Source organism: Pleurodeles waltl, chromosome 9 (genome assembly GCF_031143425.1).
Source record: "Pleurodeles waltl isolate 20211129_DDA chromosome 9, aPleWal1.hap1.20221129, whole genome shotgun sequence".
In the NCBI taxonomy this organism is placed as follows: Eukaryota; Metazoa; Chordata; class Amphibia; order Caudata; family Salamandridae; genus Pleurodeles; species Pleurodeles waltl.
The window spans coordinates 411,148,257-411,285,465 of NC_090448.1; the positions used below are offsets into that span (position 1 = coordinate 411,148,257).

The following is a 137,209-nucleotide window of genomic DNA, read 5'->3' on the forward strand; positions in this document are numbered from 1 at the left end:
CTAGGCCTACATTCAAGGATGGCAGAGTACATGGAAAAGGCAAGCAAAAACCTTGAGGCCAGCCAACAACTCCAGAAGTTGTGGTATGACCAAAAGGCTGCTATGGTTGAGTTCCAGCCAGGGCAGAAAGTATGGATTCTGGAGCCTGTGGCTCCCAGGGCACTTCAGGAAAATGGAGTGGCCTTACCCAGTACTAGAAAAGAAGAGTCGGGTCACCTACCTGGTGGACCTGGGCACTAGCAGGACCCCCAAGAGGGTGATCCATGTTAACAGCCTTAAACTCTTCCATGACAGGGCAGATGTAAACATGTTAATTGTTACAGATGAGGACCAGTAAGCTGAGAGTGAACCTCTCCCTGATCTCCTCACCACTGACCCTAAAGATGGCCAAGTAGATGGAGTGATCTATTCAGACACCCTCTCTGGCCAACAGCAAGCTGACTGCAGGCAAGTCCTCCAGCAGTTTGCTGAGCTCTTTTCCTTGACCCCTGGTCAGACACACCTGTGTACCCATGATGTGGACACAGGGGATAGTATGCCTGTCAAGAATAAAATATTCAGACAGTCAGACCAAGTCAAAGAAATCATCAAGGTGGAAGTCCACAAGATGCTGGAGTTGGGAGTGATTGAGCACTCTGACAGTCCCTGGGCTAGCCCAGTGGTCTTGGTCCCCAAACCTCACACCAAAGATGGCAAGAAAGAGATGAGGTTGTGTGTGGACTACAGAGGGCTCAACTCTGTCACCAAGACAGATGCTCACCCCATTGCAAGGGCAGATGAGCTCATAGACAAATTAGGTGCAGCCAAATACTTAAGTACCTTTGACTTAGACAGCAGGGTACTGGCAAATAAAAAAGGCACCTGGAGAAAAAGAGAAACCAGCATTATCTAGAACTGATGGGCACTACCAGTTTACTGTGATGCCCTTTGGAGCTTGGAGTCCTTAGTGCAGCTTATCTTGATGATATTGCTGTCCTTAGCTCCAACTGGCAGGATCACCTGGTCCACCTGAAGAAGCAGCAGGCCTCTCTATCAAGGTATCTAATGTCAGATAGGGCAGGGTACTGTGGTTTACTTGGGACACCTGTGTGTGTACAACAAATGCTGAACACTGCCCTCTGATAAGCCTACTGCTCGACCACACTACCACAAAATAGAGCATTAGAATTATCTAATTTTGCCACTATCTACCTCTAAGGGGAACCCTTGGACTCTGTGCATACTATCTCTCACTTTGAGATGGTGTATACAGAGCCAACTTCCTACAATGACTTTAGTCTTACTGCTGTTGAGGGTACAATCCTTCTTATTACGATAATCAGTAAAACTTTTTACCAGTCTATGGAGTGAGTTCTCTGTTTGGGCCAGTAGAACTGCATTGTCTGCAAAAAGGAGGATCAAAGCTTTCTGGCCAACTATAATATGGGCACCAATGGGATTCTCCAATAGGTTGTCAACTACACAATTTAGAAAAAGACCTAAAAGGGAAAGGTGCTAACACACAGCCCTGCTTTTTCTACTGGAAATGCTTCTCTACATTCGCTGGCTGGTCCATACCTAACCTTAGCCGTATTGTAGGTATCTAAGGTAATTATTATATGCAAGATAGAAGCATCTACTTCCTGCACAGCCAGCGTTTCCCATATAGCCTTATCCGATCCACAAGATCGAATGCTGACTTCAGGTCAATAAATGTTAGGTACAATGATGTTTTTTTTAATGTATTTATGACATATCATATATAACGTAAGATTGGACAGTTGTTCCCAGTGTAGACCTGTAGCCACCCTGTAACTCGGTTAAAAGGTTTTCTTTATCCACCCAACCTTGGAGTCAATTTAGTACAACTTTCCCAAGAATTTGAACTGCACTATCTAAAAGGGAAATGGGGTAATAGTTGGGAGGGCAGCTAAGATCCCCTTTTTTGTAAATGGGTACAAGGACAGCCGACCACCATGCTTAGTGGATATTATTACTGGCTATGGCAGCATTAAATACCTTAGTAAGTACTGTAGCCGACAGGTGCAGATCTTCATGGAAGAGATCACTAGGCATCAGATCTGGACCCAGGGCGTTACATTTGTTCATACTGGCCAACACCCTTTCTACCATTGGTACTAAGATAGCCATCAAGGGAGACATTGCACACTGTTCCTTATTCAAATAGACTCCGTTTTGCTTAAATCAGATGTTGTCACGTCAAAAGAGTTCACTAAAGTTGTTAACCTACTCCCTTGTGCCTATATAACATTCTAGCCTATTAATCTTTCCCCTCTCTACCTGGGTAACAACCTCCCACAATCTCTTGGCATTCTTTGCATGTGTTGCTTCCTTCAGTTCTGCCCACAGAGCGTTCTGTGCTGCTTGTTTCTTTATTCTCAGCAAATATTTATATTCTCTCCTATAGGCTTGAAAAAGACCTTTATTGGCCACATCATGATGACATAGGACAAGAGCCTGCAAGACTTTGCATTTCATATTATAGCACTTGCTATTGTACCAGCTACGCCAATTAAGGGTACTCAAAGTTCCCTTTGCTGCTAGTCCTAGCTTCAACCACATTTCCCCACAATTCTAGATTAACAAAGATGTAATCAATCAAAGAAGATATTTTGCCCTTACTATAAGTCGTCATTACCGGACTGTCTGAGGGGTGCGTCCATTTAGAAAGTGCAACTGGTTATTTGTAAGAAAATCTGAAAAGTGATTCCCTTTATTCGATACTTTCTTCAGTTGAATATCAGGCTATGGACTCTTAGTCAATAATTCTCAGCCACTACCTCTTAGGTAAGGATATTATCAGTTGGTTGTGTGTTAAAATCCCCACAAATCAACACAATATGGGTGCCCGCCTTGATTCTCCTTCTGTCCCTTATACTTTCAACATATTAAACAAAATGTCTGCAAATGGCCTGGACTTCAGGTGACCTTCCAGGGGAAGATATACATTTAGATTAGCGACAATAAAACTTCTTTAGTGGTCATTATTAGCCTTACATGCAATACATTGGGGGTAAGGGAATTTCTATCAAAATGCTCTACTTCACAATTTCTCTTAGAGATAACCCAAGTTCCGAGCACCCCCTAGCTCCCCACTACGGTTATATGTTGAAACAACAAGTGTTTCAAACACCCATGCCTCAACAACGAGGTCGGAACAACGACCTTGTTGTTATCACTAATGCCTTTACCACGAATGCCTTAACGATTTTTCATTGTAAAGGCATTCCTGGTAAAGTCATTAGTGATCAGCATGCACGGTTCCAGCATACGTCCCCCCCGGCCCCCACCCCCAAAAATTACCGTGACACCCCCACAACCACCCCAACCCCCAAAATTACCCCAACCCCCTCCCCTAAAACCTAAAGCAGTCCAACCCCCAACCCACCCCAAAAACCTAAACCCTGACCCCCCTCCCCGCCCCTAAACCCTAATCACCCAGAGTCCCCCACCCCCAAAAACGAAAAATACCCCGAATCCCCACCCCCTCCCCTCAAACCTAAAGCACCCCAACCCCCCAAACCCACCCCTAAAACCTAAATCCTGACCCCCTTCCCCAACCCCTAAACCCTAATCACCCGAGCCCCCACCCCACCCCCAAAAACTAAAAATACCCTGAGTCCCCACCCCCTCCCCCAAAACCTAAAGCACCCAACCCCCCAGCCCACCCCTAAAACCTAAACCCTGACCCCCCCTCGCCCCTAAACCCTAATCACCCCGAGCCCCCCACCCCCAAAAAAATCAGCCCCAGTCCCAGCCCAACTTACCTCCTCCTTGACCGCATCGACTCCCTTCTTCTGTGCCTTAACATTCACGTTCACACGTGCATGGTTAAGGCCCTAAAACAAGGAAGTCGTGCAAAACTAAAGCATTGTTTCGCTTTCGTTTTCCACGACTTTGTGGTTTAGGACTCGTTGTTCCAGGTGTTTCCCCCCCACTACTGGTCACCCTCTTTTCAACTGCTTAGCTGGTTCTATATACTCCAAAAACGAACGTACTAGATTTTCAGGCAAAGACTAGGTTTCCTGATAACACCATACCGCATACCCGCCACATTCCATGTCCAAATAATCATTTCTCAGGCATCCTTATCCTACCCCATAGTCTTCAAAAATACATCCTTAGTACTATTAGGAGTTACATGGTTTTTTATTCTATTTTAATCAGTTGGCCTGATGGTCAACATTGTTCCAGTCCTTGCCTGCCAGAGCTGAGGCAAGCCATGACCAGTCCAGACTTTCTTCCTTGTCAACAACTCTTCCTGTAGTCAGTAGTTTTATTGACCATGCATAATTGTTAGCTCAATACGTAGATTGGTGACATTAGCTGTGCTTAGTCTCTGGTGATTATTTGGACCTGGATTTTTTTAATGGACCACAATCCCTTGTTAGGGTAGATTAATAGTCGTCTTCAGTCGAGGATTATATGCCTGCAAGCTGTTCCCTTTGAACGTTGGTTGATGGTTGGAATGGCATCTATTCCCATAATGCAACAATACTCTATTTGCAACACTTAGAATAAGACACACCTCTCTAGATGAGGACTCCAAAATTGGACCAACTATTTGGCCTCCAGAAAAGAAGACAAAGCTCAGAAGGAAGGCTCAAGAACCAAAAACAGTAGGATAGATGAGGCCACTAGAATTGGAGCTAATCTTTAGACTGGGTACGTGAGGGTGTTGAAAAGAGAAGCAAGTACACAGGTGATTACTCCACGAGAGACTTTCCGCCCTACAGTGCACAAATGGAGGTTTTTTATCTAGTGAATAAGGTGAAGATTTCAACTTCCCGAGGGCTCCTTCTAAATCCCTTCTTCCCCACTTGACCCCACTGTGTGATGTTGGGCAAACTGTGTTGCTTCCCTGATTAAGTGTGCCTACATGCAATTCATTTTGCTGTCTCTGTGCAGCAGGTATACAACAGCAAGGAGAAAGCCTCATTGACACGTAAGTGATTTTGCTACAATAATCTTATTTCATCAAATGTCTTGTTTTGAAGCTAATGTGTACGATTTCTTTTCATTTCCATGACAGTACCCAGGAGGTAAATGTTTGGTTTTTTCTCCTTACACTGAGCTGAGAGTACAGTAAAACTGGAGGTGTTATTTCATTATGGGTGTGTAAGAGTAAATAATGCATATGTATTTTGCCATAAAGAATGCATACCAGGAAGAATTGCTTGTTTAGAATTGCAATAGGGTACTGTTTATGCAAAATTGCCTGCATAAAACGAAATGCACATTCTCAGGGTATGTTTGTTTTTAAATAAGAAGCATTGGCAAAGCCAATGTGTCTCACCTGAGGGACAGCTATTGACTTTATCAGATTTCTTTAGCTATGCTGTATAGCAGCATGGCTGCTGTGCAACTTGGCTGAAAGTTAGAAAAAAAGGTGCTATGATGTGGCCAGCACTGACCGCTTGGGTCATTGATCCGTTTTTTAGTTTGGAATTATTCTCTGTCTTCACAAAAATAAAATATTTAATTAGCTTACAAAAAAGTGATGCAGAGCAGGAAGGGCAGTGCCGCTTTGATCTTTGTAGAATCTTGACACTGACTGATGTGATGTTTGGGCACTTTTTTCTGGTTGGAGGGGAAGGGGAAAGCAAGGAAAAGGGAGGGAGTGGTGATGGACGCAGCTACAGGGAAGTGGCAGACCAGAAAAGCAATAATGCATGATGAGGGTTGGAGGTAAGGCAAGCAACAAGGCGTGATGGTAAAAGGGGGGTGCAAGTAAAAACAAGTACATCTGAAAGCAGCGAGCAGTGTAAGGACACTGAGCAAAGGAAAGGGTAAGGATAAACACACAAACAGGAAGCAAAGCCAGCTCTTTCTGACCAAAGAGAAGCGAACAAATGAGAGAGACCATAAAACTAACCAGTGGTAAGCAATGGGTGGTCTCTAAGCCCCCCAAGCAAACAAAATGTCTTGAAAATGACAGCGTATGCACTGCCTCAGGCGAGACAGGCGGGGATGTAGTTTGGAATGGGGAGAACTGTCAAAGAGGCGAAGGTGCCTGCCAAACATACAAAGGGCATAGGACAACCAACAGTGCCCTCAAAACATTGTGTGCTGCCTAAGGGGAAACAGCCTTTTACTTTGCAACCTTTACCAGACAGGACCTGTACCATGCAGTCTTTACCACGCTGGGAAGTACCATACAGGTAACTATTTGACCCTTTACCATGCAGTACTTTACCAAGAAGATAAGTATTTTTTTAAATAACACACATTTATGGTTTTTTTTTAAACCTGGCTTTAGGGTTTTGGGATGAGTGAAGGTGAAGGGAGGGAAGGGTGACTTTAGGGTTCAGAGGTGGGAAGAAGTATAAGGAAGTGATGGTGACTTTAGGGTTATGGGGTGGGTAGAGGTAAAGGAAGGTGAGGGTGGTGAGGGTTGGGAGGTGGGCATAGGTAAATGGGGGAAGGTGACTTGTGGGTTTAAGAGTGGGAAGGGATAGAAGTAAATGGAGGTGAGGGAGATTTGAGGGATGGGTGGAAGTAAACGGAGGTGAGAGTGACTTGAGGGTTTAGGGGTGGGTGGAAGTAAAGGGAGGTGAGGGTGTCTTTAGGGCTCAGGGGAGTTAAAGGTGGGGTGAGGGTGACTTGAGGGTTTATGGGTAGGTGGAGTTAAAGGGAGGTAAGCATGACTGGAGGGTTCTGGGGTAGGTAGAGGTAAGGGGAGGCGAGAGTAACTTGAGGATTCAGGGTTGGGTAGAGTTAATGGGGGCGAGGGTGACGTGAGGGTTAATAGGTGCCTTGAGGGCTCATGGGAGGTTAGACATAAAAGGAAGTGGAATTGACTTGAGGGTTCAGGTATGGGTAGAGGTAAAGGTATGTGAGGGTGACTTGAAGGTTATGGGGTGAGTAGAGGTAAAGGGAGGTTAGGGTGACTTAAGTGTTCATGAGTTGGTAGAGGTAAAGGGTTGTAAGAGTGTCTTAGGGGTTCACGAGTAGATGAACGTATAAGGAGGTGAGGATGATTTGATTGGATAGTAGGATATGATACGGTCTGTCATTGGTACAGTATAGTGTGGTATGGTATGGTCTGTTAATTTATAGTATAATATGGTATGGCCTTTTATTGTATAGTATGTTATGGTACAAGTTGTTATTGTATAGTATGGTATAACATAGCATGATATTGTATGGACTGTCATTGTATTGTATGGTATGGTCTGTTATTGTATAGTGTGATATTGTTTGTTATTGTGTAAAATGTTATATTATGGTCTGTTATTGTATAGTATGGTATGGTGTGGTATGTCATGGCCTGTTATTATATAGTATACTATGGTATATGTATGGTATGGCATGTTGAGACATAGAGTCTACCTGCTAAGAGAATGCATAAACATGTCTTTAGGCAAGATCTGATATTACCAGTTGGTACATTTTGAAAACATGTAGCTTACTGTGGCTTTCAAAAAGTGGGAAGGAAGGCAGCATTTCACGGACCAAAACAATGAGTTGTAACAAACGCACATTGTAAGGAAATGCCTCCTTGGCATGGTTGCCCCCTGACTTTTTGCCTTTGCTGATGCTATGTTTACAATTGAAAGTGTGCTGAGGCCTGCTAACCAGGCCCCAGCACCAGTGTTCTTTCCCTAACCTGTACTTTTGTATCCACAATTGGCAGACCCTGGCATCCAGATAAGTCCCTTGTAACTGGTACTTCTAGTACCAAGGGCCCTGATGCCAAGGAAGGTCTCTAAGGGCTGCAGCATGTCTTATGCCACCCTGGAGACCTCTCACTCAGCACAGACACACTGCTTGCCAGCTTGTGTGTGCTAGGGAGAACAAAACGAGTAAGTCGACATGGCACTCCCCTCAGGGTGCCATGCCAGCCTCTCACTGCCTATGCAGTATAGGTAAGACACCCCTCTAGCAGGCCTTACAGCCCTAAGGCAGGGTGCACTATACCATAGGTGAGGGTACCAGTGCATGAGCATGGTACCCCTACAGTGTCTAAACAAAACCTTAGACATTGTAAGTGCAGGGTAGCCATAAGAGTATATGGTCTGGGAGTCTGTCAAACACGAACTCCACAGCACCATAATGGCTACACTGAAAACTGGGAAGTTTGGTATCAAACTTCTCAGCACAATAAATGCACACTGATGCCAGTGTACATTTTATTGTAAAATACACCCCAGAGGGCACCTTAGAGGTGCCCCCTGAAACTTAACCGACTGTCTGTGTAGGCTGACTAGTTCCAGCAGCCTGCCACCCCAGAGACATGTTGCTGGCCCCATGGGGTGAGTGCCTTTGTCACTCTGAGGCCAGTAACAAAGCCTGCACTGGGTGGAGATGCTAACACCTCCCCCAGGCAGGAGCTGTGACACCTGGCGGTGAGCCTCAAAGGCTCACCCCTTTGTCACAGCCCAGCAGGGCACTCCAGCTTAGTGGAGTTGCCCGCCCCCTCCGGCCACGGCCCCCACTTTTGGCGGCAAGGCTGGAGGGAACAAAGAAAGCAACAAGGAGGAGTCACTGGCCAGTCAGGACAGCCCCTAAGGTGTCCTGAGCTGAAGTGACTCTAACTTTTAGAAATCCTCCATCTTGCAGATGGAGGATTCCCCCAATAGGGTTAGGATTGTGACCCCCTCCCCTTGGGAGGAGGCACAGAGAGGGTGTACCCACCCTCAGGGCTAGTAGCCATTGGCTACTAACCCCCCAGACCTAAACACGCCCTTAAATTTAGTATTTAAGGGCTACCCTGAACCCTAGAAAATTAGATTCCTGCAACTACAAGAAGAAGGACTGCCTAGCTGAAAACCCCTGCAGAGGAAGACCAGAAGACGACAACTGCCTTGGCTCCAGAAACTCACCGGCCTGTCTCCTGCCTTCCAAAGATCCTGCTCCAGCGACGCCTTCCAAAGGGACCAGCGACCTCGACATCCTCTGAGGACTGCCCCTGCTTCGAAAAGACAAGAAACTCCCGAGGACAGCGGACCTGCTCCAAGAAAAGCTGCAACTTTGTTTCCAGCAGCTTTAAAGAACCCTGCAAGCTCCCCGCAAGAAGCGTGAGACTTGCAACACTGCACCCGGCGACCCCGACTCGGCTGGTGGAGATCCAACACCTCAGGAGGGACCCCAGGACTACTCTAAGACTGTGAGTACAAAAACCTGTCCCCCCTGAGCCCCCACAGCGCCGCCTGCAGAGGGAATCCCGAGGCTTCCCCTGACCGCGACTCTTTGAATCCTGTCCCGACACCTGGGAGAGACCCTGCACCCGCAGCCCCCAGGACCTGAAGGACCGGACTTTCACTGGAGAAGTGACCCCCAGGAGTCCCTCTCCCTTGCCCAAGTGGAGGTTTCCCCGAGGAACCCCCCCCTTGCCTGCCTGCAGCGCTGAAGAGATCCCGAGATCTCTCATAGACTAACATTGCGAACCCGACGCCTGTTTCTACACTGCACCCGGCCGCCCCCGCGCTGCTGAGGGTGAAATTTCTGTGTGGGCTTGTGTCCCCCCCGGTGCCCTACAAAACCCCCCTGGTCTGCCCTCCGAAGACGCGGGTACTTACCTGCAAGCAGACCGGAACCGGGGCACCCCCTTCTCTCCATTCTAGCCTATGTGTTTTGGGCACCACTTTGAACTCTGCACCTGACCGGCCCTGAGCTGCTGGTGTGGTGACTTTGGGGTTGCTCTGAACCCCCAACGGTGGGCTACCTTGGACCCAGAACTGAACCCTGTAAGTGTCTTACTTACCTGGTAAAACTAACAAAAACTTACCTCCCCCAGGAACTGTGAAAATTGCACTGTGTCCACTTTTAAAGTAGCTATTTGTCAATAACTTGAAAAGTATACATGCAATTGAAATGATTCAAAGTTCCTAATGTACTTACCTGCAATACCTTTCAAACAAGATATTACATGTTAAATTTGAACCTGTGGTTCTTAAAATAAACTAAGAAAAGATATTTTTCTATAACAAAACCTATTGGCTGGATTTGTCTCTGAGTGTGTGTACCTCATTTATTGTCTATGTGTATGTACAACAAATGCTTAACACTACTCCTTGGATAAGCCTACTGCTCGACCACACTACCACAAAATAGAGCATTAGTATTATCTATTTTTACCACTATTTTACCTCTAAGGGGAACCCTTGGACTCTGTGCATGCTATTCCTTACTTTGAAATAGCACATACAGAGCCAACTTCCTACATTGGTGGATCAGCGGTGGGGTACAAGACTTTGCATTTGCTGGACTACTCAGCCAATACCTGATCACACGACAAATTCCAAAATTGTCATTAGAAATTCATTTTTGCAATTTGAAATTTTTCTAAATTCTTAAAAGTCCTGCTAGGGCCTTGTGTGTTAAGTCCCTGTTTAGCATTGTCTTCTAGAGTTTAAAAGTTTGTTAAAAGTTTGAAATTAGATTCTAGAAACAGTTTTAGATTCTTTAAAAAGTCTTCCAACTTTTAGCAAAATAATGTCTGATACAGAGATGAATGTGGTGGAACTCGACACCACACCTTACCTCCATCTTAAGATGAGGGAGCTAAGGTCTCTCTGTAATATCAAAAAAATAACCATTGGCTCCAGACCTACCAAAATTCAGCTCCAGGAGCTGTTGGCAGAGTTTGAAAAAGCCAACCCCTCTGATGATGACATCACAGAGGAAGAAATTAGTGACTTGGAGGCCAATGTCCCTCCTCCAGTCCTAAATAGGGAGAACAGGACCCCTCAAGTCCTGTCTCCAACTGTGTTAGTCAGAAATGGTGAGTCCCTCACAGGAGGGTCCCACATTTCTGAAATCACTGAGGATGCTCTCAGTGAAGATGACCTCCTGTTAGCCAGGATGGCCAAAAGATTGGCTTTGGAGAGACAGCTCCTAGCCATAGAAAGGGAAAGACAAGAGATGGGCCTAGGTCCCATCAATGGTGGCAGCAATATAAATAGGGTCAGAGATTCTCCTGACATGTTAAAAATCCCCAAAGGGATTGTGACAAAATTTGAAGATGGTGATGACATCACCAAGTGGTTCACAGCTTTTGAGAGGGCTTGTGTAACCAGAAAAGTGAACAGATCTCACTGGGGTGCTCTCCTTTGGGAAATGTTCACTGGAAAGTGTAGGGATAGACTCCTCACACTCTCTGGAAAAGATGCAGAATCTTATGACCTCATGAAGGGTACCTGATTGAGGGCTTTGGATTCTCCACTGAGGAGTACAGGATTAGGTTCAGGGGGGCTCAAAAATCCTCGAGCCAGACCTGGGTTGACTTTGTTGACTACTCAGTGAAAACACTAGATGGTTGGATTCAAGGCAGTGGTGTAAGTAATTATGATGGGCTGTACAATTTATTTGTGAAAGAACACCTATTGAGTAATTGTTTCAATGATAAACTGCATCAGCATCTGGTAGACCTAGGACCAATTTCTCCCCAAGAATTGGGAAAGAAGGCGGACCATTGGGTCAAGACAAGGGTGTCCAAGACTTCCACAGGGGGTGACCAAAAGAAAGGGGTCACAAAGACTCCCCAGGGGAAGGGTGATGAGACAACCAAAACTAAAAATAGTAAAGAGTCTTCTACAGGCCCCCAAAAACCTGCACAGGAGGGTGGGCCCAGAGCCTCTTCACAAAACAATGGGTACAAGGGTAAAAACTTTGATCCCAAAAAGGCCTGGTGTCATAGCTGTAAACAGCATGGACACCAAACTGGAGACAAGGCCTGTCCCAAGAAAGGTTCCACTCCAAACTCCCATCCAGGTAACACTGGTATGGCTAGTCTCCAAGTGGGATCAACAGTGTGCCCAGAGCAAATCAGGGTCCACACTGAAGCTACTCTAGTTTCTGAGGGTGGGGTGGATTTAGCCACACTAGCTGTCTGGCCGCCTAACATGCAAAAATACAGACAGCAACTCTTAATTAATGGGACTAGAATAGAGGGCCTGAGGGATACAGGTGCCAGTGTCACCATGGTGACAGAGAAACTGGTTTCCCCTGGCCAATACCTGACTGGAAAAACTTACACAGTCACCAACGCTGACAATCAGAGAAAAGTACATCCCATGGCAATGGTTACTTTAGAATGGGGAGGGGTCAATGGCCTGAAACAGGTGGTGGTCTCCTCAAATACCCCAGTGGACTGTCTGCTTGGAAATGACCTGGAGTCCTCAGCATGGGCTGAGGTAGAACTAAAAACCCATGCAGCAATGCTGGGTATCCCTGAACTGGTGTGTGTGAAAACAAGAGCACAATGCAAGGCACAGGGTGAAAAAGTAGAGCTGGAGTCTGGAAAAATGGCCCAGCCTACCAAGAGAACAGGAAAGTCAGTTGGGAAACCAACTGCAACACAGCAAAAGAAAGGGAACCTCTCTTCTCAGGAAGAAGTTCTGCCCTCTGAGGGAACTGAGCCTTTGGGGCTTGAACCTTATCAGGTTGAGCTCTTAGGCCCAGGGGGACCCTCAAGGGAGGAGCTGTGTAAGGGACAAGAAACCTGTCCCTCTCTTGAAGGCCTTAGGCAGCAAGCTGCTGAAGAGTCCAAGGGCAAGAAAAATGGAACACATAGGGTCTATTGGGAAGATGGACTCCTGTACACTGAGGCCAGAGACCCCAAACCTGGTGCCACTAGGAGAGTGGTAGTGCCTCAGCTGTTCAGAGAGTTCATCCTAACATTGGCCCATGACATTCCCCTTGCTGGACATTTGGGACAAACCAAGACGTGGGAGAGGCTAGTCAACCACTTCTACTGGCCCAATATGTCCAACATGGTTAAGGAGTTTTGCCTCTCCTGCCCCACCTGTCAAGCCAGTGGTAAGACAGGTGGGCATCCAAAGGCCCCCCTCATTCCACTTCCAGTGGTGGGGGTTCCCTTTGAAAGAGTGGGTGTGGACATAGTTGGTCCACTAGAACCTCCCACAGCCTCAGGAAATATGTATATCCTGGTAGTAGTGGATCATGCTACCAGGTATCCTGAAGCTATTCCCCTTAGGTCGACTACTGCCCCTGCAGTAGCCAAGGCCCTCATTGGTATCTTTACCAGAGTGGGTTTCCCTAAGGAGGTGGTGTCTGACAGAGGTACCAACTTCATGTCAGCATACCTGAAACATATGTGGAATGAGTGTGGAGTGACTTATAAATTCACTACACCTTACCATCCACAAACTAATGGCTTAGTTGAAAGATTCAACAAGACATTAAAAGGCATGATCATGGGGCTCCCAGAAAAACTCAAAAGGAGATGGGATGTCCTCTTGCCATGTCTGCTTTTCGCTTACAGAGAGGTGCCACAGAAGGGAGTAGGATTCTCACCCTTTGAACTTCTGTTTGGTCATCCTGTAAGGGGACCACTTGCTCTTGTTAAAGAAGGCTGGGAGAGACCTCTCCATGAGCCTAAACAAGACATAGTGGACTATGTACTTGGCCTTCGCTCTAGAATGGCAGAGTACATGGAAAAGGCAACCAAAAACCTTGAGGCCAGCCAACAGCTCCAGAAGTTTTGGTATGACCAAAAGGCTGCACTGGTTGAGTTCCAACCAGGACAGAAAGTCTGGGTTCTGGAGCCTGTGGCTCCCAGGGCACTCCAGGACAAATGGAGTGGCCCTTACCCAGTGCTAGAAAGGAAGAGTCAGGTCACCTACCTGGTGGACCTGGGCACAAGCAGGAGCCCCAAGAGGGTGATCCATGTGAACCGCCTTAAGCTCTTCCATGACAGGGCTGATGTGAATCTGTTGATGGTAACAGATGAGGATCAGGAGGCAGAGAGTGAACCTCTCCCTGATCTTCTGTCATCAGACCCAAAAGATGGCACAGTAGATGGAGTGATCTACTCAGACACCCTCTCTGGCCAACAGCAAGCTGATTGTAGGAGAGTCCTACAACAGTTTCCTGAACTCTTCTCCTTAACCCCTGGTCAGACACACCTGTGTACCCATGATGTGGACACAGGAGACAGCATGCCTGTCAAAAACAAAATCTTTAGACAGTCTGACCATGTTAAGGAAAGCATCAAGGTGGAAGTCCACAAGATGCTGGAATTAGGAGTAATTGAGCGCTCTGACAGCCCCTGGGCTAGCCCAGTGGTCTTAGTCCCCAAACCTCACACCAAAGATGGAAAGAAAGAGATGAGGTTTTGTGTGGACTACAGAGGGCTCAATTCTGTCACCAAGACAGATGCTCATCCAATTCCTAGAGCTGATGAGCTCATAGACAAATTAGGTGCTGCCAAATTCCTAAGTACCTTTGACTTGACAGCAGGGTACTGGCAAATAAAAATGGCACCTGGAGCAAAAGAGAAAACAGCATTCTCCACACCTGATGGGCATTATCAGTTTACTGTTATGCCCTTTGGGTTAAAGAATGCCCCTGCCACCTTCCAAAGGTTGGTGAATCAAGTCCTTGCTGGCTTGGAGTCCTTTAGCACAGCTTATCTTGATGATATTGCTGTCTTTAGCTCCACCTGGCAGGATCACCTGGTCCACCTGAAGAAGGTTTTGAAGGCTCTGCAATCTGCAGGCCTCTCTATCAAGGCATCCAAATGCCAGATAGGGCAGGGAACTGTGGTTTACTTGGGCCACCTTGTAGGTGGAGGCCAAGTTCAGCCACTCCAACCCAAGATCCAGACTATTCTGGACTGGGTAGCTCCAAAAACCCAGACTCAAGTCAGGGCATTCCTTGGCTTGACTGGGTATTACAGGAGGTTTGTGAAGGGATATGGATCCATTGTGACAGCCCTCACTGAACTCACCTCCAAGAAAATGCCCAAGAAAGTGAACTGGACTGTGGAATGCCAACAGGCCTTTGACACCCTGAAACAAGCAATGTGCTCAGCACCAGTTCTAAAAGCTCCAGATTATTCTAAGCAGTTCATTGTGCAGACTGATGCCTCTGAACATGGGATAGGGGCAGTTTTGTCCCAAACAAATGATGATGGCCTTGACCAGCCTGTTGCTTTCATTAGCAGGAGGTTACTCCCCAGGGAGCAGCGTTGGAGTGCCATTGAGAGGGAGGCCTTTGCTGTGGTTTGGTCCCTGAAGAAGCTGAGACCATACCTCTTTGGGACTCACTTCCTAGTTCAAACTGACCACAGACCTCTCAAATGGCTGATGCAAATGAAAGGTGAAAATCCTAAACTGTTGAGGTGGTCCATCTCCCTACAGGGAATGGACTTTATAGTGGAACACAGACCTGGGACTGCCCATGCCAATGCAGATGGCCTTTCCAGGTTCTTCCACTTAGAAAATGAAGACTCTCTTGGGAAAGGTTAGTCTCATCCTCTTTCGTTTGGGGGGGGGGTTGTGTAAGGAAATGCCTCCTTGGCATGGTTGCCCCCTGACTGTTTGCCTTTGCTGATGCTATGTTTACAATTGAAAGTGTGCTGAGGCCTGCTAACCAGGCCCCAGCACCAGTGTTCTTTCCCTAACCTGTACTTTTGTATCCACAATTGGCAGACCCTGGCATCCAGATAAGTCCCTTGTAACTGGTACTTCTAGTACCAAGGGCCCTGATGCCAAGGAAGGTCTCTAAGGGCTGCAGCATGTCTTATGCCACCCTGGAGACCTCTCACTCAGCACAGACACACTGCTTGCCAGCTTGTGTGTGCTAGGGAGAACAAAACGAGTAAGTCGACATGGCACTCCCCTCAGGGTGCCATGCCAGCCTCTCACTGCCTATGCAGTATAGGTAAGACACCCCTCTAGCAGGCCTTACAGCCCTAAGGCAGGGTGCACTATACCATAGGTGAGGGTACCAGTGCATGAGCATGGTACCCCTACAGTGTCTAAACAAAACCTTAGACATTGTAAGTGCAGGGTAGCCATAAGAGTATATGGTCTGGGAGTCTGTCAAACACGAACTCCACAGCACCATAATGGCTACACTGAAAACTGGGAAGTTTGGTATCAAACTTCTCAGCACAATAAATGCACACTGATGCCAGTGTACATTTTATTGTAAAATACACCCCAGAGGGCACCTTAGAGGTGCCCCCTGAAACTTAACCGACTGTCTGTGTAGGCTGACTAGTTCCAGCAGCCTGCCACCCCAGAGACATGTTGCTGGCCCTATGGGGTGAGTGCCTTTGTCACTCTGAGGCCAGTAACAAAGCCTGCACTGGGTGGAGATGCTAACACCTCCCCCAGGCAGGAGCTGTGACACCTGGCGGTGAGCCTCAAAGGCTCACCCCTTTGTCACAGCCCAGCAGGGCACTCCAGCTTAGTGGAGTTGCCCGCCCCCTCCGGCCACGGCCCCCACTTTTGGCGGCAAGGCTGGAGGGAACAAAGAAAGCAACAAGGAGGAGTCACTGGCCAGTCAGGACAGCCCCTAAGGTGTCCTGAGCTGAAGTGACTCTAACTTTTAGAAATCCTCCATCTTGCAGATGGAGGATTCCCCCAATAGGGTTAGGATTGTGACCCCCTCCCCTTGGGAGGAGGCACAGAGAGGGTGTACCCACCCTCAGGGCTAGTAGCCATTGGCTACTAACCCCCCAGACCTAAACACGCCCTTAAATTTAGTATTTAAGGGCTACCCTGAACCCTAGAAAATTAGATTCCTGCAACTACAAGAAGAAGGACTGCCTAGCTGAAAACCCCTGCAGAGGAAGACCAGAAGACGACAACTGCCTTGGCTCCAGAAACTCACCGGCCTGTCTCCTGCCTTCCAAAGATCCTGCTCCAGCGACGCCTTCCAAAGGGACCAGCGACCTCGACATCCTCTGAGGACTGCCCCTGCTTCGAAAAGACAAGAAACTCCCGAGGACAGCGGACCTGCTCCAAGAAAAGCTGCAACTTTGTTTCCAGCAGCTTTAAAGAACCCTGCAAGCTCCCCGCAAGAAGCGTGAGACTTGCAACACTGCACCCGGCGACCCCGACTCGGCTGGTGGAGATCCAACACCTCAGGAGGGACCCCAGGACTACTCTAAGACTGTGAGTACAAAAACCTGTCCCCCCTGAGCCCCCACAGCGCCGCCTGCAGAGGGAATCCCGAGGCTTCCCCTGACCGCGACTCTTTGAATCCTAAGTCCCGACACCTGGGAGAGACCCTGCACCCGCAGCCCCCAGGACCTGAAGGACCGGACTTTCACTGGAGAAGTGACCCCCAGGAGTCCCTCTCCCTTGCCCAAGTGGAGGTTTCCCCGAGGAACCCCCCCCTTGCCTGCCTGCAGCGCTGAAGAGATCCCGAGATCTCTCATAGACTAACATTGCGAACCCGACGCCTGTTTCTACACTGCACCCGGCCGCCCCCGCGCTGCTGAGGGTGAAATTTCTGTGTGGGCTTGTGTCCCCCCCGGTGCCCTACAAAACCCCCCTGGTCTGCCCTCCGAAGACGCGGGTACTTACCTGCAAGCAGACCGGAACCGGGGCACCCCCTTCTCTCCATTCTAGCCTATGTGTTTTGGGCACCACTTTGAACTCTGCACCTGACCGGCCCTGAGCTGCTGGTGTGGTGACTTTGGGGTTGCTCTGAACCCCCAACGGTGGGCTACCTTGGACCCAGAACTGAACCCTGTAAGTGTCTTACTTACCTGGTAAAACTAACAAAAACTTACCTCCCCCAGGAACTGTGAAAATTGCACTGTGTCCACTTTTAAAGTAGCTATTTGTCAATAACTTGAAAAGTATACATGCAATTGAAATGATTCAAAGTTCCTAATGTACTTACCTGCAATACCTTTCAAACAAGATATTACATGTTAAATTTGAACCTGTGGTTCTTAAAATAAACTAAGAAAATATATTTTTCTATAACAAAACCTATTGGCTGGATTTGTCTCTGAGTGTGTGTACCTCATTTATTGTCTATGTGTATGTACAACAAATGCTTAACACTACTCCTTGGATAAGCCTACTGCTCGACCACACTACCACAAAATAGAGCATTAGTATTATCTATTTTTACCACTATTTTACCTCTAAGGGGAACCCTTGGACTCTGTGCATGCTATTCCTTACTTTGAAATAGCACATACAGAGCCAACTTCCTACACACATTTAGTGAATATAGCAACATTTAACTTTATTAAAATGTTATAAATGGTGTTATTGTATTGTTATGTGGCTTAGACAAGACTGGCATGAGAAAAGTAGCTTACTGAACAGTGAAGCTTTTTGAATCATCTGGAAAGCAAACAATGAGCAAGGGGAGCAGCGTGTCCAAGACAAACAAGCATTTGCAATGCAACGGGTCTCGCGTTTGCTCAAGTTAGAGCTGATAGCGTTGTAAACTCATAACTCGACTTTTCACCTATCGGCAAAAGTGCATTTATGCACGTAACCCGAAAAAGTGCAATTAACTATGTAAAGCGCTCGACTTCTGCCAAGCGAAATCGCGCTAATAAATTAGAGAAAAAGTAGTCCACAAGCCGGACAGAAAACAGCAAGCCTCGCATGTTTTATGTACTTGGTCAATGCGCTCGAGGAGGGCTAGCCACCAGAAAAGGCATGACGTATGCATGCCTTAGACTAATTAAAGCAAGCAGATTTTAATAGGCAAGCCCACGAACCAATAAAAAACACGGATGTGACGTCGACAGGGCTCCGAGCCCTTTTCTAAACACTAAAGCGTCTCGCTGCAATACGCATGCGCGAGCACATGCAACGCAGGCTCGACCCTAAAAAGCAAAAATGAAGGGACATTCAAGCAACTAAAAAAAATTAGATGGAGCAGCAAGGAGTGTGTGGAAAGAACATACAGACAAACAATACCCATCATAAAAAAGTACCACAGTCCGAGCACAAGCAGTGCAGAAAAACACTTCAGTAAATCAATCAGTGCTTGGCTCATGATGAGGGAAGAAAACATAACAAGCATTTTCAATGCAATGGGGCTCGCATTTGCTCGAGTTGGAACTATTTGCGTTGTAAATTCCTAACCTAACTTTTCTTGCCACACAAAATAAAAGAAAAAAAACACAGCTCAATCGCGCTATGTAAACAGCAGCACGATTGCGCTGAAATTGAAAACGAAAAAACGGAGCGCAATTGCGCTATGTATACCCCAGTGCGATCGTGCTGCGGGGAAAATTAAAAGATAAAGTAGTCCAGAAACCAGGCTCAAAACATTGAGCCTCGTATGTTTCTAGTAGTTTACCGGTGCTGTGCAGGCGGGCTAAACACCAGAAAAGGCATGACATATGGATGCCTTTCATAAATGAAAGCAAGCAGATTTTAAAGACCAAGCCCAGGAACCAATGAAAGAGACTGATGTGACCTTGGTGTGGTTTGAAGCCCAAAGAGAGATTACTTTATGGACGGAGCGCTTTGCGTTCGCCCATAAAAACGGATACATAGAGAAGTCAACATGCGCAAACATGCATTCACCAATGAAAAGGAAAAAAATAAGAGCCACAATGGAGCCAACCAATGGTAAGTAATGGGCAGGCTACAATCCCCTTTTAGAAGTTTTTTTAAATTTAGAAACAATAGATCGTCATAACCGTCAGTGCATGCGCGTTGCCTGACAAGATCTCAAACCCAGAGAAATTGTTTTAAGTAACACATTGGGCTTGGCTACTCTGCAATTCATTTCAGCAAACACACTATGCAGTTCTGTCTGCTCATGTCTGAAATGCCATTTGTCAGTTGATAGGTAATCTTACACTGTGACAAACATATCTTGTATCGCGTACACAGGTCAGCCGGGGACAAGGTACAGTGTGCCTCCTGTAACGTCTGAGGCCACGGAGTGCTAGGTTTTGTAATCAGGGGTCATTGGGAATGGTCCTTACTTGGTCAGATAAACATGCTTCTGTACCCAGGCCAATTGTCTGGTGGAAGGCTGTTCACAGTGCTTATGGCGATGATTCCAGGCCAGTAATGTTCTGTTCTTCAGAGCTGCAGAACACAGAAATGCAACAGCAGTGGGCATAGGTGCCAAGTTATAGCAGCTTTGGGGAATGGGCCCCACTAATAATTAGGTTTCGTGTTTGCAAGAACCTTTGATTTTACTAAAATTATATGTATAATATCATTTCTTTTAGGGACTTTCAGCCCACCCTCGTCATTCACTGGTCTGTTATTGTGGCATTCATATTATAATTCCTCCCACTCCAGCATAGACAACGGGGCAGCCCACTTCAGCAACAGGTAGATTTCCCTGTGAGTGATGGCATTCTAGTAGCACATCCTTGTACAAAGTAACTTCCTTAAGTGCCAAGGACTACTATGGCATTGTGTGCTTTTAGAGACCAAATAATATTTTTGCTTTTAGCTAATGTGTTTTTTTTAGATTGATGAGGGCTTAGCAGCTTCCCCAACAATAATGTTTTGCAAAAACCATGACAAAACAAAACAAGCATTGACAAGTCATATTTGGGTTTTCCTTCAATCTGTATTTTGTGACATACGTCATATCACTCTAAGGTACTTGAGGGTGTGAGCCCATCAGAAAGAATGCTCATAAACAGGAACCATGTTTCGGCAAAATCCTTGCTTTTGAGGTCTAAAGATGCAATAATATTTCATCCCCCAAGATTTTCCATAGACATGTACCTAAGGCATGTAATATAGAGTTTTATCTGTGCCCCAAAACACCTCCAACGACTTGCTTCACGACACAGAAAGCCAAAGATATTTGCTTCTCTCATAAATAGTGTAGTGGGTATGTTTTTGTATTGGAGATACCAAGTAATACGTAGACAGGAAACCAGAGGATCTGTATACTGAAAATACTGTCTATATCATTTAATACCGTTTTCCATTAGCACGTGAATTTCAGACAATGTCAGTGCAAGTGCAACAACGTTCCAGAACTTTAATCCAGGCCTTTAATTTAACTCGGGCAATGCACCAGTATATAGCTATTTTTACTAGTTTTTCATCACTGAGAATATTTCTGCATGTGGTACGTGCTCTATAGAACGTGTCAATCTCTTTTTTTGTTGGGTTTAGTTGTCTGCTGCTTTCTGATTCACACCTTCTCTGGATTGGTATTTTATCACCTTGGTTCTCTTACTTGGAAGCCTACACGCATTTATCATTGTCTTTTGTATTTAACCTATGTTTTAAATTGTGAGTGGTCTGCTTCTTTTCTGCTTTAGGGAGAACATGTACCTAATTTGGAATGCTAGCTGGGTCAAAAAAGGAGGCAATTCTTGTCTACCCATTTTTTGTCCATATATGGAACTCATCAGTGGTATGAGGCGTGGTGTCAGTTGTTTGCAACTGGTGTGAGTGGGGATACTGGTATGAAGAGAGCCTGCTTCACTTTCACCTTGTCCCACACCGATAGCATGGTTCTTTTTAATGGGGAAGAATGGAGTCTCCAAGTTCTGTGTCTCTTTATGAACCAGTGACTTTTCTCTAAGCAGACACCAGCTATCAGTTGGTGTATAAAGCAATAGCTCTTTTCTGAGTGTATTCTCAACCATTCGACCATGTTCTTCAGTTGTGCTGCCTGGAAATATTGACTACATTAGATATTCCCAATCCGCCCTTTCCTGGTGTTAGGCATGTCTCTTATTTTCCTACACCTATCTTTTTTTCCAGCCCAGATGAATGTTTCTTTCTGCAGTGTTCTCACCTCTGTGGCTATGGTAGGGGTTTACAATATCACTAGCAGATGAAGCCAGACCAGCAAACTCACTCACCTTTTCGCGGCCAGTGCCACAGTCTCTGTATCCACAAGGACATCAGGGGCAGCGTGCAGTCAGTCATCCACCACTCCAGTTGCTGCCAAACCTCTTTAGTGTGTTTTTGACAACACACAGCCACCCCAGTCGGGGCAGGATCCAACATTTTCCTCCAGGATGGCAAACAGTCACTTTGGACAAGTGGGTCCTGGAAATTGTCCAGCGGTGCTACACCTTAACATTTCTAGCCACCTGTGGCACCTTCCACCAACGTCAGAACTGCAGTCAGAGGACTATCTTTCCCTCTAGCAGCAGGAAGTACAGACCCTTCTGGCCAAAGAAGGCATATAGAGAGGATGTTGGCATCAGGAGTAGGCTGTACTTCCTATCCCCATAACTCTGGTGCTGAAGAAGAACAGCCACCTTCATCCTATCTTACATCTTCGTCCTCTCAATGCCTTCATGCAGAATGATGCTTACCTTGGCCCAGTTCTTGTCTGCCCTCAACCACAGGATTGGATGATAGCACTGGACCTACAGGACTATTATTTCCACATACACATCCTGCAGGCCCGCAGGCAATACATGCAGTTCACAATGAGCCAGGAGCATTTTCAGTTCTCTGTGCTACCCTTTGGTCTTTCCAGTGCCCATCAGGTATATATAAACGTGATGGCAGTGGTTGCAGCACATTTTCAAAGTCTCAGTCTTTCCTTAACTTGATGACTGGCTGCTGAAGGCAAGCTTGCCCCAGGAGTTGTCACCCACCTACAGACTACAGCGAACCACCTAACATCTTTGGCATTTACTATCAATGTGCTGAAGTCATCATTATCAACCTTCTGGAGTTGCTGGCCATTCGCTTTGCATTGGAAGCTTTCCTACTGTTAATTAAAAGGTGGCTGATGGAGGTGCTTATGGACAGCACTAGCATCAACAAGCAGGTTGAGCTAGGGTTGTGGACTCTGTGCAAGGAGACTCTGCACCTCTGGAAGTGGCTAGGATACCAGGGAATTTCTCTAGCGGTCCACCACTTGGCGGGATCTCTAAACACCAGGGCGGACAAACGGAACTTTTGATGCCTAACGGATGAACAATGGAAGTTAGATCTGGATTGTGGCACAAGGTCAATTTTGTGAATGGGGAGAATATTGGCTTGATTTCCACTGCCGCCGAGAATGCCAATGTCAGCACTTGTGTGCGTTAGAGTTTCAATAGCGTCTCTTGCTCTGAGATGTATTACACCTACAGTGGGACTAGGGACTCCTATATGCCCTTTCACCAGTCCCACTCCTGCCTTGAGTTTAGAAGACGATCAAGAACAGCCGGTCCCAAGTCATCATTGTGGCTACAGATTGAACAAGGAGACTATGGTATCCAGAACTCCTGGGCATGAGCATCTGTCCTTCCAACATGGTACCCCTTTGTGAGGATGTTTTGTAGCACAAGAAATGAAGGGACCGATACATGAGGCTGTGGGTGCTCCACTTCCATGCTTTGAGATTGAGGGTCAGAAGTTGACACCCTTTGACCTTTTCTGGATATTGTCAATGTCATCTTGGCAGCCTGACGTCCCTCATATAAATTTGTGTATACAAGTCATTGGGATATGTTTTTGGCATGGTGCGGCATCCACCAGATTGACTCACTTCAGTTCTCAGTCATTTGCAAGTGGGTTTTAGGCAAAAAGTAAGTACAGTTGATCAGGTTTTTCGCTTCCTCACTATCAAATGGAAGATGGTGGACGTGGATGCAGGGAAGCTCTTTGTGGCGTTCGTAGATCTTAAGTCCACCTTTGATCTTGTTCCACGTTGTAAGCTGTGGGAGGTTATGAGTAGGGTGGGAGTACCGGGCCCCATTTTAAACTTAATCAAAGATCTGTATTCGGATAACTATGCCAGAAGTCGATGAGGGACAAAAGGGGAGCTGACAGCTGAGATCCCTATATGTAGAGGGGTGATACAGGGGTGTGTGCTGGCCCCTACCCTCTTCCTCCTATTTATTAATGCGTGCATTCCCTATCTACTGGACTGTGTTAATGATGCCCCCAGATCAGGCGGGATCAAGCCTTCTATTTGCAGATGACACTTTGTTATTATCGCAAACTGCTCTTGGGCTGTCTAATTTGCTCGAAATGTTTATGGGTTTCTGCAAAGATTATGGCTTGGAAATTAATACTGCAAAAAACAAGTATATGGTATTTGGGGATACAAAATATAAAATGAAGAAACGCATAGATCTGGAGGGTCGAGGCACTAGAAAGAGTCAGTGATTTTGATTATCTGGGAATTAAGTTGGAGGATTCACATAAATGGCAGGCCCATCTATCAAAGTCACTTATGAGCCTAAAACAGAAGTCGGCCAGGTCCTCCAGATTTGCTATTACTCGCGCCATGGAAATATATAAAGCCCAAGCAAGAGGGGGAGCCCTATATGGTGCAGAATTATGGGGTTACAGCAATTTGGAGGATCTGGAAATAGAGGAAAATTCTTTTATAAAAATGCTATTAAAAATACCTACTAGTTCCCCTACCTTGTCGATCTGGATGGATCTATATCTCTACTCCATTGCACATATTGCTTCTCTAAGGCTATTATTATATTGGATTCGGATCTGGTCAGGGGATATTTATAGTCCGTACCGAGCCTGGCTGAGCGATTTGATAAGCACCCACACTATTAAAAAAGTTAGGTGGTGTAATTATGTTGAGAATACTCTCACCAAACTTGGGTTGGGAAATTACTGGACAGACCCCTTTCTCCTCCCAAAAAACGCTACCCAGGTTGTGAAGGACGTGTATTGACTAAATGTACAAGCAGATAAATTATCAGAAGTGCCCATGTCTGGTATGACAAACAATTTCTTACTGCTCAAATGTCACTATGAGTTTGAGCATTATATGGATACAATTTTATCTCCATTTGCACGAGCACTTTATATCAGATTCAGAATAGGGTCACTCCCTCTCCGCACTTTAACTCACAAATGGCTGAAGTCTGATAGCCATTCTAATTCATGCCCAAGGGGCTGTGGGATTGCTGAATCTCCCACCCATGTTCTTTTTCATTGTCCAGCGTACACCAAGCAGAGGGCCCGCTGGATTGTACCATTTTGCAAATCTATGGGTTTTAGGAACAGGCTAACAGCTCTCGGGATCTGTAAATCAGACCCTAATGTGATAGTGGCATGTTCCATAGGAAAAGTTTTGGAAGCCATATGGTATCTTAGACTTACATTTCTAAAACGCCATTTATAATGTTGTGTATTATTTGCAAGGGGTTCTGTACTTTGATAAATTATATATTTATGCATATCCTATGAAAATTAGCTCCAAAGGTGTTGTACTGCCATTTTAGCAGTTACTGCATATACTTGGGTCCTTTAAATTATATCGTATTTTATTGTTTTAACCAAAAGATTTTGAGCTGTTCGTAAATTTCTTATATTTCATATTTCACTGTTTTAATTGTTTTTGTACATATGCTTTTATGGTATGTTTTTACCGAAATAAAGCGGAATTGAATTGAACTGAATTGACTCACTTCAGGCTCAATTTTCCAAAGTGTTGCTTTATGCATTGTCTCTGGCCCAACGAGGTTTTGCTTTAGGCACAGGTAAAGGATACTGGTTGGCCCTTTCAGCTTTTTTGAGGTTGCTGGATCAGCCTTCTTTGGTTCACATATTTTGATGTGGTTTTTGAAAGTTTTGTAACATATGTTTCCTCCTTCTCCTTTCATTGAGATCCAATAGGATCTGAATTAGGTTCTTATGTTCCTTATGTGTACTTAATTTGAACATATGCATGGCTGTTCTCTATTGCTTGTCGCCCTAACGTTAGCACAGTGGGTTCGCAACCTGCAAGCTCTCTCTGTCCTCCTGCCATACATCATGTTCTACACAGAGAAACCAATTACGAGGCCCAACCCTCCTTTATTCTGAAAGTGGCGACTCCTTGTCACGTCAAGCAAAACATCATCCTCCCGACATTCACTCCACCTCACTGTTCCAAGAGGGAGGAGAGACTCCATCATTTAGATCCACAGAGCGTTTTAAGATTTTACTTTTTTAACATGTTTTTATTGGCATTTATAACACAAACATAACAGTATAATGAGGAATAAGAGGGAAAGGAAGGAGGGTTACGGCGGGAGGAAGGGGTAGGGGCAGCATGGAAAAAAGAAGAAACTCAGGTGTCTTGCCTAGATTATTGGAGCATGCTTGAGGATACATGTACCATAAATCTATGATAGTGGTTGGTAGATGCAGTGATTACAACAAAAGCCCGAGTTAACAGTTCACGGGCAACAGAAATTTGAGATGGTAGTTGTATGGGTCCCCTGCAGGAGGAACGTAAAAATGGAATCAGTGGACCTTGACAAATTGGTGCCGACATCTGAAATTAGGCTCAGTGTATTACATTAAACATTACAGTGAAGCAGTCTACATTCAGCTATCCCCATCCAGCTGTGTTCCATCATCAGCATTTAGCGGGGAGGGTGGATTTGAGTTTCCGCTCTGAGGGAAGGTTGCATGCAAAAGGCTCCTATATGTCTCTAGGTCGGCAGCGCAGGAGCATAAGCTCCCAAAAATTAAAAAACTGTTTTTGGCAATGTATTGCATCATTCAACCAGTCTCTGGAAGAGAGGCTAGGCTTCTTGCCCCATTGCATGGCGACCCTGAGCTTAGCCCGTAGGAGAAGCATGGCAGTGAGGTTGCGATGGGCGTAGGAGGCCAATCAGAGGAGTAAAGGGGGTGAGTGTCCGGTAATCCCATGAATAGTAGCAGAGATCTCTGTCCAGAATGATGCTACTCACGGACACTGCCAGGTGAGGTGTATAAAAGAGGCAGAGGGGAACTTACATCATCTACAACAGGAATCTGGGGTTAGTACCATTTTGAAAAGTTGTAAAGGGGTGCGATATAGGCGGTGTAAACATTTTAAGTGGATAAGGCGGCGTTTGTAATTGGGGGAGAGCCTCTCCAATTGATCACAGCAGTAAGACCACTGCACATCAGAAAGAGGCGGGGATATATCTTCATCCCACGCCGTCCAAGCTCTCAGTACTGTAATTGGAGCAGAACATTGCATAGAGTTGTACAGACGTGTAATCAGTTTACAGGAAGATAATGAAGTGAGGAGGTGTTCTAGTGCCGGGAGAGACGATGGAGGGGAGGGGAAAGTGTCATGCAGGCATGACATGTGGAGCACAGCTGGTAGTACAGCTATGTATCAAGCAAGGTAGGAGAAGGGGACCGTGCAGCATCAAACATTGGCAAGAATCGGTCATCGGGGTAGAGGTCCGAGAATCGTTTTTCATTGTGACTGTGTGTGCAATTAATAGCACTCTTGTCCAAAAGTGGAGGTACCATGGGATTTCTAGCCAGAGGTATAGATGGTGTATTTAAGAGCGTCAAACCTGCTCTTTTTCGCAAACCCTCCCATGCCCATCGCACGCATTCAACCGTGTTGGTTTCGGCCCTGTGTTTCCTGTATTGCACACAGAGCGCGGTCGACAAGGGCCACGGAGCAGCTGGGTCTGTTTAAACTGCTATGTGGGAAAAAATGGGGTGGGGTATAGCCAGTGGTGAAGAAATTTGGATTGAGTGCATAGGGCATATAATGTCATGTCCGGTGCCCCAAGGTCACCCTGTGCAAGTGGCAGGGTGAGGAGCTTCTAGGAGACACTTGGCTGTTTACCCGCCCAAACCAGGGCCAGCAAGTTGGCCCATAGTCTCTTGAGGATCTGTGTCGTAAGGGGAAGAGGAACATTTATGAAAAGATAAAGGAATTTAGAATGTGTAATCATTTTTGCAATTGCGGCCAGCAAGAGAAAGTGGTAGTTTAGACCTCAATGGTATTCTGTCCTCCATTCAGGGCATCGTTCGCCCATAATTTACAGGGCATAATTCTTCCAGATTGCGGCTCAACCAAATACCAAAATATCGCACTAGCTCCTCAGCCTATTTCAGGGAGTACTCAGTGGGGAAGGCATGTGTGTTGTCTGTGAGGGGGTGAAATATAGACTTATCCCAATTCACTTGCATGCCAGAATGATTTTCCGACGGATCTCCTCAAAGAACAGTGCGTTATGCAGCCTTCCAAATGGTAAGTGCCACGAGAAGGAACAAGAGGTCGCCTAGGGAACCTCAAATGTCAACAAAACCGAAGAGTGATCCGAGGAGGTGTGTGGTAGATGGGACACCTTTGTGGCCCAGATTAAGACGTCCTTGGAAATCAGCCAGTAGCCCAGCCTGGACCAGGCATTGTGATGCGCTGAGATACAGGTGCCTTAGCGCACATGTGGATGTGATATGTGCCACACATCTTGCAAGCAGCTGTCTGGGGCTACTGTGTTAATCACTGTGGAGGCATGGTGTGTAAGATTCTAAGATGCCAGATAGATCCAGCGTTAAAGTCGCCCCCCATAAAATGGATTGGGCACCCAGATCAGATGTTTGTCCATATATCCAAGAAAAACTCAAGGTTCGCGCAAATGGGTCCATAAACTGGCTATTCTACCTGCCAAGGAGGAGAGATAAGTGTGAAATGTGTGTGTGTTATGTTGCATGCTGATCGGGCGTTGGCAAGGAAATGTGAAGACTTTGGCAATATCCGAGAAGCAGAGGAAAAAACTAGGTAACAATCCCAGAACATAGTAACCCAACCCCTTTCACCCACCTCCCAAACTGTGATTGGGCCCGATCTCAGAGGGTGAAGACAGCTCAGAATGCAACTGATGTCATCACGCATGGTTAATACCTATATACAAATCCGGACATCACTTCCAGAGTGGAACAAAAGTGATGCAGAGCCACACAACGCCACCTACCAGCATGCGGGGATACTGCTGAAGAATTTCTAAATCCAGCCTGACGCCTTGGAAAATTAGGGGTGTGGAGTTTAATAACATATCTACTTGTTCATGGGACAGTTTGCTTCATAAATCTACTTGGCTCTGTAAAAAAATCCACTTTCACCTTTGGTGCCAAGTAGTGCAGTGATAAATAATGGCATTAATCTCATTTTATAGGAGCTATGATAATATATCTCTGATAAGGCCAGGGCTCATACTATAGTAGGGTTTGAATTCTAGCAATTTCGTCATTTTGCCACCTTTCCACAGATCTACATACTGTGGCTGGAGGTGGTGTTAAGCAATAGTTCCAGGGTTGGAATGCACCTTGGAGTCTGTGCAAACCTGCTAACTTGCATATTTTATGGGTTTTCACCAGCTCTTCTCTTTTATCTTTTTTCCATGCTGAGAAAGGTTGGAAATTTACTCCCAACAAGGGCAGAAATAAAACTTCTCCCACAGTTGAGGAAAAAAATGGTTGGAGGGAAAGTGAACTTCTAAAATGCTCAAAAGATTTTCGCATGAGCAAATCTACGCATGCACATTTGCTCATGCGAAACTGCAGCTCACAAATATTTTCTAGGAGTATGATTTCCTGGCCTACTTCCGTAAATGAATATGAATTCATTAAAGCCGTAAATATGCACTAATACAAGGACATATACTATGGGTGCACATTTGTGACTTTATTTAAAAATTAGGCCCCTAATTAGGTCTTGAGTAAACCAAGACCTTTTGTTTTTAATAAAATTCTGTCTCTTCTTTCTGTCTATCTTTAGAATGGCTTCACTGTGAGCATTCTGCTCTTTCATGAAGAGCTTTTCGGCACACAAAGGAGTTTTGTTCAGTGCCAGAGACTACTATGGCAATGTGTGCTTTTTGAGACCAAAACATATTATCGCTATGGTTGTTATAATGGTGAGGGCGTGGCACCTCCCACAACAATAGAGTTTTACTAAGACCATGTCAAAACAAGGCACGCTTTATCAAAACCAAAAGGCTGACCACCAATGTCAGACCTATTGGCTTTGCAAACAATTGTTTTTCCATCATCTTTCTGAAACTGGTTGCGCTGATTTTCCATTATGGATTTTTTTGGGAATACTAGACTTTATCACCACATTTTAGTAGATAATGCTTCAAAGAAATGGTATCTAAAATTTCACAGCAGTTTAGCAAAACCTTTTCTCCTAGTTGCATTTTATTGCTAATTTAATTTGAAAGCAAGACTCATCAATCTTTCTTTCAAGCTTCTGCAAATATTTGCATCTCATCAGAGAGAATTCTGGGAGCATTCATATAGTCTCATATTGTAAAATAAGGTACATGGATTAGAACTGTTGCTCAATTTCACGGTGAACAGAGTAAAGTCTTTAACTGAAGGCAAGCTATTTTGCTTTGTTTTGTTTGTTTTGATATCTTTGTGGCTCAGAAATCTACTGTGCTGCATATTTTATCTTGCATTAGGTATCAGGGAACCATTTCCTTCTAGTATGGTCTAAGGTAATCTATCTTGACATTTTAATCATACACTAAACAATTATTATAACATCAGAATGTTGAGAGCTCCACTGAAGATAATAGAGAATCAGCAGACTATATCTCTGGTATAGGCCCCTTGCTTTCTGCATCGCAATGATCTAATCTGCACCCCCTGGCTAGCCCCTGCCCCTGCAGGATATGTAGATCGTGCAGGGGAAAGAAAGAGGCAGAGGCTGTGGACCAAGGATCACAGGAGCATTCCCTGCCCTTCTTTTGAAGCTCACATTGTCACTGGGGCTTCGGAGGGAATTCTGCTCAGCTTCTGGTCTCCTTGGGTCTGCTAAACAAGGAAAAGCAGTTTGGCTGAGCGATGGGGAAAACTAGAGGCTCACTTCAGGCTCCTTTCACAGCTGTAGATGGTTTCACAGTTGTTGGTGTGCACATTCAACACTGAACAGCAGTAGCCCTACAAACTAAGGCTTTTGAGCCACACAGAGTTTTAAACCGCTTCTGTGTCCCAGGAGGCCTTTGTTTTTAATCAGTACTTTCTGAGCTCATAAAACAGAATGTTCTAATATCTTTATAGCCTTCTGTAGCATGCTCTTCCAGCCATTGAAGTCCCATCCCCTTCTTATAATTGTTAAATATTGAACATCAGAGTAAACATATCTGTTTAGGAGAGACAGTGCCACCCAATGTGACAATATTTCTAGGGATCTAACATATATGAACTTATTTTATTAGGGTTGTTAGGTATGTATAGTACTGATAATCAGTTTGCTTCTGCCATTCCAGATGTGTGGTTCTGGTAAAAAACGATTCCTCATCTCAGTGTCATTTGACATCAAATGATGGTTGATTGGGAAGTTTGGGGCTGATAGCTGGTTGAGAACATGCCTCCTGGGTGGCTTGTTGTTTACTAGATACCACATGTACCCCTCTTCCTGTTCTCTTGCTTCACAGCTTTCTCATCCTTAGTCAGCCATGATTTGGTTAATAACAAATAGGGGTTCTGCAACTGATTACTGGCCTGCGCTACGTGCTAGGTTTGCTGCAACGGCCTTCTGTTGGAAATGGCTCTTTCTGCAGGGTTAGTCCCAAACTTTTTGCCTTTCTCCTCTTATTTTTATGACTGTCTTTTTGTTGGCCTTAGGGCTTTGCCAATCCTTGCTGCTTGAGTCTGTGAACCGTCCGGAGCGGCCCTGCTTTCCATGGCCGCTCACTACTTTCAGTCAGCCTGAACGACTTTGCCCAACTTTGCCGCTTGCATCAGTGAAACGCCTAGAGCGGCCCAGCTGAACCTTTGCCGCCCGCCGTTTCAGTCAACCTGCACGGCCTTGCCCAACTTGGCCACGCACAGCTCCCTGAGGGAAGCAACTGGAGTCCATAAAAACATTGTGTACCCATGCCAAGGAGTCCCTGGCACCACCCCTTTGATCTCTGCATTTGCACAGCAACCTTGTTTTATTTTTGAGTCTGCAAAGCAAATATTTCGCTATTTCTGTAGTGGATCTGTATTGTGCTGATCTTAAATTAACCAGATAAACAAGCTTTATTTTTATACAACTGTGTGCAGTCTCTTTTTGTGGTATACCTCCTGTGGTTTTTGCATGTGTGTTTTACAAATACTTTACACATTGCCTTTGCAGTTAGGGCTGCCTACTCTGTGCCAAGCTACCGGAGGGTGAGCACAGGCTAATTTATGTCATGCCACTGACTTCCCCTGACTAGGACTGTGGTCCCTACTTGAAGATGGTGCATACCTCTGCCAACCAGAGACCCAGTTTCTAACACCTTCTGTGTGGCCTCCATCTACCAGTGATCAGAGCATACATTTTACCTTAGTAGGTTGCTCTGATGTGTTTGATGGTTGGGTGGTAAGACTGCCATCCATCTTCTACATTACCTGTTCTCTCCTTCTGGATCATGGCTCCTCTACCTGAGCATCCACTTCTTCTATGTTCACCACCGGCAGGATGTTCCTTGGGTACATGCAGTGGTTGGGTTCTTGAGGCCTAGCTTGGAAGTGTGGTTGCTCTGAATAATGGACATAAGCCTATATTCTCCTAGGTGACGTGGCAGGTGAGGGCCACTGGCACTCCCTGGCATATTAGTCTTGTGCTGGCTCAGAAAGAGTTTCTCCCACCTCTTGATCTCCTACCAACTCTTCTTAGTTTCTTCCAGATCATGTGTGATTGGTATGCAGTTGCCATGGTGCCCGAAAGTGTCTATCTTACTACACGATTAAATAATCTGAGAGGCTTTGCACCACATCATCCTACGACATATATATTTTTTTGTATTTTATACATGATGCTAGTGTACGTGCTAGGTAAGCTGGAGCTTGATAAATTCCTGCTATCAGCACTGTTTCTTGTGGGCTGGCGATATGGTCTGCAGTGTGGCAGGAATCACAATCCTATAACTGTGCAGGTAGTCTTTGTTGGTTCTGTAGGTATTGTTTACTTCATAACATGGCTTAAGGGATGGTTGATTGCACCTGTGCTTCTTGTATTGTTCTGGCTGTTTACAGCCCTGCTCAAATTGTCCACATATGCACTGTTTTTCAGCAAAGTTTGCAGTAAATTTGCTTGTTAGGTAAGAGCGTGCTGCATTGTTTCCTTTGTTTTTATAGGTCTGGGGTTAGACAGTGCAGATGTCATACAGATCTTTTTCTAACAATATAAATAGAGGAGGCTTTGTATCCACCCCTTTTTCCAATGGTTCACTTCAACTGGCCTCATTCAGCCATTGGCTTGAGACTTTGTCAATCACATCTTGGCTCAGCCCAGTGAAGGATTCATCTCTTGCCTAACTGCCTGGGCTGTGAGTATATTGCCCTGCCTTCACTTGAGCGCTTGCATTGAACTGCACAAGAGACTACTTTACAACTATTGCCTTCTCTTTCTTCTGCTACTAGTCTCCTGCTGTGTGTTAATGTTCTAACACTGGATACATTAGCACATTAAACCCAGCCCTATTGTCTTCATCAATTCTTGTTTTTTACCACAGCATTAGTGGTTTTTACCACTTTAAAACAGACGTTTCTGTAATTTCTGCAGCTTTAGCACACATCACTAATGTGGCAACGGTATTAGCACTGAACTCCCAATGAGGCTGTGCTGCAAATGAATAAATAACATGGGCGTGTTGTAACTCCTGTAAGCGGTGGGACACATAACAGTAAATGCTTTTTATTTATAGACATATAACAGAAGGTGCCCAGATCCCATATGTAGTCTGAATTCTGAAGCTTACTGTGCGCACTGCTTAAATAAACATACCTTGACGTCTTGTAGGAGTCCGGATTCAGCTGTAAATTGTTCACAATCCACTCCTGACTGAAGTTGAATTCTCCCGTTCTGTGCACTGCCTGGCTTTGAACATGCACATGCTGGGCAATGCCATCCCAGAAAATCCAATCACTGCTCTCATGTTGCTTATAATACTAAACAGCATAAGAGCAGTGCCAGGATTGGGTGGAGCTTGCAAACAGAGCACTCAAGCAGAGACCTGATAAGGCTGTGTCACTACCCTCACTCACACTTCCCAGCTAGCAATGAGTGTGGAAGCCTGAATCTCACATGCTAGGCTGGCCTCAGCAAAAATACCAGCCAGTCTGGCAAGCGCAATTCGGTTAACAGTGCCCCACTCAGTTATGTCATAGCAGTAGCAGACACCTGTCTACTGCTTTGCAGGGAGAGAGAGCTCCGTGACCCTGCACTTAAAAGAAGCAAATTAATGACGTATGGTTGGCAAAGTATTTTAAGAGGAAAACATTAATAAGTGTGTCTAGGATGTAACAGCATACGGGGGGGGGGGGAGGGGGGGGGCGGGGATTGTAAACTCCCCAACGATCCTATGAAGCAACTGCCCCTATTAAATAATGAGCAATGTTGTTATTAACCAATTACTGTGAGTGATGGGTGAATCGGAGCAAATTGGTGACTTGCTGTACCCATGTAAGTGTCCCTTTGCCTGTACTCCTCTTGCATTCAGGATAGTACTGGGACAGAAAACAGGCTGGGCACCAAAATTAAATTGCCCTACACCCACCTTTGGCAAAATCATATAGCTAAAAAGTGACCCACATTTGCAAATCATGGCAGTTTTGAACTTGTAAAGAGATGCTGTATGGGTGTTTTGCAAGGTATGGGAGAGTGCATGGAACTGTCCTTGGTGCAGGTAATGTTTTAGTAATTTCAGAGAAATCAGCAGTAAAAGCCGGAACATCAGACCATACAACAGTCCCACAAAGAGCTAAAACAACAGTGCATACACTGACTTATCAGACCAGCCCTTTAAGCACTGTCAGATTGCCCTATAAGCCAGCCCGACCCTGCTTGTAATAAGTGCTCTCAGCACTTCTTTTTCCTGTAATCACGGTCCTAGCAACCACTGCTTTCTGTAATCATTGTTCTAGCAGTCACTGTTTGCTGTTACCATCACTGTTCCTTGTATTCAAAGAAGTAACATGAGACCAGAAGTGTCAATCCCTGTTCAGGAACTACAGCCTGCCCTCTTGCTGTGAGGAGTCTAAATATATCCCCGTGTGGGAGGAAACACTGTTACCTAAGGTGGCCTTGAGTCAAGGAGGCGAAGGGGGTGGCAAGGTTCTGCAGGTGGAGGGGTGCAATAGATGTATTTTAAGGCAATTGGAGGCAGAGACACGATGTGCTGGCGATTGTAGGCGAGAGAGGAGTCTGTTGATGTTAGAGGGCCCTGGCAACCTGGTTCTGGGCTGGGAGAGCTGAGCGTCTTTTTATTTTTAGATGTCTGAGGAAGGGACTGTTCAGTGGAACAGTCAATTGACACAAAAAGAGCCATGCAGTGTGGAGAAAGTAAACAGTTATCTTTGTCAAGTTCTGTTTCTCTAACAATAACCCAAAATGGCCATTCTGTAATGTTTATGTTTCTTTAATTTGTCAGCTAATGTTCGGAGATCTGTTCTGCTATCCTTCGCCGTATGCCTTGTGTATTGCTGTAGCCACTCTTCAGAGGCGTTACACAGAGACGTTTTAAGGCATGGACAAAGAGGGCCCTGGCCATGGCCTCACCTTTCAAAGGGGCCCTTGTTATTTGGTCAGGCCAGGGCCCCTCATTAATTTATTGGCATAGTCAAGCTGTCATAACTACCTATATCTCTTTTGGTCATAAAGTGTGTGCAAGTATACCATAGCCTCGTACAGGGCTGCTCCTTGGATTACTTTCATGCCAATCTGTGTGCTGTGTGTAGATTAAGGCAGTCCAAGGCAACTCAAGAAAAGGAGGGATGTTAAAGGGTATGGATGCTCATTTGAAAATAAACAATTGCCTATCATTTGTCATAGCGCTGCAAAGCTGGTGCCATTCTTAACAAAATTGCTATAATTCATTTGCATCGACCTTGCAGAGATGAAGAGGTGAAAAGGCTATGTCAGGATTGTAATCTGTGATATTCTCGTTCTGTCAAGACATCTGCAATGGGTGCATTAACCAACTGACTTGAGTAGAGCTTAACATTAGGCAATAGCACGTGCTCTTGATAACCTCCAGAGGTTCACCAACCAAGCACATAAGTTATTTCTAGGCAAGAAGATGGCGAAAGGTGTTGTCTCCAAAATGGTGGAAAAGGAGTTGTGACTCCAGACTCTAGCATTTCATGGCCTCAAGCTTGATAGCAAAAACATCTAGTCTTTGGATGTAAATTGGGCCTCTTCAAATAGAGTTCAGTTAGCGCGAACTCAATACAAATGTATTACAGTGCTTTACATGGGCACTGGTTACATTACACAAGAACATATTCAGTTTTGGAAGCTAGGGGAGATTTAGTGATTTGCCCAGAATCACAGGGTGCTGAGACTCGAACCGTGTTCCCAAGCTCCAAAGTCGGCAGCTCTGGCCCTTACTCCACATCCTCTCCCCTAGGGTTCTCTGTCTGGTGCATGTTGGGGCATTCTGGGAATAACTAGTTTTTTAAATAGCGCTTGGTAATACACGTTCAGCCATTTCATAGCCCTGCAAAGCAGGTGCCACTCTTAAAAAATCTCAAGGGTATCACAGCCAGTCTTTAGGATTGAGGCAAAAACACTCCCAAAATGTCAGCCTTGTTGTGTCCTATTTCCTGCAGCAACAGGCCTGGGAGAGTTGCTGTGGTCCTGGGCATACATCCACTACACTCAAAAACAAAACACATAGGTAAACGACATTGTCATTTACAACGCCAATACCTCTAACTTTCACAAATGCAAGTCCTATTGCATTGCAAATGCTTGTTTCTCTTATTACTGCATAACTTTAAAGGTATGATCAATGGGTGTGTTTTAGATGAAAATGGATCATGAATCCAATGTTGTTGGGAACAGGGGCCCCAAAATAGGCTAGGAGTTACATATTTTTGAGTGCAGTGCAGCAGAAGTTAGTGTAAGGGGTTTGGTCTACATTTTAAGATCGTTGTCAGGAAGGTTGAGAGTTGGAACTAAGCAGTGCATACATGGCAATGCTTAGGAACACCGAAGAGCATTCTGAAATATAGTTAGGTAAAATTGCATTTTGCCATTGGCTTGTATTGAGTGATGTTTTAAGAGGGAGAACATTAACAAATCAACATCAAAATTGTTTGCTAATACAAATCGCAAGGCTCCTTCTTCAATAGGTAGATTTGTTGTGTTTAGTAGAGGAGGTGTGAGACTTAATGCACCCACTCTGTTCCTTTGGTACTGGAAGCTGCTTTAAAAATCCTATCTCGTGCAAAGAACCCCAAAATAAGCAATGGCTGTCTCACGTTTGGAGGTGCTCTACAAGTCACTTGTTTTTGTTTTGTAGCTGGCCAAGTTAATATTATTATTACTGTTTACTATTTTTTTTATTGTTAGATGATGCATTCATTCTAAGGAGTATTTGGTACTAATAAAATATCTTGACTAATAAATCACTAATAACAAGGGAAGGACACTGGGAAGCAGGAAGATCATGAATGCTTTCCAAAATGAAACATAATTCTGATCCTAGGTAGGTAAATGGGATGGTCATTCTATAGTTTAAGGCTTAGATACCTGAAGAATGTTCCTCCAGCATGTGTAAGCGTGAATGAGAGAGCATGCAATTGAAGACAATAATCTGTCAAAAATATTGCCAGATCCGTATTTACCAAACCTGTCTTTAAGTTAGAACTGCCTGTAGTATAAAATCATTTGCACATACAGAATGCTGTCTTGAAATTAGCTGTTTGTTTCACAATTAGCCAGTGAAAGTTTTGAGGACGAGTTGGAGTTAGGCAGACAGGGTACTCTACCACAAACATTCCGTGGCACAAGTAGCTGAATGGATCAAAACCTAAATGAAGCACATGGATGTTTTGGTGTAGTCAAGAGATTTTTGTTAGCTATGTGCAATTAATGGTTTGAAATGTAGTAATTCAAGATTTCTGAGGAGTGGTTTGGGGAAAAGCACTTCATAGCTTTGATTACAAGTATCTGTAGCCTGTAGTAAGCTCTGATTTTAGCTGATAGCCACGTTGTCAGTGGCACTACTGTGAGGCGGTGGTGTGTAAGGGAAGCTGTAGTAAGTTCTGTCAGTGAAATATGTGTTTGTCCAGCTAAGTAAAAAAATTTAAGGGAAATCTGCCAGTAGGCCTTTAGAGTACTCCAGTTTTCCAATCACGAGTGAGTAAATCGGTATCTAAGCAGTTGGGATGGAAATGTTTGACTCTATTTTCTGCATTTTCAGTAGTTAGAATCTAGCTGCTGTGGCTAAGTTTATGAATGTTTCCACATTTCTGGACGAGTTCAAGTGTACTCCAAAGTTTATGGCTGAAGTGTTGTCATGATGTCTGGGAGGCAAAGGATAGGGTATTGACTGGCAAGAGATCCCTCATGCACAAAGCTCTGTGCATGGGAGGGGAGAGGTGTATGAGTGTGTGTGTACGTGTGTGTGGGCATGTGTGTGTGTTTTCCCTTAGACTCACTAAGATCACAAAAGCCTCACTGACTCTTTTTCAGATCTACTCTCATTAAATACACATAAATATCATTGAAAAAGGACCATGTTTAGATAACTTAACTAGCTAGAAGGACATATGGTAAATTGTCTATATTCATAAAGGTGTAATTTCTCTGTTTGTCTTAAAATCGACCTTGCTGAAAAGTCAAGTATTTTGGTTTAACAGGGGGAAGTGCTGAGTAGGCTTAAATCACAGAGACCACATATCTCGAGCATAAGAAGTATCGCACAATCTATGCTATAGATGAGAAATGTCCCCTAACTTGTAGTTACTGCAAGTGTAACATAACCAAACCAACCAACTTGATCTAGGTCTGATTTATCTAGGATTGTTTATATTATATTTGTTCCACTTTTGGTGTTCTTCATTAAGAGTGGGGAAAATGTATTTAAGTCTTAGTTATCTCATAAATTAGTACAATTCTGGCTGTGATTTATGATGTGTGTTGGTTGAAATAAATGAGATACCCTAGTATAGTAGCTTCTCTTCGAAGCCTTTTGGGGCATACTCCAGTATGTTCATTACAAGGTTCTGGTTTTGCTCTTCAAACATCTCCCTTTGTCCTCTTTTGGTTTCCTTCCATCCTGATTTCTCTCTAGGTAAACAGTGGAAAAGCCAATAGGTCTGAGTTTGATATGTAAACCAGTAGCATTAGATGATTCGGCAATACCCCAATAGGCTTAACCAAGACAAAGTGATTGTCAAAGTCTCAAGTCAGTGGCTGAAAGAGGCTTGTCAAAGAAAGCCAATGGTTGACAGAGATGACCCCAAAGACCGCTTGTGAAGAACGGCGTCAGTATTCACCAGAAGTGGCTCAAAGATCCAGCGAGTTGGCGTTATAGTGAAGTCAAGATTTATTGTTCAGGTAAGATCGTATTACAGCCCTACGCCAGCCTCCAACCTCGTTCCTCCCTTCAACCGTCCTTCGCCCTCACAATTCTACCCCAAGGTTCTAACATGCATCACCGGAATGCGAACCTAGAACCTTCACGCATTGCTTAGATACCGCACCACCTTCCCCCACACCAAACTTTCACACCTAAACATAACATAAAAGAAAGGCTAAAATGTAATGAACTTGTTTCGCATATTCACAGTATTAGTAAAGCTATACATAGTCCTAAACATAACATAAAAGAAATATTAAAATATAATGAACTTGTTTCGCATATTCATTGCATAAGTAAAGCTCTACATAGTCTTTAAACCGCAACGGCCTCATTACATTTCTCTTTGGCTGAAACCCTATCACACCTTGTGACCCTGAATCAAGTGGCACATCTTGAGCATCCCGAGTATCTGCATCTGGCTTGACACACTTGCCACCCTATTCAGATTCCATATTTTGTGATTACTCATCTTCACTGCATTCCTAAAGAGCTTTATAACCTCAAAAGGACCCTTGAATTTAGAAGGTTTTCCCTCCTTCCTTGGAGACCTTATTTTTACATAATCTCCCTCACGTACCACAGTTTCCTTCACAGCCTTCCGTATGTCATACCATATCTTCCTTTTATCTTTAACTCCTCTCTCTCTCTCCAACCTTCAATACTATCAACCTGATCATTAGCTTCTCTCCTCTTCTCCATTACCCACCTGGGCTCAATCTCACTACAGGGTACCCTACACTTCAACAATTGAAATGGAGTCACTCCTGTGGTGGAATGCGGCGTCATACGATATTCACGGACCTTTTTCCTCAACTTACTTTCCCACTCCACACCAACACCCTGCGCCAACTGTAAACTCTCCTTCAAAACGTTTATAAAAGCGGATTCTGGATGATACAGAGCCATTCTTTTATGCTTAATGTTTCTTTCCTTTAAGAAAGACTCCGTTAATTCTGAGACGAACTGCACCCCATTGTCAGTCAATATCGAAGAGGGGAAACTCAAATAGAAAGTTGATTATATCCTTTGACTCAACCGAATTTACAAACTTAATCTCAGGCAATCTCGAATACTTTTGGATACACACTAAAACATATCTATCAGCAGATTTTATTTTAACTGGACCCAAAATATCTAAAGCTATGTCAACCCAGGGTCGAGACACCTCTTCTCGTGATACCATGGGTTGTGTTCTAAGTTTCAACACTTTGTCTGAACGCGCACACACATGGCAATTTCTTACTTCCCTCTCAACCATCATATCCATCGCAGGCCACCAGTAGGCATTTCTTATCCTTTCTTTCATCTTAGAGATGCCCATATGACTTGCGTGAGTTTGATCAGTAAGTTTCTTCCTCAAGCTAAGAGGCGGAACCAATCTGCTGCCTCTCATCAACACTCCTTCCACAACTGATAATTCATTTCTAACCTGCCAATAAGCCAACAGATTTTGATCATGTTCTCGCCTCACACCCCATCCATTGATAACTTTGCCTAGTATTTCCTGCAAAATGACATCCCTTGACATTTCTTCCAACCACACCAACTCTTGTATGGTTCCTTCAGTTACCAAGCAGACTTTTATGTCTTCGTCAGACATGATGTCAGCAAAGCAACCTCCTCCTTCTTCTTCTTCATCTCCCGTTCCTACACACAGTCTTGAAAGGCAGTCAGCCTGAACATTCAATGCCCCAAGCACATAGGATATCACGTAATCAAACTCTTGTAAGGCAACCACCCACTTCCTGATTCTATGTGAGACCATATCAATCCCTTTCTTGGCAAACACTCCTGTGAGCAGCTTGCGGTCTGTTATTATCTCAAATTTGCGTCCCCACAAAAACTTCCTAAGCTTCCTCACAGCCCAAAATACTCCTAAGGCCTCTTTCTCAACCACCGAGTAGTTGTATTCTGCCCCTCTTAAGCATCTTAATGTAAAGAGTATGGTTCTGGTTTCTCCTTGTCCTCTTTGCGACAGAACAGCGCCCAGACCCTTAGAGCTAGCATCAGTCATCAATATAATCTCATTATGTGTATCAAAACTTCCCAGATCAGCCGCCTTATCCAGACTCTCCTTTATATCCAGAAACTCCCTTTCACACTCCAGATTCCACTCAAACTCCGAACCTTTCTTTAACAGTAATCTCATATGATTTGTCCTTTCTTCAAACTTTGGAACAAACTTATTGTAAAATTCCACAATCCCTAGAAACTTCACTAGCTCTTCCTTATTTTGTGGACTAGGCAATTGTTTGATTGTATCAATTAGGCCCGCCTTAGGACAAATCCCCTTCACCGAATTTTCATGGCCTAAATACTCTATCTTTGGAATGTTGATTCTGCACTTCTCAGATTTAAGCATCAGACCATTGATTCGCAACTTCTTCAAGACCTCCCTTAACCTTTCATTGTGTTCCTCTAAATTGGCCCCAGTGATCAACAGGTCATCCTGGTATACCTTCACTCCCTTTGCACCCTTCAATATTTTCTCCACCGCCCTCTGAAACACAGAGGCAGCTGATATCAAGCCAAACGGCATCCTGAGAAATTTAAATGTGCCAAAAAGAGTTATAAAGGTGGTTAGTTCCTGAGAAGAACCGTGTCATTTTATCTGGTGGTAAGCAGAAGTCAAATCAAGTGTCGAGAAATGCTTTGCACCACCCAAAGAGCACAACATTTCCGTGATATTTGGAAGAGGATAATAATCTATTATGACCGACTTATTTAGTTCTCTGAGATCAACACAAAGTCTGGCGTCCCTACTGGCCTTCCTTGCCACCCATTCCAAAGCTTCAACTTCCTGAATGATCCCATTCCTAATGAGTTTGTCAATCTCAATTTCATTTTGTCTCTAACCATTAGCAGGACATTCCTCAGCTTTGCTGCCTTGGGTAATGTTCCAGGCTTGAGTCTGATCTCATGCACATAATTCTTGAGGCAGCCTAAATCCTTGCTGAACACTTCAGGAAACTCGTTCACCCACCAACTTACATCCTCTGACACACCTTGAACCACACAGGGGCGTCTTTAAGTCTAACAGGAGGGTCTTCATTTGGATCCAGAAGAACACGCAGATCATGTTGATGAAACCAACTAATTAAAGAGTCTCACTTCATCTAGATGTATGCTTTTGCTGGTATGAGGCGCTCCTTAAATTCTATGTGACCCCAAAAGTAACCTAGCAATCTGATTGGGACACCACCATAACCTTTAGGTCTCACATCTGGTTTTAATAAGTCAACTTTCCCCTTCAGATGCTGATCATAAAAAGATTTTGGTATCAACGTAATCCTTGCTCCAGAATCAAAAAGAATGTTGAATGTTGACTGGTTTACCATTAACTAAGATTGATTCTACAGGACCATTGAATGACCCGCATCCTGTTTGCAAAATTTGCACATCACTCACTGCCCCTGCATCATCTGCGTCATCCTCGCACACCACCTCCCTTATTTTTTTAGTGGTGCTCTTTGTCCTGCAACACTTTCAAGATGACCCGTTTTACAACAATATTTAGAGGTCATCCTCCAAGCAGGGCATTCTTTGTTGTAGCCATACGGCCAACACCACCACACCTAAAACATTTTCCAGCAAAGGGTTTTCGTAACTTAACAGGCTCACTAATATTTCTATTGTCATTATACAACATTGTGCCACTCTGTACTGTTTGTACTGTTTTTACAGCAGGACCTTCCTCCCTTGCTGTATCGGAAACAGCAGTGTCTTTATGAAGTACCTCAACACATTTTCTCGAGCGTTCGCACGATTTGCCCACAAACAAAATTTCTTCCAAGGACGGATTGTCTTTCTGCCATATACTCTCTTTTGCCTTCTCTAGTGAGCAGCCTAGCATAAACTGATCTTTTAATCGTTCCTCGTAGGAGTTCCCAAATATGCAGGTGGACGCCAGTTTCCAGAGCTCTGTAATATACTGCTCTGTTGTCTCACCCTGATGTTGCATCCTTTTCCCAAACTGATACTGTTCGAGAACGGTGCTCACTTTGGGTAAGTAGTGCAAGTTGAGTTTTTTTACACATATGTCAAATTCATTGAGACCTATTGAGTCACCATCCGTTAACTCTAGTAAGTGTTCAAGAACCTCCTGGCCCTCTGTGCCCAGGCAGTGCATCAGGAGAGAGGTTGTCCTTTCTGTGCTGAGCGAAGTTCCACACACCCTGGCGTAATTGTTAAATATCTTTTCCACTTTTGCCAAGGTATTGGCGGATCACCAGCCGATGACAGAAAAAATGGAGCAGCTGGTACATTTTGCATTATGGCAGGATTAAGGGTGTATAGTTATAATACAAAGTGCGTACAGTATGGTGTGCCTATCGCCATATGAAATGCAAATACAGCAAAAGCGAAGGTACTGTAGGATGTGCGTATCACCGCAGGACACGCATTATAAATAGTAAGGTGTGCGTATCACTGTCGTATGAAATGCAAATGCAGAAAGAGCAAAGGTACTGTAGGGTGTGTGTATCACCGCAAGACGCGCACAGTAAATAGCAAGGTGTGTGTATCACCGTTAGACACACACAGTAAATATTTGGTTTGGAGGTGTGCGCATTAGCGCAAGACAATGTATTGTAAGGTGTGCGTATCACCGCCAGACACGCACTGAAAAATTGTAGCGTGTGCTGAAGGTTTTGTCCAGTCTGCACACATCGTGCACGCCTAGTTGATCTTCGGTTTCCAGGGAGACCAATCGTGCACAATGCGTCCGGCCTACACACGCCACACACAGTTCGAAGAAATCCCGTTGCCAAGGTGACAACGTACGGCTGCTAGTGCTCGTGCCTCAGGAGTTCTTCACGCACGTCGTGCACGCTTTGCTGTGACAACGGACGGCCGCTAATGCTCGTGCCTCCGGAGCTCACGTTCCAGTCATGCGCTCGTGCAGAAACCATTTTCTGAGGAGCGCTCAGCAAACAAGGCGCAAGTTAATTTATAAATCACAGTACCTTTTAACTGGGCAAGTGTTTCTGCAGGCGAGGTGCTTCCCGAGAGAGCGGTTCCTCTTGAAAGGAATGTTGTGTTGTTAGGGCTTGTGCACATCGCTCATCGCCAATGTGAAGTACGGCGTCAGTATTCACCAGAAGTGGCTCAAAGATCCAGCAAGTCGGCGTTATAGTGAAGTCAAGATTTATTGTTCAGGTCAGATCATATTACAGCCCTACGCCAGCCTCCAACCTCGTTTCTCCCTTCAACCGTCCTTCGAACTCACAATTCTACCCCAAGGTTCTAACACGCATCACCGGAATGCAAACCTAGAACCTTCACGCATTGCTTAGATACCACACTGCTCTATATAAATTGTTAGCAATATGCCTGTTTGACAGCTGTGCTGCCAAATCCCAATCCTAAAAAGGCTCTTTGATGTGCTAAATCCTTTCAGTTCAGATATTATTCTCATATGTTCATTTTCATGCCCGTTTACTTGTGATATTTTAACGTTAGGTTGCTCAACAATTGGTGGACCGCTGGCTACCAATGTTACATTTGCTGACCGAATATCATCTTCAACGCTGTGTGTATTTTCATTTTGTTTGGAAATCCATTCTCATCATTCTCTTTGTTTGCTGTTCAGTTTACACTAGTTGATGTTGTATTATCGCCTTTGTTAACTTTTTGTGGAATTATGGGCCAGATGTAGGTAGGTAAAAATGATCGACTCGCAAATTGCGAGTATTTGCGAGTCGCTAACTGCAATGCAGGTAGAAGTGCGAGGACAATTTGCGACTCGCACACGGAGTCACACCGCAGATAGCGAGTCCGCTGTTTGCAAGGTCGCATTTTGCGACCGCGCAAAAAACGGACTCGCAATTTGCGAGTGTGTGTCGCAAATAGCGACTGTGCTGAAAATTGAATGTAGGTGCTGCAGAACACTCTGGAAAACAATTCAGAACACTCTGGAGAACACTTCCTGGCACATGATGATGACATCACAGCCAGGAAGTTTACAAATACACCTGGGAGGAGGGAGGACCACACCCATTTTAACTGCAGCACAGCTAACAGACAGAGCTCCAGCAACCATGGCTGACAATCCTAGGAAAAGGAAGCTAAAGTTTGCTGAGAAGGAGTTGGAGGTGCTGACAGATGAGTGCTATCAGCACCATGACGAGCTGTTTGGCAGGGCAGCCCTCACCGTGCCAGACACAGAAAAGAAAATAATTTGGCAGCAGATCCAGGACAAGGTCAACTCCCTGGGGGTCAGCCACCGGAGTGTGGAAGAACTGAAGAAAAGGTGGTATGACCTACGCTCCCGGACCAAGGAGAGGGTGGCAGAGCGGCTCCGGGAGATGAGAGGCACAGGAGGGGGACCATCGATGGTACCACCACCCACACCCCTGGAGGAAAGGGTAGAGGAGACCCTTGAGCCTGAGGCTGTCAGTGGGATGGGAGATCTGGACACCTCTGAGCCAGGACCAACCGGTGAGTACCATGTGACATGCATGTACCCTCATCAATGCCATACCCCCACCCACCTTGTACACAGGGGCATGCACAACTAAGATAGCTCCATTTCAGAGTAGCAAACACCAGAATGATGCATTATGGGCAATGTAGTCAAGTATGCAGTTCATAGGCAATTGTTTATTAGGAAGTTGATAACAGATAGTAGACACTGACAGTGTGTTCCCTATGTCCCACAGGTCTCCCACAAGACATCCCCACCAGCCCAAGCAGCCAGGGGCCACTGGTCAGCCAGCACACACAGGAGACAACAGGACCAGCCACCAGTGCTCCCTGCACCACCAACACCATGCCCTCTCTGGAAACACCTGTTGCAACAGTGGTGTGCGAGCCTGCACCAGGTACAAGCCAGAGTTCCACATCAGACAATACAGGGCCTCTACCGCTTCGCAGGCGACATAGGAGATCAACAGCAGAGCAGTAGGCAGAGTCAGGGCATGCCTCCACATCACCAACAGAGGCCCAACTGCTACGGGGTCAGCGCCTGCAAAACCAACAATTAAGGAGGATTAGTGGGGTATTGCAGCGCTTTGAAAGAAATCATGGCATCAGTATGCAGCAGGTGCAGTCGGAATTGAAGGTCATCGGTAACAACACGGGTGACCTTGCACTGTCTATGCGCCAACTAGTGGCAAGACTGCTAACACAGAGTGACAGTGCACTGCGCAGGGACCGCCAGCTGCTGCAACGCCTGGATAGGATGGCCTCCTCTATAGTTAGGCTGGCTGTCAACACAACTGGGCTGTCTAGGCGCACAGTCAGCCTCCAGGTGGACATGGGCCACTTTGCGGGTGATGTGGCACGGGGACTGGGCCGTCTCAGCCATGCAATGGACCTCATGGAGGCACGGCAGGTGGTCAGGGGCACAGGCGACACGCCACAGGACAGTGAGGAGGGCTCCACTGTCAGCAGTGTCTCTGCCAGTGACACCAGGGTGCTACGTATTGGAAGCACAAGGCAGAGCACTGCTGACCCCCCTAGTACCAGCCAGGCTGGCCGACCCCGCCGTAGGGTGTGAGCTCCACACTGTCCTTGGGGTTGGGGCACATGACGTCAATGTGTCCCATGCCAGGTGGACTACTGAAGCCCCTGAACTGTTTCTATTGTATATAGTTTTGTTATTTGCACTTATTAAATCACTTGTTCTTCCCACTTAACACATGGACTCTTTGTTATATTGGTGAGTATGGTAAAAGTTGGCACGTACCTTCCAAAGTATTGGTTTGCAATGTGTTCCCGTCTTAGTCTGCCTTGATTTGCGATGCTCCTATCCCCATGATGGTGATGTGGTTGCTCTTGCTCTTCATCCTCAGAATCAGGGTCTTCAGGGGTGAGAGGTAGCCCACGTCGGGTGGCAATGTTGTGCAGGATAGCGCATGCAACAACTATTTTGAAAGCCGTTATTGGGGTATACTGGAGGGCACCTCCACTTCGGTGGAGGCATCTGAACCTTGCTTTCAGCAGTCCGAAGTTTCGTTCTATCATGTTCCTGGTCCTCTTATGTGCACTGTTGTATCGCCTCTCGCAATCATTGCTGGGTGTTAAGTACGGAGTCAGTATCCATGGACGTAGTGCATATGCACTGTCACCTGTTTGGCACAAAACGTACAATGTTAGCAAGGCATGGGTGATTTGCACATTGACCTGTGTGCATGTCTTCAAGGTGTATTCAGCTCTACCTAGGAGGTATCCATCTCCAAACTCCCCACGTTCCAGTCGTTGGTGTATCCCACTGTGCCTAAAAAAGTAGGAGTCATGAGTACTGCCTGGAAATTTGGCAACCATGTCAGTGATGATATTATGAGCGTCACATACAACCTGAATATTGAGTGAGTGGGTACACTTCCTATTGCGGAACAGATATTCCAAGTTTGCAGGAGGGCATATTTGTATATGTGTCCCGTCTACACACCCTATGACATGGGGGAAGTTGGCAATCCGGTAGAAATCCAACTTGGTGGTGTTGATTTCTGCCTCATTCCTGGGTAGGTATATGTATCAGGACATGTGTGTGAGTAAGGCGTCTAGGAATGCCCTAAAGAACCGTGATAGTGCACTTTGGGGTACCCCACCTGCCACAGCAATGACCCCCTGATAGCTACCCGAGGCCAAGAGGTGGAGTGAACATAGCACTTGCACATGCGTAGGGATGGCGCAGCCGCGCACAGTCTGGCGTTCTAGCTGTGGTTTGAGTAAATCTATTAAATCTAGTATAGCTGTGCTGCTAAGTCTATATTTGTCATAGATTTCCTCCTCAGTTTGCAGGAAGTGTGCCTGCCTTGTTCTGTATATCTTCTCCTGTCTTTTGCTCCTCCTCCTCCTCTGCTGTGCGGCGTTGGCTCTCCTCCTCACTGCTATCAGGTATATCTCCGCCATCTTGAGTAACCCAGATGCCTTCTGGGTCTCCTTTTATAATTTGCTAATGGTTACCACCTGCTCTGAGTTAGTGGTAAATTGGAAGTGCAAACTGGGCTTTTTGCGACTAGTCGCAATTTGCGACTGGCTATTGCATATGGTTTGCGACTCGCAAATTGCGACTTCCTATTTGCGGGTCGCAAAATGGAGTTGCAATTTTTGCGAGTTGGTAACGGCTCGCATCGCATTTTGCGAGTCGGAAATGGGATTTTTGCATCCCATTTCCGATTTTGCGGGGTCGCAAATTGCGAATCGGGCCATTTGCGACTCGCAAAAGTTTGCTACATCTGGCCCTATAACCCTTCCAATTAAAAACTACATCACGTTTAAAGAGTTTCTCCTGCGTATCCCTTAATTTGCATCGTTATAGATCCTTCCTAAAACTGTCAATTTGTTTGTTTACATCTTCAAGAAACGGATTGCCACTTTTCATTTTTGATTTCAAGTAGTATTTCTTCTTTGTATGTGTCTATTTCTAATTCCAATTAATTCATAACCTTTACATGTTTGTCTGTCATCAGTATTATCAAATTCAACAAACACTCATTGAGAATGGAGTTTCCCTTTCCGATCATCAAAGAGGATCGGTTTCATTTGAACTGACTCCTGGTGCCTCCAGGTTTTCTGTAAGCTTTATGGTATTTTGCTAAGCAGATGTCAAGTGTTGCATGTTGTTGTTAATTAACCTCTACCTTGAATAAATACTGTGGTTGCTTACATTGTTGTTCAGATTTGCCCCATAGCTTTAACCTTTTCTTCAGACGTTTCTTTGATCATGGCGAGTAACAAGTACTCTGTCAGCCTCCTCCTTCATATACGCATGTACAGATGCTCTTTCATACTTTGAAGCAAATTTGCGCAGCACCGCCTGCTTCAATGAACTCTAATGAATAGTAACGCAATTTAATTTGATTATTCAGTGCTGTGGCTTCGTTCCATGGCTCGTGGCACCGGAAGGCAATCCCAAACAATTATTCGAATGAGCCTATCCGTATTCTGTTGTGCACTCGCTTTGCCATTGGCACAATCACATTTCAATTGTTTCGAAAAATTTGATGAAAATACGTTATGAAGTATGTTTTTCTTAACACCTTACTAGGTACTGATTGTGCACAGCAGCTGGGCCTAGACATCAGACATAAATAGAGACATACATTTCTAATAATACAGATAGATAATAGTAGAATCGTAATTAATGTAATTGATGGTGTTGTGTATGGACATGATTTTTCTACATATTCGACAATGGCATATTTTCCTGCTATGTGCACTAGCCAGATTTTATCAATTCTTTGCAGTTTTCTGCAACACTGTGCAAGTTCAGGAGCCCGTAGAATTCAAGCGATACAAAAGCTTGAATTGTGTGCTTTCACAGGCGCTGGAAGTAGGGGTGCTGGGCGGTGCTGCAGCACCCTCAAAATAATCCAGAGTTCAAAAGGTGAATGAGCAATGAAGATGCCTTTAAATTTTGTTTTTATCCTGTCACATTTGCTGTGCGTTCAAAGACAAAGGTCCGATATCAGACTGTCTTCTAACAAATTGCTGCATATTCTTCTAACATTAGTCCCTTGGCTGCCAGGCCTTTTCCCTTCCTTTGCTGAGCCTTTTTTTGGCTATTTGAGGCAGTTCATGCTTAGGCCCCTCATACCTTTTTGTCTACATAAGCTATCCACTCCAAATTTGCATCCTTTTTTTGCAACAATCTAGGGATTCCAGAGGTACCCAGAGTTTGTGGGTTCCCCTAGAAGAGACCAAGAAATTAGCCAAAATACAGCAAACATTCAGTTTTCTTCAAAAACATGGGAAAAAGGGCTGCAGAAGAAGGCTTGTGTTTTTTCCCCTGAAAATCGCATCAACAAAGGGGTTGTGGTGATAAAATCACCATCTTCCCAGCTTTCAGGAACGGGCAGACTTGAATCAGAAAGCTACATTTTTCAACACAATTTTGGCATTTTACTGGGACATACCCCATTTTTACTATTTTTGGTGCTTTCAGGCTCCTTCCAGTTAGTGACAGAAATGGGTGTGAAACCAATGCTGGATCCCGGAATGCTAAACATTTCTGCAAAATAGACAAAATTCTGAATTCAGCAAGGGGTCATTTGTGTAGATCCTACAAGATTTTCCTGCAGAAAATAACAGCTGAAATAAAAATAAAACTGAAATTGAGGTGAGAAAAACAGCAATTTTTCTCCATGTTTTACTCTGTAACTTTTTTCTGCGATGTCATATTTTTGAATGCAATATCTCTTACGTCTACTGGTCTCTTCTGGTTGCGTGAATATATAGGGCTTGTAGGTTCATCAAGAACCCTAGGTACCCAGAGCCAATAAAGGAGCTGCACCTTGCAATGGGTTTTCATTCTATACCGGGTATAGAGCAATTCATTTGCTGAAATATAAAGAGTGAAAACTAGGTGTCAAAAAAACCTTTGTATTTCCAAAATGGGCACAAGATGAGGTGTTGAGAAGCAGTGGTTATATGCACATCTCTGAATTCCGGGATGCCCATACTAGCATGTGAATTACAGGGCATTTCTCAAATAGTCCTCTTTTTTACACCCTGTCTCACATTTGGAGGGAAAGACAAGGGGCAATACCACTTGTTCTGCTATTCTGTGTTCCCCCAAGCCTCCCGATACAAATGGCACCTCACTTGTGTGGGTAGGCCTAGTGCCTGCAACAGGAAATGCCCCAAAACACAACGTGGACACATCACATTTTCCCAAAGAAAACAGAGCTGTTTTTTGCACAGTGCCTAGCTGTGGATTTTGGTCTCTAGCTCAGCTGACACCTAGGGAAACCTACCAAACCTGTGCATTTTTTAAAACTAGACACCTAGGGGAATCTAAGATGGGGTGACTTGTGGGGCTCTCACCAGGTTCTGTTACCCAGAATCCTTTGCAAACCTCAAACTCTGGCCAAAAAACACTTTTTCCTCACATTTCGGTGACAGAAAGTTCTGGAATCTGAGAGAAGCCACAAATTTCCTTCCAACCAGTGTTCCCCCAAGTCTCCCGATAAAAATGGTACCTCACTTGTGTGGTTAGGCCTAGTGCCTGCGAAAGGAAATGCCCCAAAACACTATGTGGACACATCAAAATTATCAAATACAAAACTGTTTTTGCGGGGGCACCTGCGTTTTTGGTCCTGGGCTCAGCAGCCATATAGGGAAACCTACCAAACCCAAACATTTCTGAAAACTAGACACCCGAGAGAGTCCAGGGAGGTGTGACTTGCGTGAATCCCCCAGTGTTTTCTTATACAGAATCCTTTGCAAACATTAAAATCTGGCTGAAAAAACACGTTTTCCTCACATTTCGGTGACAGAAAGTTCTGGAATCTGAGAGGAGCCACAAATTTCCTTCCACCCAGCATTCCCCCCAAGTCTCCCGATAAAAATTATACCTCACTTGTGTGGGTGGCCCAAGTGCCTGCAACAGAAAAATGCCAAAAACCTGTAGAGATTGAGGGGAAGGGGATAGCACAGCAAGTTGATAAGCACATATTTTTCTTTTATACATCTTACAGGCTGACTCTGCTTTGGGTACCCACACAAGTGAAGTATCATTTTACTTGGGAGACTGAGGGGAATGCTAGGTGGTAGGAAATTTGTGCCGGAGCGGTGATCCTACAAAGAAAAGTGAGGAAAATATGCTTTTTTAAGCACATTTTGAGGTTTGCAGAGGAGTCTGGGTAAGAAAATGTTGGGGGATCCAGGCAAGCCACAACTCCCTGGACTCCTTGGGGTGTCTAGTTTTAAAACATGTCTGGGTTTGGTAGGTTTCCCTAGATGAAGGCCACACCTGGGACCAAACACATAGGTGCTCCCTCCTCCCCAAACACAGGTAGTTTTACAATAGATAATTTTGATGTGTCCACGTACTAATGTGATGTTCCAAACACTAAAATTGTGAAAAGAAACACACTTAGGTTATGTTAAAAAGACCCCTCACCCACCAACCAAGTTGGTGGCATGCTTCATCATCAGGGTCCCACTCGAGACACCTAGTGTGTCACGGGTGTGCTGCAATGCCTGATTACAGCGGAGCAGGTTTTGTCATTTTTACCACATATACTGGTTGGATTTGGCACGAGGATGAGTGACGGTTCTGTGATCAAATGTTATTAAGAAGAGATTTCACAAAAATGAAATGCACTGTTAATAAATGAAAGGCCAAAAAACTGAACCAAAGACTCACAGCTCGTGAGCTGTAAAGCTACGACAAGGCACGAAAACCTTTACAGTCCATTCACACACCTTTCATACATGACATGCACAGACCATTCACGCCCAGCACATTACAACACTCGCATCGACAGACAGCACCACTCCCACTCAAGGGCCCATCACTTACATACGCCCACATGCCTGATACAGCAATCACACCAGCTGATGGGAGTGTGTGGACTGGCGTTTGGCTGGCAGTGTGTTGCAGTAGCCAACAGCAAATCAATGTTTACACCGCCAGCCAAGCGCCACTCCACACAAATTTGGCATCACTTTTTTTTGTTTTTAACAAAGACACCACTAACTGATTAGAAATAAGTACAAAACTACAAACACAAAAGCTCTAACTAAATACATGACAGAAATGCCAACCGTGAAACTGAACAAATGAAAATATAAAATAGGCAGTTTACGCTCATGGTAGTTCCCAGTAATTCTTCTGTGTGTGGTACTTCCTGAAACAGCCACCCACACACAGCCCAGGCTTTGAAGGACAATCTGGGCAGTACATTCGAGTCTCCCTCCGGATACCTCTTCGAGCACAGACTCCACTTTTCTTAGCTGGAAAGTCTTTTTTGGGCGTGGGAGGGATGTGCTCAGCAAAGTGGCGATCTTTTAATCTAGCCACATCCTCCACCACTGCTTCTCTAGGAACTCTTGCCTGTTCCCCCAAAATAAGGCTCTCTAAAACTGACTCCTGATATTTCACAAATGGTACCTTTGACTCTGGAGACCTATCCTTGAACATAATAAAAGCATTAAAAGTTGCTAAGTGGAAGAGGTGAATTGCTAACTTCTTATACCAAACATAAGACTTACGAATAGCAGAATAGGGTTCCAACCTCTGATCAACTCTATCTACACCTCCCATTTGCTTATTATAATCTAAAATGCACACAGGTTTGCGCACTTCAGCAACCTGGCCCCAAACAGTCACGAGGGAAGTACTCTCATCATAGATGGTACTTAGCATGTAGACATCCCTCCTGTCTGTAAATTTCAGAGCTAGCAGCTCATCATTCCGCAAGGCACTGCACTGTCCCCTCTCAAGTTTTTTACAGACAAGCTCCCTTGGATAGCCTTTCTGGTTGCAACGAATTGTGCCACAAGCAAGTGTCCACTCTAAACAATTCCTTGAACAACTGCACTCCAATGTAGAAGTTATCTACATACAAATGGTGACCTTTGTTAAACAGTCGTCTACCAAGTTCTCAAACAATTTTCTCAGTAACTCCAAATGTGGGCGGCAACCAGTGGGGTCAATACTGGAATCCCTACCAATGTAGACCCGGAAATGATACACATATCCTGTACTACTTCCAGACAGCATACACAATTTAATTCCATACCGTGCCCTCTTGCTAGGAATGTACTGCCTAAAACCTAAACGACCCTTGAAGAGGACCAAAGGCTTGTCCACAGCTATTTCTTTGCCTGGAACATAGACCTCTGAAAACCGATCTACAAAATGATTAAGGACAGGCCTAATCTTAAAAAGACGGTCAGAATCAGGATGATCTCGTGGCAAGGCTAAAGCATTGTCAACAAAATGCAGCATACTAAGGAGAAACAAATACCGATTACGACTCATGGTTGCAGGAAATATAGCCATTGCCATCAAGGGACTAGTAGACCAATAAGAAGCCAGTGACGGCTTCCTTATCAACCCCATCAAAAAAGTCAAACCCAAAAACCTTTTCATCTCTTCCAAATTTGTGGGAATCCACTGGGTAGCTCTAGAGTGTGGCCTAAGTCTGGCAGCGTTGTCCCTCAAATACTGCTCCGCATACAAATTAGTCTGCTCAACAATCTCTTCCAAAAACACATCGTCCATAAATAACTCAAAGAAATTGACAGGCAAAAAGTTCTCCGTATTGACTCTACACCCCGGGAGACCAGTAAAGGCAGGCAACTCTGGCTGCTCCATGTTTGGGGCAAGCCAGAGTTCAGGTCTTCCAATGGGAAACCTATCAGCCCCAGGTTGCTGCACTATTGGCACATTAGTGTCCTCCTCTAAAACGGGTCCTTCATCTGCACTGAGAGTGGCTTCCTCATCAGAAGATTCCTCTCCGAAAGAAACTTCACTGCCAGAATCTCTCACTTCCTCCTCTGCCTCAGAAGCAGAGTCAGTCTCATAATCATGATCAGACAATGACTCAAAAAACATACCAACAACCTGCTGACCGGTCATCCTGGGGCTAGCCATGATCCTTCCTACGAGAAGTAACTGGACAAATGCACCACCAACAACCAGCACTGTGTAAGATAAGTAATAAACAAAGTGTGTCTTTATCACAAAGAGTTATGTACTGAAAAACTCTACCGCTCACTTGCTGGAAAAACCTACTCACCAGCTGGCTTTTTTTTGCTATTTGGGGCAGTTCACACTTAGGCCCCTCATAATGTTTTGTCCACATAAGCTGTCCATTCCAAATTTGCTTCCTTTTTTCAAACATCCTAGGGATTTTAGAGGTACCCAGAGTTTGTGGGTTCCCCTGGAGGAGACCAAGAAATTAGCCAAAATACAGCGAAAATTTTGTTTTCTTCAAAAACATGAGAAAAAAGGGCTGCTGAAGAAGGCTTGTGTTTTTTTTCCCTGAAAATTGCATCAACAAAGGGGTTGTGGTGCTAAAATCACCATCTTCCCGGCTTTCAGGAACAGGCAGATTTGAATCAGAAAACCAAATTTTTCAACACAAATTTGACATTTTACTGGGACATACCTCATGTTTACTATTTTTTGTGCTTTCAGCCTCCTTCCAATTAGTGACAGAAATGGGTGTGAAACCTGTGCTGGATCCCGGAAAGCTAAACATTTCTGAAAAATAGACACAATTCTGAATTCAGCAATGGGTCATTTGTGTAGATCCTACAAGGTTTTCCTGCAGAAAATAACAGCTAAAATAATAAGATTTTTTTTAAATTGAGGTGAAAAAAACAGCCATTTTTCTCCATGTTTTACTCTGTAACTTTTTTCTGCAATGTCATATTTTTGAATGCAATATCTCGTTACGTCTACTGGTCTCTTCTGGTTGCGGGAATATATAGGGCTTGTAGGTTCTTCAAGAACCCTAGATACCCAGAGCCAATAAAGGAACTGCACCTTGCAATGGGTTTTCATTCTATACCAGGTATACAGCAATTCATTTGCTGAAATATAAAGAGTGAAAACTAGGTATCAAAAAAACCTTTGTATTTCCAAAATGGGCACAAGATGAGGTGTTGAGAAGCAGTGGTTATATGCACATCTCTGAATTCCGGGATGCCCATACTAGCATGTGAATTACAGGGCATTTCTCAAATAGTCGTCTTTTTTTACACACTGTCTCACATTTGGAGGGAAAGACAAGGGGCAATACCACTTGTTCTACTACTCGGTGTTCTCCCAAGCCTCCCGATAAAAATGGCACCTCACTTGTGTGGGTAGGCCTAGTGCCTGCGACAGGAAGTGCCCCAAAACACAACGTAGACAGATCACATTTTCCCAAAGAAAACAGAGCTGTTTTTTGCACAGTGCCTAGCTGTGGATTTTGGTCTCTAGCTCAGCCGACACCTAGAGAAACCTACCAAACCTGTGCATTTTTTTAAACTAGACAACTAGGGGATTCTAGGATGGGGTGGGTGACTTGTGGAGCTCTCACCAGGTTATGTTACCCAGAATCCTTTGCAAACCTAAAACTCTGGCTAAAAAACACCTTTTCATCACATTTCGGTGCAGAAAGTTCTGGAATCTAAGAGAAGCCACAAATGTCCTTCCACCCAGTGTTCCCCCAAGTCTCCCGATAAAAATTGTACCTCACTTGTGTGGTTAGGCCTAGTGCCTGCGAAAGGAAATGCCCCAAAACACTATGTGGGCACATCAAAATTATCAAATACAAAACTGTTTTTGCGGGGGGCACCTGCGTTTTTGGTCCTGGGCTCAGCAGCCATATAGGGAAACCTACCAAACCCAAACATTTCTGAAAACTAGACACCCGAGAGAGTCCAGGGAGGTGTGACTTGCTTGAATCCCCCAGTGTTTTCGTATACAGAATCCTTTGCAAACCTTAAAATCTGGCTGAAAAAACACGTTTTCCTCACATTTCGGTGACAGAAAGTTCTGGAATCTGAGAGGAGCCACAAATTTCCTTCCACCCAGCATTCCCCCCAAGTCTCCCGATAAAAATGATGCCTCACTTGTGTGGGTGGCCCAAGTGCCTGCAACAGAAAAATGCCAAAAACCTGTAGAGATTGAGGGGATAGCACAGCAAGTTGATAAGCACATATTTTTCTTTTATACATCTTTTAGGCTGAGTCTGCTTTGGGTACCCACACAAGTGAGGTATCATTTTACTTGGGAGACTGAGGGGAATGCTAGGTGGAATGAAATTTGTGCCGGAGCGGTGATCCTACAAAGAAAAGTGAGGAAAATATGCTTATTTAAGCAAATTTTGAGGTTTGCAGAGGAGTCTGGGTAAGAAAATGTTGGGGGATCCAGGCAAGCCACAACTCCCTGGACTCCTTGGGGTGTCTAGTTTTAAAACATGTCTGGGTTTGGTAGGTTTCCCTAGATGAAGGTGCACCCGGGACCAAAAACATAGGTGCTCCCTCCCCTCTAAACACAGGTAGTTTTGCAATAGATCATTTTGATGTGTCCACGTACTTATGTGATGATCCAAACACTAAAATTGTAAAAAGAAACGCACTTAGGTTATGTTAAAAAGACCCCTCACCCACCAACCAAAAGTTGGTGGCATGCTTCATCATCAGGGTCCCACTCAAGACACCTAGCGTGTCACGGGTGTGCTGCAACACCTGATTACAGCGGAGCAGGTTTTGTCATTTTACCACATATAGTGGTTGGATTTGGCACGAGGATGAGTGATGGTTCTGTGATCAAATTTTATTAAGAAGAGATTTCACAAAAATGAAATGCACTGTTAATAAATGAAAGGCCAAAAAACTGAACCAAAGACTCACAGCTCGTGAGCTGTAAAGCTACGACAAAGCACGAAAACCTTTACAGTCCATTCACACACCTTTCATACATGACATGCACAAGACCATTCACGCCCAGCACATTACAACACTCGTATCGACAGACAGCACCACTCAAGGGCCCATCACTTACATACGCCCACATGCCTGATACAGCAATCACACCAGCTGATGGGAGTGTGTGGACTGGCATTTGGCTGGCAGTGTGTTGCAGTAGCCAACAGCAAATCAATATTTACACCGCCAGCCAAGCGCCACAACACACACAATGACATCACTTTTTTTTTTTTTTAACAAAGACACCACTAACTGATTAGAAATAAGTACAAAACTACAAACACAAAAGCTCTAACTAAATACATGACAGAAATGCCAACCATGAAACTGAACACATGAAAATATAAAATAGGCAGTTTACACTCATGGTAGTTCCCAGTAATTCTTCTGTGTGTGGTAATTCCTGAAACAGCCACCCTCACACAGCCCAGGCTTTGAAGGACAATCTGGGCAGTACATTAGTCTCCCTCCGGATACCTCTTTGAGCACAGACTCTACATTTCTTAGCTGGAAAGTCTTTTTTGGGTGTGGGAGGAATGTGCTTAGCAAAGTGGCGATCTTTTAATCTAGCCACATCCTCCACAACTGCTTCTCTAGGAACTCTTGCGTGTTCCCCCAAAATAAGGCTCTCTATCGCTGACTCCTGATATTTCACAAATGTCATCTTTGACTCTGGAGACCTATCCTTGAACACAATAAAAGCATTAAAAGTTGCCAAGTGAAAAAGGTGAAATGCTAACTTCTTATACCAAACATAAGACTTACGAATAGCAGTATAAGGTTCCAACCTCTGATCAACTCTATCTACACCTCCCATGTACTTATTATAATCTAAAATGCACACAGGTTTGCGCACTTCAGCAACCTGGCCCCAAACAGTCACAAGGGAAGTACTCTCATCATGGATGGTACTTAGGATGTAGACATCCCTCCTGTCTGTAAATTTCAGAGCTAGCAGCTGATCATTCCGCAAGGCACTGCACTGTCTCCTCTCAAGATTTTTTACAGACAAGCTCCCTTGCATAGCCTTTCTTGTTGCAATGAATTGTGCCACAAGCAAGTGTCCACTCTAAACAATTCCTTGAACAACTGCACTCCAATGTAGAAGTTATCTACATACAAATGGCGACCTTTGTTAAACAGTCGTCTACCAAGTTCCCAAACAATTTTCTCAGTAACTCCAATTGTGGGCGGACAATCAGTGGGGTCAATACTGGAATCCCTACCAGTGTAGACCCGAAAATTATACACTTATCTTGTACTACTTCCAGACAGCATACACAATTTAATTTCATACCGTGCCCTCTTGCTAGGAATGTACTGCCTAAAACCCAAACGACCCTTGAGGAGGACCAAAGGCTCTTCCACAGCTATTTCTTTGCCTGGAACATAGACCTCTGAAAACCGATCTACAAAATGATTAAGGACAGGCCTAATCTTAAAAAGACGGTCAGAATCAGGATGATCTTGTGGCAAGGCTAAAGCATTGTCAACAAAATGCAGCATCCTAAGAAGAAGCAAATACCGATTACGACTCATGGTTGCAGGAAATATAGCCATTGCCATCAAAGGACTAGTAGACCAATAAGAAGCCAGTGACAGCTTCCTTATCAACCCGATCAAAAAAGTCAAACCCAAAAACCTTTTCATCTCTTCCAAATTTGTGGGAATCCACTGGGTAGCTCTAGAGTGTGGCCTACGTCTGGCAGCGCTGTCCCTCAAATACTGCTCCGCATACAAATTATTCTGCTCAACAATCTCTTCCAAAAACATATCATCCATAAATAACTCAAAGAAATTGACAGGCAAAAAGTTCTCCGTATTGACTCTACACCCCGGGAGACCAGTAAAGGCAGGCAACTCTGGGTGCTCCATGTTTGGGACAAGCCAGAGTTCAGGTCTTCCAACGGGAAACCTTTCAGCCCTAGGTTGCTGCACTTTTGGCACATCAGTGTCCTCCTCTAAAACGGGCCCTTCATCTGCACAGAGAGTGGCTTCCTCATCAGAAGATTCCTCTCCGAAAGAAACTTCACTGCTAGAATCTCTCACTTCCTCCTCTGCCTCAGATGCAGAGTCAATCTCATAATCATGATCAGACAATGACTCAAAAAACATACCAACAACCTGCTGACCGGTCATCCTGCGGCTAGCAATGATCCTTCCTACAAAAAGTAACTGGACAAATACACCACCAACAACCAGCACTGTGTAAGATAAGTAATAAACAAAGTGTGGCTTTATCACAAAGAGTTATGTACTGAAAAACTCTACCGCTCACTTGCTGGAAAAACCTACTCACCAGCAACTACTCTGCACAGACACAGCAATCACCAATGATATCCCACTAAAAAGAAAAAAAGAAAAGCAAATTAGAAATAAGACAACACAAATATCATTGTGCACAAATCTAAGGACAATTTCACACACAATCCTGCATTTAGTACACCACCTACAAACATTTCATTCATGCATGGCAACAATACTCCTTTGGAGTAAACTGTTTTTACTTACCTAAAACATGCAACTACGCAAACCACAGGTCAATCACTGCCAAACCACAAGGAGCCACAGCAAAGGAAGCAAAAGCTTTGTACTAGAACAAAAGGGAGAAAAAAACTGTTAGAATCACAAATGCAAATACTTCGCCAGTTGACAAACACCCCACCATCAAGCATTTAGAAATTGGTGCCTAAGTGGATTATGCCCCCTTTAGGGGCAGATGGGCCTACTAAAAAGCAGGCCTATTTGCCCCAAGGGGGGGCAGAAAATACCTTTAGTAGTGTGCCCCCATGGGGAGCTACCCTTGCCCAAGGGGCCACCCCCTAAACAAAAAACACACACACACTATTCCCTGGTGCCTAAGTGGCTTCTGCCCCCCCCCCCCCCTTGGAGGCAATGGGCCTAAAACAAATAGGCTGATGGCAAACAGTTCTATGCCCCCCTTGGGGGGTGACCCTTGCCCAAGGGGGTACCCCTCCACCCCCCACCCCCCACAGAAATAAACAATTTTTAAAGATTCATGGTGTTACAGTGGTTTCTGCCCCCTTTGGTGGCAGATGGGCCTAAAAAAATAGGCTGATCTGCCCCCAAGTAGGGCAGAAATGGCCAACAGTTCTATGCCCCCCCCCCCAGAAATAAACAAATAAAAAAATCCCTGGCGTTCCAGTGGTTTCTGACCCATTTGGGGGCAGATCAGCCTAAAAGTAATAGGCCGATCTGCCCCCAAGGGGGGGCAGAAATGGCCATAAATATGATGCCCCCTTAGGGGAGCGACCCTTGCCCAAGGGGCTGTCCCCCCATACAACAAACACACACACATTATCCCTGGTGCCTAAGTGGCTTCTGCCCCCTTGGGGGCAGAAATGGCCAACAGTTCTATACACCCCCACACAGAAATAAACAAATGAAAAAATCCCTTGCGTTCCAGTGGTTTCTGCCCCCTTTGGGGGCAGATCAGCATAAAAATAATAGGGCGATCTGCCCCCAAGTGGGGTAGAAATGGCCATAAAATATATGCCCCCCAAAGGGAAGCGTCCCTTGCCTAAGGGGCCGCTCCCCGACTCATGTAAAGAAAAACTACATTTTTTAAATAAAATCCCTGGTGTCCAGTGGGTATTCCTGCTGCCCGATCGCGATGCGATCAGACAGAAGGAATGCTCAAAGATACATCGAGGGAAAGCAAAACCCTTTCCTTTCCCCTAATGCCTCTTTGTGTCCAATGCCTCCCCACCACCACCGGAGGAGAAACTCACCTGTTCTCCTAACGATGCGCTGGAACCCTCCAATGATGTCAGCGCGCAATTGTGTGCTGACGTCATTAGAAGGGGGCGCGGGGTCGGGGTGGAGTAGTTGCTGGGCTGGAGAGACCCTTCATAGGCTGCTATCTTTGAGCACCGTCAGGATTGGCCGCAGGGCAGACTGGGAGCCTGTTTCTGCCTGCAGCGACGGGATAGGAGCAGCGCGGTGGCAGAGAAGCAGGTTAGAGATTTTTTTTTTATTAATTTGACCCCTCCCCCTGTGTGCATCCCCCCTCGCCACCCCACCTCAACAAAGCCCAGCGAGCCGCTCCTGGCTATTGACTATCTTGCTGGGGCACAGGTAGTGTGTAAGGAAAGGCTGAAGGATGTCAGCACTTTTCTAGCACACAATTAGTAAAATTAAATAGTAAAATTTAAATACCTGTTATTTAACAGTACAAATAGTTCAAAATATAGCAGCAGTTAGAGTTAGGAAAGCAAAAACTAAGTACATTTTTTGTAATTCTGCACCATGATAGAAACAAAGATTTTAATGGAATCAAAAAAATATCAAGACACTTTACTTGGTGATGTGCAATTGATAAATATTTTCTGAAACCCGATTTCCACACGTTATTGTTTGGGTGATATTTAGTCTATAAATGACAGCGCGCTATCACACTATGCTCATGATCTAATAGGAACACTGTTTTCAATCCTGTGTTGCAAAAACAGGATCCAAGTGCAGTGAGTCCCCACCTGCACTGTGGACACTTTCCGGCAAAAAGGGTATAAAAGAGGTGAGGAACACTGTCAAACGGGAACTCAATTTGCGGCTTACTAGCATACAGTTATGCAGGGTGGATTAACGTGACTGCAGCTATCAAAACATATTATGAGCTAGCACAAAAGTTGTAATATAGCTAAATGTATAGATGTTAGGGATTTTACACTGAAAGGTTTGGAATGTATGATGAACAGTGTTTGTGGTGTATTTAGTTTCGTTCATCTTATTTTTAAACTCTGAGGTTTTCGTTATTATGATGATCATTTTCACTCTGATGATTTGTTGAACGACAACCCACAATAAATTCTACATCACCATCAAACAACAATAGTTGTGACATAGGGGTTCAAGCTAGGGTTCCTCCTCTTCTCCTACAAACGTGTAAAAAAAACTAAACTTGTTCTCTGGATTCAACAGGAGAGATACACTTTTCCGTCCTCATTTCACCCAACACGGACTACACACAATATAATCAGAACCACCAGAATTTTGAGAAAGGATAGGACCAAATTGTGTTACAGAATCGGCTTAACTATCCAGGCAAGAAAAGGCAAGTTATACAGCAAAATATGGCACAATTTATGGCCATGTTACCTGATTATTTTGTCCTTTTTACACATAGTAAAACTTTATAGTAAAACGTTACACCTCATTAGTATAGGTTTGACACATAAAGAGAACAATCAACAATTATAAGATAGCCAATAAACACTTGCAAATGGTCTTCCATTGTGCAGTAACACATGACAGTGTAACTTTAAATCCATTTGAGCTAGAAACATTTCTTGTTAAATCTGCAAATTATACAGCAGATAACGAATTATATGGCAAATCCATACCTATCCAGGAAAACACTGCAGCCATATTATCGCATAATTTCAGTGGCTTTCAGTATTATGTTGGACAATAATGGAAGTAGGAGAAGGTGAACGTAATAAGAGAAGAAAACAGTGACACTTAAAATCTCCACTCTTCCTTATCATTCTGGTGGACGTTGACATCAGTGGTAAAAAAATGGGTATCTAAAGACAGTGATCTGCCATGTTTATTCTGCGTCTAACTTCCTCACCAGTGATAGAATACACAACACTGCAAAGTCAGAACTCATGACCTTTGGGAAATTACATTAACACCAGGAACTTGATGCCCCATCAGTTACATAAAGACAAGTGAGAAACCTATGGGTAACCACACCAAGTTCCCATGCTTAGTTTGTAAAAGGATAAGTGTTTGTACTCAAAGTTTCGTTTTTAACAGTTGTTCCCAACCGGGGGTTGGGGACCCCTAGGGGTCCGCAAAGCCTCCTACGGGGGTCCGTGACTGCAGAGAAAATTAAATAATATTAACAGATTAGGTCCCCAGCTATCAGTAATGACTCAGTGTGGGGTCCCTGGATTGTACTAATCATTCAGTGGGGGGTCCCGGGGTTCTAGTATTGATAAAGTGGGGTCCACAAAAGTCAAAAGGTTGGGAACAACTGGTTTAGAAGCCTATGGCTGGAAATATTTAACGTCTGGGGTGCTCAATACCAAGGCTGTGAAGATATGATTCCACTTGATGCCGATTTCATCCATCACCAGACACCGTCTGCCCCCCTATATCAGTCTTTCAGGTTCTTCCCCACCCCTGCTTTCTTTCTTTGTTAATGTTTTTCATCTTTCTCTTCCTCCTTAGATTTCTCTCTTATACCATGTGCAAGTGAGTTTGCCAGGAGCACCTTCTACCAATGGAAGCACTGTCATGCCTTGTCCAATACTTTGGATAGCAACAAAATCAATTACCTATCCTCACTCTTGGGATCCCCAAGCTTAACTATGCTAAAGGCTTATACCTTGGGGTTCCTTGTTTCATCATAAACTCACCAAATCTAAAATGTTGCAGCAAGACTCGTCCTTTGCCTTGACCCTAGACAACACGTGCCACCAGCCCTTTAAATACTCAAATGACTACCTGTAGCTAGATGATCAATGTTCAAACTTCTTTGCATTATCCTCATACTTTCCAAAGGGAAAGGACTATAATAGATATAAGAGTAGAAGAATCCAGAAGCATTTAAAGTTCAGAAGAGAGATGAAAACATGGTTCTTCACTAAGTAATCACATTAACTGCTGGCCCTTGGATAGAACCTAGGACGATAAACCTGCTACCTCCAAAAGCACCGTCCAGAGATGTGGACCAATCCCAACCAGCACATAGAACAGGGGCGCTCCAGCTAACATAACCTTGCAATGCCCTTGACATACAGATTGAGAATAATACCTATCAGTACCTGCAGCCTCTCTGCACTTTAAGATCCACAACCTACCTAATGAGATAAAGGACTGGTAACCTCATCCGACACACTTCACAGAATTAGTAAAAATGTCTACTGCGCCTCCTACCTCCAGCCACGAAATGGAGGGCAGTAGCTGTGGTCTTCATGACGATTCTTCCAATGCAATTTGATTTAATCTATGTCACTGTATGGTATCATATCTCAACTCCCTATCTCCTCATCATCATCAGGACATCCATATAATGTATGAAAGGGCCAGTGGGCCCTTGGTGGCAACTGGATGGCATAAATTCAGTCTACACCAGCCTGTTTAAATAACCACTTGATACTAACCACTTAAGAGGAATGTCATGGCCAAGGAGATCTTCTACAAATTGTTGGTCAATGGAGGACTCTAACATCACCCAGACTGGAGGTCCCAGATAGTCACATACTCTGAGCACCGTCATACCATAATAACAAAATGATGATGATAATGCAGTGCATTTCGGCAAATCTCTTCACTTGACATCTCATAATAGCAATCACATAAAGGAGGACTGTAATACAGTCCATCCAGGCAGATCTCTGCCTCCCCCCCTACACCCCCCCACCTGCTCCTTGCTCTACACCTGTTATTTGTCTCAGATACATAAAATCACAGAGTGGACAACGTCCTGCCACAGCCAGCATAGGAAATCATTTTGAGAATATAAAAGATAAACTTCTGTCACAAGAAAGGGCCTCAGGAATTAATCAGAGACACCTCCAGAACACAAATTTTGAATAAGCACGTGTATCTTGCACGCTTCCTTTTCCATTATATTACTAAGCGCTCCATCCCACAACATGATACAACTCCTCAGTGCTCGTCATGCAGAATATGGAAACAATTCCAACACAGGTTCAAAGGAAAGACAACACACTTCTACTACACACCCACACAGCATAGCTTGTTAACCATGCTGGATAAGTGTTACAGCACCCCAGGTCGAGGTAGTAAGTGCTATACAAATGCTATAATTCAATGTAATACAATCCAGTACCATCAACACATCGTTTTGCTCCTGGCACGAGACAGACCTTCCTGAAACTGAGCATACCAAGATGCATGTATTTTCTTATGTGCTCTTAACCCTTGTTTTCTTTTGGCAAGATAAGCACCTCAAGTGTCATAGAAATGTGTCTTCTGCTACTGATTGGATTAGGTATTGAGTTGTTTCTTACACAATGAGATAAAATAATTAAGATTCATTAATATTCTGTGTTTCCTATTTTCAGCAAAACATTATCACTTAACAAATACTACTTTTACCTTAAATCTATGTTCATATTAACATGTCAACAATGGTATCTTGGTGCAACTAATCTTGGTTTCTTCACGAAAAAGCCGAAAGTCTAAGAAAAGTAATACATTCCACCTCTTAAGCAACTAGAGGAAAATATTTAAAGTTTAAGGGTTTTTCGTCTAACATGACTTGGTTCCTAAAATACTTTGTATTCAAAAACTGTTCTTCAAAATATTCCCAAAGAAACATCAGTTCTTCCGCCACAAATCCAAAAGCAAGAGACCTGGCTGCAGCAAGTGTGGCATGACTGCATACCAAAAATGATGTGAGACAAGAGGAAAGTTATCCAGCAAGATTGCCGCTGACACTTCCAAATATTATGAGATTTCAAGGATTCCTTATAAATGTAGTTTTGTTGTCGAGCGTTATCGCATAGTGCATTCACCATACATTTGAAGCCTTTTGCCAGGCTGTGCAGACACTCTATTAGGACTCCCAGCCTCTCCTTCCAGGAAACAAGGTCGATGTGGATAGGTTATGAGTGTGGTACTGAATCACCCACCAAACCTTCATCGGTACGTCTTGCCTCTATACAGTAAGGGTATTTATGGTTGAAGACATCAGCAATGCTGCAGGACACAACCTTGGTAATAGGATACAATCGAAATGGACACAAATTCAATTTACTAGGCACTGGAATCCAGATTCCTTCTTTGATACTTCTCCATAGGTTACCCACACATTGAAGTGACGCAGTGTCATGTTTCCATCATTAAGCGACTCAACAATATATAAACATAAGAAAAACACTAAAGAGAGTCACAATAGAATGGTAAGAACAACACCAAGCAACTAACAATTCTGAGTTGGTTTATGAGTGACCAGAGTACAACAGGAAATATTAAGTTTTACTGAGATTGAACACTGAGCCCTAGTTGAAGTCACATATTGAACTCAATCCCTTAAATAAAATCACTGATAAAGGACATTTCTATCATCTGCGTAACATCATTTTACGTTACAGCTACTTTATAAGGCAATAGGTGTGGTGGTTATACATAAGCTATTTGAATATATAACCTTCACATAAGGCAATTATTATATTTTAGAAAAGGCGGTATATGAAGAATGATGAAATTGAGACAGTTATTGATAAATTAATACAATAGAAATAGACACACAAAAAATCAACTGCGGACCCATTGAATTAGCAAACTTACGATATTTGGCTACTAAAGAGGGAATAGTTTTGATTCTGATCTGGGTTTGAATTAACTGTACCTCTGGGCATTGACTATACTTTAGGGGTTACAGATAATGTTAAACTAAGGGGACTAGATGATTGGGCTAGCTGCACAGCCACAGGGTTGTGATTATGGCACAATATTGATGGGTGTTACTTCTGTGATAACAATATCATGATATGATTCAAACTGTTTTAGATTGATCAGTTTTGCTCATTGAATGAAATTTGCGTCACAGATACATGCTTTTGAACTAAAAATGTGAATAGGACATATATAAATTCCACCAAAATACGATGATGAGTGTTCTAAGGAAAGTTAAAGCACACAGTAAAAGAATTTCATTTAACTAATCAGAAACAGAATTAAATAATTTATATAGATGTAACAAGGTTCTAATCTGTACAAAAAAAAACTACACTAAGTATCCTGAAACTATTGCACTTTGTCTGCACCATGGCAAAATTCAGTGAGAAGAACAAATATGGGTAATGTACAGCACTGCTGGAATACCACCAAACACTCATGCATGTCATCAAACACTGACAAATGCTCAAGCACCAATACATATGATCAGACACATATACACAAGATTAGACACAAATACTAAAAGACTCTTATATGCCCCTATCCAACAAACAGAATTCCCTCACTCTACTGGATACACTTTCGGGCAGATAGTCACTCCGATACCATTATATTTAAGTATTTTATCATTGACACTGCTGGCACCAGTTGTTGTCTCTAAGGTCCTCATTACAAGGATGGCAGTCCAAGGACCGCCAGCCTCGTGGTACCAGTTGGACCACCACAACTGTGGCAGTCCGACCACCACATTACAACCCTGGTTGCGAGGGTGGTGCAGAGTTCAGCCCCCCTGGCTGATTACAACACAACTTTCCGCCAGCCTTCTCATGGCAGGGTCCCTACCATGAGAAAGCTGACCGATAGCCAGTCCTGGGGGCCACAATTGGCTCCTGCACTGCCCATGCCTATGGATGGCCATATGCCTATGGATAGTAGGTAATTACAGTTAGGACCTAGTTTCCATAGAAAAGGCGTTTTTTATTTTGCTAATAACTTTAGCGCAGTTTGGCGAATCTTCACAAATGTTTCAAAATTAGTCTTCTACTCAATTCAGTTGCTGATTTGAAAGTTTCAGGGTGATCTGTCAAGTGAGGGCAAGAAAAATGGGGGGGTCCCAAAACACATTTTCCCTAATGCAATTTTCCATGACTACAGCCCAAACAGCTGGATGGAATTACACCAAATTTGGCAGAAAACTGGTCCAGAAACAGCCCTTTTTGTGATTTGGAGTAAATCAGTTTAGTAGTTCTGGAGTAAATGAAGAAAAAAGAAATGTGGCGATCTAGGGACGTGGATCCTCCACCGCATCCACGTGCCAAAGCAAGGCTCTAACTGGCTGGCCGAAACCTGAGAGAAAAGTTGCGGTTGTCATTTTTTTTAATCGCCTCAGTGCAGTGGAGTCGGGAATAAAACTGAAAAGTGCGGTAAGGCGTTGTAGGAAAGTTGCCCATGTGTCACTGGGATCCTGCCAGGCTGGCCCCAGTGCTCATAATGTATGCCCTGTATGTGCTCCCTGTGTGGTGCCTAACTGTATCACTGAGGCTCTGCTAACCAGAACCTCAGTGTTTATGCTCTCTCTTAGCTTTCAAATTGTCACTGCAGGCTAGTGACTAATTTTACCAATTCTCATTGGCACACTGGAACACCCTTATAATTCCCTTGTATATGATACCTAGGTACCCAGGGTATTGGGGTTGCAGGAGATCCGTATGGGCTGCAGCATTTCTTTTGCCACCCATAGGGAACTAGGACAATTCTTACACAGGACTGCCACTGCAGCCTGAGTGAAATAACGTCCACGTTATTTCACAGCCATTTTTCACTGCACATAAGTAACTTATAAGTCACCTATATGTCTAACCCTCACTTGGTGAAGGTTAGGTGGCAAGTTACTTATTGTGTGGGCACCCTGGCACTAGCCAAGGTGCCCCCACATTGTTCAGGCCAAATTCCCCAGACTTTGTGAGTGCAGGGACACCATTAAACGTGTGCACTACATATAGGTCACTACCTATATGTAGCGTCACAATGGTAACTCCGAACATGGCCATGTAACATGTCTAGGGTCATGGAATTCCATGCATGCAGGGACAATTCCATGCATCCCCGGGTCTCTAGCACAGAACCCGGGTACTGCCAAACTGCCTTTCCGGGGTCTCCACTGCAGCTGCTTCCAACCCCTCAGACAGGTTTCTGCCCCCCTGGGGCCTGGGCAGCCCAGTCCCAGGAAGGCAAAACAAAGGATTTCCTCTGAGAGAGGGTGTTACACCCTCTCCCTTTGGAAATAGGTGTGATGGGCTTGGGAGGAGTAGCCTCCCCCAGCCTCGGGAAATGCTTTGATGGGCACAGATGGTGCCCATCTCTGCATAAGCCAGTCTACACCGGTTCAGGGATCCCCCAGCCCTGCTCTGGTGCGCAACTGGACAAAGGAAAGGGGAGTGACCACTCCCCTGACCTGCACCTCCCAGCGTAGGTGCCCAGAGCTCCTCCAGTGTGTCCCAGACCTCTGCCATCTTGGATTCAGAGGTGTTGGGGCACAATGGACAGCTCTGAGTGGCCAGTGCCAGAAGGTGACGTCAGAGACCCCTCCTGATAGGTGCTTACCTCTTTCAGAAGCCAAGCCTCCTTTCTTAGTAGCCAAACCTCCTTTTTTTTTGGCTATTTAGGGTCTCTCTTCTGGGCTATTCCTCGGATAACGAATGTAAGAGCTCACCAGAGTTCCTTTGCACTTCCCTCTTTGACTTCTGCCAAGGATCGACCGCTGACTACTCCAGGACGCCTGCAAAACCGCAACAAAGTAGCAAGACGACTACCAGCAACATTGTAGCGCCTCATCCTGTCGGCTTTCTCGACTGTTTCCTGGTGGTGCATGCTCTGAGGGCTGTCTGCCTTCACCCTGCACTGGAAGCCAAGAAGAAATCTCCAGTGGGTCGACGGAATCTTCCCCCTGCCAACGAAGGCACCAAACTTCTGCATCACCAGTCCTCTGGGTCCCCTCTCATCCTGACGAGCGTGGTCCCTGGAACACAGGAGAGGGGTCCAAGTGACTTCCACAGTCCAGTGGCCCTTCTGTCCAAATTTGGTGTAGGTAAGTCCTTGCCTCCCCACGCCAGACAGCAAACCTGTGTACTGCGTGATTTTTAGCTGCTCCGGCTTCTGTACACTTATCCAGGACTTCCTTTGTGCACAGCCTAGCCTGGGTCCCCAGTACTCCGTCCTGCACTGCCCAACTCGCTGAGTTGGACTCCGACGCCGTGGGACCCTCCTTCGTGACTCTGAGTCGACCGCTGTCCTCAGATCTTCTAAGTGCCTGTTCCGGTACTTCTGCAGGTGCTGCCTGCTTCTGTGGGGGGTCCCTGAGTTGCTGGGCACCCCCTCTGTTTCCTCCTCCAAGGGGCAACATCGTGGTTCTTCCTGGTCCCCAGCAGCAACCAAAATCCTCAACCACGACTCTTGCAGCTAGCAAGGCTTGTTTGCAGTATTTCTGCGTGGAAACACTTCTGCAACCTCCAGCACGCCATGGGACATCTTCTCACCAAAGGGGAAGTTCCTGGCACCATCCGTTGTTGCAGAATCATTGGCTTCTTCCACCCGGAGGCAGCCGTTTTTCACCTTCCTCCGTGGTTTAGTGGGCTCCTCCACCCCCCTGGACACTTGCGTGACTCTTGAACTTGGTCACCTTCTTTTAAAAGGTTGTGGTTCGTGCAGAATCCCCTATCACGACTATACTGTCTTTCTGGGGTAGTAGGGTAACTTTACTCCTACTTTTCAGGGTCTTGGGGTGGGGCATTTTGGACACCCTTACTGTTTTCTAACAGTCCCAGTGACCCTCTACAACCTCCCATAGGCCTGGGGTCCATTTGTGATTCACATTCCACTTTTGGAGTATATGGTTTGTGTTGCCCCTAGGCCTATGTCTACCTATTACATCCTATTGTGATTCTACATTGTTTGCACTACTTTTCTTACTGTTACTTACCTGTTTTGGGTTTGTGTACATATAATTTGTGTATATTACTTACCTCCTAAGCGAGGGTATCCTCTGAGATACTTTTGGCATATTGTCACTAAAATAAAGTACCTTTATTTTTAGTAACTTTGATTATTGTGTTTTCTTATGATATTGTGCTATATGATATAAGTGGTATAGAAGGAGCTTTGCATGTCTCCTGGTTCAGCCTAAGCTGCTTTGCCATAGCTACCTCTAACAGCCTACGCTGCTAGAAATCCCTTTATTCTACAAATAAGGGATAACTGGACCTGGCACAAGGTGTAAGTACCACAAGGACCCACTATAGGCCAGGCCAGCCTCCTACAGGCGTTAGAATAGAGGTATCAGGACCCCATAGGACAGATGGAGGGGTCCCTGAGGGATCCCTCATGGGTAAAAAATTGCCCAATTTTGTTTTTGCCCGATCCGAGACCCCTAATGTAAATCTGTGACAGATCCGCAGATTTTGAGCCCAATGGAAAAAAAATATACACACTCACTCAACCAACCTGGCATGAGGATGGCAGCATGTGGGGGTTTGGGGCAGGGCCTGGCTGCAGGGCAGGTTTTGAGGCCTACCCACCCACTGCCCACAGCCAAAGGATGTGTGCGGCAGGCAAGGCCCTGAGGGCAACCCCCCTCTGTGCATGCCCTTTGGTCTTGCGCAGGATGTGGAAGTGCATTGGCCGAAGGCCAGGCCCTGCAGCCAATCCCCGTTGCACACGGCCAAAGGCCGTGTGCAGGGTAGAGTTGGTAGCATGTGAGGGCTGGGTGCTGGGTCAGGCATGTGGCCAACCTCACTGCTGTGTTAAAGAAACGGAAATTCACTGAAAAAAACAATGGTCACAGGGATGTTATAGTTAGGAATTAGCATTTAAAAAACCTTAGAAATTCACAGAAAAAAACAAAGGTTACAGGGACATTCTAGTTAGGTTCTGAAATACACGCACAAAACCACATAAATTCACTGTTACAGTTCTTTCAAGTAACTATATCTTGTGCCCTGAGGTCCCCCTGCATTACATTACATTTGAGCTCCGGGGAGGTTGCTGTCCCCGGGGCTGCAGGGGGAGGGGGCAAGAGGCTCATCTGCATTACATTTCATTTGAGCCCCGGGGAGGTGGCAGTCCCCGTGGCAACAATAAGCCCAGCATGGGGCCCCTGTGCGCCCCCCTCCTTATTTTTTTACATGTCCCCAGCACATGGTCCATCCGGGAACCCACATTTGTTTTTTTCTAACTTTTGCTGTGAATCTGCAGTGAATTTGTGGCAAAAAGTTAAAGAAAAGTGCTTTTTTGCTCTGGCGGGATCCCTCTGGGACCCCAAACATTAGAGCTAAGGGGGCCAGAGTGTACCTACCCTGCCCCTTTTCCTTTTTTTTGCATTTTTTGTTGGGACTCCGCTAAAGCCGAGACCCAAAATGGCGGCCAAAGCTTCCTGGCTGTTATGTTAGCAGCTAATCAGACCTCTGCATTTTCCTGCACAAGCTTGTCATTATTCACGAAGTCATCGTGGCAGAGATATACAAATTTGGATTTCCTTTAATATCTCAAAAACAGATTTACACCAAATAACCAAAAGCACAATCTGCGTACCGACAGCTAGTTTTCTGCCAAATTTGGTGTAATGCTGCCCAGCTCCTATGGGAATTAACGTTTTTTTTACCCCTCCCCCCCCTTTTTTTCTTGGCCCCCGCTTGACAGATCACCCCAAAAGTTTCCGTGCGCAAGAAGAATCACTGGGGCGCTTTTTGGGAAATTTTTGTGTAGATTCGTCAAACAGTGCCATAGACATAGGCAAGTCATAAAATGCTTTTTCAATGGAAACATGGTCCTAACTATAATTACCTACTGGCTAGGTTATATATATATATATATATATATATATATATATATATATATATATATATATATACACATCCATGTAATAATATGGTCCAGCATTGTCTCTGAGGTGTTCTGGCGACATGATAAACCACAAGGCTGAAGGTTGAGTATTTGTGAATGTCACCAGAAACCCAAGATGGCAATACAGGACCATTTTACAAGTTGTCTGTTATTTTTATTTTTCTATTTTACATGGTTATTTTGAGCTAGTTATCTTGAAAAATGTGTTTACTTCAAATGACAGCTAATAGTGGGTAATGGTTTGTCCTTTTTGTTGCATAATTACGAAAACCTTACCACAGATCTTGTTCCTCCATATGACATAAGCCTTGTGGCTGTCATTGTGATGATGAAGTCTGTATTTCACAAAGCAGTATTTCAAATATTTCACGATTCACTGTGAAATGAGTTTTCATATCACTGCGTTTGAGAGCGTGAGAGGGAGAGGCATAGTGAGGGAGAAAGAGAGAGAGACAGACTGTTGGACAGAAAAGTCCTCAACATGGTAACGGACGTGAACTCCTGCCCTGAGGGCCACAATTGTACTGATGTCTGCATGTGTGCCAAGACATAGACCTGTCTTGCAGATTACGGTCTTGTTGGAAAGGGAGAGGTACCCAAAGCGCTATCCTCATTATGGTGAAGGGCTACTGCCTTTACCAGGAGTTAAACTGCACGAGAACAGTGGTAGCAGTATACTGTGTAGTGATCAGTAGGAGTGAACAGGTCACTCATTCAGAGTTCTGCTACTGTGTTCTTAACTCACCTCTTTGCCTACATCGGGTTGGTATGGAGTGCTGTGCAGCACAGTTGTGGTGTACCTATGCTGGGCGTACATGTGCCTGGGAAAGGTACAGTAGAGGGATAATGCAGTATTGTGCAGTGTGTGCATGCTGAATACCTGTGCTTGTGAGTGAAACAATGCATGAAGGATGTAGTGCTGAACAGTACATGCATGTTGTATGCATATGTTAAGTGTATGTGTGCCTGTGAGTGGTACAGTACATAAAGGATATAGGGCCACATGTACGAAATTTCGGATTTGCGACCCGCAAACTGCGAGTCAGAGCAACTCGCAATTTGTGATTCGCAAATCTGAATGTAGGGTGGGGTCCCTGACACCATCTGTGATTCGCAAGGGGGTCTCAAATGCCCACCTCATGAATAATCATGAGGTGGGTTTCAATTTGCGACCCCCTTGTGAATGGCGGCCCTCACAGGGATGGTGGCCTGCTGCGGACAGCAGACCACCATGTCTGTGACTGCTTTTCAATAAAGCAGTTTTTTTTTTGTAATGCAGCTCGTTTTCCTTAAAGGAAAACGAGCTGCATTACAAAAACAAAAAATGAAACATTTTTGTTTCATTTTTTCAGAGCAGGCAGTGACCACTGCCTGCTTTTGCGAGTGAGTTAGCACACATTTGAAATGGGTGCAAACTGCGATTGGTTTGCGACCGCGTTCGCGGTCACAAAACAATCCTACATTGCACTGCGAGTCGCAACTAGGAAGGGAACACCCCTTCCTAATTGCGAGTCGCAAACCGGTTTTGCGATTCGGTAACCAGGTTACCGAATCGCAAAACTGGGTTTGTGCATCGCGAAGTGCTTTTTGCACTTTGCAAACAGCAAAATTTGCTGTTTGCAACATGCAAAAAGCTACCTACATGTGGCCCATAGTGCTCTGCAGTGCACACATGTTAAATGCATGTCTTAGGTGTATGTGTGGTGCAGTACGTCAGATACAGTGCTGTGCAGTGTGTTTGTATTCAATGCATGAGATGGATGTATTTGTGCCTTTGAATGGTTCGATACATGGCAGACTATAGGTTCCATTTTGGGAGACCCAGTGCCGCATGATTAAACACGAGGAGAGATGGTAGAGGAATCCCCCCTCACAAATGTGCATGTTGCTGCATTCCTGTAAGTTGGGAGGGACAAATTAGTGAAGGGAAAGCTAGGCCCTCCCAGTACACTTCAAAGGGTGCTCTTTGATTTAGAGAGAGGGCACTGGGAAGGGGCCTTGGCACATCTCAGGAAGGAGATGGAGCTGATAAGACAATCATAAAGAGTGGAGCTGAGGCCCTGGGCTAACCTTTTGATTCACATACCACTGTGACTGACATCCAGGTGTGAACTCTAGTCACTCCCGTGACCAGTGTTGTGGGGCTATCAGATTTGGAGTCACTTGCTGTGACGGACTGGAATCAAGAGGAACAGAGGTAGAAGAGTGGGCTCTTCAAAAGGAAGCAGACCCCTTCAACATAAACTTCAAAGACACAAACTCCAAATCACCTTTGGTGTCCAGAAATGGACCATACAAAGAGGAGCTTGAGACCCAAAAAAATTTCAACTGTCAAGCAACTAGTCAGACTGTGCGAGGAGGAAAACCTCTGCAAGACTTCTGTCTGTGACCAAAACTGGGGGCCAAAGTCTGTTAGTACCCCAGCAGGGTAAGAGGATATAACCTAGGAAATCCAAGACCACCTGCACTGGAGCCTTCGGCATCAGTGCCTGTCTGCTTGCCAAGACCAGTGTGCCCTGTGAGGAAGAGGAGAGCACTGGAGGGAGCTAGATCAAGTGGGAATCCTGTTGAGTGAACTCCATTTCTGAGGTGTCCCAAGACGGCTGCTGCACCAAAAGAGTTATTACTTGTGTGCAGGCAGGAAAATGTCTGTGACCCCCCATATGCCAGAAGAGGGCCGCTGTGAAGTGAGCTGTGAACACCACTGTGCCGATCAGTCTTGAGCTTGCGTACAGTGGGACGTTGGAGACCCTGCAAGCCAGAGATGGACAGCCACAGAGTGAAAGGTGTGTCCATCAGGCCAAAGCCCATGTGCAGAAAGGGACTGACAACCCTGTATGCCAGGAGGGGCTGCCGCAGATGGACTGTCATGCAGAGCGGGCCATAGTCCCAACGTTGTGGAGATCCAGCAACCCTGTATGCCAGGGAGAGCCGCTGTGCAGGAAACCGATGTGCCAATTGGATCGAAGCCCATGTGCAGTATAGATAAGGTGACCCTGTATACCACAGGTGGGCACTAGGACCAGCAAAAAGTGTGACTTGAGTAGGATCATCGCCGGAGGAGTGAGGCCGCTGTGGGGGGCAGCACACCAGGGTGAGGGATCCCCATCACAACCATTGCACTACTTCCCGCCACTCCACCCCTGCCATTGGATAGATGTAGGAAGCTGGCTCTGTACATACTATTTCAAAATGAGATATAGTGTGCACAGAGTCCAGGGGTTCCCCAAGAGGCTTGGCAGAGGCAATAATAGATAATACTAATGCTCTATTTATGGTAGTGTGGGCGAGCAGTTAGGCTTATCAGAGGGTAGTGTTAAGAATTTGTTGTACACGCACAAGCAATAAGTGAGAACACACACTCAATTACTTAACTCCAAGCCAATAGGTTTTTAAATAAAATATATATTATTGTGTTAATTTATTTTTAGAACCACAAGATTCAGATTGCAGGTAAGTACATTAAATGAAAGGTACTTTGCATAGTAATACTTAGAACTTTGAACCAAAACAGTAATGTACACAGTTTTTCATAAAATGGCAATAAGCTATTTTAAAAGTGGACACGGTACAATTTTCAACAGTTCCTGGGGGAGGTAAGTAAAGTTTAGTTATTACGGTAAGTAAAGCACTTACAAGTTCAGTCTCTGGGGCATAGGTAGCCCACCGTTGGGGGTTTGAGTCAACCCCATCACCCAGCACCAGCAACACAAGGCCGGTCAGGTGCAGAGGTCAAAGAGGAGCCAAAATAACGTGGGCGCCTACGGAGACAGGAGTGTTCCGGTTCCGGTCTGCTGGCAGGTAAGTTGGTGTGTCCCCGGAGGGCAGACCAAGGGGGTTTAGTAAAGCATTTGAGGGGGGGCCAAGTAGGCAAACAAAACACACCCTCAGCGGCACAGGGCCGGCCGGGTGCTATGGGCAAACAGGGCATCGGGTTTTCAACAGGCATCAATGGAGGGACCCAGGGGGTCACTCAGACGATGCAGGCAGGGCACAGGAGGGCTTCTCGTGCCAGCCACCGAATGGGCACTGATGAGGGCCACCTGCTGGTCACTGCTGCACCGGTGATCGATTTTTCACGGGCCTGGGGACTGTGGGTGCAGTGCTTCTCCAGGCATCGGATATCTTTGTCCCAGGCAGTCGCGGTCATGGGGGTCCTCGGAATTCCCTCTGCAGGCATCGTCATGGGGGTGCAGGAAGGTCAGCCCAAGGTAGACACGTCGTCAGAGTCCCCTGGGGATCCTCTTTGGGTCGTTGGTTTCTCTGGACTTGGGCAAAGGGTATAGGGTGCAAAGTGGTGGGGACTCACGCTTCTGGAGTGAGGTGAGAGTCCCTTTAAAGATGGTTTCTTCTTCCTTGGCTGGGCAGGTCCTCTGTCCATGGGAGTTCTTGATACTTTTTAGTTGCAAGGCAGTCCTCTGAGTCGGCAGAGGTCGCTGGGCCGGCAGGATGCGTTGCTGGTGCAGGTTCTCTGAAGCAGGAGAGAGGCCGGTAGGGCTGGGGATAAAGCAGTTGTTTTTTTCCGTCTTCTCTGCTGGGTGTTTTTCAGCTAAGCAGTCCTTCTTCTTTGTAGGTCATCAGGAATCTGAAATCCTGGGTTCAGGGTCGCCCCTAAATACTGAATTTAGGAGTGTGTTAGGGTCACAGGCAGTAGCCAATGGCTACTGTCCTTGAGGGTGGCTACACCCTCCTTGTTGTCCCTCTGTTTGGGGAGGGCAGCACATCCCTATCCCTATTGGGCTAAATCCTCCAAAGCAACATGAAGGATTTTCTAATGAGGGGGTCACTTCAGCCGTGGTCACCTTAGGGTGGACCTGGCTGAGGGAGTGACTCCTCCTTGTTTTTCTCATTATCTCCCCGGACTTGCCACCAGAAGTGGGGGCTGTGTCCGGGGGGTGGGCATCTCCACTAGCTGGAGTGCCCTGGGGCGCTGTAACACCAGGCTTGGGCCTTTGAGGCTCACCACCAGGTGTTACAGTTCCTGCTGGGGGAGGTGTGAAGCACCTCCACCCAGGACAGGCTTTGTTTATGACCACAGAGTGCACAAAGGAACTCACCCCATGTGGTCAGAAACTCATCTGGAAGTGGCAGGCTGGCACAGACCTGTCAGTCACACACTAAGTAGAGCTGGCATACAGGGGGTATCTCTAAGATGCACTCTGTGTGCATTCTTATTGTGCTGAGAAGTTTGATACCAAACTTCTCAGTATTCAGTGTAGCTATTATGGAACTGTGGAGTTAGTTTTTGTCAAACTCCCAGACCACATACTCAGTATGGCTACCCTGCACTTACAATGTCTAGGAATTGACTTAGATACTGTAAGGGCATAGTGCTCATGGAGCTATGCCCTCACCTGTGGTATAGTGCACCCTGCCTTAGGGCTGTAAGTCGTGCTAGAGGGGTGACTTACCTATGCCACAGGCAGTGGGTTGTGGGCATGGCACCCTGAGGGGAGTGCCATGTCGACTTTGTCTTTTTCTCCCCACCAGCACACACAAAATGGGAGGCAGTGTGCATGTGCTGAGTGAAGGGTCCCCAAGGTGGCATAATACATGCTGCAGCCCTTAGAGACCTTCCCTGGCCACAGGATCTTTGGTACCAGTGGTACCTTTTATAAGGGACTTAACTGTATGCCAGGGCTGTGCCAATTGTGGAGACAAAGGTACAGTTTTAGGGAAAGAACACTGGTGCTGGGGCCTGGTTAGCAGGTCCCAGCACACTTTCAATCAAAGCTGGCATCAACAAAAGGCAAAAAGTTAGGGGGTAACCATGCCAACAGTGGCATTTTTCTACACAAAGTTAAGGGGTAACCATGCAAACAGTGGCATTTTCTTACAATAGGCCAAAGACTTAACCGGGCAGGAGGAGCCACAAGGAACCTCTGGTCGCTGTGACTGCATAAGGAACTCGAGGATTGCAGAGCGCAATCTACCTGGGCCACGTGCAATGAACTCACTTAAATGAGCGGCTCAGTTGCCCGTGGGTGGAGGAGTGGTGAGGGTACATGCTCTCTGCAGGTACAGGTAAGACTTATTTTGGGGCAGTCGGCCCCAGGGGAACTTGCTTGCTACATAGCGCTTCGATGCTGGAACATGTTTGACTTTAATATAGTTACAGTGGACTCTCTCGGCTTCGACCACTAGTAGGGCTTACCCTGGATGTTGCTTATGATGAATGGGGAATAGCCACTATTGCTAGACTGAGGAGGGAGTGAGACTCAGAAAACTGCCTATGAAACACTACAGCCTCGTCCTCGGGGAGACTGTGTAATTGTTTGAGAATGTTACCTATTGTGTTAATAGCAGTAAAATAAAATACTGCTCTTTTCTCATGAAAGTGAGCATTTGGCTGGACAATAATTTATTGCTGCTTGTATTTTGAGTTGTAGGCTTGTGTTCACCCTGTTATATACTTCCCCGAGAAAACCTTGGACTGCTTGGATCACGCTAATAACAGGAACTAATAAGAAATGCACTGCATTTTGTGTAATAAAAGCAGCCGCCATGTGATAAATATAAATGAAATAGACAGCTGAGTTGTGGTGAGTGTATGTAGGGTGTGTGGTGGCGAAGGTTCTATGTGGTGTGTGTGTATAATCTATCTCTATTATTCCGTCCATAAAACCTCCCTGGTGAAACAAAAATTCAAAAGTATACTGTGAAGAACCATTCTAGGGCAACAAACAGTAGCATACTTAATCCTACTAATAAACCATTATTGCACTGTACTTGGAACTATAACTGGTCTTAGCAGAAGCCTACGTAGAAGTGTAGCCTGTGAGTTTCTGGAATGGCAGCAGGTCATCATGTTTATAATTATTCTCAGACAGTGTTCCAAGAAGAGTCTTTCTGAAAACAGCGACTCCCGCTCCTTCGGGGGGGGGGGGGGGGGGGGGGGGGCTAAGGGGGCGGTTTAACACTGCTGTTCTCTCACTCAGTGCTCTCATGGCATGTGCTATGGTATGGTTCTTGAATGGGTGTAACCACTCTCTGGCTATCCTTTCACCCGACACTCAGCCCAGTCCCCCTTTGTGCCAGTTCTCACAGACTATAGATCTAAGCCCCCTGTTGCCAGGCAGATAATCCAGCTGCTCTCTGGGCTGTCGTGTTTGTGAGTCTCGGGTGACCTTTACTCCAATTCCTCCCAGCGTAAAACATGCGCATAGGGCAGAAATGCAAGCAATAACGTGGGGAGCAGATAAGCAATCACTGACACAGAAACCGACCGGCAAGAATAACAAGAAGTGGTAGAGGCAGCCGGGAAACTCGCATTTGCACGGTAAGAACAAAAGCACACAGTGCGACGGGCACAAGGGGAAAAGGCAGATAGTCGGAGCAGCAGAACAAAGCCTGTCTGGCATAGGAAGCAATAACGAACACACTGAGGCAGCAGAGAACCTCGCACAGGCGCGGGTGTAAGAAAGAAATCAAGCAATTGCACATAAACCAAATGGGGTCAACACGCCGAGTGAGGAATACACACTCACTGTCACCAAAGAAACGCGCATTGGAACGGGGATTATTAAAACAAGTCTCGTCGTCGGCTCGACATCCTGTGAATCTGGGCACAATACTTTAATAAAAAATTAAAATGACCTTCTGTGGTGTAACTGGTGGTCGTGAAAAGCGCTACAATACTTTCTAATCGAGGTCGCGCTATCTTAAGACGGCACGAAAAAAAGTTTTTAAAAAAGGCACAACTGACATAGGCACTGGTTCAGGGAAAACGAGCTGTTGGTGCAGAGTGGACAGGAAAACAAGTACAGACCCAGCCTGAAAAACAAGCGCCGTCATAGGGATGAAGAAATCAACCACGATGTACTTTTTCAGAGCCCTCCAGGCTTCCTTTCGTCGAGAGCCAGTAAACACAGCAGGCCCACGACCCATCCTCCTCCTCTCCATTGCCCCCTCGCCTTGGTCGCCCCCTTCCCGCCCCCAGGGGTGGAGCCCTCCTCTCAGTCTCCGCCTCCTCCGTTATAGGGCGGATTCGAGATGGATTTCAGCGGCAGAAAGCGGAGCAACCAGCAGGGGTGGCTGTACTGACATCAGCAGAGGGAGCTGGCGACAGGAGGCGGTTGACACTCTTGGAGACAAGTGACACCTGAAGGCGACCATTGTACGCGGAGACTAGGTGAGATGCGATTGGCTGCATTTAAGGGGGAAGTATTCTTGTCCGTGTCGTCTGAAATCTCAGGCAGAACTGGTTTCCACAACAGCGTACAGAGGATATAGTAGATTTAAGGGTCCTTTGAACAGGCCCCTGAAAAAAGGGCGAGTGCGCTTGACATTTCGAGTCGGCAGCAGTGCCCGGTGTTTTATTCCCGGTGGCTCCACCATTAGTACACGGTGTTTTACCTTGGTGCCCGGTATATTGCAACAGAATGAGTACGGGTGCCCGTCTTCACCGATAGCGCCCGGTACTTAGACAACAGCATTATTTCTTCCTCTCGATTTCATAGTCGTATTGCCTGATGGTACTGCTGTTACGTCACTGGCGAGCACCATTCATGGTCGCCTCTCCATTTACCTTTCATAAATATGTCCTCCTGGTGCTTTATTTTCCCGTATTTCTGCCCACGGGATCAGCTCGTGGCATTTCTATCAAACGCTGCCATAGTTTTCCCTTACCGGAGCTGCCGGTGCTTAATATGAACCGGTGGTTGATGGGGTGGCCCACTGCCACTCGTTGTTGGGGACCGGCACTTATTGCTCCTCGACATATATTTCCCGTGAACAATAGACGGAAAAACACATGAAAAAGAATGTGGAACAGGAAATAGGAAACCAGTTACGAAGGGAGAAAGCAGTGACCTGCGAGAGTGAGATATAGGGACATGGGGTGGCTGGTAGTGGATTAAAGAGGTATGAAGTGTATTCAGGACTAGGCAGCCCCTGTTTTCCGCGCACCGACATTTTATAACGTCAGTCGCTGGCGCCTGTGCACCGGCGTTAATTATTTTACAGATTAAGCACTGGGGCTGCAACGTCAAAGCCTGCACAGTAAGTTATTGTTATATTAGCTTAGTAGTACGGTTAGACCGGTGTACGTCCCCGAGGCTTTGTCCCAAATCCCTCTGCCTCCTATATTCCTCAGTGATATCATCCCCGCCTGTTAGCTGACGGCCTCGTCTTCTAGTTACACTCATATCTGAAATTAAATGTTCACCCAGCTCTTTTCCATTTGTCCCTGAAGGGCACTTACTATACCCCTTTCTTCAGACATCTTTAAGCCACTTCAGGGGACATGTCCCTAGTCAACCACCACCGCCTCAAAAGCCACCTCTTTCTGCCACCATTATTAAGACCAAGCTCGTGGTCTGTTTCCTCCTGGTCCTTAGGAGGCTCACACTTCCTCCTACCGGTGTATAGCCTCAGCTTTGTCACCCACACCTATTCCACCTTGCCTAGGTCTGATTCCTTCTTTTGTACCCGTCGGTTGGCACAAAGTTTTCAACTCTGCCTTCCACTGATCCCGCAGCCTGGGATTCAAGTCCAGCTACAGTATCACCTCGAGCTGCCACTCCTGCTATCCAAGTCAAACCCATTGCAACCCTAGACCCCCCCCCGGCTCAGTATCCTAGCCTGCACGTCAATTCTGGAACAACCACCTCTGTCATTGGGTGTTTTTATCCTCCTTGCTGCACCCAATGCACTGTGTCCGTGTTCGCCCGAGGGTAACACCCAAAAGCCTCTTTAGACCCACAATTTATATTTCTGATCATTTTAAGTGATCCTTAATCTTATGGAGAAAGTAAACAGGTTCCCAGGTCACCAGATCGGCTTGGATAGTCTCTCACAAGGTAGAACAGCAGCTGTTGGTCAGAAAAGGCTCTCAGTTTTGGTAGCAGACTGAGCACGAGGCTTTTCCACTGTTTTGCTGTGGTGGTAACACACATTGGAACGCAGTTTTATAGAGCTTAGAAACAAAAGATTGATTTTCCAGACAAGACTCATATACAGATTACTAGAATCTATTATGAAGATAGAATAGGTAATCAAGGGTTCAAATAACGTTACCCAGCAGTAAAAAAGAAATGGGTAACCAGTGTTAAGGTCCCTAAGTGAATGGGAAAAAATGAAGACTGATGTCATAAGTTCCACAGCCTGATGGACCAGACTCTTAGCATGATTCCTCCACTCCAGTTCCATAGCTTGGCTAGCAGTGTTGCACTCAACCGCTACGTGCATCAACCCACCCATGGCCCCACAGCCCTCCTGAGTCTGGCTTCTAGGGTCTTAAACATTGTATGACTGTACAGCCAACCTGGTAAGCAGCCTGGGTATGAAGAACACCCTGTGGCTCCTCCACCCACTAGAGCTGGGAACATCACTTCTACATGGCTCCACGGTCTCCCTCCCAGACCCTTAGATACTTCTTAGTGCTACAACCTGCTCTGCTTCCCAGCACGTGCGTCTTGCTCAGCCTTTGGCATTCTCATTCCCCTTTCCCCAGCACCCTCGATACCCACGCTATACATCCCATGAAATGATGTCACTTATGTACACCATCTATTATACCACTTTTTTTTTTTTTTTTGCTTACATTCAGCTGAGAGCAAGCCATGTCCAAGCCAACAGAGGGGGTGGTCTTGGACCTGAAAGATGTGGAGCTGAACGAGATGGACCCTGAGAAACAGCCCATGGCAACAGCGGCAGCTGGCGAGACCAATGGTGCATTGAAGGTGAAGGTTCTGGATGATGAGGTGGAGACCAGATTCACTGGGCTGTCCAAGGAGGAGCTGCTGAAGGTGGCAGGCACCCCAGGCTGGGTGCGCACTCGCTGGGCCTTGCTCATCCTCTTCTGGGTTGGCTGGCTTGGCATGCTGGTTGGAGCTGTGCTGATCATCGTGCAGGCTCCACGCTGCCGCCAGCTACCCACTCAAGAGTGGTGGCAGAAGGGGGCGATCTATGAGATTGGGGCCGTTGAGGCCTTCCAAGACTCCAACGATGACGGCGTGGGAGACCTGGCAGGTAAGTAGCTTCCACATTTGGGTCGGTGTAGGCCATGGATGAGAGGGGAGCCTGACCCCGCCGAGAGCTGTGGTGCTGGGAGGGATTCACTGGTGGAGTGGTGGCTAAAAAAGGGTCCTTATGACATATTGTGGATATTAAGGTATGCTAGTGCCATGGCAGATGAGAGAGATCTGTGCCCCACCTAGGTCGGTGCATAGCTGAGAAGATGCAATGTGAGCTGTAATCCCATAAGGGGAAGAGATGATGAATACGGACCTGTAATCACTCGAAAAGCAGAATGGTAGTTTAGTATAGGGCAGCTTGAGTTATGCAGCTGTGAATACTACTGTTTTGCTAGACTGGAGAATCTGTCCTGCTTGACTGGAAAATGGGGATAAAGACTCGTAATTCCTGAATAACTATTAAACGAAACAGGTGCAAATAGCCATTTTATAAAAAAGAGAATATAGCTAATTTTACACAGATTCACACAATTGATCAAGGAGCAATTCTTAGCCCTTCCAGAATATCAAAATGTATACGAGTCTCTGAAATGTCCGACCCGAAAATAAAGTGATCCCCGTGTTCAGATCTGAATACTTCGAACCTCATACTTTCCAAATATTGAACGAAGGTGGAGATTTCTTTACCACCACAGGTCAAAATAAATCATGTAGACATTTCCGGACAGAATAGGCTGCAGTTGATGATAGGATTGTTCGTGTGTTTTTTGAAGCGTCCCTTCGTTCTGTCAAGCAAGGTCAACAAAATCACTTAACCACGAGGCAAGCCAGAACTGTTAGTATTGTTCTACAGCACCGAGGGAGACGTCTCAGAAAATACACCGTTGTGACCTGAGGCGCGCACTTTGCTGACGGCGCACACATGATTCAGGCGCCTGAATAATGCGAATGACTAAGCAGGGCCGGTTTGAACCGCTTTTCCTTGCAACACTTAGGCTTCTTGCATCAGCCGCGGCTCCCAGCGCCCACAGTGGGTCGGGCTGAGAGCCAGAGTGTAGGACAGGCGGATCGGGGACAATAAAGGGGCCCGGGTGGGGGCAAACAGGTTCTGTGTGTGCGGTGGTGGAGGGGCGGGGGGAGCGAGGGGTGCTTACAAGAGAAGGAGGGCTGAAAGAGAAAGAAGGAAGCTACTTCGCTGCCTTGGGACATTCCGTTGCCGTCACGAGGGCAGTCACTGGATACATGGCACGCAGAGAAAGTGCCTCAGTTCACATGACATATGTCTCTTCTCCCCCCCCCCCCCCCCCCCCCCCCCCCCCCACAATTAGCTGGCTTCAGCCAGTATTTTTCACCTGTGTCCCTCCCCCCACTTAGTTGGGAATTTCTTGTACCTCCAAGTTTATCTAGATAACGATTGCTACTAAAGTATTTTGCCGTTTAGTAGCTCTGGAACCACAAACAGATGCCAATATTTCTCGACTCCATACTATACTTCCCTTATCAACCTCAGAAAGATATACATCCCAGACAGCAGCAGTGTCCCCTCCAAACTCTACCTGTTGTATTCTTGCCTCACACCTCTTTACTATTGCCTCGTTCTAATTTGTGGCCCCCACACACATTTCACTAGGATTGAGTCACATATAAAACTCTCTACCTGCATATGCCTCCCATCAGCCTAGCCTAATATGAAGCCTGCCTTTGCCATATTACATAGATCTCACTTGTATCTTTGCCCCGTGCTTCCTAGGTATTAAGCAACGGATTGATGACCTTGGTGCCTTGAAAGTAAAGGGCTTGGTGATTGGACCCATCCATGCCACGGTGGCCGACAGCCTAAAAGAGACCCACCTGACCCAGATAGACAAGGCCTATGGCACAATGGACAACTTTACACAGCTCCTGGAGACCGCCCGCAAGAAAAGTGAGTACTGGAAACAGGAACAGATGTGGATGTTCCACAATGAAAGTCCCTTGTGTGTAACCAGACAGAGCCCCCAAGGAAACGTTGACCGACACTGTTTTTTAATATATGAAATAGTCATCTTCATTGGTTAGAGGCATGTGTAGTGAATGACAGCACATGTCGGGCAGGTTGCTGTACTGTTCCTGTCATGTGCCCACTGCCTCCACCTTCTAGGGGCTTTCTACAGTTCACTGATACCTCTTGCTATCACTCTCTATTCCCCGCAGGTATCATGATCGTTCTGGACCTGACCCCCAACTACAGGGGTGGGAACCCCTGGTTCAGCAACACAACTGTTACAGACCGCAACTTCCAGAGCCAAGTAAAGGTTGGTTGAGATGCAGAGAGATGTGATGACTGCAATGAGGGATAGGTGGTGGCACTAAAGGAACATAATTAGGAACCTGCATCAGTGGCCCTTGAGTATTTGGTGGTAGTACCTAAGTGGTAGTCAGTGCTTCAGCTAAATATGGTATTGTATGCTAGGGAGACAGTCATAAGGAAGATTGTTATGAGTGGAATGAGCAGCAGTTATTAGACACAGTGTGATAGGGTAGAAATAAAATCTTAAATCACCTCTCAGATACATACCTCCATGTTTTATGCAAAACGTAAAATAGGTAAGTTAGAGAACACAGAACACTTACAAGTTCCGTTAACTGTGGTAGAGATGGGTTTAGGTAATAGGTCAAACTTTTATTTTTTTCCTTCAAAGTGCTTGAAAGTGAACCACCTGTCAGGATTTGTGACCCACAATGTCCTAAAGTCAAGACTATATTAAGTTTCCTTTATAGATTGTAATCCATATCCACAGCCACTGGAATTATGCAATTGTGCGGCCGTGGCGATTTTTGCATAATAATAGATTTACTGCATGTGTCACTTAATCCATCATCTGCAGCAAAATCTGCAAATTTTAGCAGAAAAAATGTTTCTAGCTCGAATGGTTCAAAAGTTACTAAAAACGCAGCAACACATGTTGCTGCGCAGTGGAAGGCCCTTTGCAAAGCTGGATTGAACACCTTTCTGTTGCTTTGTGCTATATTTGAGTGTCAAAATGGGACTACTGAGGTGCAGTAAATCCCCAGATACTGTTAACCAAATTTGAAAATGACAAAATAATGAAGCAATACTATTATAAAATCTGTTGCAATATGGTGCATAATTTGCCCTTTAGTTCCGCATAATTTACTCAACCTTGCTGCATAATTTGAACCTCTCCTGCTGCATAATTCCAGTGGTCCTGCCTATATCCTGACAATATAGCAGGCATTCTTCTTTAAGTTACCTATTTACCTAGTTTAAATAAAACCCTTGAAATAACTCCTTTTAGCCTTGACGAGTTGTTGAGTCAGCACTTGAAAATCCTATTTGTATTGATTTGAAATGGTGTGTGTGTGTGTGTGTGTATATATATATATATTGCTAAAAGAGAAAGTGGTGGACGGAATGCTTACTATCCCTGATGAGGCGTTGAAGAGCTTTACAGCGATTAACACACTACTCAGGGATCCAAAGTTAGGGTTAATCCAGTGGGTATTTGGATTAGTTTTGTTCTGGCCATTCTGTTCATTTACTCCAGTTTCTTTGTGGTAAATTAAATAATTAGGTGTGATTATTATTGGGGGCTCTGTGGGAAGGAAACAGTTAATAGATATATTGTTAGGTTTATTGGTTGGCTGGATTTACCAGTTTTTGGTTTGCCCCTCTCATTAAAGACTACCACAGCAGTAGCAAATTTCCCATCGCTTTAACTGGAGGCACTTCCTGTGGAGCTTTTTTTTTTTTTTTTTTTCCCTCAGCTTGTCCAGCGTTTTTGTTCAAAGCATCCACTTGCTTAGTAAGCATTTCTTCTTATGGGGCAGCCATCTGTGAAAGTCTTTCCTGTTCTGTGACCTGGCCCTCATAATAAACTTGTCTCTGCCAAGCAAACAACCTCATTTTGCAGGCACGTGTGTGTTTTTTTTTTTTTTTTTTTTTTTTTTTTTTTTTACACTGGCTGAACTGCACACGGGCATCAGCAGGGGTGTCCTGCGCTGACCCAGAAGGGACAGATTTGCAAGGATAGCTCACTATGACAGTACCAACACAACACATTAGAGCCGCCTCCTCACTTCATGAGTTGCACGAGAAGCTGAAGACCTGATTGTGTTTACTCTGAAGAGACACTCACCTACATACCTTCTCAAGCTCCTTGATACCCACGCGGGTGATACTGTAGAAGTAGACATAAAAAAAGGAATGGGAACTTGTTACCCATTGTCTTGACAGTCTATTATGGATCGGGTCCTTGTGGACCAATGTTGTAGATCTCTGAACCATAGCTTTTGCTTTGTTTCCCTGGCACTCGGCTTCTGTGTGATATTTAGGTTTGGCAGCTGTACACTCTCTTGTGTACACTACCCTTTTTATGGGTGAGCACAAAGTACTCAGTCTATTCTGTTATCTCTCTTTGGGCTTGAAACCACGCCCATGCCACGTCAGTCACTTTCATTGGCTCGTGGGCTTGCCTTTTAAAATCCGCTTGCTTTCATTTGTGAAACGCATGCATAAGTCATGCCTTTTCTTGTATTTAGCCCACCTACACAGCACCCATAAAGTACCAAAAACATACGAGGTTCGATGGTTTCACCCTGGAGTCCGGACTACTTTATCTGTTTATTTTCCACGCAGCGCAATTGCGCTTTTTTTTTTTTTTTTTTTTTTTTTGCTTTACAACGCTAATAGCTCTAACTCGAACAAATGCGAGATCTGTTGCATTGAAAATGCTTGTTATGTTTTCGGTTTCCTAATCCTGACACCCATCAATCGCAAACTGTGACTTTTAATTCCATTCCAGGAGAGGTTGTTTTTAGGCCTCCTGCCCTCCAGAAGTTATTTAAGATGAGAAAATACCAGAGGAGGCATGGGGTAGAATATGTAGGGTCGCTAGCTGAGGTAGGCCTAATCCTGGATACAGTACAGGAGCTTGAGGGTGGTCGGTGTTGGTTGCAGCGCTTCGTGGCACGTGCTCGGTGCATCACAGTGCTAGCAGGTTTAGAGTGTAGGGCTGAGGGTGGCACAGGGTGGGTCCTGAGCAGTGACTGGTACGTGTGCAGGGCGCGCACGTGATGTCTGCAAACCAGGCGGAGGGGCCGAGTGTAGCTCAGGACGGGAAGTGATGTATGGTATCCTGCAGGTGGTAATCCACGTGCCCTCTCACATTTTATTATTCCCAACAGGAGGCTCTGAGTTTCTGGCTTGAGAAAGGTGTGGCAGGAATCCGCCTGGGAGGTGCAGATCAACTACATGTGAGTTATACTTATTATTATTTTTTTTCATATAGTGCCTGAAGCAAGCCGCTAGACTTTGTGGAACATTAATTTAGCGAGGGCAGCTGAGGTAGCGGGAGGGTAATACCTGCCAAGCCTGATTTATACAGCTTTCCCTGGGTGCTGAGCGTTGACTGTTCTTGTGCTTTCAGGGCCTTGACGTGCTGGAGGAGTGGAACAACGTGACTGCAAATTATAGCACAGAAGAAAAGAGCCGGTGAGTGCATGTTCGAGTACACTGCGCCACAGGATGGGACCAGGGGTCTCGGCCCCGCACAGTGTGTATGAAGAGTGGGGTCAGAGGCCTGAAGTCCCTCATACTGCACTGCAGAAATAGAGCCGTTGGCCTGATGTCCATCAACTCATACGCTTCACGCCTCAGGGGAAGATGATGATAGCGAGTCCCAGTTACCTTACACTGTATATATAGTTCGAGTCAGAGCAGAACTCCGTATCCCACAATAAGGAGAGGCACCAGGGGCCTGAGCCTCCACACAGAGCATGCCAGATTCCTGCCCCCCACACCCCTACAAGTTCATAACTTCCATTGCTGCAGCAGGTGTAGTGGCGCCGGGTCCCAAAGTTCTGAGGGGTCTACTGAACCCTGATTATTGCTGTATTTTATAACACCGCTGCCAGGCGGCTATTTCCTTCCTTACACTGTGGTCCACGACACCTGGCCACACAGCAGTCACTACACTGCAGCCCAGGACATAGAAGGGGCCTAGGGTGTATCCCTCGGTTCGATGGCATGTGTAGCTGCAGATACACATGCTGTGCACAGTCCGCCATCTGGTGTTGGGCTCGGAGTGTTACAAGTTGTTTTTTGCACCTTTTTGAAATTCCGGCTTCTCTCCTTTGGCCCTGGAGTGTCCACGACAGGGAGAAAGTACCTTCATTAAGTTCGTATTTGCTATTTATATACATTTTAGCCCAAATCTTCTTGTGTCTCCTGAGAGACTCTTAGTTGCTTCTTTTCACGCTAAAAATAAAACAATAATTTGTCTTCTTGGCTGTTACTAGGCATTTTTTCAAGATTTCGATCAATCTCACTTATATTTGCATACAAAAACTGGTGGTTCAGGTTATGTTTTAAAACATGTTCTACATGTATATAAAAAAGAACTAAACACAACACATTAATATCGCATAACCCCGACATTAGAATTCAATTTGCAACAGTAACAGACTCAAGGAAATTTAGAAATGGGGAATAAAAATGAAAACAGTAGTGTCCAATCCTGAAAACCCTAGGATAACTGAAGTAAATATCTCCCCTGAGAATTATCCTCTTAGCTCTTCTGCACAAAATCTCCTAGATTGTATCCGATGCAGCCATCCTGAGCTTACATGCTTGTGATCAAAGCAGATATTCACTAGAGATGTCACATTTTAAGTTTTTCTGTTTGTTGTCTCCTTTGGGTTAAAAGACAAGTGACCTAGTTTATACCAAGAGCCAGGGTTGGACTGGCCTAGTGGAGGGGCTATCAGGCAGCGCCCGACAGGCTGGTCTGAAAGGTACCGTTTTATGGGCTGGTGAGACGATTTTTAATGTTGATTTCCCTGATATTAAAACAAAAATTGCCTGCAGCAACCTCTTATCCATGCATTGTTCCATGGTTTGCAAAACACTTGCTGTTTTAACAAGTTAAAAACGGCCTCAATTTTCAAAGGTGAGCCACTTGTTTACCTTTCTAATTCACTAAAGGGGGACGGGGCTCTCGTATTTTGGTACCTGGACTTATTTTCTGTCCCAGCCCAACCCTGCCGAAAACTGTCTATTCCTGAATTGTTAACCTGGTCAAGCTCTCTGGCACAACACACCTGCTTTATGAAGTTATAGGGCCAGATTTAGATCTTGGCGGTCGAATGACTCTGTCACAAACGGGTATAATGGTCTTGTAATACGGCAAACAGGATATCCATCGCATTTGTGACAGTGTAACCATGACTCCTAGTCAGACCCATGGTGTTTCTTTGAACGAGCACAAGGGGGCATCTTAGTGCGCTGTGATGAATCATAACTCAAAATGGTATGACAAAATGAAAAGAATACTATGCTTACCATTTGAAGAGACTAGGATCACAGATATTTGATGTTCTGAAATTCAACAGAAGAAAATGTTATTTTGTTTAATTTCTTCCTTAAGTTATCGATGTTATAGATTCTGCAGAACCCTGTCATAATTGGGTTGAGGGGGCGCTCTGTGGGTGTCTTTTAGGTGTGTTGATTATGTATAACTGTTCTGTGTAGCAGCTTCATTTACTGAGTGACATTCCTCTATTTTTATACCCTTTTCAGGGTCCTCATTGCAGTGACTGATATCTCCCAACCTGTGGACATCCTTACACTAGTGAACCAGACAAGCTCAGAGTTCCTGGCCGGCCGCTACCTCCTCAGTGACTCAGAGCGGCCCACTGCATCTGAACTCGCCAACAAAATCTGGGAGTACCTGGAAGCAGCCGGGCAGCGATGGACATGCTGGAGTGTAAGTTTGGGGGATAGTCTGTGATAGCAGTGTAATCCATAGCATAACTCTGCTGCCTGAGAGCCAAGCATGGAGCATCTGTGCAAAGTGAGGTATAACTCTTCTCTCTAGACCTGATCAGGTACAGTTTTTGTAACCCTTGAGGTGGTTCTGCTCTCTGAGGTGTGAGCTTGTAAAATCTGTGCCACATGCGGCATAGCTGAGGTCTGAGCATGTGTACTGTTTGTAACTTGAGGGATGGCTCTTCTGTCCGAGGCCTAAGCCTCTAATATCTGTGCTGAGTCGTACCGAAGGACTGAGTGTGTATAGTTTCAAGTGTGGCTCTGCTGTCTAAAACTCACGCCTGTAAGGTCTGTGCAACCTGAGGGATAGCTGAGACCTAAGCCTGTAGGAGCTATTTTACCTGACGGAGAGCTCAGCTGTCCGAGAAGGTCAACAGATTGAAGTCTGTAGCCTAAGTGATAGCTCTGCTGTTTTAGGCCCGTGTTGTTGGAGTGGGGGCAGCTTGGTGGGAGATATTCTAGTGTGCTGATCTGTACTGGTGTGTTAACCATGTTTTTGTGTGTGGATTCCTTCACAGGTCGGAGGTCCCAAGGTGGGTCACATGGCCTCCCTTGTACAGGAGGACCTACTGCGCCTTTACAACATCCTCCTCTTCACACTGCCAGGAACGCCCTTTACCAACTACGGAGATGAGATTGGACTCAAGGATCTGCCAGGGCAGGTAAGGCTGCCTCCGGGAGAATTGCATCGCATGTGTACGTGCTGTACTGACCACGTGATTTGAGAAGACATCCATGCATCCCTAATGAAGTTGTAGAACATCCACGCCATGTGTTTCTATATAGAGCCTTACTTGTGATGCAGTTTCCTATGATGTCACCAGTTGTATGTGTGTTGCAACTTCACCACGCGTTTGTTTTGTGACGTCACACGGCACGACTATGTGATGTCACAAGACGTGCACTCTGCTGTCCTGGCGTGTGCTATGTGATATCACAAGGTGTAGACTTCTGGTGTGCATGTTCTGCCACTTCCATAGGCATGAGTGCACTCTGATGGCCTCACATAATGTGGTTCTCTGTGATCGCTCTTGGCAGTGCAGCTCAGAGGTCAACACCCTGGTAGTCTTTAAAGCTACAGCGCGTGGGCGTTTAATGATGCCACTCTATAGGTGTTTTGCACATCACGCTGCTGGAGTGAAATGTAGGAGCTATGTAGGACTCTGTGACCTCACACAGATATTTACTGCCTATGTGAAGTGAAATAAAAGTACAGCATCACGCCTGTTTAAATTTTAAGTAGGATATTACTGGAACGGCACTTTCTCGCATTCATAGCCACGAGTCCGATCAAGAACTATTGTGTGCAGTCATATTAAGAATATTTAAGTGTTTGATACTAGATTTTTGCCATCTCGAGGTATTGTAAATACTTGCTGGTACTATTGTAAAGGTAATGGTTCTTACTTTACTGACCTTGGTTGGATGGCAGAGAATGGACCATGTTGGGTTTCAAACGTATGCCCTGCTGATCACAATGGTGGCGACCATTTGTCTCACTGAGTCACTTGCCAGCAAGAATAGACTCACAAGTTGCTCCCCACACCTAGGCCACAATGTTCCTGCTCATGGGATCTCCAGGGCTACTTCATTTTCCTGCTAAGCACTTAGGAGGGGCTTGTATGTTTGTTTGTTTATGTACGTATGGATGAATACTTGTTAAAGGGCATTTATCATTACAAAGGAGTCTGCTGTCGCTACTTCCCTGCACATTCGGTGGGAATGTGACGAGGTGGGATTTGATTGTGTGTCGTTTCTCCTTTAAATGTAGATCAATTTTTCTTTCCCAAACAACGACATTCTTCTCACCCTTCTCTACCTCACTCTTGCCTTAAACCAAATAATTGTTTCATGGGAGATGTTTGTGTTTGTCTAATTCTGCAGCTGCCAAATCCCATCATGCACTGGGATGATACGGAAACACATGGATTCTCCTCCAAGTTACCACGTGACCACGCGGATGTGAACCACAACATCTCCGTGAAGGTGGGTGCGGTTCTGGATTGGGGGGGGAGGGGTGGGGATTCTGGCGAGTAAGGATAAGGGGGCTGGGTTACCTGTCTCATCCACAACAGTGGGTACAGTTCACCCCTGTGCCCCAAGCACCTAAAGACAGGATGAGGTCTCGAAAGGGGAGTATGTGGTGTCTTCTTACATTCGATGACACGAGAAGATTATTATGTAATGTGAGGAGCTTTTGGGAAGGGTGTGTAGCCCCCTTTTTTTGCATTGCAGGATATTGTGTTTTCACTGTGCTGGGAAGAATGACCAGTCCCTCACTCCTGACTGGCAGCAGGGCTATACCTTACTTGTCACAATTAGCAGAGCTATCCCTCATTTAGCAAGCAGAAGTCACTGACCATCCATCCAGGGAGCCTCGAGGACAGGGAGTAGGGGCACAGATAGCCTGGGGAAAAGAGAAAATCAGAGGCCACTCAAATGGTAAAGTAAAATCAAGGGTCAGTCAGATATTGGTACCGAGGACATAGAGACTCACACGCAGTGGCATCAGGTCAGGCAGTACAAGACAGAAAGATTTTGTTCCAAGTTCAAGGAGAGAGTGAAACAAAGTGCAAGCGATATTGGCCACATTTGAGCCGAGCACATGAGCAATATAACTGGGCAAGAATTGGAAGAGCCACACGGTGTCCTAAGGGTGCAGCTCCTATTGAGTCTAGGATAGGGTGGGACACTAATATCGTGGACAAAAAGCATGTAGTTTTTTTTTTAATATACCTAAGTTTACATATGTGCCCCTTGAGGATATATATATTCTAAAGGCACGTAGATGTGGCGTTAAGAACAGGAAATGTATACCTTCTCTGTGCACTTACCTATAGATATTTTGTCCTTCGTGTGTGTGCACTGTATCAGTGTGAAATTATGTTATTGTGATCGATATTCAAAAGTACACTCATGCTATGATGACTCATACACGCATTATTTTGTTGTTTGGAAAGGAATAGATCTGTTGGCCCAAAATAAATGTATTACGGTTCTAAATACAAAAGACACCACTGCTGTGGGCTAGGAGGAGAGCCACATGACTCGATCGTCTACTGCAGAGCGTACCCCAGTCACGTGGGTTAGTTTGCAGGGTAGCAAGATCTGCGGATACGGAATATTTCCTTTAGGGAGTACCATCGCCCTACTTAACACGCACCCACACTTTCTCCTGCCATGAGAAGGTTGCACGTGCCACCTTTCCTACAGAGATCCCCCCTTGAATTAACTGACAGAGACCTATCTCTGCCCCCAAGATACTAACCCACCAAGGCCAGCAGCACAGAGGGAAGCATGTTTGTTGAGATATACTTTGGCTTCTAGCCAGTTCCTTGAGTACTTCAGAGAAGGGAATGTTTGTGCAGGTTTCACCCCCCTCTGGCCTGGAAGTTCCTGCGAAGTCTTGAGAGTAGAGAGGGGCGGGAGTTGACGTTTTAAGAAGAAAAGTTTAACAGGCTGAACCTGGCGGAAATGTACAGCGGGGTGCAATTGCCATTTCTATAGAAGGAAAAACCCCAGCTGGGCTGTGGCGCACGGGACACGGGACAGGACAATCAGATAAGACAACAATGGACATGAAATCGAAAACTCAGACCCCAGCTTCCACTCGAGAAACAATGGGCCTGCCCTAGAGCACCGACTGGCAGCCATGTTTTTGTACCATCGAGGCGTGCAGTAGTTCCTTTCACCACCCAAACGTTCCATGTTATAAATTAACGCGGCTCTCACCAGTGACACGACTTTGCGTTAGATCCTGGCTGTTTTAGTTGTTATTGCGCTTGACTGCTTGCATTAGTATTTATATTTAAAGTGGAGATCAACACATAGCTCATTACAGGAACGCTGGGAGATGTTAAAAGTTTGTGTACATCAGGTGCGGATCTACGTCTTTAAATTACACAATAATTCAATTTTATTTGTACAGGATAGTTTTTCACCTATTTAGGCTCAGGAATGTTCAGTTATATGCCCAGAATCACACGATTGTCAGGCAAATGCCAAAGGCCGGGATTTGAACCTAAGGCTCCGAGTTCCGGGTTAAGTGGTTTAGCTAGTACACAATGGTGGATTCACAATTGCCCCTTGTGTGCTGTTTGCATGGGACCTACTGTGACTTCGTTCGTTTTCGCACTGCTTTAGAAAAGAGAAACGGGCGCTCGTGGAGGTTTTTCCACTTCTGTTAACTTGTGATCAAAGTGAGACTGATTTATTTATTTGGAAGTTTTACAGAATGTTATATTTCACCTCAGAGAAGACAAACCCCCCAAAAAAACGAAGTAATAAAAGGAGACAATGAGAGTCCAGCATGATAGTTAGGTTGGGCCCAGATCCTACGTTCTCCCGTCGCTCCCACGAAAGTATTAATTAGTTAATTAAATGTTTAGTTAGCAAAAAGGGAGGCGGTGTGGTGTGTCGGCTAGAGCTGCTTGCTGTCTTTCAGCTTTAAATTTAAGGAATCATGTTCGAGTCCCGGCGTCAGCTCAACATCGTGTGATGGTGGGCAAATTACTTAATACCCCATAGCCTAAAAAATATATCTATTTATACCTTTAAATCTGGTGGTCCTCTAAAGCGTTATACTGAGTTCGCGTTTTGTGAAAGTGAAGGAAAAAAAACATAAGTTTGGTCTTTATGAGTTTTCTGATCCGACTGGATCCCAAAGTTGAAGCTGTTATAAAGATTCCGTTTGTGGGTGCACAGGGCTCTTCCAACACGCTGTAGTCTCTTGTAGGGGCGTTGTTGAATGAAGTGTTGGTCCCTGACTGACGTCTCTTGCCGTTTCCTCCTCGCAGGTGGAGAGCACGGACAAGCACTCCTTGCTGTCGCTCTACAAGACGCTGAGTGAGCGGAAGGGGAAGGAGCGCTCGCTGCTGCACGGGGACTTCGTGCCACTACAGCTAACGGCGTCCGCCAACGTCTACGCCTACCTGCGCGTCTGGGACCAGAACGATCGCTTCCTGGTGGCCCTGAACCTGGGCACAGAGAAGACCACTGTAGCGCTGCGGCACGATCAGCTGCCCGATAGCGCTTCCCTGGTTCTGAGCTCCGACCCGCAGCGCCAGGAAGGCTCGGTGGAGCTGCACAAGCTGGAGCTGGCGCCCTCTGAGGGGGTGCTGCTCAAGTTCCCGTATGCGGCCTAATCTGTGACCCTCCGCTGGCCTTACTACACATTCCACCGGGGACACACCTGCTGCTCCTGAAACAGAGCCCCTTCCTCACTCGCTCCGTGACTCCCGCCAATTTACAGACACTCCCTACCACTTGTTGCAGCTTATTGAGTTCATGCAGAATAGTACGAGCGCAAAGCTCCTGGTGTGTAGTTTTAACTAGTGTATTTTTATGTTATATGATGCAGGGTCTGATTATGTCTGCAGGCACATCTTGGGAGAGTTGTCGTGACGTTCTTCAAAAAAAAAAAAAAAAGCTAGCTGCACGCAATTTTTTTATTTCACAGAAAAAAAATAAGTGAGTCTCATTAATGTAAGCATCTACAGAGCCTCTTACTACAAACAGACCAGTTTGTAGACAATCGAGCACTGTGGATTGAGAGAAATTCTGTTTTTTGACTGTCCTACCCGTGACCACCTCCCTCCTATCTTCCCGCCTTTGGGGATGGACTGCTCTGTTTCAGGACCTGCAAGGATGAGCCTCAGAAACTTAAGACGTTCCATTAAAGAGGAAGATTTTTACAATGTCTCTGTCTCGTTCTTTGAGGGCCGGTTTCTCTGTTTAGTGAGTTGACCTGTTGAGCACCTGTTAACCCAGTGGCAGAATAAAGGGTGCCACAAACCCTTTTTAAAACAAGGAAAATAGGTCCGTGCACCGCTTTTGGATGTAAAAGGTAACCATAATTGTTTGGTTTTCTGTAGTAAGATCACATCTCTACTCCCTGGGGCTACTGCTCCTGCAGGTACGCACCTGCATTTATGCACTGCAATGTGCCAAAGACCATACAATTATTCTACAGGTAGTTTAGCTGAGATGTGAGTCTGCAATGCACATGCACTTTGGTCTTTCAAAAATAGTAGTAGTGGTTTTGCTGATTTGCACATATCAACATCACATCTCAAATCAATTAGACCATATATAAGCAGGCCCACTGGAATTCTACGTTTTTTTTGGCCAGTGTTTTCTGCATAATTATCGATTTGCCACATAATCCACAATCTGCTGCTTAATCTGCAGATTTTGGCAAAAATAATGTCTCTAGCTCAAACAGATCAAAAGTTGCTAAAAATGCAACAACATGTTTCGCAGTCGGAGACCCTTTGACAGGGCGGACTAGTCACCTATCTACCGCTTATTTATGTATTTGGACAGCAAAGTGGTACTAATAACGTGAAACCTTTGCCCACAAAGTGTTAAAGTGTAAAATACCAAAATAATAAATTAGCATGGTGAAATGTGCTATGCTACACCGACTAATTTATCTTTTTTTTTTTCTGCTGCATAATTGTCATAATTTGGTCCTCCCCTGCTGCATAATACTACTGGCCCTATACGTTAGGGAAGCAGGTCAGATAGAATCTCAAAATGTTAACTAGCACCACAAAGATAATTTATTTTGACAGAAGGGTTTTTGTCGATTTAGTAAACCGAGAGGGTTTAAACGTGTATACGAGTAGTCTCTGTAGTCAAAGTTGTGTTGATTTAGCAAACGGAGTGGGCTTAAAAGTGTATACTTGTCTCTGTACTACAATGTGTCACAAAGCATTCTATGCATAGATGACACACCTAACACCCCAGTGAAGTAAAACCAAACATCAGCCAACACAGACCCAACAGAAACACATGTATAGAGATACATAGCACTGGCACCACTAACTGGTGAATACTAAAGACTTTCAATTGAAGTTGATGCAATGCATTAACCACAGTGAGTCTGGGTTAATTGTGTGCTGGTATGGCAGGCAGTGTGCTCCCTCCTCGTTTTGTGATTGGCTCCCTGCTGAGCAATTGTACTGATGAGTACTGGGCTACACCTGTGCTCAGGGAGCGGCACTAAACCTGAGAAGACTGAGCAGCATTGCTACCATCCCCGAATCTCACTCTTCACTGAAGGACAACAATCCTGAAATATATCTAGAGATACGTATTAGTGACTGCACCAATAATGGTGAAAACTAAAGCCTTTTAACTGAAGTGAGTGTTATCATGCGATGCAGTGGGCTCCCTCCTTATGTGACAGACCCAACAGAGTTTATTTTCAGATATGGGGGAGACGCCTGAGCACACTTAAGAAGCGCAGGAGGGCTGCGATGTGGTGATTAGCTTCCACTGGTTTGTGGACCTTCGCAGAATGCGGAGTTTTCTTTATTCACAAAATGGCATTTTGGAGGGGAGAGATGCAACGAGTACAGGAGTGCTTGACCCAGCTGTAGTTCGGCTTAGTGGGAACAAGGGCTGAGCCCATGCCAGCCAGAAGGGGAGGCCAGGGATATCATAATTCTGAAGATTTTTTAGGCATCTACCATAGCTAATACCATATGATGGGAGCTGCTGAACCAGGCCCCACAGAAACTTCTGATACATTTGGCTTAATCCTTGATATGCCTGCTGATTTGTAATAAACTCGGCGTCCCGAAGCCACTGTCCGGGCATCTAACACCCTTCAGACGTGCACGTGTTTGGAATTGGTGACCACTTGCATTTGGTGGATGAACTTACCATTACACTCGTACCTGCCCCCTCCCAAACTTCAACATACTGTAACTTGTCTTTTGAATTCGTTCCTGCTGCCTCTGGTGGCAGGACTGGCATCAGTCTTAAATGCACATGGTGAAAATACACAATTATGTCCTGTCACTCCTCTTACTCCATTCACGATGAACGCACTCCCTCATCACATTGCACTTCTGTACACACATCCGGGAATACATCAATCTATATATTTATATATGAGCATTAACTAATTATCACCTATAGTCCCTTACATGTTTGCAGAATGTATTGTAGATCCCACGCCGTGCACTCTCTTGCCATCTAGTGTTATTTTCTTCCAAGACAAAGTTTCGGGTCCATGCGGGTGGGGTATATGATCCCATCTCCTGAAACCCACAATGCACAGGGGCACTAGCTTCAACTGTTCGCTCAGAAACGGGCACCATGGCAATTAAGCATGTAGACTGGGGGACAGAGTTGTAAGTTCAGAGGGTTTTGCCACCTTAGGGAAAGGCCTAAGTGTGGCAGGTTATTAAAGAGATTGCCCTGCCTGTTAGCAGCACCATGGTGCAGGTAATAATGGGAGGCAGAGTAAGTGTTCTGTAAACGTGGACCCTGCACTTGGCTTGTAACTCGATGTGTCCAGTGCTTAATTTGTGCTTGTTGTTTCCAGTGCTGAGCACCGGCGCTTATTTGTGAGGGCTAGCGCTTACTTTTCTGACTCAAACATTTACTGCGAGCAAAAGACACATGGGCAACACGGAGGAAGAGAAAACAACGAAAAAGCGTCACAATGGTAGAAAGCATAAAGCTGCAAGAGTGAGCTGAAGGGGCAGGGGGTGGCTGTAAATGGATGGAAGGGGCTCGAAATGGCTTTAGGATTACGCTGCCTCAGTATTCCGTGTTCGCACATTTGATTGCAGTAGCCACGTGTTTAAGAGGAGGGCTTTGGGCACCGGCACGCTTTTATGTACAAATTAAGCACTAGATGTGCCTTGGCGTGACCCCTCACAAAGAGGCCAGCGAAGGAGAGGGCCAGCTACGCAGCTGTCCTCCCCTGTCATCTCAAACTGCCATTAAACTTTTATGTCGCAGGTAAGGTCATTTCTTGTGTGGGGAAGAGTAGGCCTGAGTGCTGCCTATTCTGCTACATTCGCATATGCAGGTGGACACTGGAAAAACCTCTACATGTTGGCTTGGCTTTAAATATGGTTGCAGCGTGTCCTTTCCCATGTCACTTTAATATACCTGGGACTACGGCCTGGAGCACACCATGCCTGGGGTTTGAGCCCTGGTGTCATCATAGTTACCCACTTACCCCTGGTCCCTCTACAAAAACAGTCAATCTTAAATTGTATTTATTGCACTGGGAGTTGCCCATGACCTCTAGATTGTTCACTGGACATAGAAGAATGTAAGAAGGAAGTCACATTAACAGTTGGCAATGGTTCAGCAATTCTTCTATTATGCAACCCAACCATAGCCTCCAGTACAACGGCCAGAACTCAATCCCAACGAAGACTGTGGACTCCTAGAACCGTCGGGGCAATGCTGTAGGGAAACCCAAGGCAATATACTACTACTGAAGCGCAAGCAAGGTGCCACTCACATGTTCCCATAACCAAACAAAACAGGAAATAAAGCCCAACAAAGATTTCAAAATATGCCCAGAAGTACCAGTCACCCAACCTCAAAAGGGAGAAGAAAGAAACACAAATTATAACAACCCTAAAGAAAAAAAACAATAATACAGTGGCACACGATTGTATTCTAGAAGCACACGTTCTCTCTTTTGACTGCACTTCTGAAAAGCTTAACCACCTACACGGGAGAAGAAAACTTTAAAACAGTCTTCACTGTAGGCAGTGTGACCATCACCACATCACGTACTTCTACTAAGGGAACAAGCACAGCGTTTCCTAGATCATAAAGAGATTTCTTAAGGGTCATCTTGTCTTCTTCGTAAATTTCCACTTCTCCTGTGTCCCACGGGACACACACACTTCTATTTCTCTCCACCCACCCCAAGGATAAAACGGGATTCGACTTTTGTTTCTCTTTGTAATTCAAAGGGTACTTTATCCCAGAGGGGTCATTCTATTCAGCACCAACCACCTCTTTACCTCCTCCCTCCATGCCTTACCAGAACTCTTGGCCAACTGAAAGGGCTCCTTAATGGCAATGTTAAGGCTCTCTATAACACCTTTGCCCTTTGGATGGTACCCATGATTTCATATGAACAATGCCTCTAGCCTAGCAGAATCTTACATTGTCCCTCAGTATTAGTTGTGGTCCATTATATAGAAGTATACTATAGGAAAAGCCTTCTGTAGGAAGCTGGCCTGGTTTGTGGTGGGTAACTATGGTACTTACACCTTATACCAGGTCCAGGTATCCCCTCTTAGTGAAGTGTAGGCAGAGTCTAGAAGCCAGGCTCTCTAGAGGTAGCTGTGGATGAGCAGCCAAAGGCTTATCTAGGAGACATGCAAATCTCATGCTATACCACTGTAGTCACACAACACTTACACACATGAAAGAAAACTCGGGTCCATATTTATACTTTTTTAGCGCCTCATTTGCGTAATTTTTTGACGCAAAAGCGGCGCAAACTTGCAAAATATAATTGTATTTTGTAAATTTGCGCTGTTTTTACATCAAAAAGCATCACAAATGCGGTGCTAAAAAAGTATAAATATGGGCCTCAGTTGTACAAAAGGTACTTTATTTTTGGAACAGATTATCACAAATCACTAGACAGGTGACCCACCCTGAGGAGGTAAGTAATACACTAAATATATACACTAGCAATGTGAAATAGGCACAGAAAAGGTTAGAAAACCGTGCAAACAGTAATAACCAATAGTGACCCTAGGGGGAGCACAAACCATATACTAAAAAAATGGAATGCGAACAAGGTACCCTCACCTAGTTAAGTAAGATGTGTAGAGGGGAGCTGGGGATATTAGAAAACCACAAAGGTAAGTACCACAGTACCCCCCAACAACGAGAAATGCAGGAGTAAAACACTGGATTTTCCCCAAACCACCCAAAATGAGGAAAAGAAGAAAAAGAAGACACCCAGAGAAATCTGCAAGAAAACTAGTGGTGGATTCCTGAAGAAAGAAGACCTGTGGAGATAGGGGACCAAGAGTCACAGTGGAGTCCAGGAGGAGTAGGAGGTACTACCCACCCAGCTGTGGATGCAGGAGTTGTTCGACAGTTCTGAAGAACAGGTCAGCACTGCAGCCGAGTAGATGGTGAAGAGTTCCAGGTGGATGCAAAAGATGTCCCACACCGGAAGGAAGATTGCAGACGGGTGTTGTGCAGGATTTTCTCCCACAAGCCTTGGCAAAGGCAAACTCGTGCTTAGTGGAAAAGAGGTGATGCCAGGGACAAGCAAGGCCCAGGAGGACTCAACCCAGGGGGGGAGTCACCGGGGACCCTCAGCGTCGCAGAGAGTCCACAGAATCAGAGGCAGCACCCACAGGAGAGGGACACAGATGGTGCAAGAAGGAGCCAACGCAGCACCACAGAAGAGGATCCCACGCCGCAGGAGAACCACACAGGAGGCTGGGATTTGCAGGAAGGAGTGCTGAGGACTGGAGCTGCCTGACGCTTGAAGTTCCCTTGGAGAAGATGCAAACAAGCCTTGGCAGCTGCAAGAGATGCAGTGTATGGGGGTGCTGTCTTGCTTGGCAAGGCAAAAGTTTACCTCCACCAAAGTTGGACAGCTGGCAGAGAGGACCAAGAGGACTACTCCAGACCACCACCCGTGATGCAGGATCCACGCAGCTCAGCAGGAGAAGCAATCCACGCAGCCTGTTGTCGCTTGTGTTAGGTGCCCGCGGTTGCAGGGAAGTGACTCCTTCACTCCAAAGGAGATTCCTTCTTTTTCTTGTGTAGGCTGAAGAGTTGCAGTCTTCTGAGGATGTACGGTGCGGGAACTGTTGCAAAGCTGGCAGGAACTCTGGATACAATGTTGAAGAAGAGTCTTCCTTGTGGATCTGCAGCCTGTAGGCTCCTGGAGGGATCCAGTCGTGGTTCCAGTGGCCATAAGTCGAAGCAAGGGTTGCAGAGGAGTCCTGCTGGAATCTTGCAAGCCAAATCCGAGGACCTAACCAAGAGAGAGACCCTAAATAGCCCTGAAAGAAGGATTGGTCACCTAACCAGGTAAGCACCTATCAGGAGGTGGCTCTGATGTCACCTGCCTGGCCTGGCCACTCAGATGCTCCTAGAGTTCCCTGCCAACCTTAGAATCAAGATAGCAGAACCCAGGGACCCTCTGGAGGAGTGCTGTGCACCACCCCTGGTGTGGCGATGGACAGGGTCGTCGTCAATCCCCTTTCTATTGTCCAGTTTCGCACCAGAGCAGGGACTGGGGGTCCCTGAACCGGTGTGGACTGGTTTATGCATGGAGGGCACCAAATGTGCCTTTCAAAGCAAAACCAGTGGCTTGGGGAGGCTACCTCTCAAGCCAGTCACACCTATTTTCAAAGGGAGAGGGTGTTACTTCCCTCTCCCAAAGAAAATCCTTTGTTCTGCCTTCCTGGACTTGATCAGATCAAGCAGCAGGTGGGAAGAAACCTTTTCTAAGGGGTGGCAGTATCTGGGCTGCCCGAAAAACCCTGTAAGACTAGTGGAAGCAATGCTGGGGGTCCTCTAAGGAGCCCCCAGAGTGCATAGAATCATACTTCCAATACTTGCCCAGGTTTGGAGTTACCATTATGTAGCTGGGCATAGGTATTAACCTATGTCCAGTACATATATAAAATGGCGTCCTTTCACTCATGAAGTCCAGTAAAAGGGTGCTGGAGTTTGTGGGGGCACCTCTGGTAATGCAGGGGTGCCCTCACACACAGATACCTACACCCTGCCCTCTGGGCTGAGAGGGCCTACCATAGGGGCAACTTACAGTGACCTGTAGTGAAACAGGATGCATGTGCCTGGTTCATGCAGACTGCAATTGCTGGCCTGCTGAACTCTTTGCATAGGCTCCCTATGGGTGGCAGAATAACTGCTGCAGCCCCATAGGGATCCCTGGAACCCCAATGCCCTGAGTACCTAGATACCATATACTAGGGACTTACATGGGGGGATCAGTATGCCAATTATGGGAAGAAAAAGGTACAATTCAGAGGAGAGAGCAAAACTATGGGGGTCCTGGTTAGCAGGAACCCAGTAGACACAGTCAAACATACTGACAACAGGCAGAAAAGGGGGGTAACCATGCCAAGAAAGAGGGCACTTTCCTACACCTTCCCCCAAGAAAACCCTATTAAGAAAATGAGCAATCGACCTATTCTCGATGCTTTTTATTAGTCTCATCTCTAGCCATTGGGAGTATATGTCAACCAATATGTAAACAAGGGACCTTTTCTCCTAAACTGGGCAGTGGTTATCTAGGGCCAGTTTTTCCCGTGACCTGTTGGTAGTATTTCTTCATGTCATAGGTGAAGTCTGTATCTTTCTCAGTTTCTCATTCACGCAGCCATATTTCTTCCCCACTGATCATTTCAACATAGGTTTCAACGCAGGTCCACGAATAGTAGAAGTACATTGTAGGCTTAGTCTTTCTTATACCTTGATGGCCTTCACTGGCCAAGTCCAGAAGCTTCTCTCAAAGAGACAATGAGGGAATACATCTCATACCCTTGACAAGCATGCCACTGTTTAGGGACAGCTCATTCATGAATTCATGAGCATCAAATAGCTGGTTAACTCAGGATCACATTTTATCCACAGACCCCATCCTGTGGCAACTCTATCTCTAGTTTTGCACAGTACAGGATCGCCATACACCACTTACATCCATTCCTCTTGCATCACCGAATCTAATATTACTGAGCACACACTCACAAAGTCCTCAAGCTTATATACATCATCCACATCCAATACTTCATCCCCTTCCTTTGTCAGGCATGACGAGTTCAACACCTGCTTATGAACACCAGGAATGTGCTTCACTTATTAGGAATATCTCTTCATTGGAATACTCCTGCAAAGCTGCTACCCATCTGGTGATGCATGCAGATATGGAATCCAAACCATTTTTTTTAGCAAATATCTCAACTAAACGCTTGTAATCAGACCAGATTTCAAAGCACCTACATCACGGGGAGTTCTTTCTTGATTCTTGACAGCACTGGTAATATTTCTCATTTCATCACCAAGTATTTCTTCTGCGACCCCTTTGAATGCCTGAAGACAAATGCAATCATCTTAATGATAGAATATTTTGTTAATTGTGCTAAAACTGCTCCAAGGCATTTGCAACTGTCCCCTGTTGTGACATAGCAACTCTTCATGGAGTTGTGACTCAGCAACACTGGTACATCCTCGAACTCAAGCTTTATCATTTGAAACTAATCTTTGCACTCATCCGAAGATTTAATACTACTGTCCATCTTAGAACTCAAACGTTCATAGCAATATTGCTACCTTCTCCTTCTGTATGGGTGATTGCAGAAATGACATTGACTAGTTCTGTCTTGGATTTCATCCCACTATAAGTGATCATGCGCCCCAAGTATCCTTTTCATAAACTTGAATTTCCTGCCTTTCAAGGTCAAACGATTCCCTCTCAGAATCACCAACCCTTTTTTCACTCTAATGTCATGCTCGCCTGCTGACCCCCCACAGATCAGAATGTTTTCCTTCTGGAAAAAATCGAACAGTAATGTAAAGTTGTTCACATTTTTGGTGTAGGTATCCTTAGTCTTCTCTGAAGACCTCTAGAAATTATTTGAAGGACTGAGAAGCATATTCCATGTGGCCCACGTCCTAAGTAACATTCAATGCACAATTAACTACACTAGTTTAATAGCAACTGAAGACCCAGGATCCAATAATATACACATTATGTTGGTGAGGCCAACTGAGAACACTATCAACTACTTTTGGTATCTACATTTATCCTTTGCATGATGGCCCCAGAACGAAATTGTGCCATAGAAACACTGTAACAGCTTGATAGGTTTACCACCATAAGTCTGAGGGGTCTTATCACGATTCAATAATTAGACTACATCCTCAAATTCCTTACAATAGATCACATAAGAGACCAACTTTGGTCAAGCAACAGAAACCATGAGGAGTTGCACTGGTTTAACCATTAACCTTAACAATGTCCTTAGGATGTAACTTTGTGCCACTCGCACCAACATGGAGCACTCTATGTCATCCAACTTTCTTACTTTAGAAATCCTTGCATCCTGCCCCCATGATTTACATTTGCTCTAATGCCCGCTCCTCTATTACAACCTATAAATAACCTAAATTAGCATAATGCTGCAGTGAACCACATTAAAAAAAGTTCCTTTCAGTTTATTCAGTTCACTGCCTCTGGCCTCTTCTTTCATCTTCACCCTTTGTTGATAGACCTCAGCTGAGACACAAGAGTGTTTAGCGGATCCGCTCAGTTCAACTAGTGCTCTTTTTTGGTTAGTTTCAGTTACCCGGGACAGTGGCAGATCATCCCTCTTCCCGGATTTTATCTGAATGACAATGAATCATAAATTGGTCACTTACATGCTGTTCAAGACATGATGCATAGTTGAAAGTGGTTGGTAATTTTCTTTAAATCAGTTATGTAATCTGCAACAGACTCTGCCTCTCATTGCACAGGTATGTTGAAATGATACTGTGCAAGCACAGTACTTACTTTTGGGAGGTAAATTAGGTCGAACCTTTTCATGCAAATATGAAACACATTTATGTCTTTAGCTTCCTGTTCAGTTAGTAAGGCAAACCGTCAAAAGTTTCATGCCCTTTGGGACCCAAATAGTGTATTAACAGAGTAGTTTTCCTTTCAGCTAACAGACTATTACCACATACCTGATCATAATGTGCAAAAATGTTCTTACACTTAGACTATTTTATAGGAGATTGCCCCGTGGAGGTTAAAAACAGAGGTGCGGAAACACTCCGGCCCATATTTATACTTTTTGACGCTAAACTGCGCTAACGCCGTTTAGCGTCAAAAAATTTAGCGCCGTCTAACGCCATTCTGAAGCGCCATGCGGGCGCCGTATTTATGGAATGGCGTTAGCCGGCGCTAGCAGACCGGCGCTGCCTGGTGTGCGTGGAAAAAAACCACGTAGACCAGGCAGCGCCGGCGTAGGGGGAAAATGGCGTTAGGGCATCTTAAAATGGGGCAAGTCAGGTTGAGGCAAAAAAATTGCCTCAACCCAATTTGCGCCATTTTTTTCGACGCCCAGACGCCATTTAAATGACTCCTGTCTTAGTAAAGACAGGAGTCATGCCCCCTTGCCCAATGGCCATGCCCAGGGGACTTATGTCCCCTGGGCATGGTCATTGGGCATAGTGGCATGTAGGGGGGCACAAATAAGGCCCCCCTATGCCACCAAAAAAAAATTAAAAATATAAAAAATTATACTTACCTGAACTTACCTGAATGTCCCTGGGGTGGGTCCCTCCATCCTTGGGTGTCCTCCTGGGGTGGGCAGGGGTGGCAGGGGGGGTCCCTGGGAGCAGGGGAGGGCACCTGTGGGCTCATTTTAAGCCCACAGGCCCCTTAACGCCTACCCTGACCCAGGCGTTAAAAAGTGGCGCAAATGCGGGGTTTTTTGACCCGCCAACTCCCGGGCGTGATTTTTGCCCGGGAGTATAAATACGACGCATTTGCGTTGCCGTCATTTTTTTAGACGGGAACACCTTCCTTGCATCTCATTAACGCAAGGAAGGCGTTCACGCAAAAAAATGACGCTATTTGCCCATACTTTGGCGCTAGACGCGTCTAACGCCAAAGTATAATTATGGCGTTAGTTTTGCGCCGAATTTGCGTCGAAAAAAACAACGCTAATTCGGCGCAAACGGATTATAAATACGGGCCTCCATGTCTACAGTTTAAAATGCAAAGAACTTTAACAACACACTAGGTTTGGGAAATGTGCTTAAATGTTAAATTAAATGGATATAATTAATTTTCTATGTGTGGTGCCTGTCTAGAATTGCTTATAACTGGCCAATATCATGGCATGTTAACTACTTGTTCCAGAATTGCAGCACAAAGCGCATGATATACCAGAACATAGCACTTAAGGTGTGTGCACGACCAATATGACGAGCACTTTTCTGCAGGCAGCCAGTGGTATCTGGGATTATTATGTGTATCAAAGAAAACAGTTTCAAGTGTACGCTTGTAATTCACATAATGGAACAACCAGCATCATGAATAACGTTACCTCACCATAATATAAAACTGATATGAAATGGTGCTTCACCATCCCCAAGGTCACCATACAATGTATCATAAATCTGTACCACACTTACACAGAGTTAGCACAAAGCTTTAATCACATGAAAAACATTGCATATTCAAATGGAAGGTTTCAAGAACCCCAACATCAGTAGAGTTTTAATGCACAGAAATACTATTGTGCAAAGTATATAATGGCTGTGGTACGGATTTATGTTTACAAAGACGGTGGAGTGCTGTGTATAAGTTTGAAGATCTATGCAAGTTTGATTGGTTTTCCCAAGTGGAGTTATTGCTTGATACGGTGGTCTGTCCCCTTATATTCTGGAGACCCTCTCCCTTGTCTGAGTAGGCTTCCTTGTGACAACCACATCCTCCCATGTAAACTAAAATGTAGGGTTGCACTGGCCATATGGCATATAGGGTAGAACCTCTCATTGGCTGAGGAAAATACAAATGTTTTTAGAAGTGTGTAGATTGAGCGATCATCAGATGCCCATCCTGACAAACAGCCTAGGAAATGTGCAGTTTTGTAGTGGACTTGTATGTAATGTGTCCTCCCAAATCCTGGAGATGGTGAGGCTTACTTGCTTAATGCACTTGGTACAATGTACGGCTGGTACAAACACATTTTACAGGGCTGCTTTTAGCTACCAATCCTCGACTTCCAAGAAAGTGCTGTTGTTAGATGTTGTGGATATGACAGGTTGCCTGGTCGACTTCATACAGTGTTTGAAACAACTGGAGCATCATCATTCCACCTTTAAAAAATGCTGTCCACTGACAGGCATGCTTCCTCTGTCTCCTAATCACTGCACAAATTGCGAATGAGTGCACACCAGGCATCTTTTTTCCATCTTACAGTATCAGGGATTTCTTGTAAATACCCAACGTGCCACTCCACAGAAAGAATATCAGAACAACAACGTTTAAAATACCAAACCAGGCCAACCACATTCATTGACCTCAGACTCAGAAAAATCTCACAGAGAAACCTCAAAGAGATATGGCCTCATTCTTATTTTGTGTGCGTTTTCCTTGCTGTACCTCGTGAAATGTTCACTCCATGCTCCCTGGTTGCCCTACAGGACAGCCACTGGGTACTTTTGCAACAGTGATCGCGAGCCAGTACCACTGAATCAAAGCTCAATGCCAAGGTGATAATTCTATATTTTGTCCTCTTCTTCTTCTTCTTGGACCCCAGAGCCAGCTCACTTAACCCCATTTTCAAGCAATCTATATTTCAATAACTGATACATTCATCATCAACCATTTCAGAACTGGCTCCAAGAAGCCTCGAAATATGGAAATCCTTTGTTACAGGCTCGTTTCACACTTCTATAATGGACAAGCAGCTCACCCAGCTATTCAAAACCACCAAAAATCTCCAAGGCCATACATCGTGCAATCGGACACTCCCTAAAATTTCGGTACGAAGTGGATCCACTTCCTGTAATCCTCCTTCACTTCTTAGAACAGCCGGGTTAAGATGTATTCCTGCTTAAGGCCTCCCTTTGCTCATACTTAAATGGAGAATAGTTGTCCCTGAACGAACAGTCTCACTGCCAAATCAAAGCCCTCCACCAGTGTGACATTTTCACTCCCATCGGGACCTCTTAACCCAAGTCTTCCAGACTTTGCAAACAACATATATGTGTAAAACTGATTTAGTTCGTCGTTAAACAGGTTTTGGCCAAAGATATGCAACTGGCATCATTCTCACTTCTGAACAGATGCAGGGAATATAAAATGTCCCTAACGGGAATTTTTTTAATACCTCCAGATAAGTGAATATTTCTCCTGATTGTGAACCGGGGACATTAGATTAGACCCCAAAAGGTTTATGAGTTTATTGACTAATATTCTCAACCGGGGAGTTATAAAATTGGTGTATCTGCTATTTTTAAATAGTCAGTTATATATAACGTCAGTCTTTTGGCTAGTAAGATTAGAGCTCCCACATAATGAAGGGGTCTATCATTAAGTAATACAAAGAGTCACCAGAATGTTAATGTTTCAAGCATGAGGTTTCATCATTATAAAGCTATCTAGGACATATACTATACACCAAATACATTGTTTTACGGGGAGTTTAGGGAGATATTTAAGTGTTTTCGAGCTTAGCTTGTAAAGTGATATGACTCATATTTTTGCTGTGTTACAAAAATTTTAGGATTTTGGATCAGGTTTACAGAGACCTTCGTTTCCTACTAGGGACTAATATTCATTCAGACTCTAAATTAATATTCCTACTGATAAATCAGGAATCATATGTTTTGCAGTGACCATTGCAAGATTTTGTAATGCCAGGTCCTGGTTACAAGCTGAGTCTCCCGAAGCTAGATTTTAATGGAGGAAATTTGTTTTTCTATGTTGTCCTGAAATGTCTATCTTGCAGTGCGATAAAAGCAGGCGAAAGCAGAAGGGGCTATGGTGCCCTGTCATACACTAATTGTGTACCTTAATCCCTGACTACCTGAGAGTTGAGTCATATATCTAGGCACTTTTTAACAAATTATGTTAAAGTTGTTAAATTGTTACTCTTTATTACGTTGCTATTGATTAATTTTTTCTGTTTTATGAATGGTATATTTTGCAACATATATTTTCCAATAAAAAAGGAACCTCTTTCCTTACTGGAACGAGAATGCATATGAAACTAGGTGTCGTGTTTAGACAGGTCTTCACTGCTGGGGAAATTCTGGGATGACCTAATTATTGTGCCGGGGAAATTACCAAAAACACTGTATCGCTTCCTGAAAAGATGTGTTAAACAGTTGTGCCTGAGCTGAGACTTGGATGAGTGGCAGTGCCTACATGTGGACAGTGCAAAGGCAGAACATGCAAAGGCATTCCTGTCAGACTTCTCCTACTGGCTATGGTGTACATAGGTAAGTTTCCTGGACCCAAATAAACACCTTGAAGCAGAGTTTACAAGTCGAGTTGTGGAACAACTTGCCACAGTTATTCCTACCCTGCACCCATGGTAGTCTATGAGCAGGTATTTTGGCTACACTGCGAGTCAGGAAGTAAGTCTACTCTTGCATACAGGTTAACACCAATACCAATATAACACTGACTCATGGGTTTAGATGTCCCTGACGAAATAAACCAGGGCTAAACTCTGTACGCAGCACTTTACTGCCTCTCGAATGGCTTCCACTTGTCCAGGGACTCCTGCTTTTCTCCCTCAAATATAACGACTAGAAGGAGACCTGTCTTGCGGCTTTCTCTTTCTGAATATTTTTAGCGCTCCCAACTTTCTTCCATCTTGACAAATGCTTCCATCAAATTGCTGCATTGCAACAAAAACACAAAATGAAGAAGAGCGGGGCGGAGTCTGGCTGCCGTCTGAAATGGCCGCCCCTCAACGTAGAGCTCTGAGACTGGAGGGGAGAAGGATTACCCAAACAGCTGTCAAAAAGCCTCCTTGGAGCCAGAATGAAAGGAAATATACATGTGAAAACAGCAACATAACTCTGAAGTTATTTCCTAAGTGAGAGATGACAGTTAAAACAAGTTCTTAATTAAAGCCCTGAAGCCCAGCTACAAATCACCTGAACACAGCCCCTCAGCTGAGCAAAGAACAACACTTTCTGTCAGAAAACAGAGTCAGCTGCTGAAGAGATAAGGGGCTTTCTTGTGTTTAAACTGGGAGGCTGCATCAGGGGAATTCAATTACTGTTGACTTTTGGTTGAACTTTCCACACAGCACAGGGAAGCCTCTGACAACTCTCAACTCTGAGGTATTTTCTCTTAATTTAACTGTTCAGACTCCTTTATGTGAATATGTGAGCACAGGAATTTCTTGTTAGCAGAGTGTGTGGAGCAAATGCAGTTCGGAACATGAGTGTTGTACACCATTTCTGCAGCTGAGAGAGTGTGAAAGTTACTCATTCTGTCAGGAAATTCAGTCAGTTTCTTAACAGATAAGTGGAATTCCCTTTCTTGAAAGTTGAAAGGTTGCTGTAGGGGAAACATATGATCTTTCACTTCTGAGGTATTTCTCTTCATTTGACAGTTTAGAGTCTGCTACATAATTAACTAAATGCTGGAATTCCTATCAGCAGAGTGTGTAAAGCGAATTTGGATAGGCAGGCAAAAGATGTGAGCTTTTCTGATGCACTGGTTTTCAGGGACACCTGTGTGAAAGCATTCAGTCATTATTTTTTAACATTCTAGAAGTCTGTGGCAAAGACTTATTCTGTCAGGAAACACAGCCAGCTGCTGATGAGATAAGTGAAAAGGCTGCTGTAAGAGAAGCCTCTGACAACTCTCAACTCTGAGGTATTTCTCTTCACTTAACTGTTCAGATTTCATTATGTGATTATGTAAGCGCAGGAATTTCTTGTCTACAGGAGTGTGGCGTAAATACAGTTTGGCAAGTGAGTGTTGTACACCATTCCTTCAGCTGAGAGAGTTTGTAAAAAATTACTCATTCTATCAGGAAACACAGTTTCTGAAGAGATATGTGAAATTCCTTTCCTTGAATGTCGAAAGGCTGCTGTATGAGAAGCATATAAATTTTCACTTCTGAGGTGTTTCTCTAAATTTGACAATTCAGGCTCTACTACGAAATTAAGTAAACGTCAGAATTCCTATCAGCAGAGGGGGTAAAGTGAATTTGGGTAGGCAGGCGAAAACTGTACAATATTTCTGATACACTGTTTTTCAGCAATACCTGCTTGAAAACATATAGCCATAATTTTAAAATACCAGCTGTCTGTCACCATTTACAGTGTTAATATCTACCTACTTTGTGAGTCGATTGGATATCATTTTTGATTACTAAGATGTACGTATATATTGTCTTCTCTAACATTAAAGTATAACAGTATGACCAGTGGCAAATCTAATAGAAAGCCTTTGTTTACACAAATAGTAGGGAACACTGTACCTCCAGGCACGTCTACTATTGTCCCACAAGACACTGCTTCTAAGGACCTTATTTTAAAAGAGATCTCTGCCGTGGGGCAAAGATTGGGATCTATGGATGTCAAAATTTCAGATCTCGCAACAGAAATGAAGACAATACGGATGGATCTAAACTCTTTTCATACCAAAGTGGAAATTTTAGATAAAAGAACCACTTTTTTGGAAGAGAAATTAGATAATGCAGAGTATTGGGGTCCAGATGTCTGGCAGCTAAAACAAAAAGTTAGAGATTTGGAAGACAGGGCCTGCAGAAATAACATTTGTTTTTATGGAATTCCAGAAAAAGTGGATGTCAATAATGATGTGAAGAACTTGTTACTAACGTTAATATCGCGGCTACATAACATATCTTTTGAGCATCCCATGAGTTGCAAAGAGCTCACAGAATTCGATCAAGAACTTCAACTTCAACTCTTGAATCTAGACCTAGACCGATTATAGCATGCCCCTTACGTCATGAAGAGGTCCGCCAAATATTAACAGCTGCTCGTAAACATGGTCTGTATGACTTAAAAGGCATAAAGTATTTATTGCTGCAGACTTCTCCACTGAAACCAATGCCAAACGAAAAGCGTTCCTGCAACTTAGGCCAAGACTTCGCAAATGGGATATCAAATATGGTCTTTTAGAACCTGCCACAATGTGGATCACAATGGATGGGAAATCAAGGGATTTCACAGAGCCTGAGGATCTGGTACATTTCCTGGACAGTGTGGATGACCAACAAATGGACTCAACATCACCACCCCTGAACAAAGCATCTATGAATAGTCCGCTTCAATTACAGAATGATCCACAAAGCCACTGTACCAGTAGATTACACGTCCGTACCTTTAAGAAACAGTTTGACAGAGATAAAGCAGTCCACTGCATAGAGGTACTCACACAGGAAAATCCAAGAGACAAATTGAGATCACCTCTAAAGTCATCCACGTCTTTTAGTAAAGCAACTGATGCTCAACCTTCCATTATCACTACTTCCAGCTAGATGAGTATATTTATACATGCTATGTATTAATATAATGTTATTACTGTTTTACTGCAGTTATTCATTCTGATGGGTCTGATTCATTTCTTATCCTCATACATTGTTGTTCAAAAACCATGTACATTTCCTACGGTATTTGTATATGCAGAATTTCTCTTGGATAGATTTTATAACTCCATGGAGTGGTTTTTCTTATAATCTATTTACCACAAATGGTTTTCCTTTCCTCCCCTGCAGAGTCTGGGTTTCGAATTGAGGTTTAGACCCACTGACGAAAGATACATATTCTTTGATCTGCAGTGTTCTTTTACATTCTAACACTTAGAACAGTGTACTTACACCGTTTAGAGTTTAGTGTTAACAATATTCTATGATTATAGTTCCACATATTGATTTCAGGTTTACTATACTCCAGATAGTTTTTTTTTCCCTCCAGTAAGTTCCCATTATCACATTGCCATATAATTTATCTACTTCCTTTCCCCTTTTTTAGCATTTTGACTCAGTTTCACAGTACAAATATACTCTAACATTTCCAGTCAGCATCATGACAACAAGTCCTATGCAAATTGTCTCTCTCAATGCCAATGGCTTTACTAATTACATTAAAAGGAAGAACATTCTTTACTATTTAGCCTCCAAACATACTGACATTGCTCTCATCCAGGAAACTAGTCTATCTGATATAGAATCAGAAAAATTAAAATGAGATTGGGTAGGCCAGAGTCTTTACAGCTGCAAATCCCCTTCTCACACATCAGGAGATGCTACTTCCCACACTACTACTAGGAAACATGGTGTAGCCATTCTAATACGGAAAACACTGCAATGCCAAATACTACAGTCATGGTCAGATGAGGATGGTAGATTTGTTTTAGCAAAGCTTAAAGTTGGTAATAATATATTCGGAGTGGGTTACACCACAAGTACTAGATTGTGATACATCAGAAATTGCACTGTCAGATCATGCTCCTATCAGTCTCCAGCTTGATTGGGGTCTGAAACGCCCTTGTAGGAAACCATGGCGATTAAACATATCTCGCTACAAACTACCGGCAGTAAAGTCACAATTACAATCACATTTGACTACTTATATGAAAGATAACAAAGGCTCAGTTTCTTCTCCACAAATCTTATGGGCAGACGCAAAAGCCACTATTAGGGGGCAAATTATGAGGGATTCTGCCATAACAAATAAATGCAGAATAGAACAACAGGCCATTTTGGAAAATGATATCAAAACACTGACACATACTCATTTTAGTAATCCAACTGAAACTTCCAGATGCAGACTGGAAAAAGATAAGATGGAACTTAATACACTATATACTTCCAAAGCAGAATATATGCTATATAGACTTAAGGCTCGCAATTACGAACAAGGAGAAAGAGCAGGCCATTTACTAGCAGCACGATTAAAACAGCGAGAAGCTATGACAGCTATTCCAGCTATATATAACCCTGAGGGTAAACTAATAACTGAGACTCAAGCAATAGCTAATACGTTTGCAGATTATTATACCAAGTTATTTAGTTCAGAAGTTGATGATGACCTCCTCAAAGAACAGGAATTCTTTGATAAAATAACGCTCCCCTGTCTCAATGAACAGGACCGGCTCATACTGATGGGCGAAATAACAAAGGATGAAATTGTGCAAGCAATCTCCAGCCTCCCATACAATAAAGCACTGGGAGAAGATGGTTTTCCTGTGGAATTTTACCGTTGGGTAAAACCAGAAGCAATAGATGCCCTTTATGAGGTTTATAAAGAAGCAGAGGAAACTGGTAGTCTCGCCTCACTCTCAAATAAAGCTATCATAACTGTCCTTCCCAAACCTGAGAAAGATCCATTATACTGCAGTAACTATTGTCCGATTTCTCTTCTGAATACAGATTCAAAGCTATTAGCCACCATTCTTGCCAAAAGACTCAGGCAAGTTATCTCTAAACTCATACATAATTCTCAAGTTGGATTCATGCCAGGCAGAAACTCTTGTAGCCATCTCCGCACTTTGGCTCACATACTTTGGTTTTGCAAGGATGCTGGAGAAGACAGAGTGGCATTATCCTTAGATGCCGAGAAGGCCTTTGACCGCATTGAATGGAGCTATATGTTCTGTACATTGCATAGGTTGGGATTAGGTAATGATTTTATCTCTAAGGTTAAATGGTTATACAAGACACCATCTGCCAAGTGAATTGTGGGGGTTTCCTTTCAAAAAACCTTTTTAGTGCAAAAAGGTACCCACCAGGGTTGCCCTTTATTGCCCCTCTTGTTTCTTCTTGCACTTGAACCACTGGCTGCAGCAATAAAACAGTGTTCACAAATAGAAGGCATTCCCACACCAGCAGGCATCTTAAAACTACTTCTATACGCGGATGACATATTACTCACACTTACGGATCTACCTACTTCACTCTCAGCACTCAAGTCTACTATTTCTCGCTTCTCAAAAATTTCTGGATACAAAGTCAATTGGAATAAGAGTGAAGCTCTCCCATTGTCCCTGGGCACAACAAAAGCAGCTATCTTAGGCTACAATTTTCAATGGAAAGTGGATAGCCTGAAGTATCCAGGTATTTATATCAACACAGGTTTAGAACGTATGATTCAAGACAACATAGATCCACTCATTGCTAAAACGAAGTCAGAATATGAAAAATGGTCCCATCTTAACCTGTCATTTTGGGGTAGAGTCCAGGAAGTGAAAATGATTATAGTGCCTCGTTTCACTTATGTTTTAGGTATGTTACCTTTGACAGTTAAAATATCAATATTGCGAGACATTGACAAAGGTATTAAAACCTTTATTTGGGGATCTCTGAGACCTAGACTCAAAATCTCCAAACTGATTGCTCAAAGGCGATCTGGTGGCCATAGTTTACCATGCATTGAACATTACTATACAACCCTCCATTTATCTCAATTGGTTTATCTTTAGCCAAGACAGGATGACCCCCCACTATGGGTTCTTATTGAAAGGCAATCTTTATAGGCACCTTCAGGTTTGTAAATGTTTTATACTGATAAATCTCCTACTTTACAAACTTCTAACCCTATTATTCAGTCTATGCTTAAGATTTGGATACACGCCCAAAAATTATTTAAGAGTAACCCGAAGCTACATAATAAGGCTCCCATATCGCATAACGCTGATATTAGAATAGGGAAGCAGATAATTTCCTGGGATACATGGAAGAGAGCAGGTATTCTAATGCTGGATCATTTATTCACTTTAGAAGGTGAGCTTAAAACCTTTATGATGCTTCAGATAAAATTTCAACTCCCTAGCTCTCAAAAGGGGAAATACTTACAATTGAAAGAAGCTCTACTTAGTGGACTAGGACCATTTCCGTGGATACCTGAGGATTCCCTAGTCGTACAATACTTAAAAACTTGGGGGAAATTGAAAGGAGCGGTCTCTGGATTTTATAATCTCATTGTGCATAAACTACACTCATCACCAATACTAGCACAACTCAACATCAAATGGCAAGGGTTACTTAATGTAGTGTATTCCAATGAGGACTGGGCGGATGTTGTTACGAACATGGATAAAGGAATCAAAGAGGCAACAATGAAATTTACTCTTTTCAAAATTCTTCATAATTGGTACTGGTCACCACAAAAACTCAAGGCAGCAGGTTTACTACACCGTTCTACCTGTTGGAGGTGTCCTCATGAGGATTGTGATATCCTACACATTTTATTTCGATGTCCAGTTTTGACGGAACACTGGTCTTCTATAACTTCCTCTCTACACAGAGCTATACAAGTGCCCATTCCTGTAACAGAACAATTAGTTAAATTACATTATTATAAACCATACAAGACTATTGATGGCTATCGCACTCACTGTAGCAAAAATTTGTATATTATGACATTTGAGAACACCACAACCTCCTACATACGATGAATGGCTTATTGAAATGCATAACATGGCATCATATGAAAAGCTGATTTACAGATTGGAAGATAATGTTGGGATTTTCATCCAAATTTGGAAACCCTTTCAAGCTAATACATATTCTATTAATATTCACACTTAAATGTTTTCTCCTTCTTTGTGTCCTATCCTTATTAAGAAATTTGTATTATTGTTTTGAGTCAGCTGTTATTATTAAGACAATTGACACTTCACCCATTAACACTGTTATTTTAAGTAGGACGTACTGCTCACCAATTCAACACTGTTGAATTGGCAGGAATATCTCCATTTGAAATGTTATATATTGTATTGTATTGTAATCGTATTTATATAGCGCTTCCTACCCCTGACGAGGCGTTGAAGCGCTTTTCGGTGAGTAGCACGCTACTCTAGAACCCAACAAGAATTAGTGATGGATTAGTATTGGGAAATAATGAGTACAGTTTTAGTATTATTATGAGTTCATTTGAGCTGCGGTTATGAGAGTTTGTTAGTTAGATTGACTGGAGTAATGGAGGGGTGGAGGAGGAAAGAAATCCGGAAGGGTTAATTGGGAGTATATCCTTCATTTACTCAACCCAAAGGCTTGGGATGAGTAAAGGGGGATGGAGGAGGGAAGAGTCTGTGGAAGGGTTAGGGAGAGCATAGTATCAGGGTGAGATAAATGCGGGAGAATTTAGTAGGGTTGTGTGGGAGGTCACGGTAGTAGAGTGAGATTTGGTGAGTTAGATGTGGAAGCGGAGGGAAGAGCATAGGCAGAGTTATTTAGGAGATGAAAGTAGTAGAAAGGATTTGGGATGAGTCAGAGTGAGAATGGAGGATAGTATGATAGAGACATGACATATGATGATGGGTAGATAAGTGTGATAAGATGAGAGCAGGAATTAATAGATATCTAGTATAACAACCCACCCAGGAGCCATGCAATGACCCATGAACATGCCAAGCACAGAAACAACATATACACATACATACATACATACATATATATATATACATACACACATACACACACACATACAAACACACATGAATACACACACATATGCACATACAATACATAATTAGAACCATGGGTAAAACATACTTAGTCAAACAGGTTTAAAGAGTGTGTGTGTATTTTATTGTTATGACATAGTAGCGACACATATTTTCTAAAGAACTATACATAACTAGAAATATACACATAATCAGAAAAAAATATTTCTCAACGTAGGCATATGCAGTCCATAGTTGTTTGAGTATGGAGGTTATGAAGAAAGAGCCAACTCTTGAGTAGTTTTCTGAAGACAAGAAAGTTATCTGTGGCTCTTATAGTTGGGGGTAGTGAATTCCATAGTTTGGCTGCTTGAACGGAGAAGGATGTACCACCTATAGTCTTTTTCTTGTATGGTGGTGTTCTAAGGCGGGGTGCCAATCTTGAGCGGAGGTTTCTTTGTTGGATGTATTTGGTTATTTTGTTTCTGATAAAAAGCGGTCCTGTTCCATGTATAGCTTTGTGGGTGATACAAAGCAGCTTGAAAGTGCATCTTCTGGCAACGGTTAACCAGTGTAGTGCTCTCAAGGCAGGGGAGATGTGGGCTTGCGGCTTTACATGTAATAGTAGCCTGGCTGCGGAATTCTGGATACGTTGAAGTTTTTTAATAATAGATAGAGATGATCCATGGTAGAGGCCATTGGCATAATCCAGTTTGGATAGTACAAGCGAGATAGTAGCTTGCACCTTGTGTGGAAATCCGAGGTGGGGGAAGATGTGTCGTAAAGTCTTCAAGGTGATGAAGCTTGTTCGTGCTAATTTGTCCACTTGGGCATTCATAGTTAACTTGGAATCCATGGTGATTCCTAGGTTTTTAACTTCCTTGGATAATTGAGGAGGTTGTCCGAGATTGTCAGGCCAGACGCACAGAGGGTCATAATTTTTCCAGTCATCACATATGAGTATTTCTGTTTTGGAGGTATTTAGTTTGAGATGGCTCCAGGTCATCCACTGATCAACGGCTCTGAGGCAACTGAAGATTTGGGAGTTTTCAATGTTTTTGGGGCATTCTAATTTAAGTAGTATTTGTGTGTCATCTGCATAGTTGTAGCATGTGAGATGGAAATCATTGGTCAGTTCTGGTAAAGATATCATGTTGATGTTGAAAAGCAAAGGTGAGATGATTGATCCTTGGGGGACCCCTGCTTTTGTGAGGTAGGTTTTGGACGAGAAGGATGATATTAAATCTTTTTTGAAGATAGGAAGTAATCAAGTCGAGAGCAATCCCTTGTATGCCGGCTTTGTGGAGTCTTTGAATTAGGGTGTCATGGTCAACCGTATCAAAGGATTTGTATGATATTACTATCTCAACTAGCTTCTAACAACCTATAATATAGGGTTTAATACATATTGCATAATTCTTTCTTTCCAGATTTTCTTTTATAGGTCTACTTCTAAGAGTTAATGCACAGATGGATGCCTTATAAATAATCTCATATATTGCATTTATTGATATATGTATATTGTTTTTTTGTGTGTTGTGTTTAGAAATCTGAGAAGTTAATATTTCATAATATGTTTCATATATGGCCATAATTTGATTTATTGTTTCTCTATTTAACACAGTTTGTATATTGACATGTACTTCTCAACAAACTAGGGCCCCTGAGTCTTCCATATCTCAAAGATATTCATTGGCCTTTGGCTGAATGGGGGCCCCTCAAGCAGCGTAGCTTCAGGGGGTGCTTGGGGGTGTTACACCCCCTAATAAATGTATTTTGTGATAGATAGTTGGGTACATGCGCTCTCAATGAGGTATTATGTGGTGTCTGTCGGATTTCACCAGGAATTTTTACACACACAGTCAAAACGCACACACTCCCTCTCCCTCTCATTGTTTGGAAATTCTTAAAAATTGTAGGTTATTTCACAAAATAATGTGCTTTCTCTCACTTAGTACCCTTACAAATGCGCATTCCCTTTTCAGGTGCACCTTAAGCCCTTCTTGTGCCCCAGCTTGTCGAATAATGTATTTTAACATTATGTGCCAGCGTGATTGTGGGGTAATCTGAAGCTAACAACCTCACCTCAATCTTACTGAACAAGCTACGCCCCTGGGCCCCTGATGGATTAATTGCTGGGGGGCTTTGTGCCATAGAGGATGCAAGAGCCTTTGGTATGCCTATGTGCATTACCTTGATGGTGCACTGTGAGTAAGCATAACATCATGTAAATATCGAAGATCCCATCAAACCCCCTCAAATGTCTACTTCAAGAATGAGCAGAAGTGATTGAACGCTACATCTCATATGGCGCATCTCAAGGGGAACTATTTTCAAAACACCATTTCCCCTCCCCCTCCCAATACATCCCAACCATGGGTAGCTATCCGAGCGTACAGGCAGGAACCTTAATGGTAATTTTATGCCTTCCTTATCCAGGATCGCCCTTTCCTTCTTGCTTCACTCTACCTTCAAACGAGGTAGTTTACAGACAGGCTCTTTTAAGTAAAGTTCACAGAGTTCCTTTTCCAGGAACAGATGATGACGTCGTCCTGCCCTCATTTGACTACGTCTGTGGGGAAACTATAAAAGACAGTAATGGGGGTGTTAACATGAGGCATCCAAAGGCCATGTCGCCATCCATTGCTCTTTTGCTTGCTATCACTTTGCCTGCACAACTTCAGGACTTTCTTGGGAATATACCATGCTCTAAGTATGCCAGGGTCTGAGACATGGCAAAGAATATAAGTGAACATTGAAACATGACTGTATGGAGCATTCTAGTTACGTTTTCCATTTCTTGGACAAAAAGCTGCAGCCCCGGAAAATGCCTGTGTAGGGGGATCGGCTTGCATTATGTCACCAACAAATTTTGGTAAAGCCAGGATTAGATGTTTAGTAGTATACTGGACATCCTGTATTGGTGAGGGTGTATGCGCCTGCCTGACTTCTCCGTTAAATTGCTTACCTTGCTAAAAGCACGTTCAAGGATTTTTTTAGAGTACACACCACTAGAAATAAGGCAGTAACTAAGCATTTCTAATGTTTTCAGGTAAGAGACTTAGGTCAGATGGAGATTCTAAGGCCTTTTCTCTGGTCATCTGGAGAATATCCATAGTAGATCTGTTGTTTACCATTGGTGCCCCAGGACCTTAGACATTTCATTCCAATTAAATAGCCAAGTTGTCCCCTTTGTATGCGTGACTACCAGGGTTAACACGTGTTGGGACAACCCACCCCCCTTTTTCTCAGCCCCCACTTGACGGATCATCCTGAAACTTTCCAGACCTCAGCTGATGTGAGCATCACATTTTTTGGGGAAACTTTGTGAAGGTTCATGAACCGGCCAAAGACATAGGCAAGTAAAAAATGCTTTTTCTACAGAAACTACGCCCTAACCATTACTGCCTAGTGGCGACTGCCACTAGGATTGTGTGTGTAAATATATATATATATATATATATATAGGTTTTTCTTTTTGGCACCTCACACTTTGCACTTTAAAATCATGGAATAAAAAAAACCTTTTTAACAGCAAGTTTATGTGTACCGGTTTGTGCTTTCTCTTGGATTTGCCCAATTGCCCAAAGGTGAAGGTTGTGCATTGGGGCAGGAGTCTTAGGAGAAAATTGTATATGTATATATATATATATATATATGTAGAGAGAGAGAGAGAGAGAGAGTGTCTGTGTGTGTGTGAGAGAGAGAGAGAGAGAGAGAGAGTCAAGTTAAGTATAGGTGTTGGTACAATACTATGTAGTGCAATATTAAAGACTTGATGTTCAGGTACTATAGCATTCCTCCTTGTGGAAACGTTTGCATTTCTCACCAGCTTCTGAAAAATGACTGAATTAGATAGTGAAGATTATTGCCACCAAGCCACCTGCTTCTCTCTTCCCTAGAAATGTAATGTAAGTCTCTCTCTTTCTCTCTCTCCCTCCCTTTCAATCTCCTCCATCCCTCTCACTTCATCCCTTCTCCCTCATTTCTTCTTCCTCTACTCCTCACTCTTTCTCCATCCCTCCTCTGCCCCTCCCTCCATTTCCCTCTCCGTCCATCCCTCCCTCTCTCTTCTTTTTCTGTGTTCCACAGATTGAGTGCATTATAGCCCCTGGATTCCGGTCACTTAGGCCCATATTTATACTTTTTGACGCAAAACTGCGCCAACGCAGTTTTGCGTCAAAAAAATTAGCACCGGCTAACGCCATTCTGAAGCACCATGCGCCCGCCGTATTTATTGAATGACGTTAGCCGGCGTTAGCCGCCGGCGCCGTGTGGTGTGCGTTAAAAAAAACGACGTACACCAGGCAGCGCCGGCGTAGGGGGATATGGAGCTTGGGCGTCAAGAAATGGGGCAAGTCAGGTTGAGGCAATTTTTTTGCCTCAACCCGATTTGCGCCATTTTTTTTCACTCCCAACCCCCATAGAAATGACTCCTGTCTTAGCAAAGACAGGAGTCATGCCCCCTTGCCCAATGGCCATGCCCAGGGGACTTCTGTCCCCTGGGCATGGTCATTGGGCATAGTGGCATGTAGGGGGGCACAAATCAGGCCCCCCTATGCCACAAAAAAAATAATAAAAAACACTTACCTGAACTTACCTTAATGTCCCTGGGATGGGTCCCTCCAGCCTTGGGTGTCCTCCTGGGGTGGGCATGGGTGACAGGGGGTGTCCCTGGGGGCATGGGGGGGCACCTCTGGGCTCCTTCAGAGCCCACAGGTCCCTTAACGCCTGCCTTTTGCAGGCGCTAAAAAACGGCGCAAAAGCGGCCGTACGTCATTTTTTTTGACCCACCCACTCCCGGGCGTGATTTTTGCCCGGGAGTATAAATCCAACGCACATGCCTCGGAGTCGATTTTTTAGACGGGAACGCCTACCTTGCATATAATTAACGCAAAGTAGGTGTCCACGCAAAAAAATGACACTAACTCCATGGACTTTGGCGCTAGACGCGTCTAACGCCAAAGTATAAATATGGAGTTAGTTTTGCGTCGAAATTGCGTCAAAAAAAACGACGCAATTTCGGCGCAAACGGAGTATAAATATGCCCCTCAATCTATATCTCCACCTGTGAGTTATTCTGATGTCTTCTTCCACATAATCTGCACATGTAGGTAAACCTACAACATCTTCTGGAGAACTAGTATCCCAAATCAAAATAACTCTCTTTTTCACTATCTCAAAGGTATTTTCATAATGCTGCCTCTTGAATCCAAAACCCAAGTTGGCACCAACCTCCAAAAGTAAACAGAAAACGAATACATGTTCATCCAGAATTCATGCACTCAATCATACCACCCATCATTTTTAGGTCTAGTCTTAGCCAATACCTTTTATTTTACTAAAAGCATGTGTTTAATAGTCTTACTTACAGGGGCCTCATCAATTGGTCTGTTGTTGCGTCTTTCACAATTTTCTTCCACCTGCTACAGGATACTGCATGTGGCAACGAGTCAGCAATTAGCTATGTTTCACCTGGCACACAACAGCTTGTCCACACACAAAGTAGTTCCTTCCAGTACCAGGGACTACTATGGCCGATAATGTGTGCTTTTTGAGACCAAAAAAATATTTTCGCTTTTAGCCAATATTTTCTTTAGATTGACGACTCCCTGGCAGAATCCCCAACAACCACCTTTTGCAAAACCTGACAAAACAAAATAAGTATTGACAAAGCCAAAAGGCTATCATCCAAAGCCAAACTTATTGGCTTTGCCAATGCTTGTTAAGTCTTATTCTGCAGCCTTTGGCTATCCGATTGACAGTAAAAGGGGCTCTCCTGTGTCCTCCTCCCATAGCCCACCAACTTTTGCCCCTTGCCTCTTACATCTGCGCTCAGGCCATGTGTGACCTAAAGACAACTTCCTTACTCGGGTATCACCATCCTAAAGGTTGGATCTGAAGGTCCACTCTGTTCCTCCAAAAATCTGAGACGAGGGTTGTGAGGGGCGTCCACGACTCCCTCAATCCAGGTTTTTGTCCTTATATACGTTCTGCGGCACATACCGAGAACATTTGGAGACAAACGCATATACAAAAATAATGAAGGCAAGCACATACAAACAATTAAAGTGAATTTCAAGGATTTTCAAACTTTGTGATTTAAGGAGACGCACGCAGACAGAGGCGTTTTCAGGGACTGCGACATACATCCACACAATGAAGAGACCGCGGGTGGGGAGGCGGGCGCGTATGTATAGATAGAATTTCAGGAAGGCACACAGGCACAGTTCAATGACACGTACATACGGAAAGAACACAAACATGACAAGTGATTTGAAGTAGATGCACGCAATCGCTGCTAAATGGCATACAAACGAATGCTTTTAGGCAGACAAATATACAGACAATTGGCGTCTCTCAAAAAGGCACAGTTGTGAGCAAACAGTGATTAGATATACAAACAATGAGAAGAGATTTCAGAAGAAGCAGGCAATCATAGAATTAATCATGCATCAATACAATTCATTTTCCTCCTAGGGAAAACGTGTGCAATGTGGAGAAACCAATTTCCCCTCTCCCTCCCCGCAAGAAAAATGAGATGTTCCTTTCTTTTTTCCACCATGGAAAACCTCTATTCCTATCATCATATCAGTACTTTTGCACGTGTTTCTTTGATGGTAAACTATCTGCAATCTCTTTGTGAGTACCCCCAGTACAAGTTAGGGGATCCAATACATTTTGGAACCAAGACCAAGACCACCACCTTCGTCGCTTCTTGTGACGCTTATTAATGACAGTGGGCCATCCACAGTGATGGCTGATTTTCTGCCACTGAAATTCTCCTTCATAATCAAAACATGCTACAATCCACGATTCTTTGAACCACAATGTGGAAATCCTTATTGCGAAAATAGTTGTTTTTCTCACCTGAGTAAGACTTGGTTAGTACATAAAAACAGCTGGGAATCAAAATCTTTGAGACGATCGAGCTTCACACAAATACTTGCATTCAGAATTTCAAAGCTGCTGGTGTGTAACTACTGGAGAGGGGGTGTTGGAGGTTGGGATCAAAAGAAGAATTATCCATACACAGGCAATAAATTACGGTGAGATGCACAGTTAAACAAACAGAAGTACACATACATAAATACTGATGGGTCATCAAGGGGATACACCAGTGCTCAATTTGTACATAAAAAGGTGCCGGTGCCCAAAGCCCTCCTCTTAAACACGCGGCTGCTGCAATTAAATGTGTGAACACGGAATACTGAGGCGGCGCAATCCCGAAGCCACCTCGGGCCTCTTCAATCCATATAAAGCCACTCCCTACCCGTTCAGCTCACTCTAGCAGCTTTCTACGTTCTCCCTTTGTGATGCTTTTTCGTTTTTCCCTTCCTCCGTCTTTCCCATATGTGTCTTTTGCTCGCAGCAAATGCATGAGGCAGAAGAATAAGCCCCGGCCCGCAAAATAAGTGCCGGTGCTCAGCACCGGAAACAACAAGCACAAATTAAGCAATGGGATACACATACAAGCAGGTAATTATAGTGAGACACACACACACATACAAATAGTGAAGGGATCATATTAGATTATGTACAAACGTAAATAGAGGATTGAGTGAGACACTCACATACAGACACAACATTAATACTAGTTGTTGTATCCCACCCGGATCATTAACTCCGAATGGGACAGCACTCTGGTCCATTGCAGGTAGACTGGTGTCTTTGGACCCAATAATTCGGTGACACCAGACCCAGGCGCGCAGGAGTGTAACACACAGCACCTGCAGCTGCTCAGTTGCAGGAGGGGTCCCACCTTTGAGGAGGTCCTCTTTCAGCCAAAGGCCTATGAATATCTGTGAGCTATGGGAGTGTCAGGGGCCCCTCACCACATTCGGCAGAGAGGCCACATAATTTTGCATTATACCCAGTGCTTTAAATGGGCCGGTACTCACCGGTACGGAGTGCCGGCACTTTTTTATTTTCTCCCCTTGAGTACCGGAACTTTTCCTCTGAGAAGGAGAGTACCAGTACTCACGGGGGTCCTGGCATTGACGCAAGTGGTGCTGCTCATGAATTTCTGCCTCGTCAGCAGTTTCAGTTTCAAATGCCTCTCAAAGGGTGGACGCCAGGGCTGAGCTGCTGTAAGAGCGCCGGAGCAGCGGCTCTTGCTTGTAGGACTCGGTGAGCTACCTGAGCTGCATTGGAAGTTACCAGGGAGGGGAGAGGTGTGGCTGCAGGGCGCTATCTTCAGCTTAAAAGGTGAGGGTAAAAGGTGATTGTGAAACCTAATGGGCAGGGGTGTGGAAAGCATTGTTCAGGACAGTACAGCTTGTTTAGTAAGCCCGTTGTTTAAAATGCCTGCACATTTTCACCCATCAGCGTTTTAAAGTGAAGGCGTTTGCGTGAAACCTCAAAGAAAACTTACATTTGAGGCAAAATAAATGATTTTTTGTAGCGTTCTACAAGTGGCAACCTCTTGCTTTAGATGGAAAACCAGATCCAAACCAATTGTTACATGGGAGATGTGACATTTTCATAAATTTTTGAATTTTAGAGGCCAAACCTGTGCATTCTGGGATTTGTAGTTCTTTTTTTCGTTCTACGCAAGATATTAAAACAATCTCAGCAATAAAGCATGTTTTGTAAAAATCAGGGATGGATTTAAAATGTTACATTGGAGGCCACTTGGGACTACCAGCCCCTGCTCACATATTTTGTGGGAGTCCACACACATTATGCATAGAACAAAGATCAACAATGACCATGTTTTGTTATTTGTTTATGGTGAATACTGAATCCTTCAGGGCACTGCTTCTGGCGCAGGATCTACAACATTTTTTAGAGCTGCCACTGTTCGGCAGTGTATGTGTAAAAAGACAACACGTGAGCAGTGCTTAAATTGAGCCGGTGGTTTCTTCTCCGTTGCGGGGCACCGGCATGTATTTTTGAGGGCCGCCACTTATTTTTCTGCCTCAAGAATTTACTGCAAGCGAAAGACAGAGGAAGAGAAAAACGAAAATGCTTCGCAATGGGAGAAACCAGAAAGCATGTGAGAGATGGAAATCAAAAGCCAAAAGTGTGCGAGTTTGCAAGCACAGTTATGCCTGTGAGAATGAAATATGGAACTTGTGTTTGTGTGAAACTGAAGGTGATTCAGAGTATGAAATGGATGTTTAAGTCAGGGACATCTTAAGGTTTTCGTGGCCCTTGGCCAAACGTATTTAGGGGCCACCGTTTGGAACAGCTTTGAATTTATGATCCATTTTCAGCTCTTTTGTGCCCTCTTTGGCCAGGACACTGTCAGTGCACAGACACACTCAGTGAAATTCAAAATGTGTTTACATCTAGTATTCTGGGAAAGTGACGTGAATTTAAGTTTGTAATATAGCACCAGCTCACTATTACTATAAATAATCTCTGTGACACTCTCCCTTTTCTCATGTGTGAGGTACTGTTTTGAGATACAATAAACTTTTTTATGGAGGTTACATTAAACATAAACACAACATTTGCCTCTAAAATGCAAACATCACCTACATTAAAAATATATTAAAGGAAAACACTATTTAAAACAATCTGTTTAAGAATTAGTCAAGGTCATCAGGGCAAGACTCTCTCCAGAACAGAGCTGGCTCTATCAGAGCTCCCCCTGGAAGGCTGGATCAACGTGTCTGCCATAATGCTGTCTGCCATAATGCGCAGAATGAAACATGCAGATCACAGATTGGTTTACGTAGGTAGCTCAGTTGGTTATTGTTTTTGCTGCAGAGATCCTTGTGCTACCTGTCATTAAAATCCTTGGGATATAGCTTAATGATTCATGAACCTGCATCAAGGAAATACATGAAAACAGCAAGGCATACATTGGGAATGTTGCTGTTTTTTCCTCAATACATTGTTATTCTAAGATTGCTAAAGAAGGATTACTTTGGTTAATAATCACCACTTCTTAAATAAGTACTATATAAATGGCCATTAGTCTAATAACTCATGGACAGATACATCGTTCATTCTTACAGTGCATGCAGGTTTCTGGCATACAAAGCTTAGAATGTCCAAAAACCTAGCCCGCCCCTTGCCCCGCCTTTAGCACCACCCTTATGCCCACCCCAAACTCCACCCCAGTCCACCACTCTTTTTGGTGAGTACCTGCACTTATTTTTTTCCATTTAAAGCACTGATTATACCACTGGGTCAGCGGATCTGCAGAAGGTGATACCCCTGCAGGAACAGGGACAAGAGCTGGGGTAGAAACACTGCCTAACTCCTGCCGGTCAGGCATGCGCTCACTCAGTGGTGCCTTGCAATATACTGGAGGGTGGAACGTAGGGTCTATAAAATGAGCACCACACCTCCCAGTAACAGCTTGCCGCTCGTTCACTTTAACATGCTGTCCTACTTCCTGCTGACACTGCTCTGCCTGACTTGGAAGTGCTGAGGAGACCCGGAAGCACTCATCGCTCTGCTCGCTGCTCGTCACCGGGAAGGACACGATCCTCCATGCTTCCAGCTTCTCACATACTGCGGTCCACTAACTGCGGTTCCATCAACACCCCCCCCCCTGCTCCCCAGCCTCCGTTCCTTGCTCAGGACAGTGAGGCGGTGAGAATGCAGGTGAGGGAGGAGTGGAAGCAGGAGGCAGGCCCAAAGGCCAAGAGGCACACAGGCAGTTGCCAGGACAGAACGAGCGAAGCAGCCGTAGGCGGCTGCAATAAGTGTGCACCTCAGTCCTCCACAGAAGCAACCCAGCTAGGTCTGGGTGCGGCTTGTGGGGAACCGGTGAGACCTGCTTGCCACCGGCCCTGTCCACAAGTAGCAACACTCTTGGGGGAACTCATGGAAAGGGGCCAAAGCGGCACCCCTTCCACCTTACTTCATACAGGGTGGCGAGGACCCAGCAGGACCAATTTGGTACCAGCAGGCCCTAGCAGGGCTAAGAAGGCCCCAGCAGGCCAGCAGAAAGACCCGAGGGGGTGCGCCAACAGGTAATCCACCTCTAGGAGTCAGGTACATCAGCGCAGCAAGTCCCCACACCACTTATTCTACAAGCAGCAACGACATAGCTGGCGTGGCAGCCGTAGCCAGTCATAGCCAGATGCCACCAAAAGTGCACCCGGTCCCTACAGAAGCAGCCCCCCCAGGCCAGTGGGGCTTGTGGGGTTCCCAGTGGGGTTTCCGGTGAGACCTGCTCGCCGTCGACTCCTTCTTGATCAACCAAAACAGCGGCAGTGCTACAACAGTGGCAGTAGTAGGCATGTGACCCAAACAGCAAGGCAGCATGGCAGACAATGGCGGACAACAGCACAATCCTGTAACCGTAAGGAGGGACCTGCTTGAGTGAAGGGCACATTGCCCCCCCATCCGGGTGATCCGCTTGCCCACTGCCAACACCAGCCAAACACCTCAGTAACAAGACTCCTAACCTGTCCAGTGGGCATACTGAGTGGTCATTAGTGGTCATTAGGAAGGAAACAGCCACTGGAACAAGGTACTAGAGCAGATATACAAGCAGGGTGCAACAACATAGCAACAAGGTGCAACAATAAGATATAAAGATGTAAGCCAGCATCAGCTGCCAACAACCACTCCCCCCAGTGGGTGTGGAGCTAGCACTTATCTACAGACACTTTTCTGGTGAGCATTGTTGTGCGACACAGAGAGCATAGCAGTGTGTGGAAAGAGCAAGTGGCTATGAGAACCCGCAGCTCCCTTTTCCTGATGGCCAGAGACAGGGTGAAAAACCTAATGAGAAAAGAGAAGGCAGCCCCAAACAAACGGGGGGGCGCACAAATGGGGGAAGGAGGAAGCATGCCTTGAGGCATCAGCTCACTCTAGAAGCAGTGCCCCAGAAGATAAACGAGTCCAAGGAGTTTAAGAAGTGCACCTCCAGAGAACACAAACAGGTACAAGGGGGAGGCCAAAACATAAGTGCAGGGGGCAAAGGCAGCAACCAGTACTTCATGCAACTGTGGAAAAACATCAGCCACAAAACTCCCCTTGGAGGACCAGTTTCAAGACCACAGCCCAACTGGAGATCTTTCAGTGACAGTGCAATTACACTGGGCACCTCCTGGGAGGACACTCCTTCAAGTAAAGCAGTACAAGAGTCCATGCTGAAATTATCCATGCCATGTGCACCAAGTGCACAATCAGTTCAAATAGCCCAGTACAATTCACTTGAACACACTATCCCACCTCAGAAGTGGGAACCCCCCCCTTATCCCAAATCATAATGATAAAAGGCAGATGTAGGTCACCCAAAGGCCTCTCCTCTAAAGTTAATGGCATAGAAGAAAGCCCCAAAGGAATCCTGGACAAGATGGGCCCAGTATCACCAACCTCAGCAAAGTACTCAACCTCCCCCTGCTGGGAGGTCTCTCTCGCTCAGGTAGATTTAGAGGAGGTCTTCAATAAAGAAGGGGAGCAGTGTGCAGTGGGAGAGGGTGCTCTCCCTACACCCGTAGAAAAGAGCGTAAATCCGTCCCGTAATAATGGGGCACAGGCACTCGAAACAGCACAAAACCACAGACTCTGACACAAAGGGCACCCTGCTGACTGGATGGGATGCCTTAAACAACACAGTAATGGCCATAACTAATGCAACGATCTTCAACACAGACAAATTAGACATCCAAATCCAAATTCTGCAAAGTTTGGCAACCACCACTATGGCAATAGACAATAAGTTGGACAGGTTAAACACGCTCATTCGAAGGGCACAAGCCCACATGGAGGCCAACAAGGGCCTAGTAAATCAGACATACCAGTGTCATTGCAGCCCTTTTTTGGACAAACTCCAAGAACTGCCGTCAGTTATGTCCATAATAGTGACAGATCTAAAACAGGAGTTGGTTCAGTGGAGAGACGTCAAGCAGCATCCACAGTGCCCACAAGGCGCAAATAGCCTGCCAAAAGGAACACCTATCTATAAAGTTCAGGATGAAGCAAGCCCAGTACAGATTTAGGATATTCAGTGAAAGGTTTGATCCAGGAGCACAAAACAGTGGAAGGTCCCTTCATTCCCAGCCTGTCTAGGAAAAATAAAAAACGCCTTAGGAAAATGCATAACAAAACAGCAATGGGTCAGGAAATGAAATACCCACACCCTTCCAGTCACTGCAATCATATCCCACCAAGAGGAAACCCCAGGGCAAAACATAAGCAAATCACAGACAAGAAAGACTGCACAGCTCCTGCTCAACTGGGAGATTCAAAGTCTCAGTCCACAACAGACCAGCAGCCATCCTCATTGTTTAGGAACAATCCTCAAGGCAGCAAGAAGAGAGAGGAACAGGACTAACTGGATATAAGATCCTGGGGCACTTCGCTGGGAATCAAAACTGTTCAGGGCCTGAAGCCCAGCCACAGTCTGTACCCCCTGAAGCAACTACTCAGCTTTCAACTTTGGGGAAACATGACGGATCGGGAGTAGATCACAGAACCATCCTCAGTTCAAAGGTACATCCTAAAAGTACAAGTGAATGGGAGCACTGTAAGAACCAGCTCCAACCGGTTCAATTTGAGACTCTCACCCAGGAGACCTTCCCCAGAAGAGCCCCTGAGGGCACAAGCGAGCAGACTGATGATCCCATCTACGAAGAGTCTAAATACTGGACCCCAAGACCAATGCGGTCCTACGCAAAACCCCTAGCTCATCAGCATTGTACATATACCACAAATCAAGTGCCCACGCGGCAGAACAAAAGGCAACCACAGACGCCACAATTACGTTAGCCCTGCACACCACTAAAGGTGAATAATCAATAATGAAGCATTCATCGTCCCCAAAAAATCGGGGGTGCCCACAACCTTATTTTTAGCCCGACCTACAAATTTCAGGGCCCTTGGGACAACCTTAACGAGGCAACCCTAATAAGAATCTGCAGTGCTATCCAAGGCTTGGAACTAATAAGTAGTAAAGATCTACAATATGTAGCCTTCTTAGCACCAAGAAAGGGCGACATAAGCGAGTGCACAGAAGTTTGCTTCAGCAGTACAGAGATAGCGCAGTTAGTACTGTCCAAATCGGAGTTATTCGAAGACTGGGGTATACAGCTAAAGGAAGCAAGTAGAGCAAAATACCACTCCATTCTAATCACCCTAAAAGAAAACAGTAAAAGGTACGACCTATTGAAAACCAACCCCCCTGGGAGGCAACCAAAGATCTTTTTCTGCAACATGCTAAGGGGGCATCCCCCACCTTCACTATGAGGCCAAGAGAGCTCCCAATATCCATCACCCATGGCATCTCATGGATAAGGCATTGCCAGGAAGGGGGACTGCAAGACAAGAAAGTCAGCAGGAACACACCCACTTTTCGATCCTGACAGAATTCTGCAGCACAAGGATAGATCTGGAATCTGCTCTGCCAAAATAATCCCAACTGGACAAATTCTGTCTAAAAGCAAGTTGGGGGGTCACAAACATAATATCCTGGAATATTGCCGGGGCCAGAAAAATCGCTCAAGAGCCCAATTTGGAATCCGTTTTGAACAACTTCGACATCATCTGACTACAGGAAACCTGGAAAGTAGCCAAAAATCTGTTAGCTGGGTTTGAAGAATTCCAAACCCGGCTGCAAAAGCTAAGCCCAAAGGGCACCCAAAAGGCCGCCTCTCAACCTACATAACCACACGCAAATCCTTCAATGCCGAGATCATTGACCTGCAATCAGCTCACGTTAGCTAACATTATTGAAAATTGGTTGCTGTAACAATAATCAATGCCCATCATAATAATAAACATTTACCTCAACCCTAACATGAAGCATAAACAGCACCTGCTAGACACAATTAAAAAAGAATTGTTATCCCTTAGAGCGGCATACGGAACTCCCCCTGGATCATTACAAGTGACTTCAACCTAAACATGGCCAACCATGGTAAAAAAAGCTCTAGAGAAGGCGCCCTAGATCAGTGTCTGTGTATTCCACCACAACAATCGCTTTTTAGGGACCTGGACAAATGTAACAACCCCCTGGTTAGACTCCTAGAGGCACTAGGGCTGTGGGCCCTGAATGGAAGATTCCCAAAAGACACCCCAATTAACCCAAGTCACACCTCTAAGAAATCTGCTTCTACCCTAGACCAGTGGTTCCCATTAACAAATTAGATCCCCAGCTTTCAGTAATGACTCAGCAGGGGGTCCCCGGATTCCAAAAATGATTCAGTGGGGGTCCCCGGGTTCAAGTAATGATACAGTGGGGGTCCACAGAAGTCAAAAGGTTGGGAAACACTGCCCTAGACTACACTTTTGTTACAATGGACATCTTCAAGTACTTCCAAGATTTCAGCATAGAGGTGAGATGCGAAAGCGACCAGCATCCACAAATAATGAAAATAGCAAACAATAATCTTTACGCGGCTCCACTACAGAGGATAGGCAAACAAGACCCAGGAAGCCACTTACATCATATAAGATGGTCCAACATGCGTATGGAGAAATAGGAGGCAGGGAAAGTTAACTTACCATCTGATCAAACGGGACAGGTGGAAATAATCACAAAATGGGAGGCAACGTTGACATCACTAAGGAACCAGCTAGAGCCCAATCAACCGCAAAAAGGTCACCCCGCTGCTGAGCAGATAAATGATGGTTCACGCAGGACCTACGGCAACAAAGACAACAGCTTAACAAAACAGACAGATTCCTAAAGAGACAACCGCCAGGTAACAGCCACCTGTGCACTTTTCATGAACAAAGAAAGGAATACAAGAAGGCAGTATGGGAAGCAAAGCAGGCATAGATAGATCAGGAATCGATCAGAATTGTGGAGGCTAGAAAAGAAAAGAACAGCTGGCTGCTGTGGTCCACTATCAATCAACTGGAGCACAGGACGACTGGGATTCAAAGTAACGCAGTGCCGGAGAGAAAGTGGATTGAACATATCTCAAACCTCTACGGGGCTTGAAGACAGCAAAACCATTTTCTGCCTCAAGTTGCGAGTAAAAGCCATTATCAATTGAAGTACATAAGATTGAGGAACAACTGCAACGTTGCAGACAGAGCGGGGCTCACAGGCCAAACAGCCTCCCTGCAGGAGTACTAAAACACGACCCTGCCCTCTGAGCAGGCCTGCTCTGCAATCTGTTAAACGCCAGCAGCATGGAAAACATAATTCCGGATTCCTGGAAAGGGGCAATTTTTCACCCAAGTTAGAAGAAGGCCCCCTACGGGAACCCTGACAGCTATCGACTAATATCACTGCTTAACACTGACGCAAAAATATTTGCGGGTCTCCTGCTAGAGGAACTCAAAGAATGGGCAATCAAGCTCAATCTAATACCCCTAAATCAAATGGCTTCCGGCCTTCAGCAAGCACTTCTGACAACCTGATAGCTCTAGCCATGCTTGCAGAAAAATACATAAACAAGAAAATGGCCCTATACACCTGCTTCGTTGGACTTAACCAAAGCCTTTGATTCAATGGACCGGAACAGGCTGTGGAGGAAGCTAGCAAACCTCAAAATCACACCAGAACTGCTGAAAGGAATCCAGCTTCTGTACAGAAAACTGGGCAAGGGTGAAAGTAGGCAGAAATGGAAGAGTGTCTGCCAAAATTCAGATAGACAGAGGTGTCAAGCAAGGCTGTGTTCTTGCTCCGATGCTTTTCAGCCTTTACTTGGCAGACCTGTGCACACAACTGAACACTACCAGCTCCCATTCTCCCAAACTGGGCAACCACCCTCTAACAGCATTATTATATGCAGATAACATTGTCCTTTTGAATCTTTCAGGTACAGGACCCCAAAAAGTGCTAAACACCTTAAATCAGTATTGCATGACTAATGAGCTGGTGGTAAACCTGGACAAAACCAAGGCAGTCATCTTTGGCAAGCAGGTAATCAAGAAAAAGAAATGGCTCTGTGGGGATCAATTTGTGGAAAGAAGCTATAAATATCTTGGCGTCTGACTATAGGAGCGCTGGTCACATCGCCTGCACCTGAACACCCTGAAAGCTAGAATGGCGTCTCGCATCAGTTCTCTCGCTGGCTTCGAAACTACAAAGTCCAACCTGGTGTCCATGCCTTACAGTGATTAAGGCAAAATTCCTCCCTGTCCTGGGATAGGGTCGGGAAATATTTCCTGGTAAGCTAAACGACTTCATGAACATTGCCCAGAGCAAAGTCTTTCACCTTCTCTTCCGCCTTCCGTACACTCCTCTCCAGCGTAGATTAGATTGGAATTCTGGTTACAAGACCAAGCATTAGCACAAGACGGGGCTCTGCTTAAATATGCTTCAATGTTAAGACAGGCTCAACCAAACACACTAAAGGCACTGATTTAGGAGGAAATTGGCACAAACTTGGCAGGAGTCTCAAATCCACGGCCAAAGAGAATCATTTCAGCCATAAAGCATCTGCAGGCAAAGGAGTTATGGCAAAAGTCTTTACCCCACAAAAACTTCAAGTAATTACTAAACAAACAAGTCGAGCTGCTCTCATGGAGGAAGGACAAAGACAAGTTCAGAAAGCGATCGTACTGATGCATGACAATTACCACTTATAAGGCTCCGACAGCACAGCCTTACATGGCAGAAATATTAAAAACATCTTTAAAATTAAAGATGCTCTAAGCCAGACTCTGACTACTACCTTCATTGGATGCTGTGCCAAAATGGCTTAGACCCGCAAACAGTGGAAGATGCAGACTTTGTGCACATCACCGGGAAGACTTCCTACACATCCTTCGTGTATGCCCTACTCTGCTACCTTGACAGAAGCTGTATCTTAAACATATTTTCAATGCCAATGGTATCAGATTGTGCCTGCAGGCCATCCTGTTTAGTCTGAAAGGGTTGACTCCGCAATAGACGGCCTGTTTGGCCAAATTTATTTAAAAAACTGTCTACCTCTTAAAACGTGCAACAAAAAAACAAGACGGTTGACCAAGCCACCAGCTCGTATCAGAAATGAACACTGTCAGCACTGGGCATACGAGAAACGGCCACAGCATTTTCTCCAATTTCACTTTTATACCCTACCCTTGGACTGGACAACTTACATTTTAATAGTTCTAAAAAGTATGTAAGAATAATTAACCCAGCAATGTTTTCTGATGTTTATCACCTAGAGCCTTTTGAGCAGGTATAATACACAAGTCAGTGGCTCAATGTGGATCTGGTATGTATGATCGTATGCCATAAGTCGATCAACAAATGAGTAGGGTTTATTTGGTCTATTAACAGTAAGGGCAAATATGAATGTATTGAATGTTTTATGGTATTCTAACGTTTTCCTTTTGTATGGTAATTGCAATGATTTTGATTAATTACGCAATAAAGTATAAACTAAAAACTAAACTGCTTGCCACTCTCGTCCATATCGGCCGCAGCTCCGTCATGCACGCACTTACCTATTTCTTCCGGCGTGTTTGTCCATGTGGATTCGTTGTTGGCGTTTTTCCGTTGCATCCTCTGATCTGCTACTCGTCCTCCGGCCATCTTGATGCCGTGCTGCCACATTCCTGGCCGCAGTACTCTGGCCGCATGACTGGTAAAAAAATGTGTTGGCTGCAACCTGTGTTAAAAACGAAGGATATGTTGAACTTACTCAGTTGGGGTAACGTGCTCTTGTGCTTTGATTTAGCTTTTCCTAAAAAAACTGCTCAGTACTTATTTGAATTTG

The 137,209-nt window shown here is 44.8% G+C and overlaps 1 protein-coding gene and 1 long non-coding RNA gene across 4 annotated transcripts; one reads left to right on the plus strand and one right to left on the minus strand.

Moving 5' to 3' along the window:
* Positions 1 to 45,611: 45,611 nt before the first annotated feature.
* LOC138259430 (uncharacterized) lies at positions 45,612 to 80,034 on the minus strand. 2 transcript variants are annotated; one of them, XR_011198729.1, is made up of 5 exons: positions 79,947 to 80,034; positions 59,393 to 59,474; positions 54,571 to 54,665; positions 46,410 to 46,791; positions 45,612 to 45,686 (listed from the first exon to the last, which is right to left on the minus strand). It is a non-coding gene; the product is annotated as an uncharacterized lncRNA (long non-coding RNA). The 2 variants fall into 2 exon arrangements; XR_011198730.1 differs by lacking the exon at positions 54,571 to 54,665.
* SLC3A2 (solute carrier family 3 member 2) lies at positions 79,132 to 96,618 on the plus strand. 2 transcript variants are annotated; one of them, XM_069207175.1, is made up of 10 exons: positions 79,132 to 79,457; positions 82,728 to 83,149; positions 84,845 to 85,018; positions 85,288 to 85,388; positions 88,282 to 88,350; positions 88,524 to 88,588; positions 90,674 to 90,860; positions 91,441 to 91,584; positions 92,807 to 92,908; positions 95,719 to 96,618. In XM_069207175.1, the coding sequence occupies exons 2-10, from the start codon at positions 82,741 to 82,743 to the stop codon at positions 96,064 to 96,066; spliced, it is 1,599 nt and encodes a 532-aa protein (XP_069063276.1). In that variant the 5' UTR covers positions 79,132 to 79,457; positions 82,728 to 82,740; the 3' UTR covers positions 96,067 to 96,618. The 2 variants fall into 2 exon arrangements, with proteins under 2 accessions (XP_069063276.1, XP_069063275.1); XM_069207174.1 differs by lacking the exon at positions 79,132 to 79,457 and adding an exon at positions 80,064 to 80,309.
* The last annotated feature ends 40,591 nt before the right edge of the window (positions 96,619 to 137,209 follow it).

Bases quoted from the DNA above. Each gene is read 5' to 3' on its own strand.
- SLC3A2 (XM_069207175.1), top strand. From the start codon at position 82,741: ATGTCCAAGCCAACAGAGGGGGTGGTCTTGGACCTGAAAGATGTGGAG. The intron at 85,019-85,287 runs GTGAGTACTGGA...TATTCCCCGCAG, and splicing joins GGAGACCGCCCGCAAGAAAA to GTATCATGATCGTTCTGGAC. The intron at 88,351-88,523 runs GTGAGTTATACT...TTGTGCTTTCAG, and splicing joins GAGGTGCAGATCAACTACAT to GGCCTTGACGTGCTGGAGGA.